Genomic DNA, 144,179 nt, shown 5'->3' on the forward strand with positions numbered 1-144,179 from the left:
CTTGTTATTTTGAATCTCTGAATATTGTGAATCTGTGAAATGGTAACAGAAATTTCAACACTGGCTTGAGAAGAGGGGCACCTTCTCCTAAAGCCACACACAGGGAGGCACCTTAGTAACAGTATCTTCCTTCCAAGGCTGAAATTAACTTAAATTTTTTGCCGCTATTGTCTCTTTTGGCTCAATGCAGAAGATGGGTAGTGTCACTTCAGCCACTTTCTTACTATTGACCCTGTACCAGCTGGCATCAGCTCAATTTCACTCCTGCCTCCTGCCCAAATCTTAAACATTATAAGCCACCTAAGGTAGAAAGGCAGCTAATAAATGTTTTAAATAAAATAAATTTTGAACAACTAGAAAACATAATTGTTTTGGTACTTGTTGCAAGCTGCCCAGGCATTTTGTGGTCAGTTTCTGGTTCTGAAGCATCTCTGCTCTGATGAAAGAAATCAAACATGAATTCCATCCTTGATAAAGTAACTAACAGGGCAATCTTAAACAGAGTTACTCCAGTCTAAGCCCATTGATTTCAATGGGCTTAGACTGGAGTAACTCTGTTTAGGATTGCACTGTTTGTGGATGTTACAGCAGGAGGAACAAGAGGTTCCTGCGCCATGGAAAACAAAACCATATTTGTGTTTGTTACATCTAAGGCATCTCCCCATTTCATAATTAGCATTCTTTGGAGATAGGCATGTTTTGTTACATACTCCACCTCTGTTGTTCAAAATACAGTGTTGCTATAGGAAATCGGAGGAGAGGGAAGTTCAGAGGATCAGGGATCTGTGAAGGATCAAAAGGATTCTGAACACAGACACCATGAGCATGGAGGTACACAGCACATGTTGCAATCCCAGTGGAGAGTTGAAGCTGACTTTGTTCATTTCTCTGTTCGCCCATGCAGATTGATTACATGGTATTTCATCCCTTGAATATTCATCACTTAAGGATTCACTGTCAAGGGCCATGCCAGATAAAATAGTCCTGGATCTTGCCATCCATGTGTGCAGAGTGCATGAAAATGAGAGAAAATTTAGGAAACAACTACAAAATCTAAGTCTACATGTATTGGATTTTATAGACATGAGCCCTGTTTGAACATTACGTTCCCAGATGGACAGCTGGTACCATTGGAGATGGGGCAGGTATGCTAGGTAAGTAGGCTGGTAAAGCACACTCTTGTTCTCAGTCCTAGTTTCCACCATGCATATCAGTGTGATGAAAGGGACATACCTCCTGCTGGAAACCCCTGCTCCCTGCTGCTGCTCCATCAGCCAGCAGGAGAAAAAATAATTTTAAAATTGTGGTCAGTGCAATGGCATGATATCACTTCTCAGGAAAACCCAGAATTGCTGGTGAAACCATATTGATTCTGGCAATTCCTGGAGCAGTGTGGTGTCACTTCTGAATTTTCCCAGAAGAGATGCCACGCTGTCGTGCTGATGAAACCTCCCATCTCCTGCTGGGTGCCAGCCATCTGCTAGTAACCTTTGGAGACATATTGTCTGATCCAGACCTCTCAAGCCCTCTTTCACTTTGGAGAATGTCCCACCTGTGACTAAATTCCCTAACAAGCAGGAATGAACGGCCTCATAAATCCCACTTCTTTATAAAAGTAGCATCCCTTGTTCTAGCGACATCCTCTGCCAAGCGACCCACAGCCAAAGACCTGGCACAGCGATTTTCAGGGGGAGGGGGTTGGTTTAGGTGCATGTCCACTGCGTATCAGACCCCTGCAGTCTTGCTTGTGAAAGTATACCGAGGTTGCAAAGAAATTAGGCACACTGGGTGCTCACATCAGTTTGAAATCTGAGGTAGTTAAAATTCAGTTAAAATAGTTAAAATTAGTTAATTATTTAAAATTCAGATAAAATTTGTGAAGACTGTGAAAACTTGTTGACACATTAAAAACCAACCTACCATGTATCTTCAAAATCCAGCTATAAGATGAAGATTTTTAGGCTATAAGATACTGTAACTATCACTTTGGGTGCCCCACCTTTGGATTTCAATACTATTTCTTAATCTTCATACTGACCATCACATAATCCTTGAGGGAAAAAATCCACAGCAAGGTGATGTAAATTCTTCTGCCTAAATAAAACTAAACTGTGGATTTCCTCCTACTCAGTTTCATGCTCTGGGCACAATCCAGAAACAAAGTTAAGCACTCTTCAGTCCCATTGGCTTTTTTTAAATAGCTTGCTCTTTGGTGGTAGAGACTGCCATCAAGTCATAACTGACTTATGGCAACTCCTGGTGGGGTTTTAATGGCAAGACACTAACAAAGGTGGTTTGCCATTGCCTGCCTCTGCAATCCTGATCTTCTTTGGAGGTCTCCCATCCAATTACTAACCAAGGGTGACCCTGCTTAGCTTCCAAGATCCAGTAAGATTGGGTTTACCTGGACTACCCAGGTCAGGGTCACATGCTCGCTTTTTGATCGCTTGTTTTTCTATACTGTGGTTTTTAATTATAAGCCACCTTGAGCAGGGCATTGAAGAGAAAGTATAGCAATGTCCTAAATAAATAAAAAAAATAGTGGCGATATATAAGCATGTCTTTAAATCTCTAAATTGAAATCTTTAAAATTTAAAACTGCTAACATTTGGCTGGATTATGCCTCTAGGTTTTGATTGTCTTCTGGAAGTTGGTTTTGGTTTATTGGCTTAAAATATGTACTTACTGTCCAGCGTAGAACTCAGGGACCTGTTTATAATCTCACATAAGCAATATGTGTAGAAATCCAGGAATCCCTTTTCCTGAACAAAGGGTGAACACAGCCAGTTCTTTCCTGGAGGGCGCAATCAATAAATGCCAGCAGCTACAGTACTTTTGGCTTCATGCCCACTCTGTTACGCCAAAGAAGCCAGAAATGAGTGGCAAAGCAGAGAAGTGCTAGAGCACCATGTGCGCATACAGATAGACGCATGTACACAGCAAGGATGTTCTCTCCTCTGTCCGCTGACACTTCTTCACTCATGTCAGTTATACGGCTCTAACAACCAAAGCGCGTGCCTTTCATATAATAAAAACATCCACTTCAGAATTCCTATTGTAACCCTATGACAACTTCTCACAAAGCTTTATGTATGTATGAAACTTCATTAAGAAGAGCACAAGTTCATCTGGCCTGTCAGCTTTCTGTCTGGCTCAGAGAGTGCAGAGTACATGATTGTATATTCTGGGAAAGGTATGAGCTATGGAGGAGGGGGTTTACAATAGAAGTACAAGACTAATGTCTGGAGTCAGCAAAGGACTGAAGGAGGAATGGATTTTTTTAAATGAAGCAAGCCAGAGAAAATGGCTGATCCAAGAGTGGATGTTTCACCAGCTTTGGATGGGGCTACACTCCCCACACAGAAAAGCACTGCTTGAGGCTGCTTCCAGGTGCCACATTGTCTTTGGAGAAACATTTGCCTGAAGTTGCCTTGAGAAGGCACATGTTTTCCCACTATGGGGTGAGTTCTGCTTCTCCCGACCTTCATTCCTCTGCTACTACTAGTACCCGGCACCACTGGGCCATAGATCAAGATGGGTAGCCGTGTTCTTCTGTATCAGTAGAAAAGAGCAAGAGTCCAGTAGCACCTATACAAGTAACAAAATTTGTTAGTCTTATAGGTGCTAATGGACTCTTGCTCTTTTAGGACCATAGTGAGCCTTCCTTGCGAGGTGGGAACTGCTATATTTCCAGACAGGGAATCAAAGAAATAAATGGAAAGCAGGTGAGTTTCTCATAACCAACAGAAAGTCTAGAACCCTGTTGCCAAGCCCAAGGTTATCTTTCTTACTTCAGAAAGTTTATTCCCCACTTTTCTCCTCAAAGGGACCCAAAGAAGCAATACAATACAAAAATACAATTAAAACACAGCAGAAAAAGTACAATACATGTAACTATACCTTGGGCCAGTCGTAGATCCAATGGGCCACTTCGTCCAAGGTCACAGGGCAGGAGCTATTGGCTAAAGCCCTTTGGTTCCTTCCCAATTACGCCCAGTATGACTCAGTATATAAGGCACATCCAAGTGCTTGTCAGCAGAGGGAGAGCTCTTGGTGTTGTCCATGGGCAGAATGCTGTTTAGCTATAGCCAATCGTTGCTTGACTACTACAGCGGTCATGAGTAACCAGGCAGACTGACAAATAGCTAGGACAATGGGGAGAGAGCAGGAAAGCTCTTGGTGGTTCAATAGAGGCCACATGGCTTCCCACATGTCCCAACTCTATGCTACTCAGGTAGAAAAGCCACAGCTGTATGGTGTCTATTAGCCTTTTGATACAAAACAGTGGTTTAAAAAAAGGTAAGTTAGTCCCCTGTGCAAGAACCAAGTCATTACTGACCCACGGGGGGACGTCGCATCATGACGTTTCTTGGCAGACTTTTTATGGGGTGGTTTGCCATTGCCTTCCCCAGTCATCTACACTTTACCCCAGGAAACTGGGTACTCATTTTACCGACCTTGGAAGGATGGAAGGCTGAGTCAACCTTGAGCCAGCTACCTGAACCCGGCTTCTGCCAGCATCGAACAGGTTGTGAGTAGAGCTTGGGCTGCAGTACTGCAGCTTACCACTCTGCACCACAGGGCACTTTAATATCTTAACAGAGGAGTCAAGATATAAAGGACAGTCTAGAAAGGAGAAGTATAAAAAAAATAACAGGACAAATGGCCACCATAAATGATGTCTTAGAGCAACTTGGGTTGTTTTTAATTTGCTTTGAATTCCTTGGAATGTACACAGGATACTCTATACTTTGTACAAATCTTTCTTGCTGGGAAAAAGTGAAGTTTCAGGAAACAGCTTCTTACTGCTTAGCGGAGAGGAAGTGAACGTTAATCTTTGGGTTTGCCGTGGTGGCAGTTTGGGGGTCAGATGTTAAGTCGATGTAGGGGCTGTAACTAGGAGATCAAAATATTTTGCATCCCTTGTGTAGCAGTATAAATCTGCAGTGGAGGGAATTTCCCCTCATATTATCTCCACGTGATCATAAGTCAGCACGATCTTCTCTGGTCCACATTTGTGGTCAGCTTGGCTTTGTTTTAGGGCCTGATGGAATAGTTTAAAATCAACCATACTATATTTTCAAAATATCTGCTGTATCTTGTGCGAGTGAGCATTTGTCTGATATATTTTCAAACTTACACAATTGCAAACTTGAGCAAACCAAAGGATTTGCAGTTGCATCAAAACCATTCTAAGCTCAAGTGCTTTAGAAAGACTTACAAAACAGAATGGCTTAGATCTGGCAGAGCATTTTTGTGAATTAACATGTCTCCTGAAATGCTGTTCCTGGGGGGTGCCTGTCCCCCAGGACCAGCATACCAGTGGGCATTTGGGGCCACACCAGAAGTGGGGAGGCATCAAAGTTCTGCTCCACCGGCAAAAATCCTTCCATTCATAGAAATGCCTTGCTAGATCCAAGCCAATGAGAAGTAGTAGTATTAATAGGGTTACCAACACCAGGTTGGGAAATTCCTGGAGATTTGAGGGTGGAGCCTGTGGACAGTAGAGTTTTGGAGAGGAGGGACCTCAGCAGGGTATAATGCCATAAAGTCCACCCTCCATAGCAACCATTTTCACAAAGGACACTGATCTCTACCATCTGGAGATCAGTTGTAATTCCGGGAGATCTCCAGGATCCACCTGGTGGTTAACAACCCTTGTTATTAATTACTTAATTACATGGCATGATATATGGCCATCTTTTTGGAACAGGCTGCTTCCCACCTGCTGGTGCCAAGGCCTCTTTGTTGAACTTTGGATGTCGAAGCTGCGTCATAACTCTTAAAGCTATACCACTTCACAGTTTGCCCAGGAAATGCTGTGCCATACATATTAAAGCTCTTAGTGACGTAAATAATGGTCATTAATCCGGGCTACCCAACTGTTCAAGTAGGTTAAGGCATATTCTCAGTTTAGTGGGTGGGGGTGTCCCTGCTTATAAATAGCTGGTGCTTGTTTTTAGCTACTAGCGGATTACTGCTGTGATTGATGTTATGCTTAGAGGACACGTTGACAGATGAATCTAAGGGATTGTTAATGCTGAATGGTTACAGAGCCTAAATCTTCACCTTACAAATTTGCCTTACCTTTGCACATGGTGAGCATCCTTAAAACCACAGCATTTGCAAGCACGTCAAAAAGTTAATCAGGAAGGCAAAATCTGGAGTATGTGGCACATACATTTTCACATATCCATTTCTAGAAATATTGCAAGGAACTTGTGAAGTACACATTCCATATTCTGCCACTGAAAAGGTAAGTCAAACATGTAGAAGAGGCATGCAGAAGTTTCAGTCTGCAGGTGATGATATTTGGAAGGGTGGGGAGAATGTTGGACTTTCTGGTTTGTACAAACTTCCTGTAGCGGAGATCTAGTATGGCATCAGGAGGACTAGTTTTGACCACAGCCCTGTGATGCATTGCAGAGAGTTTTAGCGTGGGGAAGCAGCCAATGTTATGATCTTCCTGTTGTGTGAACTGGTACAGCCCTTCTGGGGAGGACTAGATGTATTCAGATCAGTATAAGTGCCATGTTGCCATGGGACTGAATGTCCTGAGTTCATACAAAGGCAGATGTGTCTGTTTGACAGATTGGTTTGTTTGAGAGCTGCTGTAGCATGGTGGTTAAGCGGATGAACTGTGAATCAGCCCTCTGCTGGTTTGACTCCCATGACTGCCTTGGGTAAGCCACTCTCCTCAGCCCCAGCTCTCCAGTTGTATTGTGGGAATAACATTGACTTGGTTCACCACTCCGAGTGGGGCTCTAATCTGTCTAGAAGAATGATATATAAGCGTATGTTGTTGTTATTATAACTGCGGTTTCCATATATCCATGCTGCATACCCAATTCTAATGACCAGAGGGGCTTGCCTTGTGGAGAGCGCTAATCGCACCAGGGTTTTCTACACAGGAGATGGGCACATCCATGATTATCTAGCTTGGGATATGCACATCCTTCCTGCACTTGGGAAAATCCACGTGGTTCATTGCCAGACATATTACACCTGAAGCATGAAGAATTGCTACACAGAAGAAACTTCCTATGGGGACCAGAACCACTCTGATATAGTGGTTAGTTGCTAGACTACAATCTGGGCACCTCAGGTTCAGATCCCCTGTCTGCTATGAAGCTTGCTGGATGGCCCTGGGCCAGTCATTCTCTCAGCCCAGCTGCCTCACAGGATTGTTATAAGAATAAAATGGAGGAGAGAGACTAGGCAGTAGGCACTCCACTCTGAGCTCTTTGGGGGAAGGGCAAGATTAAAATGCAAATAAGAAAAATAACAGGTTAATCTACAGATCAGTCCCAAGGGGAAAGAAAGGAAGCTTCAGCAAGGGACTCTCCAAGACAGGAGCCTGGGAAATGAGGTCAGCGTGATCCTTCACAGCAGCCCGGACAATACATTAAGCAGGCCTGCCATATCACTCTTGGCAAAAAGAAGGCCTACAATGCAAAAAAAAGAAAGAAAAGAAAAAGAAAAAAGCTTGTAACAGTATCAGTCTTTTTAAACAATACCATTTTAGACAAAATCCATACCCAGCAAAACAAAACCTCTCAAGTTTTTTGTTTGAAAGCTTGCCAGTTTGAACATTTGCCAAGTATAATTTCAGTTTGTCCAAATCCCAAACCTTTCAGACATTTCAATGGTGCAACCGTGGATTGGAAGCAGAAATGGGGTTGAGACAGTTGGTGAAGGCAGTTCCTTATCACCAGCTGGCCTACTCTGTGAGCCTTCTGCTAAGTCATCCAGTCTCTCCAGACTGAGTAGCTCAGGAAAAGGACTGGATGAGCTTTCCAGGACTTGGGAGGCAGTTGGTGCCAGCAGGATTAGCATGGAGAGACTCCAATTGTTTATCTCTGGGCAGCATCTGCGGATTCTCAGCTGATGGTCCTTCTTGTCTGCCATTGCATCATTTTCGCGTTTTCACCATTCTTTCCCAGGGTTTGCACTAGCTCAGCTGTTTCCTGAGTACTGGGGGGAGGGTGACTTTTTTGTCTTGGATTTTCTGTATGAAATAGAAACATCATGCTAGGGATTAGCAGCTGGAGATCTGATGGCCAGATCCAACCCTCAGAGAAGTACCAGTTGGCCTCCACGGAAAGAACAGTAGATGTACCAAAGGAGCACAGTGGACAGGAAATTCATTTTGCAGTTGAATGGGAAAAGCTTTAGCTTCACAGCTGCCCTGTAAAACTAATTGCTGACAAGGGCATCTTGAATTGCATTCACTGTGCCCAGAAAGCATCAACAAAGGCCTTAGGCATTCCTGAGCAGACTTTGTGCCTCTTTGACTAAGCTCTGTCTTCAGTGGGATGGGGTACAGGCTTTTTTTCAGCAGGAACGCAGTGTAACGGAGTTCCGGAACCTCTTGAAAATGGTCACATGGCTGGTGGCCCCGCCCCCTGATCTCCAGACAGAGGGGAGTTTAGATTGCCCTCCGCACTGCTGAGCGGCGCAGAGGGTGATCTAAACTCCCCTCTGTCTGGAGATCAGGGGGCGGGGCCACTGGCCATGTGACCATTTTCTCCGAGGGCAACCCAGAGTTCCACCACCTGTTTTCCCAGAAAAAAAGCCCTGGGTACAGGCCTGACATTTGGGGGTGAGAAAGGAGCCACATACAGTTATTCACATTCAACCCGACCAAGTATTTTGTTGTTGTTGGATCACATACACTGTGATGTATTTATTATACATTTATTGGTTGTAAATTGCATGCTTTCCAGCCTAAATTTGCCTCCGATTGCAACTTACAGAAGCTCTCCAGGGTCTCAGGTTTAGGTCTTTCACATCACCTACTACCTAATCTTTTTACCTGGATATCAAAGCTGGTACTTTCTGCATACTCTACCAATGAGCCACAACTCCTCCCCTCAAAAATTGTGGGTTGGATTCTTAGGTAAACAAAAGGAGTCCGATGAAGATGATGATGTGCTTCTGGACAGATTTGTGCCTCAATCAGAGCAGTGAATGAAGTCGGTGTTATTATTATCCCCACAATACAGCTACAGAGCTGAGGCTGAGAGGAGTGGCTACCCAAGGCCACCTGCAGAGCTCATGGCAGTACTGGGAGTTGAACCAGCAGAGTGCAGATTCACAGTCCAATCACTTAACCACTATGTTACAGCCGCTTGGGGCATCTTAAATTTCATCGACTAGGGCCCAGTTCGTCTGCTGTATGACATGTGCCTCAGTTGATACATGTGTTTGTTTTATATTATGTATGAGAGAGATCAGTATAAGCAAAAATGTAAATGGAGGGACCAAAAGTCCATGAAATGCTAGGTACAGACTTTGACATGTCTATGGAAAGTTCAAACTTATACACAATATGCATAGATACAGACTTGTCATCTAGAAGAATCTCTAAATACAGAACACAAACGTATATTCTTTTCTGTACATGTACATGAAGTACAAATTGACTTGCGTTGCAACTACTTTCACATGCACCTTTCCTCCCTAACAGTTCATCACCAGAGGAAAAACGGCAAGCGCTCAAAGGATTCAAAGGTATTTTGTCAGCAGCAATTCACCTTCCTTTTCTGGAAGTGTACAGGGAAACCCGGCTTCAGATTTACTGTAGCCTGTAGAATGGGGTCACATTGGCTGCTATCTTACAAGAATGTTTATTTCAGTAATCCCATGCACTGTAAATATTGGACAGTTGGCATCACCACATGGAAAAACAACATGAAACATGAGAGTCCGTTTAAATTTTTAAATGCTCTTCCAAGGCAGTAGCAGTTTTCGAAAGGATGTGTCATGTCCCTGAGCAGGGGGCAGTGTAGAAAGAGGTTGTCTTCCTTTCTCCAGCCACCCAGATGTCACCTTGCTGTGGGGTCTTGCCCATCCATGTTCAGAACACAGGAGCTGCAGTAATGCTTGGCTATGAAGACTTCTCTAGAATGCATCAGCTTGGAGCTTGCATTTTCCACTACACTGAACCTAGACTGAACCTTGAGCTGAAAGAATTTTCATTCTTGGAAAGAAATCTATGAAATCAAGATTTCATGCCTAGACTGTTCCATGACCTTCTCAGTACTCCTTACCAATTGTTGCGGCAGACTGGATATTCACATACAGAGACAAGTCATGGAAAGTATCCTGCCCTTGTCTACTGGAAATGTTGCTTTTATTCTCTAAAAAATAAGCATTTAATCTGTGAGGAAGGGAACAGTAGACACTGAAGTGGCTAGGGAAATGCCTCGTATAGCTCAGAAGCCTGTGGAAAGAAGAGTGAGAGGTCTGAGCAAGATGCAGAACTTAAATGACTTAAACAGGTTTCATTGATACAAACGTGTTTAATTAGCCCAGTTTATACCAGCTACAGAAACATTCTGCTTTTCCTGGTGCAGAACTCCATTTTTTTAAAGCAGGGTATAAAGGACTGGGTTTTGCATCCAGCAAAGTGGAAGGGACTATTGGGAACAGAACCAGGAAACCATAGATGTGGGTGCTCCTGTTGTGATTGAAGAGAGATACAATAGTTCTAGAGGGACATCACCTACCCAGGCCAACCTTTGGTTCTCCCTCTTCAGGAAGAACTATAAAGACTCTCCACTCGCGTTGGGTCTTTGCATGAGCAGGACCAGCATCCACTGTTGTTAAATTTCTTGGATTAGAACTGCTGATTCTTGGTCTGGTTAAGATCCAGCTCTGATACAATCTGGGACATGTCCATTAAAGAGCTTTCTACTCTGGGGTTTGGGATTTTAATGCTAAATGTGCAGAAAGTGGTTTAAAACCGAGGTGGAAACATGTACGGGGATTAGTCATCTGTGGGGACTTTGCTACTATAGCCAGCCTTACCCCAACCCCAATCCCGGCTGAAATGGGCCCAAAATGGCCGAGAGTCAGGTAGGCGGGGCCACCTGATATGTGACTTCTTTGAGGAACTGCTGGAACTGTGTTCCTGCACATTCCCCCTCGAGATGAGCCCTGGTTATCCATAAACCATCAAACAAACAAACATGCATGAATGAGCCCCCAGTATCACACTGCATGCATGCAGCAGCTTTTCATAGAGCGAGTCTTAAAGAGAAGGAAACTGTGCCCAAAGAAAGGAAGTGACTATTTGCTTGTACAAAATGTGCCATAAACAGCTATTAGCCCAGAATGCTAAAGGAGTATAGGCAGTGCTATTTCAATACCACTTGCTGAGAACAAGAAAAGCATGTTGCCTTTAGCCCCCATCCTGCAAGCTTCCCAACAGCCCCTGTGTCTTCTGGTCTGCTATGTCAACTACCAGAGTTTGGTACAGTTTGTGAGGATCAGATGGAGTTGACACTGCAATCAAAACACTGTTGTGTTCTAAAATGTATGCGTGTATATAAACACTTCACAGGGGGAATTGTGGGAGAGTTTTGCTTTTTCATAGCCAGACGTACCTTTTCTTTTCTTGCATAAGTTCTAAAAACATCTAGCTGAAGGTTTTCAAAGGTAATGAAGACGGAATAGAGATCGACCTGTTGAAGACAGGACACTGGCTGGTGTCCATGCTGTCATGAAGCCATCTCCTGCTACCCAAGCATCTTTGCAACTCTTTGTTTTATAGTAAGGCAAACAATAACCAGATAAACACATATGCAGTTTTTTTAAAAAAATATTAAATTGCCCCTACTGAAGTATGGTGGGAGGAGCAAGACGGACAACCCAATCAATCTGCTTTGTCAGATTGTAAAGCTGGGAAGAATCAAGTCCAGAACCTGCTGTGGCAGGTTGCTAGAAACTGTGATCAGAAGCAGGATCCTTCCCATCTCTCCCTACCCTTAGAAGTCTTCCAATATCAAAACGTTGATGCTGAGAGTCTTGGGATCCTTGTGGAGAACATAGGCATGAGGGGCTGGAGAGAACAGGGTTATCACCAGCATTCCCACCACTTCCTTCTCACACAAACAGTTTCTTGTATCAGCAGAAGCTCTGCTGATGGAACAGCAACAAGTACAGATGCCCACAAGGTTGCTACAACATCCACCAGCTTTTGGGAGATCTCAGACATCTGCTGAGGGAATGGGCAGGGCAGAAAGGCTGTGTCTGAAAGCATGCGAGCACTTGCTTTTTGCAGGATATATTCTGTTAATGCTAATGTTCCCTGCATTTGTGCAGTTCTTTTTAAAAGCACCATCAGATGTTTTGATTTGTCTCTCTTCCAGGCTTGAAAAAAAAAATAAAACTGCTTACCAGAAGTTGTTCTTGAAAAATGGCCTACCCTGCCTTTAGTTTATATACACACACGTGCTGGTTACATGAACTCAACAGTCATTAGGCTTATTTATACTCATTTCATCATGACCATAGAATCTCAAAGGCAGTCCCCACTGCATGCAGAGATTTCTGCTTGGAATTCCCCATGTTGTAACAGTACTGAAAGCAAGTGAAGAGCATTCTCTGTTTCTAAACGATGGGTGTGCTGCCTGGCAACCAGTGGCTGTTCTTCTGAACAATACTTATTTCTAAAGGTCAAACAAGTGTACATTTGAATCACTGCATCCAATGAGAATTATCTTTCTGCTTTCATGCGCTTGGAAGACTTGAAAGGAAACATTATTCGCCACCATGACAGTTCTCGCAAAGTAACAGTTTAATAATCTCTGGTTGGATATTATCTATTAAAGGGATGCTGCATGCAGATGGGGTGGCTTGTAGAGGAGGAGGAGGTGCATATCACCAAAGTACATATCTGCCACTCCTTCCCAAAAGGCTGCGCTTGTGCTTAATATTTGGAAACACTGTAATAAAAACAAATAAGGATGTTTGGTGAGACCTCAGATCTCGCATCGAAGCAAGTGAGCTTGTGGTTGTTATTGTGCTTGGCTAAAGATGAGTACTAGTGAGTGAATAGGAGATATATACAATTTAGGCTTAAGTATTCCTAGTTTATCTTCCATCCATATTTCTAAACAAGTGAAACTATTAATGTTTCATCTTCTTGGCCTGCGTGGAAATCTTTAGGGCATAGATATATCATGTTTCATCATTCATCAGGAGCAGTTTGTATGCAATTAAGAAAATGACTGAGCCAGGGCATTTTAAAAAAAATCTAGGGTGAGATTACATATTTTGACTGCTTATAGCCCAGGCAAGTCGGATCTCATCAGATTGTGGAAGCTAAGCAGGGTGAGCCTTGGCTTGTACTTGGATGAGAGTGCCAAGGAAGTCTAGCGTTGCCATGCAGAGGCAGGCAATGGCAAACCACCTCTATTAGTCTCTTTGCCTTGAAAACCCCAGCAGGGGTCGCCATAAGTTGGCTGTGACTTTGATGGCACTCTCCATCACGAAAAATAGAATTGAAAGGTGGGAATGCTACAGAGGATTTCTGCATGGACACTTAAGATGTATAGAAATAAAAAAGAACAGAGAATATTTCAAGTACACGAGAGTCCTATGTTTTAAAGATATGGGCAACTTCTGAAGGCTTTTATGACCACTCTATTCTCCAGACAGTGGGTTGGATTCGAATCAGTCTGACTCCTGACATAAAGTAGAAGGTTTATGCAAAGGGGAAGAAAAAGACCCTGCAATTTCTATTAATTCACTCCTTGAGATGCAGCCTTCCAGGGCATTCCCTGTCCCTCTGGAACAGCTGTTGGGGTGGGTGTGGAGGGTGATGCAGGAATCCTTCCTTGAACAAAGCTTGACTCATAGTTCTTAGGATCCAGTCCAATGGTTTTGGAACTGGCAGAGTCAGCTTCATAATCATGGAGACACCTAGCAATAAATGTGCTTTAATGTGCTTGCGCACAGGCATACCACTAGCTCTGATCCTACAGTATCTACAAATGGAACGGAACTTGTGGAGTGGGACTTTCCTGCTTTTCCCACCTGCCGCCCGAGTCCACCAAAAAAACAAAAGACGGAACATGAAAATGGATACTCACTGTTTCTTAGTTTGAAAATGGTTTTTTCAGAGATAACAAGCAAGAGTCTTTGGCTTTGTTGTGGCATAAGCTTTTCTTTATATATATAATTGTACCATAATATCTTTGTCCTTCCCTGCAAGGCGATTCTACTTTTTGTAAAGGCAGCAGCAAACAAAGAATAATAAACAAGGGTAAAGAACAAAACCAAGGAGAGTGAAGGTCATGAACCCTGTGTTGGATGGATTAGAGGATGCAACATGTGAATATAGTTTCAAGAGGGTGGCTGTATCGGTCTGTAGTAGTGGAGCAAGACTTGGGTCTAATAACACCTTAAAGTCCAACTAGATTTCAGGTTATGAGCTTTTGAGTGTCAAAGCTCCCTATGTCAGACACATGGAGTGGGAAAAGGTAGGAGTCTTCATAATCCAGGGAGAGGGTGGGAAAGGTACTGCAAAATATAACATAGCTGTAAATATGAATATAGCTGTTGAAGCTAGACAGTCTGAAAGGTCTGTTGCAGCTCTTTTGGTATTTTTGCTCAAACAAGGTAACATCCTATGATCAAGTGCTGCCACCATCAGGTTGCTCTGGAAACAAGCAAAATTGCTTCAGTCTTTTGAGAGTTAAAGTCTGGAAAGTAATTTACTCAAGCAACCTCAACTGAGCACTACCTCTTTTGATATACATATTGTTAAAACAATGACAACATAGTGGGCCAAACACTCTTCATTCAGAAAATTATTCCATTTGAATTGGCCTATACACCAAGCACATTCCTGTTTCAATCCCACATTTTATTCTTTCAGTGGAGAGGATTCCAGTTGGACTGGGTTTTAAAACTAAGGGGTGGATCCTACCAACTCTCAACAGAACTGCTCTAGGTCCAGGGGAACTTTCTTACTTCCTGCAGCAGCAATGTTGCAGTGGGAAAGGGAAATGGCAGAAAATGGCCTCTTCTGCAGGTGAAAGTGCCTTCCACAATCAGAAAAGGAGTTTAGGGTCAAAGTCTAAGTGTATATGAGATTGTCTGACTTAAGGTATGCATACTGGTTGCAGTTATGGAACATATATCCTGTAAATGAATCAAATAAAGTTTAGATAAATTGGACAGGCATTGTTGGTGGGAATGTGGTCTGTTGGTAGATAAAAGACTACCAAATTAATCCATAAAAGTTTTGGAGAATATTTCTGAAAGATCTCTTTAATTATGAGAACAGGAACAAAAACATTGCCCATACCTGCTTATTTTTCTTCCATGTCACAAATCCATATTTGTCATACTATGGGAAAGTATCAGCATATGAAATTGAATTGTTGCTTCTTTGTGCAGGTATGTACTTGGTTAAGATTACTGATCATGTGGATAGGTTGCTCCTTCCAGCATCCCGTCACCATGGTGACGGCAGTAATCTACACTGCAAAGTTCAACCCCCGGATAGCACTGAACTTCCTTATGATTGAAAATAGTCTTAGAGTATCTCACTGTGACTTTTGTGTGACTTAACCCATTTGAGGACTTGGAAAGCTATAAATAAGCACATTGTGGCCACTGTTGCTGGCATTTTTGAGTTTAACTACATGCTACATGCAAAGCATTGAATTAATTTTTTTCATGTTCTCCCCACCTTTCTCCCCAACAGGCAGCCAAAATGGCTTACCTCATTCTCTCTACTCCATTTGGCCTTCACAACAACTCTGTGAGGTAGGTTGAGTGTGTGTGATTCAGTGTGTGTGGTGGCCCAAGGTCACTCAGCAAGCTTGCATAGCAAAGTGAGGATTCAACCCCGTCTCTCCCAGATCTTATGACTATTTAACCACTACACCACACTGTCTCTTTCAAAATCATGTTGCCATAGCACGTCTAATGCAAACATGTAAGCAGTCAGCCTGGCCTCCGCCATCTTTAATAGCCATTTTAACATGGCTGCTTGTGATACTAAAAATCACCAGGCCTCTGGATTTAAAATGGCAGCTTGTATTGAAGCCAGAGGACCTCCAGCTAATAGTTGCTGAATCCCGCCCGGGAGATCCAGGCAGGTATGGAATGCCACAGAGGAATACAGAGTGATTAGAAGTGACTGGATTTGCAGCCCCTCCAGCCCCTAAGGAATCCAGACAACAAAGGTCTTGCAGAGTCATCCCCACTTAACACATTCCTTTCCCTCCTTCCGTGATGAGATCTCCTGTCCTTGACTTGAGGAGCTAATCAAATGACATTCATAAGTATTTACAGCATTCCTGGGAAGGTATGTTCCTCCAACTAAATTCATCTATTTAGCTCTGGTGAACTTCATTAACAAACTATCCCTTTGTGCAGCACTAGAACAAATTTTGCATTTACTTTCACATGCCCTGGTAGCTACCAATCAAGGTAAGCAAACCTTTTGTTAATCCCAGGAATTGACCGTTGGAGTCTTTGTTCTAATGGCTAGGTGGGTTCTCCCACCTCATGGCATGTTTTACCTATAAAGGTAGGGCCCTGGCCCATTCAAATTGTGCACGGTTCCTGGCTGCTCCCTTAGGGTTGCTTCCCTAAGCCCCTCTCTCTCCATACATGCTTACCAGATCCAAAGCGCTGTTCCCTTGAGGTTTTCCCTAAGCCTCTTGGTCTCTTGGCCAAAAATGCTGGCGTTTGAAGCGCTCCCTCCATGGACCCCCTGATCTCTGGATAAGTAATTATCGCCTCGCAAACCCTCAAATCTATCCCACCTTCACCAGCTTTTCTTAGGCCTCTTGTGTGTTTGTATGTGCATGCATTTGCCCCTTGAATAAAAATTACCCTTTTATTAAGAACACCAGCTTCATGTGTGTATATCCTTGGGAAACGACTCCGTAAATTATTGGTGATAAGATCCTGTGGTTACCAGCCTCTCACATAGCTGTCTTCCTTGCTTGCTAATTCCCCCCACAAATTCTATTTACTAGTAAGGAGAACAATTCAGGTAACAAACATGGGCTTGTGCAAGGGAGAACTGGCACTCTCTCCAATGCAAATGCAATTGATCTCCTGCAATAATGTTTTCCAAGATGATTTTAACTGGTCTTTCCCAGTCAGCCTCAGAAACCAAAAGTGAGTTTGGTGATGGTGGGAGGGCAGAATAGCCAAGGATGGCATTTGCTAGGGAAAGTCAGTGGATGTAGGATGGGTAAGTGGAATGGACCTTTGGGTACTTACTGAGAAAGGTCCTTCTCCTTTGAGAAGTGGAGGACATCGTGGGTGATTCCCTTTGCCCAATCAGGGAGGTAGGAAGTTAAGTTTCTTCTTCTTTCCTGCTGGCGCCAGGAAAAACCCTCTCTCAGTTCTCTCATGTCTGTAGCCCCTACACCCATGTCATAGTTCTATGGTCCCTACACCTATGTCATAAGTTCCAGGCGTACTAAAGGCTAATACTGTGTTACTGTCTGATTTCATATTGCAACTGCTATGTACATCATTGTTTAATTTCATAGACTGTATGCATCACTTTCGTTTTCTCCCTCTCACGGCCTGGGAGTGCAGCTGGGAGAGCTGTGGGTAATCTCTTCCTTTGAAATTCCTTGGAATGACCTTGAAATGTCTGAAATGTTCCTAGACTTCTTCCCGCTCAAACTTGTAGTTTATAAGGGAGGGGAATGTTTGAGTATTTAGACCTGCACTTCCATCAATCCTTTATTCCTTTCAAAGAAGCTGTACTGCTTGGATGCTTCTTTGGCTCTAAGTAAATTTATGGACCTGTGCATATGGAAAGATCTGATTTCTGAATAAAAGTCATTTAACCAGGGACCTGTGATTTGCTGAAATGATCCAGGGATCTGTCTGCCATGTCTTATTATCCATAATCTGACAAGTTCAGGTTACTCCAAACAGCAGTGATCTTTCTGATACCAGAACTACTCGAAGAAAATTCTCTTCCAGTGTTTTGACTTGAGAAAAAGTGCAGAAAAGAACCGAGGTGGAAGGAGAGAGTGGATGTTATAGAGATATGACACATAAAAAAAGACACAGAAGGATAGTAACAAGGAACCTGGGAGGGGTAAGATGTCTTCTGCTTCTCAGAGGAGAAGGACCCTTCTCGGTAAGTGTCCAAAGATCCGTTCTCCCTCTGAGACGGAGGACATCTTGGGTGCTCTCAAAGCAGTTATTCTTTACAGGGTGGGTCGAGTTGCTCGTCCAGTATTACGTGTTGCAACACTCTCCTTCCAAAAGCGGCGTCCACTGAGTCGTATAAATTCACTCTGTAATGCCTTACGAAGGAAGATACTGATGACCAAGTGGCAGCTTTACAGACTTCCTCCACTAACGCATTGAGGAGAGCTGCGTTGGTGGACACACTTCTGGTAGAATGGGCTGTGATTCCCTTGGGAATCTCTTGTTGCTTGATTTGTATGCTTCAGCAATGCAAGTTCTGATGTTTCTCCCAATCGTTGTCACTGACATTTTCTTCCCAACATTAGGGGGAGAAAAGTTAATGAAGTCTGATTTTCTGATTGACTCTGTTTTGGTCAGATAGGCTTTGAGAGCTCTCTGCACATCTAGAATGTGCCAGTCCTTCTCCTTAGGGTGGGTTGGACTGGGGCAGAAGGAAGGTACATTAATCTCCTGCACTCTATGAAATCTAGTACTCGCCTTAGGTAGGAAAGCTGGGCCTGTAGGGAAGCGGATGTTGTCTCGCTTGGAGCACTGGCTTGGGACAGGCAAAATCTAAGGATTTCTTCCCTCATAGTCTGTCTTAAGAGAGACAAAAAAATCACCCCGAATGGGGGCTCCGAAATCGCCAAGTACATTACCAGTCATGACAGGATCTACAGCCAAAGCCTGCAGGGTCCAATCCGCTCTAGAAGAGCCTGCCACACTTTCTCCCAACAGGGGGATAGCAGGCACGTCATTCCTGGCTGCGTGCGCTTTAGCACAGGTGCCGCTGCCGTTCCCCACTTTTTTTTTGCCTCTGTCTTGGCGTGATTCTTTGTCTCCAGGCAGAGTCACACTGCTGATTCCTAATCTTGCTGCTTTCTTTGGCGCTGTTTGTTAATACTACGCGGCTCTAGGGCCAGAAAGTTGCCGAGATTCTGTTCCTGCTGGGAAGGCAGGACGGAACCGGAGAAATCAGTGCCTTCCGTGGCAAATGTGGCTGTAGCGAGGTTCCCGTCTTCGCCGTCCATAAAACTCCCATCGGAGTCTGCAGGCTCCATGACCTCTTGAGCTTGCTGAAAAAGGGGGCAAGGAAAGAGGAGGGGAGGTGTAAGGTAAAGAAGTGAAGAAGTAGTAAAACAAGGCAAGAAAAAAGAGATGAGAGCGACGAAGAATGAAATTGAAGAGCAAGGATGGCAGAGCGATCTGCCACTACAACTGCTCTCCCTGGAGGTAGGAAAGAACTGAGAGAGGGGGTATTCCTGGCACCAACAGGAAAGAGGAAGAAACTTAACTTCCTGCCTCCCTGACTGGGCAAAGGGACTCACCCAAGATGTCCTCCGCCTAAGAGGGAGAACATGACATTCCCCGTCTGAATTCCTGTTACTTCAGGAAATGCAGGATCGTTCCACCTAGAAGCTACAGCAGTAGAGGGAACGGACCTTTGGACACTTACCGTGAAGGGTCCTTCTCCTCTGAGGAAAGGAGGACATCTTGGGTGATTCCCACCATCCAATCAGGGAGGCAGGAACTAACTTTCTTCCTCTTCCTGTCTAGCCTGTGGGACCACCCTCTCTTCAGTTCAGGTGACTCCACAAAGCAGTAACGTTGAATTTATCATTCAGCAACTGTCAATACTGAGAGAAAAAACACCTTTTGCATTAACATGTACTGTAAATAAAGCATAACCCAGAGGAGGTAGAAGAATGAGGCAGCAGGGTAGAGAAGGACGGAGACCCAGGGAGGACAAGATGTCCTCCTTTCCTCAGAGGAGAAGGACCCTTCACAGTAAGTGTCCAAAAGTCCGTTCTCCCTCTGAGGCGGAGGACATCTTGGGTGCTCCCAAAGCAGTTTCCAGTTTCTGGGTGGGATGTGGTCTTCGTCCACGATCATGCACTGCAGTACTTTTCTACTACAGTCAGTGTCTGCTGAATCATATAGATTTGATTTGTAGCATCTTAATAAGGTCAAGACTGACAATCTTGCAGCCTTCTTCTACAGAAGTGTTCCTGTGTAATGCTGCACTAGTAGTAGCATCCCTCAAAGAGTGAGCTGGTATTCCACAAGGAATCTCTACGAAGAGAGTTTTTAGGAGTTTCGATAGTGTATGTTTTGCTATTGGCACCTACCGCTGCTGAAGACAGTTTCTTCCCCAAATTGAGAGGAGAAAGAACAGTAAGACTGGCTTTCTAATTTGCACTATTCGGAGCAGATAGGCCTTGAGCCTCCTTCTGACATCTAGGTTGTGTCAGAGCCTCTCCCTAGTCTATTTAGGGTACAGGTAGAAATATGGTAACCTTATCTCTTGCAAACTATGCAGTTTGGAATACGCTTTTGGAAGACAGTATGAGGCATGTCTGACTAAATCTTCTGGCAGATGCGAACATAATAAGGAAGTTAGTCTTCATTCATTCTCAGCCTCCTCAGAGGAATATTCTTGACCGGTTCAAATGGATGTTTGGTCAGGGCTGTGTAAAATGTCTACTGAGTGAGGGCTTCCCACTCAGAGTTGTAAGTTCTGAGCATAAACTGAGCATAAACTCAGAGTTGTAAATTCTGAGCATAAACTGTTTTCTGAATGCTAGGAGAGTGTTGGCCACCTCTCAGGAATATCCCCATCTTAGGAAGGTGTTCCTTTCTATTTCCACACTGTTAAGCAGAGTAAGTCTAAATGAAAAGGCCAAATCGGTCCCTGCTGTAACTTGACCAGCGAGGTCAGTAGGATGAAAGGTGAAAATATCACCATCTGTTGGAGGATGGAAAGGCATGGTCTGTTACTGGTAAGGGTAGTAATACATAGAGGAGGCCTAATGGCCACTGCAATGTCAGGGCATCTGCTTGTGGGTAGAACAAATCTTGTCATGTACCACGGTAGTTGGGACACACACAGGTCCATGAAGTGTTGTGAAGTGCAATGTTATGAGATGTTTCTTAAGGGACTATTCCCCTGCTGTCCCCTCAGCCAGTCTGCCTGGGCATTGGATATGCCTTTGATGTGTACAATTCTGATCGAAGCTAAGTGACCATCCTCCCAGGTAAGTATCCTTGCTGCCACCTTGTGTCGCCTCGAGGTCTTGAATCCCCCCTGCTTGTTTGTATATGTTTTGTCTGCAACCTTGTCCATACAGATCTGGAACAGGGCCAGACAAATGCTCACCTTTCTAAGTCATTGATAGGAAGACATGCCTAACCTGATTCTTACACCTGTAAATGTGTTGTTCTTGAGGGGTCATGAATCTTTTGCTTTGCATTGGGTTGATGACCTTGGCTTAGATGGGTTTTGATCTGAAGTGGTATCTGAATGGGAAGATCTGTCTTCTCCATGATCTGTTGTTAATGAGATCTAAGAAAGGTCTGAAGTGGTCTTGCCTATAGACGACCCCAAAGGTATTGCATTGTAGGTGGCCACTAGCAAACCCATCAGTTTCAGTAGTGTTGTGAGAAGTGATTTTGCACTCTGATGACAGTCTCAATCAGCAGTTTGGTCTTCATGACCTTTTCTTTGGTGAGGGATAGAAAAAAAAACCCTTTTGGTGACTGTGATCTAACCCAGGTGTTCAGGCTTGTAGGAACTGAATGGTGAATTGAGTGTTGTGGTGAGATTTTCTCTTGAACCGATCAGGAGATCATCTGGGTACAAGTGAACATGAATACCCCGTCTCTGAAACGTATGATGGGGTTGATCATTAATTTTGTGAATACTCTTGGTGTGATGGACAGGCCATAACAGGATGGCTCATAACTGCCATTTTTTTTTAAACATAAAATCTTAGGTATTGTTGATAGGCTGTCAGAAATGGCACATAGAGGTATGTTTCTGTGAGATCTGTAGAGGTCATGTGTTCTTCTGATTGACTGGTCACTGCAACTGAGTGCAGAGTCTCCATTCAGAAGTGATACAATTTGATAAACTTGTACAAAAAACTTGAAGTCTAATAACACCCTCCAGTCCCTATTATTTTTAGGGACTGAGAAGAAGATTGAGTAGACCTCTTTCCGGTGGGCAGCTTTCAAATTGTATGGAATAGCCTTGTGAGACTATTTGTAAGGCCTGCCTGCTTGTCAACCTAGGCATGATGGTAAAGAGTAGTTGGCCTCTCACAGGGACAGCTAGCAAGTCCTGTCTTAAGAGATCTGGGTATTAAGGTTGGATCTCTTTCCACGTGTGGAGAATTGTCTGTTTGATCTTAGGAAAAGGTAAGCATTATCCCCACAATACAGCTGGAGAGCTGGGACTGAGAGGACTGGTTTATCCAAGGCCATGTGGCAAGTTCATGGCAGTAGTGAGATTTGAACCTGCAGAGTGCTGCATCACTGTTCAGTTACTTAACCACTATACTACAAGTGGGGTCTTGAAAAGACCCCCCTTAATAAAGGGCTGCCTAGATTAACCCCAGGATGGCCATTTGGAATCTTGTCTGGACCTTAGTAGTGTGTGTTGTGAATAAAAGGCTGAGGGCCAATGGATCTCCTCTCAGATGGTTTGAGTGTTTTTGGCAACACATTCTTCTGTCCTAGGTCTCAATCTAGATCTTTCCCAGGGCATCCCCAAATAGCTTGCCTCTCTGAAAGAGGTATGCCAGGACGATATTTTTAGAGTGTGAATCTGCTGGCCATGCTCTTAGTCAAGCGTGCTGGCTTGTTACTGCTGTCAAGACCATAATCCTGGAAGAAAAAGGTAAATGTATCCAGGATGACATCTGTCTTGAAGGTATTGGCCCTTACATTTCTGTTTGCCCCTTCAATGGGAGCAGCTATTGTTGTACAGGAGTTGGATCAGCTTCCAGATCCATACTCCTGACACTCTTGAGGCAATTGAGACAATAGCTGTAGCCTTAATAGCCATGGTCACGGCCTCGTGAGCACTTGTTAGCATGGCCTTTCTCCTCTTGTCTAAGTGGTCTCTGACTGATCCTTACCCATCTTCTGACCAGAGCCCAGATGACTGAAGTGTAGCCACTGGAGTTTCCATCGCAGGTACCTGCAACAACTCATAGCAAAGAAAAGTAGTGAGTACAGTTTGTTTTGTTTTGGGACCAAGTTTGGGGATTATTAATTGGTTTATGGTTTAGAGCACTCAGCCTTGAACCTTCTCCCTAAATATTCTGGAAATGGGAGGACCATTTCTGAGAAACCTTCACTAGGAACAGACTCTAGTTCCCCTGGGTTGGATTTAGTATTCCCAGACTACTCCAAGGGTAATTTCTACAGCTCTAAGGCTGAGAATGTCTTAGGTAGTAAATACTGGTAGACCTCAGATTCAGACAGCTAGGCTGACTGTTCTGGTAGGGATATTTTCTCCTCTTCCACATCTGAAGGAATTCATCCTTCTCCCTGTCATTACAAACTCTATCTGAGGGTGATCCCCCTGCTCCGTGGGGATCCCTGACTGATAAACATTACAAACTGCCTTATTCTGACTCAGACCATCGGTCAGTGTTATCTCCTCAGACTGGCAGCAGGTCACCAGGGTCTCAGGAAGAGTTTTTTCTCCTCATCTACCTAATCTTTTAAACCGGAGTTAATGGGGAACAAACCTGGATCCTTTGCATAAAAAGCAGAAGCTCTTCCACAGAGCTACAGCCTTACTCATGGAGGGAGGAGGAGGCAGATACCACACCACTATTTCCTCCCTCCTGGTTAGTCTTAAGAGTTAAAAGGTTCAAAGACACTGGCAAAATTGCGCCCTTTATACATTACCCATCTGACAGGGAAAGGCAGGGCTAGATCCTGTTGTAAAAGCAGGGCTAAATCCAAAGGGGAAAGGCCTGCTGTAAAAATCTCCAGCCAGGAGATTGGCACGGGCACATTCACATGATGCCAGGGCTGAGGAGATTTCTGGAATCTTTATAGGGCCAAGGTGCTTCTAACTGGCAAAGTGACAGGATTTCCTCCCTCATAGTCAGTCTAATTGCTGACAGGAATAATTGCTGGAGGTATAACACACTCGGGGGAACACTTGCGTGGCCCTCCTGGGCTTGTCGGCTGGAGCTCTTTTTCTTTTTCTTTGGCCTGTCTTCAGACTCTGCCGCTTGTGCATAGGGGAGCCGGGCCACCCTCGAGGGCTTGTCGGCGCCAACAAGGTCTGTTCCCACGGCCAGCAGAACGACTCCATGGGAACAGCCAGGGACTGCCTGAATTATGTTTCAGCCGTGTCTCTCCTGCCAGGAGATTGGCAAGCGCGTCGCGTTGTTTCCCGCCAAAATTAAGCTCCACCAGGTGGCGCTGTTCTCAGCTGGCTGGCTGAGGCACGCTGTTTTAACAAGCTCCCTCTGTGGAAGATGGGGCTATATAGAGGCCTGCGTCTCTTCCAAGGCCATTTCCTCGCCAGGGAACCCATACAGTCTCAGAGGCATGCTGGTGCTGGCTGGGCCTGTTCCCGCCGCCAGTAGGACGGCTCTGTGGGAACAGCCCATATTCTCCTCCATGGAGCTTTCCTCAGAGTCCGATGACTCTCTAGAGACCATATCATCCTCTTCTTTTCTTTCTTTGGCAAGAGGAGTAAAAGAAGAGGAAATGGGAGGAGAGTAAGGTAATGAAGTAAGTAAGGAGTAAGGTAAAGAATGGTTTGAGGAAGAAGAAAGATAAGTAAGAGATAGAGAGAAAAAAGGCAGCAGAGCTAGTCTGCTGAAGAACTGCTCTCCCTGGAGGCAGGAACAGAACTGGAGAGAGGGTGGTCCCACAGGCTAGACAGGAAGAGGAAGAAAGTTAGTTCCTGCCTCCCTGATTGGATGGTGGGAATCACCCAAGATGTCCTCCGCCTCAGAGGGAGAAAGGGTGCTCTGACTACAGCATATCCTCCCCAGAAGCATTCTTTTTTTAAAAAAAAAATCCAACCTTTATTTTTATATTTTTAATTAAATAGCAATCTATTTTCATCCATCTATCTTTAATTTTGTTATAACTGCCTCAAGTGAGTTCTAGGAGACCCCAGAGTCTCTAAACTTGGCAAATGGAGACGTGGTCTTGGAAAGTTGGTTCCATTGTAAGCAACCAATAAAGTCATATCAAAGGGTTTTCAAAAACCTCTTCTCCCATGGTATGGGAATAGGGATGCGATAATATGAAACAGCCTTATATTGTGTCTGACATTTGTCTCAGTTAACTTATTATTATTGACTCTGACAGCAGTTTACCAAGATCTCAGGCCTTTCAGGACTGTGTTTTCTCCCTTTTAAAGGAGATGCTGGAGATCAAAGTAGGAATCTTTCTTGGGCAAAGCAAATTTCTTCCATTGAGCAGAAACACACTCCTGCAACATTTTCTTAAATTATCCTAGCACCAGCTCTGGAAAAAGTGAAATTTGAACCCATATCTCTCAGTATCTATACAGAAAACACTTACTATGATTAACCACAACAGTGGGACCAAATGACGTTAAGTGGTAAACATGTGATATTAACACATTAATCACTGTGGCTGCACAATAGTGGGCCTAAGAGCCACTGAAACATGTTTTAAAAGTAACAACTATCCCTTTACAAACAGTGCAGAGCATTTGGCAATAGCAGTGTCCAGAGAGAATAGCTAAATAGGTGCCTAGGATACATGCAGAAAACTGCATGTGACAATCACATTGGTATAGCTCTGCAATCTGGGGAAAATATTTCATATTCCCAGGTAACAGTGCACTGTTAGAGCTTGGGAAATGCGATAATCCCCACAATAAAAGCTTTGCATTGAGAGACAATGCACTGATTGTGAGCACCACATGCAAGTTTAGTGCTGGGGGAAAAGTGCCCATAGTTAGATGAAAGATCCTTCTGGTTACAATGAAAAGGAGACTCTTGGATGAAGTCAGCCCCATGGGCAGCTGATGGAAAATTGCCAACATGTGACCAAGAAGATTCCCCTCCATCAAAATTTATTTAAGAATAAAAACAATATTCATCATATTGCATGCTCTTAAAATTCCCTGGCAACCCTATTATTTTATTTTATGTTGCTTGAAAAAATATGTATCGGCAACCAAGAGTATACTGTGACAATGAAACACTAAGTGATCTTTTGGGGCATCTCTCAATTGGTCACATTTTGGAAAATGAATGTAATATTTCCTTTTATTCTTTTGAGGAAGGGACCAGGTAGATTCTCATGCTCCCCAGACAAATGTTTCCACTGCATCAGCTGAGACATAGACAGGGTTTTTTTGGAGTCGAGTTTCCCCTTGCTTTGGCCAAGCTCGCAATCTTCCTGTACAGAAAGCATTTCTGGAAGTCCTGAAAAAAAATCAACCCAGTGACATAACCAGAGAAGAGGCCAATGAGGAAAATCAACAGAAAATCCACAACAACAGAAACCTGTACTTTGAACAAAGAGCAAGAAAATTCAGAAACTAAGATGCAAGGTAATGTGAAAGTCCTGAACTTGTCCCTAACTGATCAAGATGTGTGTAAAATGTGTGAGCAAATAAATGAGAATATAGAGGATTGCCTGCTATGCTGGCCTCCATACAGTAGTGAGAGCGACTTCCTTACAATACTTGAAAGGGACTTTTATGCAGTTGTTCTGAAAAAGAAAGAACATTTTCTCCTCAAGGTCTCTGTCAAATGGCTCTGCCCTTTCTCCCCTAATTCCAATTATCCTTGGAACTGCCTCTCTTCTTGTGTGATGTTCCCTCCAACCTCTCCTTTTCTGTGAACCCTTTGGCACAATTCCCTTCCCTTAGTGAAACAAAGCCTAAGAACATATTCTCCCCATATTTATCCCACCGCCACCTCTCTCTCTCTTTATCAAAGTTAGGTTTTAATCTTCTTGGGGCAGGGGACAGTCTTCTTGTAATTCAGAAAGTGTCACACTCTTTAGTTGTTATGGTAGATGCTCCAAAATACAGCTACAGCCTACCATTTTTTCCATTAAAGCAAGACACCTTCAAACACCACCCCTGCTTTATCTGTGACCAGGAAAGACATGTGAAAAGAAATATGTCTGCCACTGCCATGTCTGCCACTGGCCCTCAGCTTCTGTGTATGTAACACAAGCAAATGCAGAGAATGTTTTATTGCCAACCAAAATTCCCCAGCACATTTTATATCTCAATAATTTTTCCTCAAACCTTACTCATAAGCATGACAAAAATATTTGAGTTATATCCACTATAATAATACTGTTAAAAACACATAGTCACAAAATTAAAAACATGACATATGAATACATAATGTTCTAATTATAATTCTTAACCAGATAAAAGTGTACAAAATCCAAACTAATTAGAAATAGCATTCACTAACTCAAAAGCCCTGAGGTAATCTACATAGTGGATGAAAATTTGAGCTAGAATTGGTAAGCAACAATTATAGGCACAAGCCAGTCAGTTGAGCACTTTGATGTCCCATTAAATTTCAATCTGAGAGTTAAGTATGGGCTCTCATTTTTTCCACTGGTATCAGTGGGGCCTAGAAAAGGTCCTGTGGCTGGTTCCTATCCTGTCCATAGGCTTTTATCAGAAGAGTTCACTGTAGTGTACATGGTTCACCCCTCCGCCCCCTATTTTATCCTCACAACTCTGTGAGGTAGGCTGAGACAGAGCAATTGGCCCAAAGATAATCAGTGAACTTTATGGCAGAGCAGAGCTTTGAACCCTGGTCCTCCAGGTCCTAGTCCTAAATGCTAACCATGGGATCACAATGTCTGGTTATAAAGTACAAGTTCTATACAAAAAGGTATAGTTTAAAGCCCCACAGAAAAGCTTTTACCTATTTCTACATTAGTATGCACAAACCAGAAGCTGCTGAAATCTGCTAATTAAAAGAAGCAATTTGATCTGAATCATACAGAATGTTTGAAAGAACCCAAATATGAAATGACTCACCTTGACCATCTTTCTTTCCCATACATTTACATTCCAGCAGGTCATGAGTAACACACTGGGAATCTTCATGCAGTATAAACAGATTTCTAAGTTCTTCAACAGAAAAACGGATGTGTTCAGATCCCTTGGAAAAGTCTACAACTGCCCCAGACAAACCTTGCTTGCAGATCTGCCTCTGATAGATTTTCTCTTCAATTGTACCTGCATTGAAAGCACGCACATTAACTCAGATTTGGAAACAGTGATCCAAAATTCTATAATAACCAGACACAAAGATATTTTGTTCACAGCCTGTGTTTCATATTAATCAAATTTGAGTAGCATTTATTATCTGGCAGACCTGTAGTAAGAAGTCTGTAGATATGTACTGTGTGCCTCTGTCCATCTCTCCACACTCTGGCCATTGCCTGAAATGAGACAAGTAAAGATTTTTGAAAGGCTACTGCATATGTAGATATGGGTTATGGACAAGAACTCATTGTTTCTGCACCAAGAAAGTTAAATTCTGTGACCTGAATAAATTATGCTGGTTAGCAATCATCCTATTGTGTCAGGATTCCCTCCCCACTCTGTGTTTACAGGCAAACCACAGTTTGCCATTTCATCCAGTGTGGCAAACTATGGTTTGCGCTTTCTCTTCAAAAAACATCTTTCAACTGTTAGTGCTTCTTTAAAGTAGACTTTAAGTATCGTATTGCAGTTTCCTAAAAGCATATAAGAGAATCCTTGCAAAGGAACAGGCTAGATGCACCTATATTCCAATTTAGCAAAGTATATAGCTTACCCATGCCACAGACCTGCATATAAAATGGGAACCTTGGATCAGAACAAAGCTTTGAAAAAGGATTGGTATTGTTAAGGGTTCACTGCTATACAGTAAGGATGACTTATACAAATATAAACATTTGCAACAAACCTGAATATCAGTGGCTGGATTCCAGTCAATATCATATAGGATTAAGTGAGAAGCGCCAACAAGGTTCAGGCCCACACCGCCTGCCTTCGAACTCAGCAGGAAGACAAATGCTGGACAAAATTTGCTATTAAAGCCATCAACTATCTGTTGTCTCTGGGAGACGGGAGTGCTGCCATCAAGTCTTGTATAGGAATATCCATAACGTTTGCAAACCTCTTGCAACACATTCAGCATCTGGGTGTAATTAGATACCACAACGACTCTATCAAATCAGAATACAAATAACTTGTTACTAGCTGAATAAGGGTGCTTCATGTTTGCTGAACACAAATGTCCAACTATATGAATCAGAAGCTATCCCACCAATATGTATCAAGAGGTGCGTCTGGAGTTAATCTAAGCTGAAAAGCTTGTGGTGGAGTGCTGTCAAGTCATACTGACTTATGATGACCCCTAGTGGGATTTTCAAGGCAAGAAACTAACAGAGGTAGTTTGCCGTTACCTGCCTCTGCAACCCTGGTTTTTGTTGGAGGTTTCCTATCCAATTATTAATCAAGGTCAAGCCTCCTTAGCTTCTGAGATCTGACAAAATCAGGCTTGCCTGAGCTATTCAGGTCAGAGTAAGCTGAAAAACTACTTGTGCTAATATTAATATTAATAATAATTTTAAAACATGAGAGCTCCACAACATCATGTCTCCACTTTCAAAATAAGCTTCATGTCAAAAGAAACAACTGATAAAGTAATTACATATCATTCTTTAGTCCAGGATCCACAATAAACCCCCACCAAACAAAAAAAAAAGGACTACTTGGGGCATTATTTTGTTAGTGACCTTCACGTAACTACACTGAAGAAATATACAGATGATACCGTTAGAAATGGCAAATACTGAAATATTACATTTCAGGACAATATTCACATACTCTCTCTCTCTCTCTCACACACACACACACAGATATCATTTTGTATTGATTATTCTTGTGTTTATAACAAAAAAGAGAGAAAGGGCAAATATACACAAAGATCAAGAAGCTATGGGGCGCAAACAGAAGGAATAACCATGCAGGTGGGATTAGACCAGAGAAATGTGGATGATCAGATGACTGTAGCCTTCTACACATGACATATGACAGTTGCTCGCCTAGCCCTCTCCTTGCAACCAAGCACATTAGCCATGCTCTCTGCCTAGGTTGCTCCCCACCCCCAAGCTTACAACCAAGCATGTTGGCCACCCTCAACATACATGTAGTCACCTCATATGAGTGCAGTACCTATATGCATGTGAACTGTACACATGCAGGAACTGTCCTGTGCTTGGGCACTCTGCTGTCCCTACATTTTGAAAGCAGGGATGAATTCTACACATAGAGGCGCCATGCCCAAAAGAGGGGGACGTGCACATAAGCAGAGGCAAGGCCAGCACATTTAGTCATGAACAGGAAGCACGGCCAATGCACTCACTCAGGCTTCCCCTCAGTATGCGCTCAGGGCCAATGCGCTCACTCAGGCCAAGTACACGCACACACTCTGTGTACCTCATCTACCGCAAAGACCTCCCAGGGTCTTAAAAGCCAGCACTTGAATTTAACTTTGATAAACCATGTTACTTTAATAGTGAAAAATAATATCTGTAAGTTTTAGTAAGCAGATACTTTTTCACTGCAGAAGTGTGCCAAAGGAGGGAGACATCATACAAATTGGTGATTATCACACTGTTATACCTTTGATTTAACATCACTGACCAACCTATTAGGAGAGGTCCCTCTTGGATTGAAAAAACAGCATGAAGTTCTGTTGAAACAATTACTGCAGCCAGAATGATGTTGGCTCATGTTTGGAAGCAGCAAAACTTTCCGTTAATTAGACAATGGTGGCATAAGGTTTGGTATACAACGAACAGGATCACATCTTGTAAGTATATGAAGATATGTAAAGTATGATTATGACAGAAATTGGTACAAACATGGTTACCGTATATTAATTATTACAATCCATCCTGCAATGTGCGACAACAGCTGTTAGAAGGTATTTAGGGGCTCCTTCCATTATTCATTTACCTCTGGGATTCATAAAGGTGTTTATGAACAGTTTGAGAACGACAATTTGTAAAGATGGGAGTATGTATCTTATTGTTATTTTAATTATGCAAGAAGTTCAGAACAATTATACATCATACCTACTGTTAAAGGAAATATTTATCATAACAACAAAAAACCCACAAAGAGGTCCTCTGCGCAATAATAACAGTGTACTTATATACCGCCCTTCTGGACAGATCAGTGATCCACTCAGAGCAGTGAGTTAGTCAGTGTTATTATTCCTACCAACACAGCACGGGAGCTGTGGCTGAGAGGAGCTGCTTACCCAGGCCACCTGCTGACCTCATGGCAGTAGTGAGTCGAACCAACAGAGTGCTGACTCGAAGCCCAGCCACTTCATCACTATGCGCAACTGCGCATAGATAGTTTCTATCTCAGGCCGTTTTGTCCTCAACATTTGAATACTTTTTTCATCTAGGAAACAATAAAAAAGATGTTGAGGACAAGATGGCATGAGACGGAAATACTCTATGCTGTTGTTCATACTGGGAGCTCTGTGCCAATGACTGATTGTGTAGAGGACTGTTTTGTGTGATCTCTCCCTCTTTTTACTCAAGGGGGACACACAAAATGGAATGTTGTGCGATCAGGCTTTTGAGTAGAGCACTTGGCCCATACATGACTAGGCTTTTGTCCCTCTTCTGTCATACAGACAGGCATCAGCAGCTAGTATTGTCTGAATGATAACCTGAAAGAAAGTGGCCTAGTCCCAAGAGTCAGCTGCATTCCAAGAGAAGCTGATAAAACTTTTCTCCTACCTTTCTGAAGGGTTGTGTTCATGAATGGCAGCCAGCAGCTGTGTCAGCACCTGCAATTTTCCTGAGTCTGTCTCCAAGAAAGATGTTGTGGTATATTCTTGAGAAAAAATATCAAGTAAACCCTTGTAGAGATTCAGTTTTTCTTGTTCATCACAATTTGGGTTATGTTCTTTCTCCTATGAGGTGTGGAAAAGTTGAGTGACTCATTAAGATTTTTAAGAGAGTCCAAATGCGATAGCCATATGCCTTTCCTCAAATACGCACAGGAGCTATAAATGTTTTAACCAGGACTGCCATGAGGAGAACAGCAATATAGACAAAAACTATGAATACAGTGAAAGGTTTAAGGAAACAGTCACTTGAAGACTTGCCTTACATTTACATTTGTGTTTCTGTGAGCCAGTTTGGACATCACCTTATGGAAAGGTGATATACACATGTTCTAAAATCAAGTGAAAACAAAGTCACTAGCCCTAAAGTAAAACTGAATGCAGATTTGAAGGAGTGCTGCATGAGAGACAAGAATCAACAGGTGCAAGAGTCAACAAGTGAGCCCTTCCCTTGAGCTCTATGGCCTGGTTATTGGCCCTCCATGGCAATATGTTAGCCAGCTGCAGAATGTTGGAAGGTCCCATGCCGAACATTCTCCTACAATGGAGGCAGCTGCTTCTGAAAGAGTGCCCCCTACAGACACAAAAGTGGTATCTTCTGGGCACTTCTGAAGCACCTCCTGCTTCAGTGAAGTGGGGGAAAGCTGGGACTGGCTCTTTCCTTTGGATAAGAGAAGATTTAAGAAATGAACACAGTGGGTGACAGAAAACACCTTGGTAAGCACCATGGTACCCTCAAGCACCACGTGGGAGATCACTGCTCTGAAGGGATCTTGATTATTACTGGTAGTGTAACACAGTGAGAGATTCTTTTGCAAAAAGATCTGATAAATTAATACTAACATCTCAGGATATCCTTTATCCAGCAATGTGAGCGGAAAGGGAGGTGGGAAGGAGTGCGGGGGTGGGGGGAGATTAATACCAAGGACAGATCAGATAAGCTTACAGGGAACTGAACCAATATGAGTCTATGGCATTGTTTATTGAAATGTCCTTGATATTGACTGTACTAATCTCACACTGTGTAATCTGCCTTGAGTCTCGGTAAGAAAGGCAGACTATAAATGACATAACTAAAATAATAAAAAATAAATAAATATTAGCATGTAATTTTCACATTTTCCAAAGTTGAGCTATCTGACGATTTCAAATGGTGCAGCTGCATTCATCAGTAATTTCTTGCATCTAACGAAAAAATGGGGGTTCACAAAAGCTTCTGTTCCATAAGATTATGCTGTTAGTTTGGTTTTCATTCTTTGTAAAGAGATATTTAAGGGTGGATGCTTTACACTGAAAAACAATGAGTGCCGTTTGATTATGTGTGCGAAGTGAGTATCATACACTAGTGCTCTCTTCACAAGGCTGATATCTGAAGAAGCTACTTGTGCAAAATGAGTCAACTTGGTATCTCCCTTCATTGTTTAGTATGTTTCTCCATTGTTCAATATGATATGGTAATTTGTTCTACAATATATTTATTGCACTGTCATGATTATATTTATAACTACTGTTCAGTATATTTATAGTTCAGCATGATGCTATATTGTCCTATATGTATTTCGATGATCATTTACATTGTTATATTGCTGTTTTTTTTAATATAGTCAAATGTTTTTACTTGAGTTCTTTATCTGTGATTGGTTATATTGGCTGGAGCAGAATAACACAAATTTCAAAGAACTTAATCTGAATTGAAAAATAGATCCAGAGGAGTTAGCCGTGTTAGTCTGTAGCCACAAAATAGTAAAGAGTCCAGCAGCACCTTTAAGACTAACCAACTTTATTGTAGCATAAAAGCTTTTGAGAAGCACAGTTCTCTTCGTCAGATGCATGGAGGGTAAGAAGAAACTGGCCAGAGATATATTTGGTGAGGGGAGGGGGGAGAAGATCAGTTGCAAAAGTCATGAAAGAGGTGGAGTGCACAATTCAGGCTATGGCTTATGCTACTGGACTCTACTATTTTGTGAACTGAAAAAAAAACCTTAAAAACACAAAATTCCTTTTTCAAGGATTTTCTACAAATCTGCACTGAAACCATGTGCAATACCAACCTTCATGGTTTTGAAAAGAAGGCTGGGATGGTTGCAAAGTTTTTTCAGGGCTCCAATACATACTAAATGTGGGCTGTTCTCTAGGCTGCCTTGCAGGCATGACCTGACCATCTGAGAACTCAGCAGTCTTCGATAGAGCTCAAGCTGCAGTGCAGTCGGGCGGCAGAAAAGGATGCTCTCCTTCTTAGGGGGGAGAAATTTGTCAATGCTTCCTTGCATCCTTCTGAGAATAAAGAGTCCGGTTAGGCGGGTGAGCTCTGCTGCCCTTCTCTCCCCTAGTTCAATTTCTTCCTAGGGAACAAAGGGTCAGATTAGTTCATGCAAACAGGCTCAACTGAACTGCACTACAATTCTCTCTCTCTCAAAGCCAGTTCTGAAGATTCCACGTCACTCTAAATGCAATCCAGGGGGCATTTCAGAAACTGCAATTATCAGGGACAAGAAGTGTGTTTTGCCACTACCCCCACCCCAGTGGTGTAAAAGTAAAGAGTTTTCATTTACTTCTATGGAGTGCCTGAGGATGCTGCTGCAGTGTATGCAAAACTTGTCCAGCATATTAGAGAGCAAGTGGTCCACCCTGCTGAAGAGGGCGCTGTCTCTCTTTGTGTGTGGATAAGCTTCATCCACATGCACACACCACTCAACATAATGAAGGGCATTTTGGAACTGCTTTCAATATTAGCTTGGGGCAACCATCACAGAAGTGTTAAAGCCTTACAGACCAATTTGTGTTGGATTATTCTGAAAATCCAGCTTGTATTCATCAACACAGTTCTGAAGACAGAAGGACACTTCAGTCTTCAGATAAGCCTGAGGTGATTCGTAATTCCCTTTTCCCACTGTAGACTCTCATTTTGTCTCCTACTGTTGTTCCCAGGAGTCCACTTGCCTCAAAGAAAAATTATTGGAAGGGCACAGATGGAGAGAGAAACAGTCCCACTTCGTAGTCCATTCTGGGAGTAGATCTTATTGGATACAACCACTACCCCTAAAGCTTTCTACATACACATATATTAAGAAGTCAGCACTTACTAATCTCTGAGATCTATATGGTAGCATTCAGTATAATTCATTTGTACTTGGTATATAGATTTTTGCTATGGGGAGAATGAAGATAAAGTGACTTATGTAAGGCTATCAGTAAAACATAATTGTAGACCTGACATTTCTAATCAATGGATTTTTTTCCCCGCTTCCCAGCATTTCTCAATTTATGCAATAGTACTCAGCTGCATTCTTCACAGTTGGGCAGAAAGATCACATCTTTGCCATTAATAATCTGATTAGTTCCCAGTTTTAAGACAGTAGCAAGAAATAGCATAGATGAAATTTAGAAATGATGTCTGGAAACTAGAAGCCCTATCCAGCTTAAAAACTGTGAAGCTGCTCTTTCCATACCTGCAGCAATTTTACATGTGCCATGAAGGCAGTTAGAGATAAGACTCAATCGCTTTCATGCCCTTGAAAATGGTTTTGGGGCTCCAGTTGCTACAAAATGCTGCAGCCAGGTTATCATCCGTGCCTGGATACACTGATCACACTATCCCAATTCTAAAGTAACTTAACCAGCAGCCTATTTTCTTTTGGGTCCAAGTGAAGGTGCCAGACATCACCTAAACAATCTGGGACCAGGCTATGTAAAAGGTCTCCTCTTAACATATGCCCCTGAGCAACCGTTCCAGTCTTCAAGACAGCTTTTTCTTTGTGTGCTCCCATTTGCAGGGGTAAGGTAGGGGGCCACAAGGGAGAGGTTTTCTATAGTGGCTCCCTGCTTATGGAATTCTTTACCAGTGGAAATTTGCCAGGCATCTGTTCATCCAGGCTTTTAACTTATTTCCAAATGGTTTATATATATTTAGTCATTTTATCATATTTGATTCTATGTTTTAAAATTGTGAGCCAATTTATGAAACTTGGGACTGCGTGGGACAGAATTTTAAATAAATTAATATACCCCTTGATTTCACACAGCCGGCCCCAATCTCTCAGTTTCAGATTTTGGTGAGAACATCATACCGGTGTTGCCGAAGGCTCTCGTGATCTGATAATAGGTTCTTCATACACTTTTCTGTATGCAGATAAAGGACCGAGTATTCCAGGATTTACAAACTCTATTAACGCATAGAATTCTTGCAGATCATTTTGTACTGGAGTACCTTGGCAGACAAAAAGACAATCAAATATGAATTTACACCCACCTCAAAAGCACCTGAGTTAGGTTACATTTTATTCATTTTTTATTCATTGCAATGTAAAAGAATCACAAAGTCTTAACACATAAACAGCCTCCCCATGTTGGATATCAGTGCTGCATGCTTGTTTATTTTAATCAACCTCCCTTTCAACAGGTCAGATGCCAACATCATTTCTACTTGGAAATCAGGGATCAAAAGGTTATCCAGGGTCTAAACAGAAAGACCAAAACGAAGCAGGAAGTGAGTCAGAAGTAAAACTGGAACACAGCCAAATCAAGATAAACAGGAAGTTATACAGCATCCAGATATGAACACAACAAACATCCTCATACCAGGCCAGACTGATGATCCATATAGTTCAATATTATCTATTGCTGACAATACTGTAGGCAGTGGCTCCTGAGATCTCAGGGAAAGAACGCCTCAGCATCTGCTGCCTGAAATGCCTTTACTGGAAATATCAGGAATTGAATCAGGGACCTTCTACATGCAAAGCTCTATTATTTAGCCACGACTCTTGCAAAAAACCAAATAAATTCTCACTGGCTGTGATCCATTTTATTAGCATCATGTTATTCTTCCTTGGACTGAGTACGAAGTAGCTTGAACACATCCAGCTGCCAGTATTATTCAGGCATTCCTCCAAGGCTAACAGAAGTGCCAGTAACGGCAGGGCAAGAGATGCATAGCTGCATATCATCAGCAGAGTACAGGTGCAGCAGCGGCTGAAATAGTCTGTGTTTCTCCTCTGATATTCAAGGAAGAATGATTCAATACCAGGGAACATTTTATAGGACACAGCATCAGCAATCTGAAAAAGGATATTCATCAGCAGAGGCAAGAGGATGAAAATTGCTACAGAGTTAGCTCAGCTTTAAAATCTTAATACTGCTATGTCCTTGATTTAGTTTAGAAGTAGATTAGCATATGCCTTTTCTTTGCAAGATACCTAACTCAACTCTTTCTTGATGTTTTGTCACTGATCAGTAACAATGTGATATTTCACTGCTTCAAAAGCTACTTTTAAAGGGCTCTTCCCCATTCTTATGATAGCCATTTAGGTTAAGACGGCATGTGACCCATTACTATAGACCACACAAGAGTATAATTAAGGGTGATTAAAGATGGCAAGAGAACAATAAGTAGGGAATAAAGAGGGGAGGGGTTAAAGGTCACTGAGGTTTTTTTGTGACTTGTTTCTATTCTTAATTTTAATAATTTTCATTCATGAATTGGCCCCCCGGCCCCCCTGTTGGCATCTGAAAATGTTCTTCAATATTCACCTGTAAGAATAATTCTTCTTTCACAAGATAGGCTGGCAAGGGCAGCAGTTGTTTTAATGGAGGTGTTTTTCAAACGGTGTCCCTCGTCACAGATTATAAGACTGAATTCTGTCTTCTGAATTTGATCCAAGGAGCGAAGAAGCATCTCATAACTAATGACCAGGACCAGATAAAGGGGGCAATTTATGAACTCTTCCACCTTGTGATCCTAAAGACGGTAGGGAGAACTATCAAGCTTCTGGGGTCATGCAGGGCAACAGTTTAAATAAATTAGTGTGTATGTATACACACACAAGCACACACATAAATATTCCCACTCTTACTGTCACTCATACATGCCCCACAGAATGGGGGGCCAAATATGCTGTGAATATTCTCCAACTGTAAGTTCTTCCCAGTAGAGGCACTGAAGCACTTTTACTACCCTTCCCTCCTCCACCAAAACAATCTACCAGCATTATAGGAGGAAACTTGGAGAATGAACTGAAGCAGGAAGCACAGTTCATGCACTAATGCTGCAGTGTCTATCCTCCCATCCCTTCCCTAAGCCATATGGCCATCGGGGAACAACCCCTCCAAATCTCAAAATACTAATTTGCAGAAGTGTAGAAAAGCTCCTTCTTGCTCATGAGAAGTCAGAGTGCTTTCCTCCCCTGCACACAACTTGAGCCAAAATTGGAAATACAAAATCCTGTTGTTGCAATTATTAGTCCTGGAGTAGTTCCACTAATTTCACTGCAATCTTAAGAGTCAGCAGGATTTAGATAGGCTTGGAGGACTACATCCAGAGTACATTGTCACACATGGTGAAATAATGAAAAGGCAACACTCAGGGCAATAAAAATCAAATGGTAAAACAAAGCTCCTCACCAGTTACTGTAAAAGTTTTTTTTAAGTTCTCAAGCCTGCCAAAAGATAAAACTAAACTATGCCAGACATCAAAGAAATTCTCTAGGACAACATGCAAACATTATCCCTTTAGTATCTCACCTGATCAACCAAAAACACCTTGATTCTTTCATTTCCCAACCACTTCTGAAATTCTTTCCCCCAGTTCTTCACCAGGCTCCCAGGAGTGACTACCAAGGCTTGTCTTACGACAGGTTTGCATCCATACGGCCCCTGACGCAGCAGAGTCCAGATGAGCGAAATGCACTGCAGTGTTTTCCCTAAGCCCATTTCATCAGCCAGTATAGCTCCAAATCTGCCATTCACTCTGCAAAGTGATAATGACACTTTTATACCTCTTAAAGGAAACAAGTATCTGACCCCCATATTGTTAAAATTATATATAAAACTAACTCAGTTCTATTGAGGTTTCCATTACATTTACATTCAGTTAAATTTATTGTTTGTTTTTGTTGTTATTAATAGCAATAATGATAATAATATAGTACGTTTCAAATATTCAGATGTACTGTAAAACCAATGAGGTAAGCATCACCAGAGGCAAATAGATACCATGCTGAAAAGGTACAAAGAGTCAGATAAAAACAAAATATTAACACTTTCAAATATCGGTGCAGTGCCTACTAAAGAAAATACTTTTACAGTCTAATGTTCCAAATCAATGAATGGAAATGGAGGTATGAAGGTTGTTGTAGCAGGCCAAATCCCAACCTATGTACAATTATTAGCATTTCAACAGGAGGAAGAGCCCCTAAAGTTGGAGGAAGGCATCAAACTTTACTGAGCAATGTGGCAAGATACATACATGCCAGCTGAGGATGCACAGACTTTCTCCATGCAGTCAGGCACTCTACGTTTTGTAGGTTGCCAGAACACACAGAGAGCATCTTCTCAAGCAGGAAAGAGTATGGTATTGGGTGTTTTTAGTTTAGGAAGAACACCACTAATGGAAGACATGAGAGAGGTTTAGAAAATCAGCAATGTGTAAAGAGAGTGGAGAGAAAAGGTGTTCCTCCCCCTTCTGTAATACTAGAACATTTGATCATCCAATGACACTTATTGGCAGTAAATTCAGGAAATACAAAAGATAACACTTCTTCATACAAGACACAACTAATCTATCGCTTTCAGTACCATAAGATATAGATGCCTTTAAAAGGCATAGACAAATTCAAGGTGCATCTAACAGATATTAACCATACCAGCTATATGAAAGTCCTTGCTCAAAGCAGTGTCTCTTTAAACACTACTTGTTAGAGGGAAACCCCAGGGGAAGTCTATCTAATGGCATTTTTTCTTATCTTTCCTCCCACAAGCTCAGACATGCTTCTCTGTCCCCAATTCGTTCTCACAACAACCCTGTGATGTGTTACAGGCTCAATAGCACCGAGCAAACTTCATGGCTGACTGGGAATTTGAATTCAGATCTCCCTTATCTGCATTCCAACCACTACATCAAACTGGCTCTTAAGTATTGCCTTCACGTCCTACTTGTAGACTTCCCAGAAGCATCGGGTTTGCCACAGGACACAGACAGGATGCTGAATTACATGGCCTTTTCAGTCCGATTTGGCAAGATCTTTTATACATTCTTGGAAATCCTGTCACTTTTTCATATAAGGGGTCAGGTGTTCTGGGGATGTGTTTAAAAGAACTCCTAAATTTCCACTTGGCCCAGTTCCATCAATCCCTAGTCTTAACCCAGTGTGAGAGCCAGTGTGGTATAACAGTTAGCTACTCTAGTTAGAGTGTGGCTAGGATCTGGGAGTCCCAGGTTTGAATCCCTAGTCTGCCATGGAAGCTCACTGGGTTACTTTAGGCCACCAGACACACTCTCGTAGCCTAAACTACCTCACAGGGTTGTTGCGAGGATAAAATGGAAGAAAGGAAAATGATGTAAGCCATACTGGGCCCCATTGGGAAGAAAGGTGGGAAATAAAATTTATTTATAAAATAAATAAAATAAACTCCATACGTTGACTGATAAATGATTTTTGAAGCACATACTTAAACACTGGAGGGGTCAAATTGCACTTTATTTTTTAATTATTTATAAAAACATTTACTAGCTGCCTTACTACCCTGCAGGAACTTAAGGTGGCTTACAATATAAAGAAAATAATCACAAAATGAATAAAATAAAATATAAAAACACAGTTTAGGACTGTCGATAAGACATAAAAACAAAGTTAATTAAAAGCAGTCCTAAATAAAAATGTTTTCAGCTGCCTCTTGAAGATCAGCAGCAACGGGGCCAGGCATATCTCCCTGAGGATGCTGTTCCATAACCATGGGACTGCCACCGAAAAGGCCCCCTCTTTAGCTGATGGGACAGTCAGCAGTGCCTCTCCCTGGGATCTTAATTCCCTGGCATGAACACATGGGAGAATTCAATCTTTCAGACTCCCCAGTCCCAAGCCATGTAGAGCTTTAAAGGTCAAAACCAACACCTTGAATTGTGCTCGGGAGCAGACTGGTAGCCAGTGTAATTGTTGTAATCTTGGGGGTCACATAGTCATAACAGCTGGCACCAATCAGCTCTCCAGCCGCAGCATTCTGCACTAGCTGCAACTTCCGAACACTCCTCAAAGGCAGCGCATTTGTGATAGAGCAAATTTTTCAAAGACATGGAAGTGTTCAAGTTATCAACAAATAGATATTCTAAGATCTTATTTCTGAAAAACTATACCCATACAACTGAAACTAGTTTCTGACCTTCCAAAGGCCCATTTGTATTGTTTGGGATGTACCCCAAAGACAATTTCCTTTGTCTCAGCTCGAACAAGAGAAAACTGCTCTGTATAACAAGTTGCCCCATTGTGATCTCAAGCACTGTAGTCTTTTCTTCAAGGTCAGGAAATTTAAAATGAAAATGCAAACTCAAGCCTAAAACAACTGTAAAGTAAAGGCTTAATCAAGTATTCTTTCTATTTTTCAGACAATGTTTCATATTTCTTTAGAAGAGCCATAAACCATGCCAGAACATTGTTAGTTCCTAAACTATGTCCTAAACAACCCAACGCATCCTATATAAACAGATTTCTCATATTTTTGCTTATTATATCAGGAATATAACACCATCCTCCCTAACTTTTTGGGAAGTAAAGTCCCTGCAGTTATATGCCAAACTAACCTAGCATTCTTCTTCATACCTACATACCTTTAGTTTCAGTCTTTTAGATAGCATCTTAAGTGGTAACTGAATTACAGCCAGAATATTATTTTGCTCCTCCGATTGCTTCCTCCTTAACTGGAGAAACTGTACACTTGGTACTGCACATTCCACTTTAAAATCAGGCTCAAAACTTCAAAACAAAGAGGGCTTTTTTTACAGAGTTGCTCTTATTATATGTAAGCACAGCCTTGGACTTCTAAGATATTTTTCTGAATTGGTTGATTTGGGGTTTCCCTCAACATTTTGAAAGGGGGCAGCTACTAATCTACGTATCAAAACGTTATCTAATTAAATGACTATCCTTAAGATATATGAACTGGAATTGTCCCTGAAAGCCTCTTGGCTCTGCCCATTACAAATTACAAAATTATATATTTAAGGACCCTATTTGGGTAGAAATGGAAGATTTGAATCTCACTTACCATGAAGCTTCTTTCTCGGTGGTCCGGGAGTGGGCCAGTCCTTACTAATGGGAATAGCTCCTTCTCCAGCGCAGGGTCAGTCGACTTTGATTGATCCCGGATGGGGAGGCGCTCTCCCACAACTCTGCAGTTCCTTCTCAAGCCTCGAAACCTATAGCGCTTCTGTTACGGACATAAAAGTCTTTCCCCCCTCCCTCTTCTTGTAAGTTTTAATCACTGTACTCAGAAAACCAACAACAGTGGACCCCCCCCCTTCGTGGTTTTTTTCTTTTTGTAAGAGGAAAATGTTACCTGCTAACAAAAAACATATTTACAAGAGTTAGGCTGCAATACACCCTCTGTTTGTTGGGTGGGTAGGACTGACCCACTCCTACACCACCGAGAAAGGAAGCTTCACGGTAAGTGAGATTCAAATCTTCCATTCTCCGGTGGTCCTAAGGGAGTGGATCAGTCCTTACTAATGGGACATAGAAAAGTGTGTTGCAGAAATCTCCTGCCAAAGGCAGCTTCTGCCAAAGCTATTTTGTCAATTTTATAATGTTTTGTGAAAGAATGTACAGACCTCCAAATGGCTGCCTTACAGATAGTCTCCATGGAAGGCAAAGATCTATATGCAGCCGAAGTAGCTGCCCCTCATAGGGAGTGTGCAGTAATACCTTCAGGAGGTTCCAGTTCCCCAGCCTTGTATGCCAGAATGATACATCCCCATATCCATCTGCTAAGGGTGGAGGTTGATACTCTTTTGCCCATAGAAGACTTCCTAAATGAAACTAACATGGATTCAGACTTACGAATGTGCTTTGTTCTGTCTAGGTAGAAGCTTAAGGCTCATCGCACATCCAGACAGTGCCATTCCTTTTCTTTACGGTGTTTAGGACTGATACAAAAGGATGGCACATTTATCTCTTCACCTTTATGAAAGGTGGAGTTAACTTTAGGGATGAAGGTTGGGTCTGGCCTTAGCACTACTCTGTCCCTGTGAAAAATACAAAGTTCCTTAACCACTGACAGGGTATTAAGTTCAGAGACCCTTCTCGCCGATGTAATCCCCACTAGGAACAGTGTCTTGAACGTTAATTCCTTCAAGGGGCATGTGGCCATCGGCTCAAAAGGTTCTTTAGTCAACGCCTTTAGTACTAGATTGAGGTTCCACGTAGGGGACCTGTGGAGGGTTTATTAGAGTTGTCCCTCTGAGAAAACATTTGACATGTGGGTGTTGAGTGAGGGATCTACCTTTTCTACACTCACAAATGGCTGATATGGCTGCCATTTGGCGTTTCAAGGTGTTGGTGCTAAGACCCTTGTCTAATCCCTCCTGCAAGAAAAGTAACATTTCCTTGACTGATACAGATAGAGGGTTCTTTTGTCTATCCGAACACCAATTCTGAATCATTTGCCAGGTGGTATTGTAAACTCTGCTTGTAGATTTCTTCCTAGATGCAAGCATCGTAGAGATCACCTGCTCAGAATAACCTAGCTCCCTAAGTTGGTTGCGTTCAATTTCCAGGCAGTGAGGTTTAAGATCTCTGGTTCTGGATGAAGAAGAGAGCCTTGTGTCAGTAGATGTTTGGTGACTGGCAACTGTCATGGTTTCATGCTCGACAGTCTCACCAAATCCTAAAACCATGCCCTCCCTGGCCAGTGCAGCTATCAATATCACCTCTGTGCGCTGCTGTATGATCTTCTGTATCACTCTGCTTATTAACTGAATTGGTGGGAATGCATATAGCAGAAGATTTGGCCATTCACAGTTTAGCATGTCTATATCTATAGCCTGAGGGTCCCTCCTTCTGGACACAAATCTCTGAACTTGTCGATTTTGACTGGTTGCAAAGAGGTCTATGTCTGGCACGCCAAACCTGTTGCAGATCAGTTGGAAGACCTCCTTGTTCAGCTTCGATTCTCATTGGTCTATCCAGCCCCTACTCAGTTGGTCTGAAAGAACGTTGTTTTGACCTGCCACATGCACTACCTTCAACGATAGGACATTGTTTTCTGCCCATCTCAAGATGGTCTTGGCTTCCCTGTGTAGCGTTCTGAATTTGGTTCCCCCTTGCCTGTTCAGGTAAGCCCTTGCAGTCATGTTGTCCATTTGTATCAAAACATGAGTTCCGGTTAAGTGGCAGGAAAACTCCTGTAGGCCCTTTCTGATGGCCCTTAATTCCAACAAATTCATGCTTTTGGACTTCTCTTCCAGTGATCAGGGGCCCAGAGCCATCATGCCTTGGGTACGGGCTCCCCAGCCCCAGCGACTGGTGTCTGTGGTTAACACAACCCTTCTTGGTTCCCGAAGAGGAACCTCATCCAGGAACCAGGATGGACTCATCCACCACCTGCGCTCTTGCAGAAGACTGTCCGGTATCGTTATCAAAATGTGCTTTTTGCATGCGATGGTCCTCTGGAAGGGAAGAAGGAACCATTGGAGTGGCTGTGTGTGAAAATGTGCCCATTGGAGTATGTCCTGATATGAAACCAATACTCCTGCCAGTTGGGACAGGAACATCAGATCCTGTTGTCGGTTTTTGTAGATCTGAGGTATCACGGATTGTAGCTTTTGCTGTCTTTCTAGGGATAGAAACATTGTCTTTTGTTGTGTCTGTCAGGACCCCAAGATGGACAATCTTCTGGACCAGTACTAGGCTGCTTTTGCTTAAGTTGATTACAAATCTGTGTTTTTGCAGACACTCCTTTGTCTTTTCCACTGCTTCTAGACCCTGAAAAAAAGACAGTGCCTTGATCAGAATGTTATCACGATAAGGAAAAAGAGAGACACCTTGCACCCTGAGAAGAGCCATCAAGGTTACTAACACTTTGGTGAACACTCTGGGTGAAGACTTGAGACCGAAGGGGAGTGCTCGGTACTGAAAATGATCTCCGTTGTAGGCAAAACGGAGAAAAATTATGTGTGTTACCGTTATTGGAATGTGTAGATAGGCCTCTGACAGGTCTATGGAGGCCAGGAAATCTCCCCTTTGAATGGTGGTAACAATGGATCATAACATCTCCAGCCGGAATTTGCATGTCCTGATGTGTTTGTTCAGCTGTTGAAGATCTAGTATGGCCCTGATGTCTCCGTTCTTTTTTGGTACCAGAAAAAAGACTGACTAAACTCCCTGGTTCCTGTGTTGAGCCAGGACGGGTTTTATTGCTCTTACCTCAAGATGTTGGATGGCTTGTATCATTAGCAGGAGCTGCTAGGTAGACTGACTTCTTGGAACCTGAACTACTCACCTCCTCGGAAAGGTCTTGAATTCCAAAGAGTAGCCATTTGTTACGGTGTACAGGACCCATTTGTCTGAAATATTTTGATGCCAAATGCTTGTAAATTCCTGAAGCCTGCCCCCTATAGCGGTGATGTTCCTTGGGGCATCATAGTCATGCGGAAGACTCCTTTTTCTGGCCTTTGTTGAACTGGTTGAATTTTGAGAAGGATGCTGATCTGTTGTCTGATCGGGACTGGGATTGCCAACGTCCTTTGGTGTGTCTGACACCACCGAAATGTGTACTTTTGGATTCACAAAAGGACTGAAGTCTCTTTTTAAGATGGTTTTCCTTCTTCTTTGGTGGTAAAACCTTCTTCTTTTGTCTTCCACCAGATACTTCTCCAGTGCCTCACCAAACAGGTTTGTTCCACTGAAAGGGATTGCCGCAACTCTTTCTTGCACAGATCCCACTTTCTCAGCCCGGTATTCCTCCTGGCCACGACATTGAAGCCCATGGCTCTGGAAGAGCATTCACGGAGGCATCTGCCGCAAAAGCCGTTGCAAGCGCTATATTCTTGACCTCACCTTTGATTTCTTTTGGGCCATTGCTTTCTGCTGCAACCAAATCAGACGCCCAGGAGAAGGTTGCCCTAGCAAATAAGAAGCCAGTCACTGATGCTCTGAGCGAAGTTGATGAAGTCTCGAAGTTTCTACGTAGGGCTCACTCAATCCACCTATCACAAGGGTCCTTTGGTAAACCATCTGCTCCCATAGGAAGGACTGAAGTGGTCGCAAGACTAGACACTGGATCATCCACAACAGGCAATTTTATTTTCTTTGCTGCATCTGCCGTCAGTGAGTAAAGCTTATTGACAATAGGATGGCTGGCCTTGAATTTTTCTGGTGCCTCTCATTCAGCCTTCAAAATACCGTGAAAAACCTCAGGTAGGGGTACACCAGTCTGTGCGGGGTCTTTCTTGGGCAGTGCCCACTCTGATCCCTGGGGAAAAGCAGGATCCGCCTGCCTTTTGTCTACATCCATAGGTGTCTAAAGTCCCAATGTTGCTCTATTGGCGTACTCAGCCCTGAAGGAGAAAAACCACTGCAAAGGCCGTGCAGAGTGGGAAGAATGCTTGCCAGCCTGACGTCACTCTGTCGGCATCCTCTGCTCAACCGTGCTCCCTGTGATAGCTGCCAAATACAAATAGGGAGAGTCTCTCGGCCTGGAAGCTGGAGAGACACATGGGATCCTGAGCAAAAGCCATGGAAGCTAGGCAAGCCTAGCGCTGTCGGCTCCGCAGCTCACCTTCATGTCTCCGACGCGTTTGGGGGCATGGGGTGGCGGAAAAGCCTATCTTCCCCTGCGAGCCTTTACCAGTTGCCTCCACTTGCCCGTTGCTGTTGATGCCGGGATCAAGGGCTTCCATGGAGCTCCAAAGCCGACATCCTGCACCACGGCAGGGTCAGAAAAAACTGCAGAGCTGTGTGAGAACCCCTCCCCATCCGGGATCAATCAAAGTTGATTGACCCTGCGCTGGAGGAGGAGCTATTCCCATTAGTAAGGACTGATCCACTCCCTTAGGACCGCTGGAGAAGATGGCATAGAAATGTTATAAATAAAAATAAATATTAAAAATGGCTGCATAACTGGAACCATTTCTCCTTGGAGATCTGAGGCATAAAGTTCTTCAGATATCAGACCTAATTTCTCTGTAGCCACATTTTTATTTCTTCTTTTGCAAATTACAGCAGAAAAAAGAAAGTCAATTATGGAAGCCAATCTGCAAATTAGAAATAGATTTCCAAAACCCCATATGCACCTTTTTATTTTACCTGCTGATTAAATCTTCAGTGAAGCCACGTAAACACTGAATGCATCCTGACAAGATTTGTAATTTTCCCAAATCTTCAGCCCTTTGAGTATTTAGGCTGGGTATAAATCTTTATGCAAATCATCAAAAAATTTCCCAGCCAAGCCAGGCACACCAATGAAAACAAGTTGGAATGCTCTCCCATGACTGTGCCTGCTTTTATAGTGATAGATATGTACAGCACCAGCCTCTTGGGTGCCAATGTTGTGAAACTCAGTACAATGGTCTCAAAATGCTTTGCCCATCAACTTATTCCCAACTAAGCTATAAATTTACAAACACAAAATCAAAAGTTGCTGCGTCAATCCAAAGTTGCCATAAAATCTCTAAGAAAAGAAGTGGCAGGGCCTGAGTTCTGTGAATCCTGTCTTGCTCTCTCCTACTCACCAACTTGATTTACAGTGCCACATTCAGCTGGATTTTAACTATCTCTACATTTAAAGTTTGTCTTCCATCCATGGCATACATAGAGTTTCCGGGTGGCCTCCAGCACAGCTGCTACATCCTGGGCATTCAAACCTGGGAACTAGAAATTTGGGCCTTTGACTTAGACCGAGCTTGCTCCAAGCTTTCAACAGAGGTCCATATTTACCAGTGATACTTATATGTCAGAATTTATAGCTTTTTCCAAAGATCTCTGACAATATTTTCCTGAATGAAAAACTGCTCCAGCAAACCCCAAAGTGGAATTCCTGCACAGCAAAGACTACAACGATTCCTTCATTTTTATCACCTCCTCCAGATTCTGGCAAAAACTCTTAATTCCTTACAAGAGGGCAAAACTGGTGTGACTTTGCTAGCTGAACTTTAATCAACATCTATTTGTTTTCCTTCCTTGGGGCCCTCTCATTTGCAGTTAAAATTCCTCATTTTGTTACGGCACAAAAGCGCAAGCCTTTCGTCTTTACTAAAGATCTTAAAGACTCTGTAAGGTGTCACTGGAGTTTTGTTTTATTTTGGTACCATAGACTAACAAAGCAACTGCTCTGGAATTATAGTAATGGTACAATATTATTAGAGAATGTGTACTCAATGTCTTTAATGTCCTCAAGCTGCCTTTGTACCAACTTCTCTTTTAATATGTAATAAGCCCGAAGTGTTAACTACTTCTTCAAAAGGTAAAATTTGCCAGGAGAGAATGTGTTGCTTTATTCATTAATAAAATTTCTTGTTGCTGTTGCTCCTAGTCAGCATAATTATCTGCCAGGGCTAGAATAACTGACCAGTTACCTATACCCCTTTATTGAGTAGCAGCTGTTTCTAAAGGCTTGCTAGAAAGTGTGATTAACATTTTAAAAATCTAATAAAAATTTGCTTGCAAGTAGAGAGAAAATCTCTCTCACCTACATTTCTCATTTGGTCAGAATCATGGTTAATGCCAAATATGAAAACATTAATCCATAAAAATTCAATTCCTACTATCAACTAAATAGAATAATTAATATCACCATTAATACTGCCCAACCCTTTGTTTGAAGGAGATTACACAAATTAAAAATTGCATGCATCAAAAGTCAGGGCTTTTTTTGAGCCAGAACGCCCCGGAATGACATTCTAGCACCTCTTTAAAATACCCACGTGACTGGTGTCCCGTGGGTATTTTTAAAATGGCTTACTTGGGCCACTTCGGTTCCCCTGCCCAGCAGCAGCCCGTTTCAGGCTGTATCGGCCCCGATCTGGGCTGTTTTGGCCATTTTGGGCCCATTTAGGATTGGGCTGGTGCCAAGTGGAGGAGGGTTCCCCCATCCAGCAGCGGTCCATTCCAGGCCATTTCGGCCCCAATCCAGGCCATTTGGGTGCCATTTTGGCCAGGATTGGGTCCGAAATGGCCAGGACCGGGTGACCTGTTCCAGCCCCAATCTGGGCCGTTTCGGCGCCATTTTGGCCATTGTGGGCCCATAGGGCCCAAAACAGCCAGGATCGAGGCTGAAACAGCCAGGATCGGGCCGGTGCCGGGTGGGGAATGGTCCCTCCACCCAGAAGCAACCCATTCCAGGCCGGTTCAGCCCCAATCTAGGCAGTTTTGGTGCCATTTTGGGCCAATTTAGGGTCCCCAACGGCCTGGATCGGGGCCGAAACGGCCAGGATTGGGGCCAAAACGGCCTGGATTAGGCTGCTGCTAGGCGGGGAACACTCCCTCACCCACCACCGGCCTGATCCTGGCCATTTGGGGTCTGAATTGGGCCCAAAAAGGCTGAAAGGGGCCCAAAACAGCCAGCATCAGGCCCCTGCCAGGCGGGAGAAGGGGCCCAAAATGGCCAGGACCGGGCCCAAAACAGCCATGATCAGGCCCAAAACAGCCAGGATTGGGCCACTGACCGGTGGAAGGGTGCCCTCCTGTGAGGCAGTAGCCCATTCCAGGCCAATCCGGGCTGCTTCTGGCCTGTTTTGGAGCCCAAAATGGTATGGATCCAGCCACTGCTGGGCAGGGGAGTGCTCCCCCACAGCAGAGCGGCCCGTTCCGGGCCAAATCGGACCTGCCCATGGAGCATAGGAGCACTCCTGGGGCAGCCACGTCTGTGTGATGACATCACTTCCCGGACGTGATGTCATCGTGCAGTACCGGGAGCACACATGTGCATATGTATTGAGAGGCGCACCACCTCCTCCCAGGAGTTGTCCCAGGTGAGAGTTCCCCCACCTCTTTCCCCAGAAAAAAAGCCCTGTAAACATTCAATTCAAATACAACATGCAGAACCTCCTGCTGAGACCTGCAGGGCTGTAGAAATAGGCCTGCCAGAAGCCTTGGGCATCATTTGAGATGGGTGGAAGATGTTGATGAATGCCATCAAGCATTCTTGCTAGGCTGGATGAATGGTTCAATTGGGGAAGGAGGGCAGCTGGACCACAGCCCACACCCTTGCTGCATTTCGAGTATTTCAAATGCTTCACTTACATTATCGTTGTGTAACAATTGTTCACATTGTTTTAGTTCATGTCAACCTGTTATCTGTTTTATGGGCATTTTTGGTTTTGGAGAAGTGGTACAGATTGAGGCTGAAGTCAAAAGAGGCCTGTAGGAAAGTGCTTCCATGAGTACCACTGTACTTGAGTTAAATAGGATCTCGGCCGCTAAATTCAACTGTATTTAACAGCCATCTCAGCAGGAAAGTAGTTACATAAAATACTACATATTAAAGTAAGAACATTGTTAATGCCACGTGAGATAATTGGGAATAACTGAGTCATTTCCATACAAAACCTGGAAGTTTTGATTTCTGAGACTGGGCACACTACTTCAAGGGCTTCTAATCCCCAAATTCCAGAGGAGAGAGTTGCTTCAGCCTATTCAAGTCCCCTGGCTGATATATATTACTGACAGATACCTGCGTGGCCTATGCAGTCTTCATAGTGTGTTTTCTAGTTCAGCATCAAGGCATCTTGAGGCAAAGGGTTCCTCTCCCTTTCTGGGACACTTCTGCATTCGTGGTGGTTCCAGCAGCAAAGGAAGTATCTATTTAAACATGCTCTGAAGATTTATTTTTATTTACTTCATTTATACTCCAATTTTCTCCAAAATAGGGACCCAAATTAGCTTATATCATTCTCCTCTCCTCCATCTTATCCTTGCAACAACAAGGTCACCCAGCAAGTTTCCATGGAAGAGTAGCGAATCAAACCCGGCTATTCTAGGCTAGCAACACTCTAACTACTCCACCACACTGGTTATCAGGGACTAAGAACAGGACTATACATTATGATCTCTGTGGGATGCTATCTCAAATGGCATCATCCGATTTACACGTTAGGGAAATAACAGGTTGGGCCTAGTGTCTTTCATGTGTAACAGTCACATGTAAACTGTGGGTTCTCTTCCGTTTCTAAGCAAGTTGTCCAATTTGGACTGTGATTGCGGCACAGGTCAGGAAGAAGTTCCAGACTTCATCCCTGCACCATATTCTAACCTAAATTGGCCCCAAGGGTGCTATTTGATCTGCTGGGTAAAGCCACAAATGACTGCCTGACAGCAAATCCCCAGGACTACTGCAGGTCAGGAAAATGATGCGGGGGTAAGGGAGGGAGAGGCTGGAACTCCTTCTACACACATGCCCAATAACAATATGAATTGGAGAACATATGTCCACAAACTGAGGAGAACTCACAACTCACATGTGACAGTTACACAGGACAGAGAGTAGAGATTCTGGACCCAACCTGGCCTCTCCATAATGTATGAATAACCTACCTGGGTCTTTGGAAAGTTCTGTATTCTTGTGAAGGATGTGAGCTAGCAATGTCACCCCATATGCAACAGCAATACAAACATGCCTAGCATATAGCACTGTGCAATTGGTAAGAGTCTAGAAATGTTATAGCTAAAAAACAGAGACCTTGCTATCGGGATGTTCATGGCAACTTTCAAATGCAGAGAAGCTCCAAGAATCCTCTTCAAAGCCTGCCAACCAGTATTTCAAGATTTCTTTAAAAAGGCAGGTTAATTTTATGCATTGTACAGATGACCAGTAAAGCAAATTTTGGCTTCTGAACCCTAAAATTAATTTATAAAGAAGCCACTAAAAAGGGGGTATACAACTGAAATGTGCAGAATTATTGTCCTCTTACCTCATTCCCATCACACACTCATAAAGAAATATAATTCCTTCTTTTTGGTGCGGCCGAAGATGATTTACAATGTGAGGATCCACAACTACGTCCACAATAGGCAAATCCATTTTATTGAACATCTGCTGGTGATTTGAGGTTGGGCGTGGCATAACTAAGCAATCTTAAATTTCAAACACAGGAATTGTGAATGCAAAATTAGTGTTCCATAAGCAAAAGATATTTGGTTTCCACTGGTGAAAAAATTAAAATACTAATTTCCTTTTTTCTAAATTCTAATAACAGCTAGGAAATATTTTGATTTTAATTCTAAGATTAAGTAAACCAAAGAAATAGGGGACTATTACAGTGTTATTCAAATAGATTTTACTATAGTATTGGTTTAAATATTAAATGTAGGAAAATAAAATTTGTATTATATTATGGGCGTTTCTGGGCTCAAGCACAACTCTTGCTCCTTCCCTTCTGACAGAGTCGTGGTTAAACACTAACTCCAGTTCCATGCGATCAATGAATGCAGATACTTGGGTTAACTGAAGCTGGTTTTCCCTGGATGTTAGGGCAAACTTTCAATTTCCTTCTCAGTATTTCAGGATCAAACATGATCAGATTCAACTTCATACGGCTTGTTTGCATGTATTTCCAGGCAGCTTCCACCCATCTACCTCCAAATTAGCTTTCTATAGTCTAGTAACCTATCACATTTTTACCATGTCTTCCTTCCCACTAGTTTAGAGTGTAGGGTTTTCTGCTTTACCCTCACAACAACCTTGTGAGGCAGGTTAGACTGAGTGACTGGCTAAAAGTCACCCAGAATGCTTTATGGCTGAGCAGAGATAGGAAATCCATTTTCTAGTCCTAGTCAAACTTTCTACACCATACTGTTTTCCCCATTGCTATATGGTTTGAATAAGTTACCTTTGAGAACAGCTTGGCTCAAGCAATGCAGGCCTATGGCATGATGTCTAGGGCAAATAAAATGTTAATAAAATGTTTTCCAATGTATAGCTGCACACTGTTCAGCTATACCTATTATTTATTTATTTTATTTTTAACCCGCCCTCCCCACAAGCGGGCTCAGGGCGAGGTACAACATTAATTAAAATACTGTTTAAAATCAATTATAAAAACAGGGCGGGGTATAAATAAAATCAAATAAATAAATAAAATACTGTGCCCCTTTCGGGGCAACCAGAGGGAGTGGACTCTCCATACCCCTTATAGAGGGAGACCGGTGGAAGGCTCGGCAATTATGGGCTAAAATTAGCCTCCACCATATGCCTGGCGGAACATCTCTGTCTTACAGGCCCACCTAAATGATACAAGATCCTGGCAGGCTCAAGTGTCCTCAGACAGAGAGTTCCACTAGGTTGGGGCCAGGACCGAAAAGGCCCTGGCCCTGGTAGAGGCCAGCCGAGCCTCCCTAGGGCCATCTGTTACTAGTGATGTGCTTTTCCAACCCCAGCACATGACATCAGGTGAACTTAGCAGGTCTTGTTTCATTAATAATGTTCAGTTTGATGTGTTGAACAGTGAAGAAATCATTTTAAATCTTTGTTACCCATTCAATTTCTTTAGGAGAGGTTAAAACAGAAGTAGAGACTGATTAAGCAAACATTAAAAATCCTCACTTGGTGCACATGGATCATGACGAGGTTTACAGTTCTGGAAGCCTTTGAGCAAGTTTACTTGAGTGTTGATTTTGCATGCATTTTTGAGAGGGTTACAGAATGGCTTCAAAGTGGATTGTGGAGAATTCAAAGTATCCATCAGAATCTCTGCACCAGACTGAAAACATTTGCCACTTTGGAAATCCTCTTCCAGAATGACACCCAACACTTCAATTTCTTTGCCTCCAATCGTAAGAGTTTGACCTTCAGCAAGATTTTCCAGGACTTGGGCTTTGTATCCAGTGCCTATGAGAGATGACAAATGTAAGATGATACAGATTTTATATTTTTATATTATGTATGTGATGATTGCTGGAGATAATAATCCCTCACAGGTCTACTCTGACTCCTAATCAGATCTCCCTAATAAAACTGTGCTTAAATAACTGTAACATAAATGAATATAAATTCTGTTCTTGTTTCACCTCTTCCTTTATTGTTTCTCCTATGTCAGATTTTACAGAGTAACCTCTTCTGTAAAAGCACCACACATTTGGGCAGTGGTATTTAAACAAAGAAACCATTTGCCTTATCAAAGAAGCAACCCTCCTGTGACTGTATTTAGTGTAAAAAAATAATACAGGGAGATCAATCGTAGATCTTCTGGCATAATATGCAGTTCAGACCTCAGTTTTTGTTTATATTGGGGGAAAGAAGGGTAAGTTGAATGTACTGAAAGCTGTCTCTGGGATTGAATGATTTAGAAATATTTTATTCTACCTCTCTAAAAACATGCTTGAGGCAGCTTACAAAATACAAAATAATAAAAACAAAACATTAAAAATTAAAAACTCAGCCCAGCATAAAAACATAGACCATATGAACAAAACATTGACAGCTTTAAAGAATAGCCTCCAAACTAAAATAGTGCTAAAAATCAACCTCTTAATTAAAAGCCTTAATTAAAAGCCTGGGTAAACAGAAAAAAATGGCCCGGTACATAAGAAAGCAATATCAGCACCAAGCAAAGCTCAAGGGGAAGGGCATTCTAAAATGTGAGGTGCCACTACTGAAAAAGCCCTGTCTGGTTCCCACCCACGTGATCTCTGAAGGCAGGGGCCCAGAAAGCAGGGCTTGTGAGGAAAATCTTCACTGCAGGGCTGGACAATAAGAGAGGAGGTAGGATGTGGAAAATGCATACAAGAAGCAAGTCTGGGGTATGGACCAGGCACTTAACACTCACTGTATTCTCTCTGACTGTTCTCCTGTCTGTGGTTTGCAGAAGCGCAGTAGCCTATTCACATGAATAAATGTTCAGGTCTATAATACTGCTGCTTCATTTCCTATCTATTTACAGTGAGTTAAAATGAGGTAAATATGAAAGCGATGGTGGCAAATTCAGTGCTAAAATCCATTCTCTGGAAAATGAATGTAAAATGTCAAAAGAGTGCTCTCTCTGACTTTCTTCCACCTAGAGTAATACTTTCTTAAGACAGAATTTATGGCATGAAAGAATCCCATGGTTCCATAGAGTGCTGTTTGGGAGTCCGTAGATTAAAAGGATTTCGCTATTAGGCTTGCCCAGAACCCACACATTCATTTTCACACTGAACTGTATATCTTTAGGGAGATCTACCACCAAAGCAGGAGACCTAGTCTCCCCATCTGAATACCTTATCCTTTTCTCTAGGACCTGAGCAGCTCAGCCAATAATAGACTGCAACCCTTCTAACTCTCTATGACATTAGGATAGTTCAGCCAGTCATCAGCAAAGGTACCACTATGTAATTTCTCAGTGCTTTACAATGCAGACAGTATGAGCATTTATCTTTATTTCATTCAAAAATACATTTTTGAGGCTAGTGCTTATATTCCTTGATTGCTAACAGATATTACCTCTTCCAATGTCTTTGCCTTCCATGTCTTTCAGTACAACTGATTTCCCCTTCACAATAAGAACAGCATCACCTTCCCATTTCTTATGTTTTTTCTTTGAGATCTTACACCACATTGCACTGAAGTATTTTGTAAGGCAGCTCGGCTCTTCTTGCAGCCTTGACATTTCTGCTGCCACTGTGCATACTGAGCCTGTAAGGGACACAAAGACACATCAGGAAACAGAGAGCTCATAGCGGAACCCTCAACTGCAGATTGAGCCCAGCTTTGCAACTGACTGGGCAGACATGCATATCAACAGACCAAACTCTGGCTCATCCACCCATCCATCTTGCACCTTCTCTACTTCAGGTGGGTTATCCATTCTTTTAATTCATAAAAGTGCTACATGAACAGTGTTTGTCCATTCATTTTTCACCATTAATTCTTGATGACAACACAGGATAGAAGTTACTCAGCAGCACTCTGCAAAGCTGGCTTCTGCTACAGACTTTTGGAACTATTTTTCCCCCTGACAATGGAATAGGCACATTTGATTTAATTAAGTGAGGTTATTTCTAGATTGGTTCCACTGTTCTATTCATGTTATGTCTATTTTCTCCCACAGATGGCTAAGCATGCTGAACTATCAAAGATTGTGCTTTCCTGTCTGATAAACAGAAGCAATGTTTTAAGTGATGAAACAGGAGATAGCAAGCTTCCTATTCAGAGTTTTTGGCACTCTCTTTTCACATAGCAAGAATTATTCAGATACAAAATAGCACAGAGTGGAGGGAGGAGACATACATGCAATGGAGACAACCTTTTATACTTCATACAGTGAGATATATGAAATTTAAAGAATACCTTAGGCAAACAGTTGGGAAAGAAGTACTTCCTGACATAAACAATCTATAAAGTCTGCAAAGAATGAAGCCAAGAATTCGAAGGCAATCATCATGACAGATACAGAGAGAGAGAGAGAGAGAGAGAGAGAGAGAGAGAGAGAGAGAGAGTGCAATAATGCACACAAATTCCTGTTTACATTAAATTTTCATTGTAATCAGCTTAAGACGCTTAGGTCCTTTTCTGGCTACTTTATTTTATGGAAATACACAACTTCACCTAGGCTGCATCCACATGACCCCAATTGTCCAAGTTCCTTATGTTGCCCCTGAGAAAAATCCCTCTAATGCCATATGGGGAATGGTGACAACAGGTGACTGAGGCAAGAAAAATGCCCACTTTCCCATCCACAATTGCCATGAAAGGACAAATGCAACTTAAGAATCATCTTTGTGCATTACATATTACTGTAAATAGATTGTTGGGTCCTTTTCTGGCGCAAACACTTTGAGTCTCCATCACACCAAAGGGTGTCTTTATTTATTATGGATAACAAGAGCACAGCTGCCATAACAATATGCAGAAATATGCATATTTTGCACAATGCTCATTCATAATAAACAATACTGTTGTTCACTTAAAAAAATCTAATGGGCACATATCAGTAAAACAATAACATTCACCATAGTTCATTCTGGTACATCATATAATTTAAATATGTCTGCCTGTACAAAATGTGTGGGAGTATCCTGGAAGATGATGATGGTTGGAAAATTGATTCATATTTTGAGCAATTCATGCATTATGCAGGGGTGATTACTTACAGACAAGCTAAAGATATTCTTGGAAGGGGAAGACATAATCTTTCCAAACCACATTATGTAAGTCTGATGTACATAGATGTAATCCACTCAATAATTCAAGTAGGAAAATAACAGTAGAGTCCAAATTTAACAGGTTTTGTGCAGCGGCAATCATATGTCTCAAAGATAAATGTTCTGCCCCAGTAGTTAGAGCCAAAACACACGTTAAGAAATACCTAGGTTCAGCACGTGTTCTCTTACCTCAAGGTTTGCCGGGATCTGTAGGCGTCCTGGAAGCTTAAAGTTTAGCATTTACAGAGCAGCAGGGAGGGAAATACAGGCGCCTGTATTTCCCTTCCCCTTTCTGCTGCTCTGTAAATGCTAAACTTGTTCTCTTACCTCAAGGTTTGCCAGGATCTGTAGGCGTCCTGGAAGCTTAAAGTTTAGCATTTACAGAGCAGCAGGAAGGGGAAGGGAAATACAGGTGCCTGTATTTCCCTCCCTGCTGCTCTGTAAATGCTAAACTTTAAGCTTCCAGGATGCCTACAGATCCCGGCAAACCTTGAGGTAAGAGAACACGTGCTGAACCTAGGTATTTCTTAACGTGTGTTTTGGCTCTTAGTCTTCCCTATATGCAGGGATCTTACTTTAGTGTAAGTTAAAAAACAAGATTTCCAGAACCTCGTTATTCAAATTCTAATTGAGCACAGTGACACAAATTATTTTATTTATTAAAATATAGTATCCTGCTATTGCTTGCCTTCAGAGCAGCTCAAATGCCATCAGCAAATTACACATTCAGATTTATTTTTATTTTAATAAAACCTATTACTATTTCAATGCATCATGATGAACAAAATGTCTGAGATACGTCTTTCCATACTGTGGTTCACACTCTATTTTAATTCCAACACACTGTTAGGCAACTGTACAGAATAAGAAAGAACGAGGCTCATATGATATTTGGGAGCAGCAGTTCAGAGCTGGAAAGCCCACAAATATCTAATAACTTGTTTCTTGAGACTGTACCAAAGTTTTGTCCTCCATTTCTCTTTCTGAAATACTTATGCATGCTTTCACTCAAAGGCAGCTTCACATGCTTAGACAGTGTTTAAAAACCAGAAGGAACTGAAGTTCCCCGCCTCTCCTTTTGACATATCTTCCAGACTTGGATTTGATCCAGTTCTTTCTTCTAGCTGAATGCAAGCCTTGTTTTTGAAATCATAACCAACCCCCATGGCCAGTGAGCTAGCCTTGCTTTAACCTGTTCAACACTTTCTCCAGCTCCTGGGTCTCATTCTCACTTGCCTGTTGAAGGCCTCTTTCTCCATCATCAACCTCCGCTTTTGCTGGACCAACCACAGAACAAGCCTCATTTCTAATTAAGAAGGATTACATGTAATGACAGCCTCTGAAGCAGCCTTACCAATAGTCCAGAAAGGCTTTCAACACAACTACTAATAAAGCTGTGAAAAGATAATCAGTTCTCAGAGAACAGATGTGAGTTCTGTCATTGTCTACATCACACATGTTCATCTTTTCTCTCACCAAGGCCGCATGTCAAAGCAGTTTTGAAGGTTAGTATAACTTACTTGGAGAAACCCAAATGAGTTCCCACTTGTCTTAAACTGGAAGATCTCAGCCATAGACTCATGAACCACAGCAGGCCTAAAGTCAAGCAGATTAATGTCCACACAAATGCAACAGTTTTGTAGCATAAGAATCATGGCTGCTTCAGACAACCATGTCAAATTCTAGGTAACAATCTGAGAGGCAAAGATCCAGCCTCTCCAGTGAGAGGACCTCTGACCCAAAGCTCACTCAGATTTTCTAGAAGCACACTATATTTATTTTATTTACTTAATTTATTCCCCACTTTTCTCTGTGGTGGGGATCCACAGCAGCTTACATTGTCCTCTTCTCCTCAATTTTATCCTTACAACAACTCTGTGAGGTAGGTTAGCCTGAAAGTGTGTGACTGACCTAAGGTCCAGCAAGTGTGTGGCTGTGTGTGTGAAAGTGTGTGACTGACCTAAGGTCCAGCAAGCTTCCTTGAGAGTTGGGATTAGAACCTTGGTTCCCCAGATCCTAGTCCAACACTCTAACTACTAAACCATGCTAGCCCAGTCAATCAATGTTCCGTCTGCAAGCGACAACTGGGACCGAACCATTAAAACAACCAGATCCAGAAAGATCAACCCAACAGTCTTGATCCAGTCACTAGTACTAATGTAACAGACATGTGGACATTCTGCAGACATCTACTGGTATAAGCTCATGGTGTACAACGAATTCTTCATGCTCCCACAGCAGTTTTGGAACCAGTGTTAGTTTTTAAAAAAAATGTATATGGAAAGACAAATGTCCCTCTATATCTTTGCACATATACTGCTTTAAAACAAAAAAACAGCACAGGCTCTTTCTCTATCTCATATGAAATTGCTTTATACCATGGGCCCATCCAGCCCAGAACTTCCTATTTTTGAGTGGCAGAGGCTCCCCAAGGTGTCAAAACTGCCCTGCTACCCAGCTGGAGATGCCAGGGATGGAATTGGGAACTTCTTCATGTGCTCTACAACTGAACCACAGTCTCTACCTAATGTATTCCACTAATCAATAATGTTTCAGTCCTTCTTTAATTTCTGCTTGGAGTGAAAGAGGCTGTCCAAGAAGCTGTGTGCCTCCCCAACTAGTCAATTTCACAACTCTAGTTAGTTGTATAAAAGGAAATTAGGATGAAAGTCCACATGTCCCCCCACCCACCCACACACACATACTGCAGCAAGCCTCTGTAACTACCCCATTGTATCTGCACAATTATCAGATTAGTAATAGTGGATCAGGACTAGCGCAACAGTTGATCCCACTGCTCTTCAGAAATGGCAGTATAAGTCAACATTTGGTTCATGCTACTTAGAATAGGTTCCTGTAAACTACCATATGTTAAATATCCCAAATGAGGTAATGTTCAAGGTTATTTATCACTGATGATATATTAAATTTCCTTTAAATACCTTTTGTACAACCATTTTTGGAAATTCAAATTGTTAAAAGCATGGATTTTTTAATGTGCTGGGTTCTTCGCTTTCCAGAACTGTGATCTATTAAGCTGAAAGCATGTGATAGGAAGTCATGTGACATCACATGAAAGAAAGAGGATCTAGAATTATGATGTCACTGGGGTTAACACTTGCTGACCAAACAATCTTGGGACAGGAAATACTAGCTGAACACAAGTAGGTGTACCATACAGAGAAACAAGCCAAGGATCAGAGCCATAGAGAAATCCTCTCCAACCACTGAATGACCTCGCCTCTTCATCTTTTTGCTCCTCTCAGTGTGTACGCAAGGAGAAATAGGAGGCATGGCTTGCTGTCTTCACTAAGCACACTAGCATCAGGACCTTTCAAACTGCCATAAAAATAGTAGCACTATAGGGATTTGCAACCCAGCAGGTGGGGTTTCACAAAACACTTGAGGGTCCTGACCTACAGACTGAAGAGTGCTATTTTAATGTATCTGTATCAGCAGAACAGTCTTATCTGCATTAATGCTGTCAATACAAAATTACAGCAGGGGTCACCAATGTGGTGCCCTAGCACCCGTCAAGTGTTTTTAGAAAGTGTGCAGGGTCTGGTGGGTGCTTTTGCCCAGCAAGGCTTCTGAATAGCAACTGGAGATTTGATAGGCAGTGCAGATTTTGAATGTTGATTTGGCAGTAGCTGCCACCACAGCACAAGGATCTTCACTGTGTGATGGAAGGTAAGCTGGGGCAGTCATTTTGCGACTGGCTTTACCTTTGATGGCAACCATTTTGTGGCTGTGCCCACCATGCTCCGTCAGAATTCCGAAAGTGCCCATAGACTCAAAAAGGTTGGGGAACACAGAACTAAAGGGTATTAATTAAAGGGGAAAAGTGGGTCTTAGGTGGCAAAAGACCTTTAGGGCCTGAGCCTTAATATTCTAGTGACCACCTTTCCCCTTGTTAAGAACAACCTAGTATCATGCTTTGTGTATGTGTGTATTATCTCTGGAGGTCAGGTCAATCTTGAGGGTCTTAACTGGGCAGAAAGGCAGGATACAAACATTTTAAATAAAGAAATAAATCTCAGAGAGATGCAGGTACTCCAAAGAGCCATCACTATGAACTAGCTTCTCAAAAAAAAAGAAAGAAAAGGGTTCACTGGAATATCTGTGATTTTTATGACAAGACCTACGCTTCTTTAGGGAAGCATTTCCAGCTGATATTGAGAATTATTCGGTGGGAATAAACTTCCCAATGCTGCCAATTTTATAATGACGTGACTTTAATAATATTTTATGCAATGGTGTTTTTACAATACCTAACAGAGTGCATAAATTGTTGTAAGCTGCTATGTTGTAAGTTGCTGGGCTCAAATAGTTACCAATTGTCTTGTATTATCCTATTGACTGTTCTAAAATATTTATCATTACCCTATCAAGGGCCCTGACTTGAATAGGTCAGGTGAGCCTGATCTCATCAGATCTCAAAAGCTAAGCAGGGTCAGTCTTGGTTAGTAACTGGACAGGAGACCTCCAACGAAGACCAGGGTTGCAGAGGCAGGCAATGGCAAACCATTTCTGTTAGTCTCTTGCTTCAAAATCCCCGTCAGGTTGCTGTAAGTCAGCTATGACTTGAGAGCACTCTCCACCCTATCAAGGTCCCAGAAAACAAGCTTTCCTAAAGCATTCACAAGATTTATTAAAGCCAATTTCTTTCAGGGAAGAAATTTCAACTAAGAAAACAGAAATGCAGGTAGAGAAAAAAATAATACAAGTAATGCTCCCTGAGCGAAGGTAAGAAGGATAAAAGATGAATAGACTAAACCAAACAAGATTACATCCAGGTAATCTTCTCCTACTGTATCTCCTGTTTTACATGGCAATAATCTTTGCACATACGAGACATAACAGAAGTATTATCTAGAAGGACCTTTCTGAACAGACGCCAAATGCAAGAGTCTTTTAGCAGGAAACTGGTCCAACTGGTAGCATTAGGCAAGTACAAGCTAGCAACTCAGCTAACAAACAGGCAGATCATTTCATATTTAAAAGGGAGCAACATTCAACAGCCCAGTTGCATGACAGACTCTTAATTTTATTTATTACGTTTTTGCCTCTCTTCCTCCAGAGAGCTCAGAGTAGGCCACACAACTCTCCCCATAACCTTATGAAAGTTGTCACACAGGCCTGCTACCAGATTATTACACAGTATTAAAATGTAGTGTTCTTTTACAAATATAAAAGATAAACAGTTTTTATATCGTGAGATGTTATTTTCGAATGAAGTACCTGTTAAAGTAACATGTGACATGCCACGTTCTTAGTGTCCGTCTGCAACACTATAAACAAAAGGGTTTTTGTGTCCTTGGGGTAGAAGCCAGCCCTGTGGTTCACCACGGAGCTGGATGACCTAAGGAGAGCTGGAAGATATCTAGAAAGATGCTGGTGGAAAACTCACCCTGAATCTGACAGAGCTTGCTATAGAGCCCTTTGAAAGACCAATGATATGGCAGTGATAGTGGCAAAAAAATGTTATACCCAATCTATCCTTATTTCTCAGTGTAAAACACATACAATCAGTGTCTGCTATAGTTTGCACCAGGAGTCTGAGGAAGATGAAAGTCTCACAGAGTTCAACAGCAACTCCACCTCCCCTACCGCCTGTTCAGGGAAGGTGGAGGACTGCATAATTAGGTGGAGTTAGCTGGGACAGGCACACTACATAGTCCAACCATGTCTTGGTTTTGCAAGCCAGATCAATTTCCTCCTCTTGCAACAGCAAGGTAAGGTGAGATTTGTGACTTACCGATCTGGCATTGCATAGTATTAAAGAGAAAGTGGGGGAGAAGAGGGCCTTGCATCATCACCTCTAGGGATGCCATGGAGGTTGAGCAGGCAGCAAGCAACCTTGCTTGACAATGGCCATCTTTGATAAACCCCACTCCCATATGTAACAGCTCCTATGTGTCCTGGAACCGAGCATTCACTGTACATTCTGTTCAAGGTAGAGAGAGCTACCACAATAGTAAAGATACACCTGCAGTACCTCACATTCAACATATTAGTGTCCACAAGTAACAGTCCTGGGCTACAGTCTTTATATACCAAAGTCAATATTGTCCAACAGGTGTTGTTCTACGCCTGCTGCTCTTGGTGTCCAGGAATGGTTTGGTGTAAGTCTCCATCTTCTGAAACAGACGGCCCCCAACTTCATTCCCCAGGTTAAGAGCCATGTGCCAAGAGCCCCTGGACGAGGTGCTGGCCCCTTGGAACTCTTCTAATGGAGGACAAAGAGCATTAACACACTATTTGGTCTGCTTATGGACCGTTTTGACCCTGTTATAGGATTCTCGCATCTGTGAAGGCCACTATTTGTGCACTGGATTCTTGCCCATATCAGCTGCTATAATTATGTAGACTGCCTAAAGGAACCTTAATCTTTATGGCTGAAAGTGAACAAATTGAAATTGAACCCAGACAGTATGAACTGATGTTGGTTGAGAAGGCAGAGATATTGAAGGATATTGTACTCCTCACTTTCGATGGAGTTCAGGAGACCCTTACAGAATCAGTTGAGATTGTACTGGATCCATCATTGCTGCCAGAGAAGAAAGTTAAAGCAGCTGTAAAAATTGCCTTTTCCCAACTCATTTTAGCTCAGAAGATAGCCTCCTATCTTGACATGTCTGATCTAGCCACCTGGATCCATGCCACAGTAACTTCAGAACTAGCCTACTGTAATGCATTATGTTTGAACCAACCCAAAAAATTCCTTTCATCTTGCCATGCTGAACGTTAAGGAAAATTTAACGTGTATCTCACCTGTGGCAGCTGAACAAGGAATAGGTGGGAAACAACCTCTGAAGAAATGCTAATCCCCAGATTAGACAGACCAGGGGAAGGCAGACTTTGTCTCTGGGGTACTTAATTTTTTTCTCCTCAGCTTTGATGCTGAGGGAAAGAATCAACAGCATGCTCCTTTCCCATCCAATTGCACATTAACCCTAGAACCATGGCTTCTGTTGACTTGACACTGCTGTCTATATCCTCACAAAAGCGGGCACAGAGTCTATTGTGTAGCCTCAAGGTCATGTTTTCACTTCTTTCTTACTTGAACATATAGTGAGTCTGCCCACTGGTCATCTAGCTCAGTAGTGCCTACTCTGTCTATTCCCCAGAGACTCAGGGGAAAAAATAATCTGCTACACTAGAGAGGCCATGAATTTGACCTCATATGGTCGGTCGCTGAATTATGGTGCACGTCAGTATTTTATTTAAGATGGTCTTTCCAGACAATGCATCACCTGCAATAAGGTGTGAAAACAGAAATATGAAGATCTGGAGGGGGGAGGGGGGGACGACACGACACAAACTTCCTGGAAAACAACTTTTCCCCATCAAGGAAAGCTGAAAAAATCTCATGAAATATTGTTTTTGAGAATGAGTGAAATACAATTTTAAATGAGCATTTTAAAGTAATACTGCTCACTTTGCTCCAAATTTCTTGGATCCAAGATTCAAAAGTAATAATGCAAGCAATGTTAACACAGCTACTCTCTTTGGCTAGATTACCTACACAGGCAATACTTTTGGACTTGGAGGTTCTTGGACGCAAACACATTTGCTCTATAAATGTATCAAATCTCTCTTGAAACCATTTTATGCTGAGTAGCCACTACAATTCTCTATGACAAGGAATTCTGCAAGTTTATTATGCACTGGCAGCTGCATACTGAAATAATGCACAGAAGGAAGTATGAAAATGCAGAATGCCATCTTCAGCCATGCTTTAATAGTGTAGAAAGATAGGTAACATTCAGAACTAAGAATTCTCATTCTTGACTGCTAACTGCACAAAAAACCCACATTCTACAACACAGGGAGTATATATTCCCTTTGTTCAGCTGAACATGAAAATATCCCGCCAGTAATTCCTCGCTATATTTTTTTTGCAAGTATTTTATATTCGAGCAATGTGTTACCTTGTTTTACAAAAAAGAAAACAGATATCTTTCCCCCACTCTGTGTTTATTGACCCATAATTAAAATGAATATTTTAAAAGGGCAGGTAAGTTAGCATGTTTTACGACAGTTGCATAAATTATCATTTGTTTTTGCTAACAGTAATATGCACAAGATTTCAAAGGATTCTTTTTAAAAACTGTTTCAGGCAGGTAGCTGTGTTGGTCAGCAGTAGAAGAGCAAGATTAGAGTCCAGTAGCACCTGAAAGACCAACAAGATTTCCAGGGTATAAGTTTTCAAAAGTCAAGCTCTGATGAAAGAAGGTTGACTCTCAAAAGCTTATACCCTGGAAATCTTTTTGGTCTTTAAGGTACTACTGGACTTGAATCCTGCTCTTTTTAAAGAGTATCAGTTAGATCTGGTTCTACTTCAGTCTGAAAAGCTGGAAAGACCAGTGAAAGATAGCTTTGAATTTTTTTCCAAATCTGCATGAAACACAAAATGGAAACCATGCACTCATTTTGTTGAAGACTGGGTTTTGATCCATCCAAATCAACACAGTAAATAACCATTTCTAGATCAAAAGGAATTATGAAGTAACTCTGGCTTTACGCATCAGAATTGCCAAATATTCAGAGACTGTTGAATTCAGGAAGATCACGTCGTAGTCGTATCGCCGTTAACTTTTCTACTTTAATTTTTGCTCTCAATAACTCTTCTTCCAGCTCCTGCCTTCTTTTCAAACCATCCCTCTTTTCTTGAATATAGAGCCCAATTTTCCTCTGATTTTCCAAAATTATGTGATGCTCTTCTTTTAGCATTTGCAACATCTGTGGACCATACACCCCACTTACAGACCGAAATCGTTCTCCACTTTCAAGCCTGAAAAATTCATCTCTTCTGGGGATGGGAGATGGAGATAGCATTCTTATATCAACAGAAGATAGGGAGGTTGAAGGAGATCTCTCCATGATATGGACCATGTGCTGTTGGTCTCTTTGTTCCAAGCTCTCCTGTGGCTGCAGCTCCACAATCAATGATGGAGGTGGCTTGACATCTTCTTCCTCTTGATCCAGCTCCAGCGTGATAGCAGCAGGATGGTGCTCTAACACTGACTGTGGTGAACTGGTAGTTGCAACCGTTTCTTTATCCAGGGCAGCACTACAAAAAAAGATGAGTTGTATTTTAAATCAGTGGCAGAAAACAAAAAAGGGCTTTTTTCTATCTAAGCCCCATCAAAGCTAACTGGGAGCTAACCTTTGATTGAAAAAGGCAAGCAAAGCTATTTATATGTAGATCTGACACTTTTTGTGGTACACACTGTACATGTAAGTTACTTAATACAGAGTGAATAATAAATAAACAAATAAATAAATCTTGTTGGTCTTTAAGATGCTAATGGATTCAAAGCTTCCTCTTCCACTGCAGATCAACACAACTTCCCACCTGAAACAATCTCTACAGGCAGGATCCATGTACTTTTACTGACAATGGGCCATTATTTGTGGTCATCTGTAATCCCTTCCCCTTCCCAAATTCTCTGACACAAACAGATGATTTAGGGAGTGATCAACCTCACCCTCACACCAGGCTAGGACACATTCAGAAACCATAGGAGTAATTGTTGAACCTTCTGAGTGTATTCCAGCCCAGTACAAGATGAGCAAACAGCCTTGGCCTTCCAGAGGCTCTTGGGAAATAATGTGTTACTGGCACTCCAATCAAGCTGGGTCTTTTAGCATGAATTTTTTAAAAAACTAAAGCTAAAATTTGTATTACAGTTATAAACAATAAGGAAGAAGGATTCAAGATTTTGTCTAGCAGAGTTAAGGCTCTTGATACCACAGGGGGAAAATAGGAATCCAGCAGACATCTATCATTCATGCCAAACCAGTTTATTAGATCTAACTGAACTTGGATTTGTCTGCCACATATTATGTGAATTTTGAACTATCTAACACATAGAAATATGGTATATATTGATATGGCCAAACCAATTCTGCCATACCTATCTTAATAAGTAAGAGTTGCCTTGGTCAAGTATGCTGGGTAATAGCAGCATGGTCATTAGAAGGACACGTCCCTTGAGTTTCCTAAACTTGTTGGGTGAGCTGGCCCCATGCAAAGCACAGGTGTTCTTGTAAACAAAGAATAAAGTTATGTAAGATGCTGTGTGAGTCCAGGATGGAGCAGAGATCTGCTAGTAAAGATAGCCCAAGGACTTTAAATTCCATTGGGGTGTCTATACCTACTAAGCCTTGGGAACAGCACAACTCAATATTTGTAGCTCTTCAGAGACTAACAATAAGTTATGCCTAACTAGTGTAATAGAACACCAATGCTAGAGTTTTAAAAGAAATACAATGCAGGGATAGAAATAATATTTGTAACTTTTCTGCTCTGTGTGTGTGTGTCTATACACAAGGCTTATCAGTTGCCTTCCCCAGGTGTTTGCCTGGTTGCCTGCCAATCACTTGCCACTGGGAATATGCACACACAAAGCACGCATGCAAGGAGACTTCAGAGGGTAAGTCCCATGCCCCCCATCTCCCTCATAACAACCCTATGAAGTAGGTTAGGCTGACGGCATGTGTGTGACTGGCCCACCATCACCCAACAGCTTCCAAGCTTCCATGGAAGAATGGAGATTCAGTCCTGGGTCTTCCAGATCCTAAACCAATGCTAACCACTACACTACACTGGCCCTCTGGATATAAACATTTATTTTGAACCCAGAAAAGGTAAAAGTCATCTGGAGTGGCAAACTGGAGTGAAGAAACAGTAGGCAAGGAGAGTTAAGCACGTTACTCTTCCATTTATCTGTCTTCTCCAATTCCCTCCCCTTGAAGCTGCCTTTGTTTTTCAAAAACAGGTACTGGGGTTTCATTATTTGCGTTTGCACATTAACAATGTATAGCCTCCAGGCATGCCTTCAGCTGAATTTCAAAACACTACACAGGTAACCAAAGCCAAGAGGGGGAGGAGAACAGCTCCTCCATCATTATCCATATTATGCTCTGGCTCCTTAAATGGTCACTTTCAGTTGGGAACAAGACATTCAGAGCTATGGGTCACCAGTCTCTGTTATTCCTACTGACTAACCCAGTTCATTCATCCTAGCTAGCCTACTGTCTTTTTGAGTGGAGAGATGATGGTTCCCAAGAAAAAGAGCAGAGAGAAAAGCAATAGCAGTTGGAAAGGATAAGAGGCGAATAGGTAAACCCGTAAGTTTGCTGGGAAGAGAGGTTCTGCATACTGACTAGGACTGCTATCTGTCCATCACAAAACAGGGCTATATGTGAGCCTAAACAGACAAGGAAGTTTATTTTGTTCACACTGATGGAACCTGCTCTGACACAATGTGTGTGCGTTCAGATGACCAAATAAAGCATGCTTTGTTTGGTCTAAGAATGAACCTTGGAAGTCCTCAGGTTCATGGACTCCTGTCTTTCTTCACAGGTGGGGTACCTGAAGACCATTTCCTCCCATATTATTCAGCCCTCTCAATAAGACAATAATAACTGTGCTTATATACTGCTCTTCTAGACAGATTAGTGCCTCACCCAGAGCGATGAACAAGTTAGTGTTACTATTATCCCCACAATCCAGCTGGGGAGCTGGGGCTGAGAGGAGTGGCTTGCCCAAGGCCATCTACTGAGTTCATGGCAGTAGTGAGATTCGAACCAGTGGAGTGCTGATTCACAGCTGAACCACTTAACCACTGTGCTACAGAAGCCTCTCAAGCCCTGCTCTCTGTGCCCTGCCTTCAGAGGGGAGATGAATGATAACTAGGGACAGGACATTTTCTGTGGTGGCACCTCGTCTCAGGAATACCCTCCCTCTTGAGGGTACCATCTACTTTACCTTTTTTTAGGTATTAGGCCAACACACCAGGCCAAGCTTTATGGATAGTTTGTATGCTATTTATGTCCAATAGCATTTTTACTGACTTGCTTTTACATGATTTTACTTGTAAGCTACCTCAAGCTGTAGAGGCAGCATAGAAATACCCCTAAATAAATAAATAAATAAATAAATTGCTCATGGACTGAAGACTTCCTGGTTTGCTGAATCATTAGAATCCAACGCAATTTGTTGTACCATCCAAATGGGCAAAATGACAAATTGACATTTGTTTGTTGCTTACAAACCAAAATTATACAAATATTCAGAAGTCACAACAAGCTGTAATTGAGCTCTAATCGGGCACAAGCCCCATGCTTCTCCCAAGTCCTTACTCTAGCATCTGGAGCTTGATGTAACACTTCCCGGCTTAAGCAAGCTCTAATTCACTGTAATGTCCAAATTCAGGTTGCTCTGAAGTATGCAGTGGATTGGGACTTGTTGCTCCATGTGCTGGAGTAGAGAGGGGCACATGTGAACATGGCAGCAAACTGTGGTTATACAGGGCTGTATCTTATCAAGCAGTACATGTGCAACTCTAGCTTACAGTCCCCATTTGTAGGCAAGCAATGACCCAAAATTTGCTTAATGTGAAAGTCTTCAAATCTCAGTGTGGTGAGCAAGAGTAGCAGGACAGGTGAAAAAGTTTTCTTCTCAGTTCTCTCTTATCACAAATAAGCCATGACCTGCTCATGATGTCCAAATGCAGTCAAAGCATTCTGGCCCAGGTTATTCTTTCTCCAGTAGTAAGGTTTTTTATCAGTGACTTCATTTTACTATTTGGGGTCCTCAATTCAACAGCATTAACCAAAGCCACAACAGGTCTTTTCATACTTTTAGGTTTTCATAGAATTGTTAGCGCAATCAGTCTCATGAAATACTGCAACTTTCATTACACTAGTTCAAACCTTTCTGCTTCTCCTAGTGCAAAATTATCACAACCAAATACCTATTGTATTGGCTTAATGGGTCAAGTTTAAAGTTATTGACCAACTGATGTTAGTACTCTCTGCCTATATTAATTGCCTCAACTTGGATCAATACTCAGAAATTGTCTTCCAAGATGCTGCTTGCCGTACTAAAACTCAATTTTTATTATAATTTATTTACCTATAGCTGATGCAGAGTTCTTGTACAACATGTTGTTGATTTCAGAACATCCTGCAGGGTGAGATTTAAACAATTGTTACCATTCAGTGCAACTGGAGGTAACACAAAATCAGATACTGACCAGCATGCACCCAGTTTCCAGCTCCCCTGGAAACTCAAATTAACAAATTTGTTCCACATACAGTTATATGAATTTATTTATTTATGAATTTAAATGTTTATGAAAAGAGCAAGAACAGGATGTTTTTTAATCCCTTAGTTTTTAAAATAAAAACAAAGAAAACACCTGATTCAGGAAGCTTTGGAATAAACCTGAACTAGCTTGTGTGTTGCAAGTCAGATGAGGGGGGCATTCGCAAAGGCCCTGCATGGTAGTTTAAAAAACAGCTTGCCTATTCTATGTCTGGCTCAAATCTAGATAGGCTCTAATTTGATTAAACAACTAAACGCCTGTTATAAGAAGGTTTTGTGTGACTGTATTGTTCCAGGCTGCCTCTCCACAACTCCCCCGATGCATTACATAAATTTTTATTTACAGATTAACATTAACATTATTTGCACTCTGGTTGCAAGGAATGTTACAAGAATTAATTCTTAATTCCATTTTTCATTGTTAAAGGCATAGCATCACAGGAAGCAAAATCATCTAAAAGTCTAGATTCGATTAAAATGTATTCCACATTGGGAGATTATCATAATCCTTGACGGGTCACATGAAAGGAAAGAGGCCTCTTTGTTCTCCGACTCGACTTTATGTAGATTTTATCCAAAACAGGCAGCAGCTTCCGTATGCAGGCAGATGACTGCAGTGCTACCTTAAATGTAGAACAGCCTTTCACTTGGTCAGTGCTTGAATGCTATGCCTATTAAAAGGGGAGGGGTAAAAGTTGGAGCTCCTATTTCACTTGGATTCTTTCTTAACCCTCACTTGCCAAGGGTCTGACAATAAGGTCTTTGAAATACAGGTGAAAGTTGGGAGGCAAAAGTCATTTAAAACAACAACAAAATATTTTTCAAAAACACACCCATCAGCTTGAAGCACATTTTTTAAAATTTTGCCTAAGACATTTAGCTCAAAAGAGAAGGCAGGAGGCGCTGCAGCTGCCCTCTGGACACAATGCAAAATAGTGGCTTACCATGGCAGATTGTTCCTCTCTCTCAAGCACACGATGGAAATCTGGGGGATCATTTCCACAACTTTCTTAGTCGGTTCAGAGATGTAGCTCTTGTAGTCCGAATGGCTTTCCTTCTGCTGCAGTAGCTCTTGCTTGGCATATTCCTTGAGCCTCTTGTACAGCGTGCGCAGGCCCTGCGCCGTGCGAGGAGGACGGTCTACTCCAATGGCATTGTAGCTATCAGCAATGATATCCCAGCACTTGTTTTTTTCCACTATGACTGAGTGTTTGTTGGTGTGCTGTTCAAGAATATTTACATATGGCTTGACAAGTTTCAGCAAATCAAGCTTTTCCGACAAGGTGAAATTCGAGGACCTGGCCTTCCCAACCATCGTTCTCTCCAGCTTGAAGAAGCAGTTCCTGAAACCACCACGCAGATCCCAGCTCTGCTCAGCTCTTTTTCACAAACAGAAAAAGATCAGGCTTAACTAGGCTTGTCTCATTTAGGCCCACGCCTACAAGGGAGGGTTTATTAAAATTCCTTCAGCTTAAGCTGACGCAGGTTCAGGAAATCTGCTTAAGCCAAGCCTGACCTACATAAAGCTTCAGACTCAAGGAGACGAGAAGGAGCAAGCAAATACACACACTGTTTTGTGTGTCAAGAGACCCATCTTTACACTGGACTGAAAACATAAAGGTTTAAAGATTAGTGCATTACCCTGCTAAATATTACCCAATTCAGCCTGAGTTAACAAGCTCACGCACATCTCTAGAGCTGACAGAAACTGAAACAGCATGGAGAACTGGATTTATTCACATCCAAGAAAGCAACAACTTTACACGCTGGTGTGTCTGTGTGTGAGAGAGGGATCATTTATTGATTGTTAAACCAGACCATAACAGCAAAAAGAGAAATAGGGAGGGAAACCTAAGGTGGATTTAGGAGCGGGCGTGTGTAGAGAGATCCCTAGCAGAGCCCCAGATCACTGTTCCCTCGCTGCTGTTCTCTGGCAGCATTTGCATAATGCTAGTCCTGCTGTCAATCAGGAATTGCATATCGCCTAGCTAGTTAGGTTTCACTCAGGCTCAGGCTTCACAGCAAAGCTAAGCTTCCCCAGCACTTTGCAGTGTGCTTTAGCTTCCCCACACGCACACACTTTTTAAAGAGGCAGTCACTCAATAGGCGCACGTGAACAAAAGAGCAGAAAACCATGTACCCACCCCAGCCACCCGATACTCTGGCACTTCATCTAGCTCTGCCCTTCTACAATCTATTCATCTTACTATACCCATTGTGATCACAATTAAGGCTGAGAAACAGCATTTAAGATGCTGATAAAGCCAACATTCAATCAAGACACAATCAGGAAGCATTACTACATGCATGATTTTTTAATTTGATCAAAAACAATCTGCTATTACAATAAGAAATCAAACTATTTTATAAATGGAAAATGTTGACTGTTCAACCAGTATGTACCTAAGCAGACAAGCAAGCTTCTTGGAAGATCCAACATTCTTGGGCAACGTCCAACAACTGAAAGATTCTTAGATTTGGAAATGGGTCACCCTGTCCATGATGGTCAGTGGGATAAAAGTACTATCTTTTGGCCTAGCCTACTTTGCAGGGTTGTTGAGAGGACTACAGAGATAAGAATCTATTATAACTGTCTCAGTACCTGTAGGATAGCCATTTAGCATTCTTTCCTCCCTTAATATACCACATTTTATTAAATCAAGACAGCCGAGAAAGAACTACATACAAAGCCAAAAATATAAGGTTCTTTAATTTCTAGACTCTCAAGGAAGATATCCATAATTATTATAGTATCATGTTGATCTTTAAGGTGGTACTGGGTTCAAATCTTGATCTACTGCAGACTAATATTTATTTTATTTGCGTCATTTATAGTCCGCCTTTCTCACTGAGACTCAAGGCGGATTACACAGTAAGAAGTTAATACAATCAGTATCAAGTAAGTACATTTCAATACAACCCACCTGAAACTAACATCTATAGTATGTTATTTATATATACTTTTGTTGGTAATTTTATGTTTAAGCTCATGGCTAAGCACAGATGGTTAAGTTTAAACACGAGTGGGCTAAGGCAGAACAAAGTGAAGCTGAATTCAAACAGAGGCAATGCTGGTTGGAAAGGTAATGATATTCTAGAGGGACTGAATCCACTTGTCCTAGATGGAGTAAAGTTGGTTTTCTCAGAGCAGGTCAAGAGCTTGGGGGTGCTTATGGACCCTGCCGCTCTTTGAAAAGCAAGCTGGCATGGTGTGCCTTTTATCAAGTGCATCTGGTGCACCAGCTCTCTCACTACCTAGACATAGCTGATCTGGCCAAGCTTTTCATTGCTTTTGTAACCTTACTGTTGGATTACTGCAATGTGCTCTACTTGGGGCTACTCCTGAAGACAACCAGAAACTACAACTGATCCAGAATACGGCAGCCCGACTACTGTCAGGGGCTAGCCACTGGGACATATGTTGCCCATTTTGAAACAACTACATGGCTGTTAGTCTGTTTCTGAGTTCAATTCAAGGTGCTAGCTATAACCTCTAAAGCCCATCACAAACTGGGAACCACATATCTGAAGGACCATCTCCATCCATGTGTCCCTGTGTGTCAGCTTTGGTACGCAAGCAGACACCGGTTATTTATTCCACCACTTAGGTAATATCTAATATCAACCAGAGGCTGGGCCTTCTCCAACATGGCTCCTGCTCTGTGGAATGGGCTTCCTCAGAGATCTTCAAGAGGTTCTGCAAGGCTTGCTTGTGCCAGGGCTTTTAAGAGGGGGTGAAAGGCAGGCATCATTTAAGGGGAGGGAAGGTCTTGTGGTTTATTATTTTATTTGGGTTTTAATCAGTGTTCCCGCTAATGTGAGTTCGTGAGCAATTGCTCACAAATTCTGATCCCTCCGCGAACAGATTCTCAGCTGTAGCTCACAGGTATTAACTCTCAGGTGGCCCCGCCCTCCCACTCAGCCAGCACCAGCAGGCGGGCCCTATAGGGATTGGGGTGTGCAGTTCAGAAATCTGATTCGGGGAAATCCCCGAATTGGACCCGATCTGCAAAGATTTGGGAATTCCGAATAAGGGCCAGCATGCTGGCCCCAATTCAGAAATACCGAATCAAAGCTTTCCGAAGCATTCTGAATGCCTCAGAAAGCTTTGGGCTTAGTTTAAAGGGCCCCGTCGCTGCTTAAAAGGCGGGGCCAAGGAGGAGGCGGTGCGGCAGGAGGCGGTGTGGCGGCAGAGGAGCCCTCTGGCTCCAGGCTGCCGCCGCCACGCAACAGGACCACCACCGGGGCCACCACAGCCGAGCAACAGCACCACTAATGGAGCCGCTGCAGCTGGGGCCGCCCGCCGCCACTCAGCGACTCCACTGCCATGGCCAAACAACGCCACCGCAGCCGAAACCGACATGGCCCTCCACCGCTCAACTGATCCCTCTCCCCCTCTCCCTCCAGCACAATGTAAGTGGGTGGGGATGGAGGGGTTGCCCCAGGGGGGTGGGAGGTGGGGGGGGTTAGTCGTTTCAGTATGCTCCGAATATTTACAGAGCATACCGAAGCGAGTAAAACACCATCATTCCGAAGCGGCTTGCCACTTTGGAATTTGGGGTAAGCCCAAAGTGGGAAACCCAAATCAACCTGGCCCTGCACACCCCTAATAGGGATGAATCAGGGATGGAGCCTTGTCTTGTTTCTCTCCTTCCTGGCTGTGGCTGGCTTGGTCCCCGGGCCGGAGCCAGAGAGCACCTCCAGCCACCACTAGCTCTCTAGCTGGGGAACAGAGTTGAGCCGAGTGATGGGCCCAGCCTGACCTATGCAGCCCGAACCCGCTGGGATCTCCTCAGCTCCAGAGAGCAGAGGAGAGGAAATACCACCTCAGCCGCCTCCATGATGAAGGTGTCGTTTAACTTGGGCCTTGATGCAATAGGAGGCCGGCAAGAAGGATGATGAGGAGGGGAAAGAGAGCGGAGGGTTGGGCCAGGTGCTCATTGTGCCCGCCAACGGCCAGATGAGGAGGAGAAGACCATTACGGTGCTAAAGGAGGCTAGTTGAGCCCTGCTGTTGACGAGGCCTCTTTCTCGAGGCCTCTTCCAAAGTGGCTTTTACAGCCTGAAATGCAGACTTGGCCAAGACTTGGCCAAGAACTGGATCTGGCCACCCTGTCTCAGCAAGCTGAGCATCTCCATCTAAAATGAAATCAATGAACATAGACCAGAGTAACTCTGCTTAGGATCGTGCTGTTGGGTGTTTATTTTAGCACAGCTGATTTGGGACTGGCTCCAGCTTGGCTCTCTCATTTTCTTTTTTTAAGCTGCCTTCTTCATTGCAGGCTCAGAGCCCTTCTTCACCCCCTACCCCAAATCTGGATCTTAAGCTAAAGTGATGTAGCTGTGCCTGACTTGCCTTCTCTCCTGCAGCAGAAGCCAAAAGAAGGCCTCCTTGTTCACAGAGCAGTCTGTAGGTGCAGAATTAAACAGGAAGCCTCAAAGATTTTGCAGGGTTTGAGTCCAGTGGCACTTTAAAGATCAACAAGATTTTCAGGATATGAGCTTTCCAGAGTCATAGCTCTCTTCTTCAGATATGAAGAAAAAGGTAACTTTGATTCTCAAAAGCTTATACCCTGAAAATCTTGTTTGTCTCTAAGGTGCAACTGGATCCTGCTGTTCTACCCCAGACCAAGACAACTACCAACTGAAACTCTTTTGGTGCCACAAAGTCTCCTCTTTTACTTTGTCCAAAACCAAGGGTTACTGACCAATTCCAGAGGTTTAAGTTTTGAACCTGTTCATGTTAACTGGCTTGCAACCTACTGACGGGCCCAGTTTTAGGGTATCCTAATGATGATAGATCAAATCATTCTGGAAATATTTCCTCCTGTAATTCTGACTTCTTAAAAATTATGTTGTTTTCTGTTTGTGAGCCACCTCAAGCAGCTCTCTGTACAGGTGGTACATAAATATTCTTCTAAAGAAAAATCAAAGCTTGCCATTCTATATTTGTACGTCCTATCCCTCCAAGCTGCAATACTGTGCAGATCTTGTTTATTTGCTACAGAAAGGTGGCAAATAATGGACTTCAGGCTATTGAAGTTGCATGCACACAAAGTTATTAAGGTGCCAGGTTTGCCATTCCTCAGCTTCTGTCTAAAATGAAAGGAGTAAATGAGTCACATTTTCTTTGTGACATGGAGAAGAAGTTTATGAGAGAGAGAGAGAGAGAGAGAGAGAGAGAGACTGCATTTGGACAGCTTTTATGTGTTTTGTAATTGTCTAAAGCACAATTGTTCCAAATGTTGTATGGTGTTAGATTTCCAGGTGCTTGTATAGGGTAATGGCTAACTGCCTGAGCTGAGAAATCCACAGTCAGAATTGCACCTGAACCACAAGAAAGCCAGTTAGCATGAATGTAAAACAAAAGTCCAGGGGGACCTTAAAGACTAACTTTTATTTCAGTATGAGTTTTTGTGAGTCACTGCTCACTTCATCAGATGTGGAAATCAAACTTAGAATCCTTCTTAAGGGGCAGGTTGAGTGGGGCAGGGATTAAGATCAAGGATGAATTCTGTCGTGAGTCTTTCAAGTGCAGATTCATTATATGGGGAAAAGAAAATGTAAGAATGATTCTCAGGTTGATTTCCATACATATCTGAAGAAGTCAGCACTGACTCACAAAAGCTTATCTTGAAATAAATGTGCTAGTCTTTAAGGTGCAGCTGGGTGTCTGCTTTATTTTGCAGCAACGGACTAACACAGCTATCCCTTTGCAATCAGCATAAACATATCCATTTTTATACAGAAGTATATTCTGATTTTTGTGTCCCTTTCACCTAATGGAACTAGATGGTCTTGGAGAACTGGTTTTTAATGTTAATTTATTTTTATTGTAATCAAAATATATTACATGGTTTTTGTTTTTGGATTCTACAAAGGCTAGAAATCAATGGACTTAGACTGGAGTTACATTGTACAGGATTATACTGTAAATCTTTCTGCCTGCCTGCTGCAATCTTGTTGGAATAGAGAAGGCTAACATGTGCCCAGCATGGGAGGAAGACTCTAGCACATGTTCTCAGATATATTTATATTTGTATATCAAACAGTTGGAAAGTAGAAGTATTAATAAATTTACCTGCAGAGTAATTTAGTTTGATATTTAGAATCCATGTATGAATGACGGCCTGCATTGTTGTTTCTAAGTGAGAAACAATACAAATTAAAGTAGTTTGTAGTTTGTTTGTATGTTTTGTATGTTATAGACTGCATTTTTTTTAAAGGTGGGCTCAAAACTTTAATGCAAGTTGGTGTTTTAGCTCACAAAGTAGATTTTTGGCTTACAACCCTGCACAGTTTAGAGGGAACATTGGTTTTAACTGGAAATGTTTTTTAACTTATTATTGCAAGGCACCCTGAAAAATGGAGAAAGACAGGATATAAATGTTTTAATTAATAAATAAATGGAAATAACAGACTCTTGTTGGAGTAGAAATCTGGGGATGTAAAAATTTTAAAAGTCTCTAAATAGATAAACAGACAAGTGAAATGTTTATAGAAAATTCCTTATCCACTTATTTTACATCCAATACTCCATATGTTGTATGCATTCAAATAAAATACAATATGCATGTTATAAGCAGAATATTTCATTTTTACCAGCTATTCAAGCATACCAGCAACTATATGCCTACACAGAAGGTAACTGGTGTAATAACCACATGGACTGTTAGGCATGTGCTAATATTTCAGCTAAGCATGTTTAATTAAGTAGTAATCAGATTTGATTTGTATGCAAATAGAGCCATTCCAACAAGTATCATTTCTCAAATGCAGAGCTCATGCCAAGCATTAAAGAGAGAGATCAAAAAAAGTTTAAGGGTAAATAAGACTTCTGGTGGAGGAGGGGGAATGCATGCAATGTAACAAACATGATGCTGAACAATTTGGAAAATACCATTTGTGTTCGCTGCTAAATAAAAAGCAGCATCTCAACTGTGTTTCCAAAACCCTTTATTCAGCATCAAGAAGACTTTTTTCAGTATTTGTGCTTTATATATAGAAATCAGACATTTTCCTCCCTGAGACTGATTTAATAAATACTCTTCACAATCTAGAATTTTTTGGCAACTGTAGAACCTCTAGTGCATACACAGAACTCTGTGGATACATTCCTTTTAGCAATATGGCAAAGATCAGGGTTTTAAGAATACCTTGTTATTGTTAAAATGACTGTGGACACCTGGCTTTGATTGCTGGTCCTGTATGAGTGTCTAATAAATGAAGATCAGGGCAAAAGATATGATGCGTGAAATTTAGTTACTTCTTATGTATGGTGCTAATTCAAGACTGGAGGTCCTTTTTGGGTATGGAACTGGCAATCCAAGAATGTTTGTGCTAGCAACCACATTACAGTTTCTATCTAGAGAACATTCTTGTGCTTAACTAAATCAAGGGCTTTAATATATGCAAACAAATACTGATACTGAATGTTATTTGGTCGTGTATATGTTACATTACGCATTAAAAATGCAGAGAAATGCCAGCAGATATCCCAAATCACTGTTGGTACTCTGAATAATTGATCCTCACAGTTATCATGCATGAGAACAGTATATGTTAACTTGCCAAACAAGAGTCATTTTCATTTACCAAAACACATAATTAATGGTTTGCTATAACTGAACATGCAAAACTACAAAGATAGACTTCAGAGGCAGTTGACTAAAGAGTTGCCTCTTCTCTAATCAGCTGCATGATTAAGGATGCAATCTTCAGAACATTTTCCTGAGAGTAAGTCATAATGACTAAGATAGTGCTTCTAACTAGACCTGGTCTCGGGAACGTTACACAAAACTCCTGGCAGACAGCGTCTTCTCGTGCGAAATCACGCCAGGAAGACACTATTATCTGGGAGTTTTGCATGAAATCACACGAAAAGACACTGCCTGCTGAGAGTTTTGCGCAACATTCTGGAGGCTGGTAAGGCATGTGAAAACGGCCCTGTTTAGGTTTGCTCCCTCTCTGTTCTAAAGCACAGTCACTTATTAACTAGGAATCTTGCCTCTTTGTCACACAAGCCGATGGTACATTTGCCCAGTTGATGAGAGGCTACAACTACCCATCACTGAAAAATCTCCTCTTGTAGCTTCCCCATTTCTTGTTTTCATCTCAAGATCATGCTTAATGTTTTGGACCAGGTTAGAAGCAACAGTACTCTCCCTAGAATTAACCACAGCATCCCAAGCAGAATTATACCCTTCTATGTCCATTGAAGTCAGAGGGCTTAAAAGGGTGTAACAATGCTTAGAATGGTGCTGTACATTACTTTGTGGGGCTGGTGTTTCCACTTACACTGATCCCGTGGAAAAGTTTTGTCTCTCTTTAAATATATTAAGCTGCCCAACAAAACCAGTCATCTTCACTTAATTGAACTCTGTGCCCTCTTTGACACATAAGAGCAACGCTACCTTCAATATACTCTTAAAATCCCCAAATAGCACCCTTCCCCTCCAAATTTACCTGCTATTTATGACCCAATAAAAGCCATGGTAAATAAAATGGCCTTGCAGCAGTTTCTGAAGATTTCTAAAGACAGCCCCCCTCCCACCCTGCCCCCATCTCTATGGGCAGCCCATTCCAAAAAAGTACTAGGAACTACAACAGAAAATGCATGGGCTCTACTTGATGCTATGCAGGCTACCTTGGTGAGAGAACCGCCACTAGGTGGCAGCCTGAGAACTGCAGCAGGAGCATGAGGTTGTATGGGAGAAGAGGGCCCTTTAGATATGTGGGTCCTAGGCCATAAGGGGCTTAAAAGATCATCACCAGCACCTTGAATTGGGCTCAGAAAGAAACTAGCAGCCAATGTAGCTGTTTTAAGATAGGAGACATATGTTCCCATTAGCTAGCCCCTAACAACAATAGGGCTGCCACATTCCAAACTAGCTCCAGTGTCTGGGTTGTCTTCAAGAACAGTCCAAAGTAGAGTACATTACAGTAATCTAATTACAAGGTTAAGAATGCATGGATCAGTGTAGCCAGATTAGCTGCAGCCAAGACAAGAGAGCGTTGGTAAAGCAAATGCAGTTGACAGAATAGACTTTTGGCTAGTACAGCACCCTGTTTGTGAACACCCCAGTCACTCCAGTTCTGTCACATTGGCTTGCAGGCTTCTGGCATTAAAATATCAACCCATACATTGTGGCCCATGCCAAATACCAGCTTGGATCCACTGGTAATTTCCACCTAAGGAAAGGATTTCCATCCACAGAGAACAACTTTCTCACCTCTCTCCTTCCATTGCAACTCCAAACGCTCCTCAAAATGTTGGTCCTGGGGGACAGGTGACTCTCCAGGAGGAGCATGAATGGGAGTCATAGTTCTGCACTGTAAGGGCAAATTGGCAAAACTCACCTCCCCCCACCCCCATTCATGTTCAGTGCGATCCAAGCTACCCTTTTTGTATGCGGTGTATCCAAGACTCTGTGGGCAGATTGGAAGAAACACTGCTGACACCTACAACATCTTGTCTGTATTTCTCTTTCTGCCTCAGGTATATAACATGGATGTGGCAAGGGAGTATTGGCCCTTGAGTATGAACCAACGGGCAAAAGCCAAAGAGCCCTTTGCCCTTCAATATCTACCAGCCACAGTGTTTAAGGAAACATCAACATACCTCTGAACACCAGTGCTGGGAGGCAGCACTGGGGAAAGGCCTCATCCTCTATGCCGTTTGTTGGCCCTCCAGGACAATGGGTTGGCCACTGTGCAGAACAGGATGCTAGATGGACTACTGGTCTAATCCAGCTGGACTCTTCTTATATTCTTAGCCTGTGGCTTGCGGTCTGTAGCCTTGGGCAACAGGCCCAATGTAAGCCACTTGTGGTACATAAACATACCAACTTTAAAAAACTACTTGTTTCTCTATGTTCAACGTATCCCCACATTGAATGCTGATAATTCTTAACAGAGGAGTTGTCTTGAACCGACTGCCCCAGCACTTTCCCTCAGAAAAGACTTTAAAAGCAACTCTGCTTTACACTAAATCAGAATAACATTCAGATGTATTTTCTTACCTGTTTCAGTTCTATTTATTGATTTCACTGTAGTGCCCAAATGCCAATTTTCTCGATCTCCTTTATCAGATTTCCCAGCTATTGTAGGACTGAAGCCACAAGTGCTGGAAGAAATGTTTAGAGATGTCGAGCCATTCTGTTGTTTCTCATCCACCTATTATAAACCAAAAGACCTGGATTTAACGGTTTTTCTTGTAAAGGCAGAAATATAGCTTTCTATTATTTATTGAAATATAAATTAAAGCTGGGGGGGAAGGCATGGATGCATGGGGCAGAAAGGAGGCCCTGGAAAGAGAGGGAGTTTCTAATGCAGATGGGAGGGGGATTCAAAAGATCTCTTGCCTGAAACCTAGCTCTCTGCATCTTTCCAACACCCAGGCCCTAATTGACATGCCTATCTTGGAGATACGGCTGTTCTAAAAGTGCATACTAGAGTGCATCTGTGATTCATTTCTGGGAGAAGACAATGATCAGATGACCAGTGGGTACGTTCTTTCAATTTTTACCCTATCCTTCAGAGTTTTGAAGACACCCAGATGTGTTTACATCCTTTTAGAAAATATCAAGTTCTCTGGCAAACATATCAGACCACAGAACGTAAATGCTACAGAAAGTTAAAATGCTAGAGTGTGGCTGTGACCAACTAATACACAAGTATTGTTTCCAATACACTAGTCGTTTTGACATCATAACCACAAGTAACAGAATATTGCCGTGGACAAATTATTTCCTCAGTATAAAGCATAAGTGACTTAGCTGATCATTATGAGAACAAACAAAACCTTCATGAGCATATCTAGTTAAATCCAAGTAAGACCAAGTTCAATGGGATCACTTCTTAGTAAGTGGCCATAGAATTGCTGCAATACTATTCATTCTTACTTGAGAGTAAACTCACTGGAACTCTATTAGTGCAAGCCTAAGATGAGTTACTCCAGTCTAAGCCCACTGACTTCATTTATGGCTTAGTTCTGAATGAGGTCGCATTACATTTATGGCTTAGTTCTGAATAAGGTGGCAAACCTATGCCTGAGCTGTACTAATTCAGACTGCAGGTGGGAGTGCACATAATTGACTCCTCCATTGGAAGGGGAAAAAGTCCTTTCACATAAAAATCTAGTATATCGGGGAAAGCTAAACTAGACCCTTCTTCTTAATAGCTAGGTTTTTACACAGAGGGGATTTTTTTGCATGGAAGATCACCTGATGGTATGGCTCAGGTATAGGTTTGCCACCTCAGTGAGAAATACACTAACAAAGCAAAGATAACTCAGTCCATGCATTACTGACATTAAAGCAACACATGGAAGTATTTACTCATATCAATGGAGATATTTATCTCCTTTTAATACCTCATTTATTTTAATTTCTGGGTCTGAGTGGTCAGGTTTTTTCTTCAGATATACTGTAATGGCTTTCCCTGGAGGCATAAATCTTGGCTTTTTGGTTGAATTCCCCAGCAGTTGGCTTGGAGCTGCTGATCGCCTCATACTCAGTTCACCCAGTGATCTGAAACAGAGTAACAAAGAAACTCATTGTAGAAGCTGACCTGAAGTCTTTTCCATAACTCATGCTTCTAGCTGCATCTCATATTAACTTAGTGAGCAAAGATAGGAGTATCTAGGCAATAAGATGCCCTCTTTTTTTGCAATGCTTCCTGCAACAGGAGAATTAATAGTAAGATGTAAACATGTGCAAGTCAACAAAAAAGACATATAGAATATATAGTTTTTGGTACCTAGTCCATAATTGTTCCAAAAGTGATGCTGCACCAACAGTTTCACATGGAAATATACATCAATGACAATGAGGTCAGGAAAGCTCCCACTCTCTTGGCTTTCCAAAAACTGTGCACAACCAAATTATTCAGAAGGGCTTTCTTACACAAGTAATAGAGCTATGCTGTAAGGAAATGGTTCAGATACATTGGTACAGGAATATGGTCTGTAGAGTATAGTACTGTACATACACACACACACACAAACACACACTCTGTCCGATCCTGTAAGTATACTTCTATTGGGTAGCTCTGCTTTTGTTTAATACATCTTATCCATCTGCTTATATGTTTCAATATTGGGGGGTTTTCAACATTTTATAGGATTTCCGCTTGTTTTGTTTCAGCATTGTTTTTCAGCTTGGTATCAAATTTCTGCTTGTTTTCAATTTTCTGCTATCCTTACCTTGTGGTATTGTTTATTGAATGTCCCAGCCTTATTGACTTCATGTGTAATTCCCCCTTGAGTGAGAAAGGCTGACTATAAATAAAACAAACATTATTTAGGTTTGTGTATTTGATCCATTGTTCAAATGGACTCCTTACTCCAGTCTACAAGCAGCTTATGTCGAGCCAGGGTAACATTGGTAGGGTGCCACAGTGGTAATATCTTTCAGAGTCCTTATGGAACAAAGAGTCCCCTTCAGCTTTCAGACAGCTAACAGAACTTTATTTTGAATCCCTTTTTTCCCCCTATGCCCTTTTAGCCTCCTCGATCCTATCGCCACATCACCTGGCAGTCTTTGCAACTTCATTAAAAGCTCACTAGAGTTCACTGAACAGCACCGAGGTGCATTGTGCAGTAGAGGGAGCTATTGCTTTATTCAATCCTGCTCTAAGGAATGGCAAAGGAACAGCAAACCCAGTTGGGATACCTCAAATGACAACAGAGTCCTTAAATTTATTTATTTTATGTTTCTATGCCACCTCTTCAGAGTCCAGCTCAAAATGGGTTACCATTAAAAAAACAACATGTCTTTGATATTGATTGTACTGACTCACATTGTGTAATCCGCCTTGATTCTCAATGAGAAAGGCAGACTATAAATGATGTAAATAAATAAGCAGAATTAAAACTATCCATGAAACAGACCATTAAAAAGCCAGTAAGTTAAAAAAATTAAATGCTAATGAATAAAGCTTTTATGAGTGACAGCTCACTTTGTCAGATGAATTCAGTTGTCAAAAAAAGGGCAGAAGGAGCAGCAAGTTATTACAAAAAATGGTGAGACAGCCCATTTTGAAGGTATATATGATGTCCAGCTATGTACCCTTATATAAAAAGACAATATTCATGACTACCTAAGCAAGTTTTTTATGGGACTGGTAGATTTCCACTGGATATGGCTAAATAAAAGCAACTGCAGGCCCTTGGATTATTGTTGCTATGCACTGTGGTTAACTGAATCCTTGGTATAAGGGGATGCTTCTGGCTAGGTTGGCTTTCAGGATCAGTCAAGCTCCACTGCATTGCAGCTTACTACTCAGTGACATAAACTGGCAGATTCTGCCACATTTGAACACAAGTAGAAGATAAAATGTGTGTGTGTGCTGCAAAGGAATTTTTTAAATTTTTTTGTAAGTGGGAGTATATATATAATACCAATATAGGTAGATTAGGTTAGCATCCTGGGGCAAAATCTGAGCCAATTTTTAATAAAATATGTTTTACTGAAAAACAATCCATATTAGACAAATATCTATATATTAACTGCTACATATTAACATGCATAGAAATGCGAATAGGTTCTTGTGTAAGTCTGTTGCAGCAAAAAACAAAGTCATGTTGTGCCTTAAAGACAGACCAAAGAAAGATGGGTTAAAAACTCACTTCATCAAATGCTTGGACGCATGAAAAAAACTACATATGGTGTCTGATGAAGTAGGCTCTGGATTTTTTGTCAGTCTTAAAAAGATGTCACAAAGTTCTTTGTTGTTTTAGCTGCATATTTAAGCATGTAAGCATGGGGAGGGGTGTCCAACCCTCTCTTCAGTTTGTAAACGACCTTTAGAGTAAGTCAAGATGAGAGGCTCTGAAAACCAGGATCCTCTGGATCTGGAACCACAGATCTCTATGGCACCTTCCTGCCCATGTTCAGCAATATAATCTTACCAAAAATTCTCATAGCCCAATTGCTGATAAAGAGAAGCATCACAAACATGCAGGGAGCCACTTGAAGAGAAGGTGCCCAGGCCACAGTCCCTGCCATTAGCTCCTGGCTGGCTATAGGATAGCCTTTGCACGTTTATGCAGCCAGTTAGTTCTTAGCACTTAATCTGGCATCCCAGAGTATCTTAACCAAGTATCTTAACCAGAGCACTTAACCTAGCATTCCAGAGTATCCTCCAATAAACAATTTTCTTTTTTTTAAAAAATGGAACAAGCACTCTGAGCTTAAGTAGAGAACTTTTTCCATTTAAGGAAAGCAGCCTTAAAATAAGAGGTCTAAGAACCAACCGCTTCGGTTGCCTTTTACCTCTCATTTCCAATGTGTATGTGAAAATCCTTTTGAAAAACTGATGCACGAGGAGGAACCTCAGGGAGTATAACACCCCGGTTAATTCGGTTAAACCATAGCCATATCGTGGGTTTAAAAGGTGGGCATGCTGAACCGTCCCTTTGACCAGTAATCACGTCTACTCCTCTGTGTCCCTCAATCGTCCCTGTCACTCGCAACCGAACAGCACTTACATTTCCCTTCAACCGTCCCGCCACAGTTATTTCAGCGGCGCCATCCAATCCACACCCAGCAGCGCATGCGTCGCCGACCAACACTCGAGAGTAGCACAAGACTCCTGCGGCCACCGTCCACATTTACCACGCACGCTCAACAACCTAGCCCAGCTGATTTTTTTTTCTTTCAACTCCCTCCTCCCATCCTCCATTACCTCTCTTGAAAGTAGGTGCCAGAGGATTCGCTATTGCGCATGCCCGACTGAGATATTGTGCCGCGCTCAAGATGGCTATTGTGCATGCCCGACTGAACTATTGTGCCACGCTCAACATGGTCGGGATGCGTAGCCGAATGCTCGCGTTCCTTCTTTGTTGCCTAGGTTACCGGTTGTTTATCTCGCATAACGAAGCTGCTTGGAACCCGAACGGGAGGAGCAGCCGCGTAAAGAAGGTTCTGCCTGTTGACCGTTTTCTTCTCCTGCGGTAGGGAAGAAAGACGCGCTCCTCGCCGGTGGAGAAACTGATGCCGCGAAGGGGTCTTAGAGTAAGAGAGGAGGCGAGGAATTGAGCCTGGGATAGAGGGGATGGCTGTGGGTAGTCGGCTGGCCTTGCCTGGGAGATCTTGCCTTTTGGCGCTGTAGTTTTCCTGGTAAGGACTTAAAGTGATAAGCCCTATACTTCAATTAAGGTTATTAATTAGATTATTACAATTTGGGGAGGGGGGAGGAGTCCCTTTAGTCTGCTGCCGCCAGTAGTCTTGCGGCACCTTCTCTCATTCACAACTGAACTTTCTTACGGACAGCCTCTGACTTCTGATCTTCCCTCCCTGGCTTAATCTTCCCGCTCTCACTCACTCCCGGCTCTAAGGGTCTCAACTGTCAGCTCTCTTCCCCCAACATTCTCTCCGCTGTCATTGGTTGCCCTCTGAGAGAGGCAGGACTGGGCTTGTCTGTCACATCTGCTTTGAAAGTGGCATTCTAAACAACAACTTTTAAGAAAACAGATTTGAAAGAGGAGTGAGTATAGTTGAAAGACCAAGGAGAAAAAGAAGATTCTGTTTCTATGGTACATATGCAGTCCTCTTGCTACCTCATCATTGTTTTTATGGTGTGTTGAGAGCTCTGTTAAATAGTAAGCAGAAAACATTGGGAGTGATTCAGTCAAAGTTAAGTACTTCTACCAGTTGTAGTGGAAAAGATAAGAGCACATTTAATACTTTACTACTCCAAACAGGTTATTCCTAAAATGTAGCATTCCTAAACTGTAGCATAGAGGTTAAGTAGTTGAGGGGCAAATTGGCGCTCTGCTGGTTCAAATTTTATAACTGCCATCAGCTCAAGCAGGTAGCCTTGGGTAAGCCACTCCTCTTAGCCCCAGCTGTATTGTGGGGATAATAATAACAATGACTTTGTTCACCACTGTTAATGGGGCACTAATCTGTCTAGAAGAGCATTATATAAGTGCAGTTACTGTTGTTATTACTCAGAATCCTACTACTCAGCTTTGTATGGTGACGCTTATGCTCAGGAAAGTGTTCTTAGGATTGCTCTGTAAAAATCTTGAAACTTGACTGGAATGTGTCCATTACGGGCAAAGTTTTCCACTGTTCGTTGAGGTATTTAAATGAAGACGTAACTGTGTGTCTGTGTCTGGACAAAATGATCAGTCGAAGTATTTGTTAAATACCTGCTTTAAGAAAAAGGAGCACTTGAAACCAACCAGCAGCAGCAACAGATTATAGAATGTTAGTCATATCTGCTTAATTTTTCAGCGCATCATAAAATGAGAATTAGGCATTACTGGCCTGAGTCTCAAGTTTATTTAATGACTGAAATAATGGAAAAAAAATATGAGTCATAACTGTACTGTGATAATTATTGCCCCTCAGAAGCAATAAAGCATCATTTGCAGAAGCATCATTTGCAAAACACAGTATCACTTCACAAGTTAATGACCTATGAACATCTTTTTTTAGTACTTACAATCAGGATAGTTAAAAGTGAAAGAGAAAAACAGTGATTGAACTTCTGTTTTTTCGATGGATGAGGAGGGTGTCTGTGAGAGTTGGTATCTGGGTAATAATCTCAGAGGGGTAGCTGTGTTACAGCAAAAATAAGTGGCAGTTGTATGGCAGGAGGACCCAGTAATATCAGCTATACCATCCTGGGCTCATCTCATTTGTTTGCTCCTCCAATATGATATATGCTATTGTGTCAACAATGCCTTCTGCTTTCTCTGCGTTGGACAGACAGGTCCACAAAACAATGAATGGACAGAAGTTACATATAAAAAACCACAGTATTTAGAAACTATTGAGAGAACATTTCATTCTCCCAGGACACCATTTCTATCTGAAGGTCATAAATCTTCAACAAAAGAACTTCAAGGGGAAACTTCAGAGATTTTACACTACCTTACCCCCAGTCAGCCAACAAAGACTGGGATTTCTTACTCATTACAGGTTTTGACTGCTAGGTGGTCAGATTAGGAGAGGGGAAAACTACAATCAGGTAATTATTTATTTATTATTTCATTGGATTTATATCCCACCTTCCCTGCAAGCGGGCTAAGGGCAGGTCACAACATCATAACAATCACTATTTAAAATACAATAAATAGCAGTTAAAATCATAAAAATAAAATCAGCAGATCTCATTAAAAATGGAATGGAACAAAGCAAAACAGGCAAGGGACCAGCAGGATACTTCGCTAGCTCCTCAACCACTCGCATAGGGACCACCTGCAGAGCGTAATGCCCTCTGGGGAACATACAGGGAGAGACAGTCCCGAAGATATGTAGATCCCAGTCTGTTAAGGGCCTTAAAGGTTAACAACAACACCTTGAATTTGACTCAGAATTCAACCAGGGGGCCAGTGCAGTTGGTGCAGTACAGGTTGGATATATTCTAAACGAGGTTCCCATGAGCACACGCGCTGCCGCATTCTGGACCAGTTGCAATATCCAGGTCAGTTTTAAGGGTAGCCCAGTGTAGAGTGAGTTACATTAGTCCGATCTGGAGGTGACTGTTGTATGGATCACTGTAGCTAGGTTTTGGGCGGAGAGGTAGGGAGCAAGTTGCCTATCCTGCTGAAGATAGAAAAACGCAGTTCTGGCAACTGACGAGACCTGGGCCTTCATTGACAAAGAGGCATCCAGAATCACACTCAGGTGCCTCACCATTGACTCAGACATCAGAGGCGTCTCGTCTAAGGCTGGGAGCCAGATTCGCGAGCTCAACAACACTTGACCCAGATACAGGACCTCCATCTTCACAGGGTTCAACTTCATCCAACTCTGCTTCTTCCACACAGCTACAGTGTCCAAAGCCCTTGCCAAAACTTCTGGGGCGGCAGCCAGCCGGCCAGCCATCAACAGATACAACTGGGTCATCAGCATATTGATGGCATCCCAGTCCAAAACTTCCTGCTAACTGGGCAAGGGGGCGCATATGGATATTAAATAGCATTGGGGAGAGAATCACCCCTTGGAAGAACACCACATACCAGTGGGTACCTCAGTGACATCTGCTCCCCAAGCCTCAGTAATGAGTTTACTGTCGTATTTGCTGTTCTTAAATCTAGGAAAAAATAATTTGAGGTTTATTTTTTTCTTTATTTCAGCATGTTTGTATGAAGTTGTTCTAAATGTAATTTACTCTCCAAAATAACTCATTTTAAAAATATTATAATTTGTGTCGTGTGTGTGTACATACACTCATACACACGCACATATATATAATATATATACACACAAACAGTGAGATCTCTCTACACACACACACACACACTGTAAAACGCTGTAAATATTTAAACATTTTTCAAGTCTTGGAAAACTTACAAAAAGTTAGCTGTGCATTCTAGGATTGTCTGCGACAGCAGAATATGTGTCTTCCAATGTTACTGTTAATTGTCTACACAGAAGATTGACAGCAGAGCACATTAATATGCTTTGTTAACAAAAACAATAGCAAAGCTAATAATATGTGTGGTTGAGCTAGATGGTGAGTTTGCTAACATTTAAATTATAATTCTTTTGGTAGTTTAATTGGATTTACACTGCTAAGACAAATCTACCAATATCTGCCTGAAGACGTGATACAGAAATTGAATGTGTGTGTCTTGAGATACAATAGTAAAATGACTGGTTTCAAGGATGATGAAGTAACCAGGAAATTTGGTTTCTGTCAGCAAGATATCTAGATGAACGCCTGTGCACAAGCGCAGCAACACAAAGGTACAGAGGGGTGAATGCCCCAGTGGAGGGAAAGGACCAATGAAAGGCTTTTATTACTAATTAAATAAAAATGTGTACTTTGTTAAGGAAGTATAAATTTTTGTATGGGAAAACCATGATCTGAATTAAGAAATAAGAGATCATGAATGTATCTAGCCTTTGTACTTCTGTAGGCTGCAGATGACATAAAAAAAACCACCAGTGTGTAATGGCATCCATAGCAACCACATATTAAAATAGTTCAGGTTTAAAAAAGACAAGAAAAAAGTTGAATGATTTTCTCTTCTGTATGTTATGAAATGTTTCCTATCCTAACAGTAGTAGTCTATTAGGTAATTAACTGCAGGTTGGTTAAGACCATGGATCAGTTACTTAATAAACTTAATGACTGCATTTGTTTCTTTGTATTCTCCAATAGAGCAACATAAACAAAACATTTTTTAAAAACCATTTGTATAGAAAGCAAAGTATTTACAAGATGCACAATAAGCCACTTATATGAAAATATAAGAATGTACTTAAATATTGTTCAGAAGTTCCAGATCATTATATTTGGATGAAATGTTTCTATTTATTAGTGCATTTAAAGATGAAAAAGAAATGGAAATATCCATTAGTAGACATTAAAGTCCCCGGAGACAATTAATATTCTCTAGAAATGTGACGCAGTAGAAAGAAGCCTGTGATTAAGGCCCATGTTGGCTTTCCTAAAAGGAGACTTTCCTGTTTTGTAGAAGCAGTTGAATTAACAGGACAGAGTAGGTGGTCCTCTTTCACGGCTTGCACACCTGGGAAAAAGCATAGAGTCAGAATTGTATTCAGGTCCTGTAGGTAGGCAGCTATGACATGTCTTCCCGACCTCCTCTGGAAAGTTATTGCACCGAATAGGGGCCATGGTTGAAAAAAGAAGTGGAACAAGCAGCCCCATTCACTCTTGTCTACAGGATGGAATCCTTAAATGGTCACAATCAGGATAATGGAGCTGATGTTGAGACTTTTCCGCACACTCAGCTTATTCCTAGTTTTTGTAGCAGTCAGTCCACAAGGTAGGATTGTTTGGAGCATGGATCTTCCAAATGTCTGCCATCCCTCTCCCTTTTTCCAGTTGTGGACTCAGTTTATTTTCTTCCATACCTGCCTTAAATGATCTGGATTTTTGAGTAAGGTTGTTTTTGCACGTGCTCTTTTGATATAGCACTAGTGGAGGAAGGGAAAAATGGCGATTCTCAGTGTCATGGTAAAGATGCTTTTCCCATATTCAAAGTTCACCCACAACATGAAGTGTTTTGGTTGGCTAATACAGTTTATGGTTGCAAATGAAAGACTGGCACAATGGCAATTCTTGGATCAGTTATAGAATTGAGAAATGTGCATGTATGAGGTTTGCCATTTGATTACACATAGAAAGTGATATCAAATCCCATAATAGCCATAACAACAATAGCCAGAATAACAAGCACAAAAATTTTAAGAAGAGAGGATTATGAACAGGTCCTCAGGAACATCTCCAATCAATATACTACTGTCAGGTTCAGTAAAAAAACAAGAAACCTTGACTCCTGTTTAAAAATAGCAAGAGTTGCATTTTTTTAAAAGATCAAAAATGAAACCACACATTTTCCAGGGCAGAGAAGGAGGGAGGAATAAGAGGGTGTGATCTGATGACAAAAATCCAATCTTGAAAAATGGGTTGGAGGTACGTGAGAGTGGATGACAAAGAACACCAAAGGAAACATTATGCATGAGGAACAAAGACAAGTCAAAATTAGCTTCAAAAAAAGACTAGGGTAAAAGTGGTTCCAAAAGAACCAGGAAAAAAAAAGGAAAAGCCAAGGTGAAAACTAAAAGCACTAGAACATATGCTTAGAAGCAGGTGTGTTGCAAGTGCTCCCTTCCCTTTCAACAGTAACATGAGAAGTGGTTGTGGTTTTCCAACAACACTTATTCTGAGTTTCATTTCTCTGGTGGGCTAAAGGTCTATAGCAAGAATGGGTTATGATACTGAGCGCTTCGTCAATTCTGTTAACGAGGGACTCAAATGCAGCATCTGTCGAGCTGTTCTAGAAGATCCCCTGCAGGCTCCTTGTGAACATGCTTTCTGCTCTTCTTGCATACAAAAATGGCTTACTCTTCATGATAACTGTCCAGAGGACCGTCAACCTCTTGATCAGTCCAACCTTCAACCTCTCAACAGGTATGTAACTGACTTGTGGCACCTTACTACCAAAGATTGACAACTTTATAAATGTAATGGTGGTGCTCCCCCACCTTTTTGTACACTAACTCCAGTTTATCCCACAAGTGGTGGAATTGACTAGACCAAATAACAAGCCTAGTCACTTTTAACTTAGCACCAAAATTCTTCTTGAAAAACAGTGCTGTCTGTAACTGTACTTCACTGAGTCCTGTGGGCATTGCATTCATAATAGTGAATGTCTATTCAATAGACATTATTTAGAATGTACTGGTAGGACTAGATCACTCAGGCCCTACATTTTGGAAAAAACAGGAAAGGGTTTTAGTCAAAATTTTCTCACATTCTAATTGGAAATGGATATGGAATGGTATTCCTTTCAAATAAATCTCTACTGATTTAAAAGAAAAACTGTTATTAATAGTATTAGATGCCATACAGAATAAGTTTAATAATGATCAATATTGGAAGGGCCCTGTGAATAGAGCAGATTTGAACATATTTAAAAGGCATGCCAAAAAATTCAAGCTCTTTGTGTTGTTTTAGACCATGTATTTGAAATTAAAAGCTACTGAATGCTGTGGTAATTATATTGTTATTCAAATTATGAAATACTTGATGTAGATTTAGAAATTAGTATAGCTACAAATTGGAAAAATGATTAGAATGACTTCAGTTTTTAAGTGAATACATTTGAATGCTGGTCTATATTTCTAATCTATTTGGCTTCCAAGATGAAATCTGCCTATATGTATTTTTAGCGTGCTGTTATTAATTATATGAAATTGATATGTAAAATAGATTTGGTTATGAGAATGTATTATTTATTAAGTATTTCCTTTGTAATTTGTGAATCAAATGATACCTTATGAATATAAACAATTTTACTGTACTGTAAAGATGACAAGAATTAACTTCTGTATCCAGGTACATGAAGAATGAACTTAATCGACTACAGCTTCATTGCAGAAATAAAGAATATGGCTGTGAAATGGTATGTTCACTGGAATCCATTGACAGACATGAACACAAGTGTAAATACAACCAGATCCCAACCTTAAATGCTGACAGTCAGAGACGTTTGAGAAACGGATCATTACCTTGCAGTTACGGTGAAGCTCCTTTTTATTTTGAATTTAGAATATAGATCAGGAAGTCCCCGTAGTTGGTGGCTTTATTGAGTGGCATTTTTCTGTGAACTCTCTTTGTGTTCTGTTAGGATTACTTGAAACAATTTGTCTTGTATGAAATTTTGGCACCAATATTTGGGGAACTAACGTTTCCTTACTGATACCACCAAAGTGGGATTTCTTGCACATGTCCAGCCATCGAAAACACTAGCCTAGGGCTAAAATAGATATGATGCAGGAGATCCATGATCTGCATTTCCCAAGGGTTTTTTTTTTTCAAAATTTTACTTTACAGCAGCTGAATATAGTTGCTATTTTGTTTGGGAGTGTCGCACTAGAGGAAGGGGTCCTCAATCCTTACTTCCTATTCCATTTCCATAATCAAAATCCCCCTGCCCCTAAAAGTTGTCATTTGCCATGTACAGAGAAAAAGGTTTCTGCAGATAGTGTGCCTGGCTTCTTTGGACATGATGATTGCTTCTTTTGAAAATGTAGAGCCTGCATTCCTCAACTTACAAATCACAAGATACCTTACACAATTTTTTAAAATTCATTAAAGAGTAAACAAGTTTTTTTAAAAAGTAAACAATATCAACTTTAAATCATCAAATTTGTACTAATGTAAATGCTTAATAAGGCTACAGTGTTAAGGACAGTCACTTCCTGGGAGTAACTCCCATTGAATAACTTGAGACTTACAGTGCAATCCTAAGGAGAGTTATTCCAGTCTAAGCCCATTGACTTCAATGAGCTTAGACTGGAGTAACTCTCCTTAGGATTGCACTGTTAGTCCCAAGTATACCTGCTTGCTCCCTAGGTTTTCACTTGACACTAAAAGTTTAGGAAATTTGGTACCAGGAAAACTGATAAGGGGAGGGTGTTCTGTAATCAGAATGCCACAATTTGAAAAGACCTTTATTTGTACTGATTCTCTCACTTCTGACTATATTTAAGAAATAATGGATCAATAGCATACACACCACCCTTCCAGTGTTTAAATTTGAAGAAAGAAAATTGAGGCACTGAAAACTACCACACCTAGATAACTATACTTGATATGCCACTATTGTCCACTAATTCACTTTAACATTTAACTTACAGTTCTCCAATTGGACTGGTATTGTAACCAATCATTAAATTTCTAATCAATTTTATAACGAGGCAATTTTTAAAATGGAAACTTTTCTATAAAAAATATAGTTGTGGGAATTTTCCATCCCTGGATCAATTTATCAGCCCCACATTTTTTTTTAATGGGAAATCCTAATCAAGGATGTCACATGTCCCATCTAGTTTGGCACCTACGTAGCTGGATAATGTATACAATATAGGAAGCCATTTGCTTGTTAATATTTGATATTTACTTGAAATATCACAGGATGCTGAAACAATTCTGTTTCTGATATGGAAGAAGATAAACAGTACAAAGCAAAGTTCTATGTCCATTGATTTCATTGGACATAGAAGGGCATAACCCAGTTGAGGTTACTTAGGCCTTCCTCTCTAATCACTTGCTTTCTGTTCAGGCTGCTCAGTCCATGTTGAATGGTGCCTAGATAGCCATGTGGCAGAGAATGAAGACCAGGGCCAAGAGTACCCCAGTTGTTCTGGGTACAGCATTCCTCAAGCTGAAAATGCGCTGCACAGTTGTGCATTCTGTTCACAGCTGAGAACAGAAATAAATATGCTGTGGTGAGTAAAGTTACCTCCCTTTTTCTATGACTGTTCACGTTTACTGAAGCATAAAGCACTCATTGAGAGTTCATTATTGCAGCTAGTATCTTTTTGAATTGCCATCACAGCACGATATTGACAGCTTTACTGAACATAAACTGTATTTGTGTGCAAGAAAATACTTTTTAAAAAATGTTCATTTTAAAAGGCATCCTGCTAAACAGCGCTTCTGCCTGAAATGTTGAAGAGTTACTATTAGAATTATGCATGACCTCATTCCCAGACATTTTTTTTACTCTACCTCCTGCAGCAGCCATTTTGTACTTGTGCCCACCATCCAGTATCAGAATTCCAAAGGTACCCACTGGATGAAAAAGGTTGGGGACCCCTGGCCTAGAATGTACTCTCCTTTTCCCTTTTTTTGTCTCTTTTTCTTGGTCTTCCTGCAGCTTTGCTATTCTTTCCATCCTTTTCTGCTGGTACCTCCAAGCTTATTCCTTTAGTTGCTCATCCAGCACTGAACTTTTTGGTAAGTGAAGCTGGAAACGAACACTCTTTCACTTACAAATAAGATTCTGGACAGACCCATTGTCAGAGTATAAAAACAGTTTGATAGGATCGAGTAACATTTCTTGGCTTGTTTTTTCAAAAATATCAGTGACAGATTATCTGTCTATTCTGATCAAAGTCACAGGCCTTGCTCATCTTGTCTTGTTGCTTTTTCCTATTATACCTTGACTTTTGGGAGTTGCTAAGTTCTCCTACACTGCCATCAAACTAAATTGTATAACTCAGAACCAATTTTTGAAACGTATGCATTGTTGTGTGAAAAAGCACACAAAAACCTATTGAAAAATAAGCTGGATAAACTGGTTTTAGGGTTCCGGGAAGATTTTGCCACCATCTATTCTGTGTTTATTACTTCTGCCATTATTAGAAATGTCAGGTCCTCAAGGAGAGGCTGAATTGCTTGTAAAGACTTGTGACATTTGAAGGACTATGAGAAGCTGGCAGAACAGTTTCCAAAGCTTATCACTATTTTTACACAACTGAAGAATATTTGAAATACTATTAGAACAGCTAATTGGAGGAGGGCGGCGATTGCTAGAAATAGTAAGTGGTTATAATGGTTTCAATTTTAGGCTTAATGAAGACAAATATTTTCTAGGTCAGATATGGTCTACAGAATAGAAAAAGCTAAATGCGAAATGGAATTCAGATTAGATTCTCAAAGGAGAGAGATGCAAAAACAGAGTTTTTTGCAAAATGAGATTGATGAGCTCAAGGTAACTGTATGATTTATGTATTACGGAATTACACTGCATTTATCTCCTAGATAATTTGCTTCCCTAAATTGTTGCTTTTAGTGAATTAATGCCACTGCCGAACTCTGTTTTCAATTAGTTGCAATATTTATTTTTTTAAGTAATGCTTTGAACATCAGGTACCCCATCAGACAAGCAGGGAAGTATATATTTAGTGATGAGTGAACACTACCACCAGTCAGATGAAAGTTGAATAGACCTTAATAATTATTCTGCTTTGTAAGCTGGACTGATTCCAAATTCTCTGTCCCCTTTGCTGTGCAACCACTAAAAGCTTTCACTTCCTTCCTTTCCTCACTTATTAGGGCAGCAGGCTCTATATCTCCTGCAAGTATGAGCAGCACTACCCAGGGTTTCTGGAACAATATTTCCCATGCACACAATAGCATCCGGGGATTGAAGCCTAACGTGATAAGACACTGCCCACTCACATTGGTGAACATGGGGAAGAGGAATGGTAGAGAGCAGTGGAGCAAAGCAAGTCCATTTGGGATTTTTCCTAACTTCACAAGGGGTATGGAACTAATCTGAAATGGATCCAGGAAGATCTATGAAATCTGTTTTGTGGACCCATCCAAATTCAGATTCAACACACTATTGATTATTTGCAGTCAGGAGGGCTCAGTAGAGGAGGGCTGGTCTACACAATGTATAGTGCTTCTGCCTACTGGGCCAACCATGACAAAAGATGAGCGTGACTTATGCAAGTTCTTGAGCACATTGTTGCAGTTTTTCCACTAATACAGGGATGTTACCAGAGACAGAAAAAGTATCTATTGGCTAGTGTAACTAGATGGGCCTCCTGAAGTTCTTTGGGAGAAGGGCAAGAGATTGTTTTTCTCAAGAGTGCTTAACAGATACACTTTTCATTTAAAAGTAACTTGCATTGTTAATACTTTTCAGACTCAGATGTCTCAGATGATGTCTGTTATACATAACCTGATGGCAACAGAAAGGCAGCAGCGTCAAGAGCTGGAGCAGGTGCTAACTGAAAAACAGGAATTGCTGGAGGAACTCATGAATTGTCGATTGACTCAGGACATCAACAGAAAAGTGGCAAACTTCCAACCGCGAACTCAACTGGAAAGCATTAATCAAAACCTAAGAGGTTACAGTCATGTAAAGCCGCATCCCAAGTTCCTGCCTCCTCTGAATAATTATCAATAGTTTGTCTGCATTTGGACTTGCTCCCACATAATATGTACATAAATGGGGTGCAGTCTGTCAGTACTGTAGACCTGATCACTTCAGTGAAGCCACGCATGAAAACCTGTACCAGAGACTAGGCAGCAGCTGTTCCTTCAAAGATAGCACCCCATGGGCCTTAATTATTTTATGAAGCCTAAAAAGAGTTAATATAAATATTCATTAAAATGTTACTAAATATTAAATTATTAGAATATAACACATTAATTTTAATTTTTTAATATGAAAAAGAATTTTTCTTGGGATCATCTTTCTTGCCCAAATCTTTTTTTAAAAAATAGTCTCTTTCATGTATAGGAGCTTTCCTCACTGAAAACAGAGTTCTATAAATGAGCAAAGGATGTTTGTAGTGACTCTCCAATGAATTCTACAAATTGGATCTTACATTTTTTCCTGCTCAGTGTCAGCTGATTTCCCATCCCATAAGACTTTCGTCCACACGGGTCATGTGATTTGATAGTCTTTTTGGTGGTCAAAAGGGGACCCTAGCAGAAAAAGTAGTGGGATCCAATCCTAGGAATGCATCAATATTATAGCAACAACAAAAAAACCCTCAAGTGTGCTTAGTTTTCAGATCCAGATAATTCAAAAGCTACTTCAACTACCATATGTCAAATATTGATGGAATCATGGAGACTCCTTAAGTATTCAATCCTTAATGTGTGTGTAGATGCGCATAAGCTAAAACCTGACCTGTTAAAAAGGATGGAATTTAAAGTAAGGGGGAAAGTAAACTATAGACAATAGCTCACATCTTAAAAATGGGTTTCATAGTGCCTTTATTGCAACAAATCCTTTGTAGATAATAATAGCAGCCAAAGGTTTATTTTATAGAAAGAATACTTCTGTAACGTTTGGAATATGTTTCAGAAACAGAATAGTTTCTTCCAAATCAACCTCTAAAGCTGGGATCCAGAGAAGCCTATACAAAACTGCTTCTACACATGTGGGTTACTGATTTTTCTCTTCGCAACCTATGTAATGCTTCTGCAAGAGCAGGGAGGAAACTGCCATCAGAAAGGTGGAGGTGAAAATCCTCATGTGGACTTTGGAGCCTGTTAATTTTATATTGTGGTATGGAATATACTTTACTGAACAACAGAGACTTAGATTTCTCACCTAGCAACTGTTGTGTCATGCATGAAAAAGATACTGTGTCAATATGTCATTTCTCCAAGTCCACTTGGCACTTTTGATACATTCATAAAAAGAGCCTCACTATTCTCTTCATTGTAAAATCCAGTTAGGCAGCCCCCCATCTCATGTCAGCCATTCCATTAGAAATAGTAGGTGGTTCTTGTACTGATGTTTGGTTTCTAGTCCTAGATTAATACATAAATAGCTTTTGGAGACTGAGTGAGTCCCTTGTATAACTTCCTTAGCACTTTAAGAAAAATTGTGCATTAGATTAGGTTTGTAGATGCATCACACAGTTGTATTTTTCCATAAAGGCTACCTTCAGGCACATGCCTGGTAGCTCCTATTACTGAATTCACCAGCCAGCAAGATTTTGAGTTGAATTGCCTTTGCACTCATTTCTTTAAGTATCCCTTTGACCACTTACTACAAAATTATTTAGACTTAAACTTGTTAGTGTAGAATGATAGGTGCTAATTTATTCGAAAATAATTTATGCTTAATTTGTTCAAAGTAACTTAATAAAACTAAGAATGTTTCTTAGTTTACTGGGGGGAAGGAATTAAGTTATAGATACAGATAACCTGATAGGGCACTTGCTATGTTCAGAGAGAAGATTTTCAGAAGAAAAAAATGCCAGTTTATACCTCAAAGATTGGATGATCAGCCAAAAAATAAAAAAACTCTCAGAGAAATGTGGACATCAGTTGTTATAACATCCGTTAAGATGTATGGCTTCAGAATATTAAAACAAGACCTATTTGACAACTGTTGAGTTATTATGGAATGTATGTTGAAAAACAGCCTGTGTGAGAAGAAATAGGATGAAATCTCTGCACCCTCTTCACGGCACTCCTGTAAACTCAGGGTTTATCACCAGAAAGGGCTGCTGGAGAGGGAAGGGAACACAGCAAAAAACCTGCATCTGTCAGAACCTTTTGTTGGATCCAACCCTGTAAGTGTATGGATGCGGGGGAGGGGTGGCCGATATTGTACCTAGTTCATTCACAGATCTATGCAGGTCTCCATTTGTACATCAAGTACAAATGCTTCCTTTTGCATTCAAGGCTATGCTGTGGATTATTTATTGCCACTTCACAGATGGGACAACATTGAGCTACAGAGTCAGTTCGTTGTGGAGAAGGTTTTTGCATAAACCTCTTTACACACTATGTGGGAACATGAGGATAGCTGAAGCTCTCCATGTTTGGGCCTTCCCTATCGTAACCAATGAGTATTGATTTAAAAGAATTTACCTTATCCTTTCCCACCCCACACTCAGAATCTGAAGTTCCCCTATCAGCAACTGTACTATTGGTTTCTGCCATATAAATGAGGATGACAAACTAAAAGCCTATCTATTGATGGAGAAGAAGCACTGGATGCTGAAAAATAATGTGAAAAGTTTAAAAAGAAATGTGTGAAACAGTTGAGGAAGATGAATAAAAAGAAGTATCTCTTGTATCAACTCCATAAGATTTGATCATACATAAAAATTAACGTGAGAACCTTCATCAGCAAGATCAAAAAATCATTTTCTTTACTGCCCAAAATATGACTGTAGGTTGTCAACCATATGGGAGAATATGCCCTGCTCCCTTATCTAAGGCTTAGTAGGATGTTATTTACCAAGTGATGTTAGTCACCACTACCATGAAAAGCTTCAACTGCCTGTTAAAGTGGCAAGACTTTTTTTCTCTAGGTGGTTGGCAATCTTGTTCCACTAGTATCTTTAGCAGAAGATGCCCCCCATCCCCTCCAGGGGGATGAATCACCTTTGCTAGCAGAATGTATTTGTAGGATCCAACTCATGGTTTTCTACAGTTTCTGAAGGATATTAAACTGGAATAGTGATTTAGCAAAAGCTTTAAAAATGTCTGTAATAAAACTACTTTAACTCAAACAGATTGATAAAAGAGCTAAGCAACTGATGAAAGTTTTTGAGAAATTAGTACCTTTAAGAACTTTACATGCAAGAAATACAGAACATCTAGATTTTATATTCTATTTTAAATTCATAAGGGAGTGATCTTTCAAACAGACCCACCATCAACAGTACTGACTTTGATATGGTGATTGTATTGTTGCACAAATACTCCCCCTCCCCTGCATTAAAGAGCTATCATATCATTCAGGAAACGAGAAAATATATTCAGCACTAGCTCAACTATATGCTAAAAGTAGTCTTGTGCTATGGTGGCTACATGTATAGTTGTACTGCTTGCAGCCTGACAAGAAAGCATTGCTAAAGCAAGCCTACATCAGTACTTCTGGCACAATGCCCTATTCTGCCAGAAAATGGAGACAACTGTACACACAAAAAAAGTTTTATTGAAATTTCAGATCTTGTATCAAACAAAATTTGACACCCCCTCCCCCCAAAAAAACTTCTCTCACTGCCACCAGATACCAGTAAGTCTAGCATTGGTCCTCGAGCACACAAGCATTTTGTTGACATCTTGAAACGGTCAGTCAGGATGTTCAAAATGGTCTATTTATCGAGTAAAAGAACGAACATGACGTCCTCTCCCACTGCCTCCACTAATGAATTTTCCTCTTGAGCCACCGCTACTACTGCTATTCGCACTTGCCCAAGATGGCCCGATTCCTCCACGGCCTCTTGAAGCGCGATCACGAGGAGTTGGTCGATAGCCTTAAAATGAGAGGAAAGATCATCAGTAACAGTGAAGTGGTGGTTCCTATCAGGATCTACATAAGGGCAAATATGAATATTACAATCTCCACAAGCAAGGACGCGTAAAAAATCCCTATTTGGCAGGAACTAATATACAGCAACTTTCATTTGCATAAACAACTGAGCATCAGTAACTAAAGGACTAAGCCTTTCTATGCTGTGCAACAGAAAGTATGGGGGACCCAATTAGGATCACTCACAGAAAAGTAAATTTCCATTGAAATCAAGGCAATCAAGTAAAAGTTACGACTGTAGAACATATGGTGTGATCTTACTAGATGAGATCCTGAAATTCTCACGTTCAACTGAATCGCCCATTTTCTGTCATACACTTATTTATTTCTCATTTTATTACATAAAACTATATCTGTCTGATCGTGGCAGATCAGGCATTCGGGTGCAAACAGTCCCCATTTCTACTTGTGGTTGTCAGTGACCAGGAACCCAGTGCTCACATGAGGCACACAGGTGGCTTGGGTCCGGCTGAACTTTTGACTTCCCAAAGCAGAGGCAGGGAGACTTTTACTCCCAGACACACAACATTACTGAACCACCAGTGTTGTTATACCCCCAAAAACTTGAAAATAACACCATGTTAGTGTTTTACCAAACATTTCGTTTCTGAGGCAGTTATAACACATGGAGCTCACTTATGAAATGCTGCAACCTCAAGCGGAAGACCAAATGGGATGTGATATGCTTATCCTGTTATCGTAAGTTCAGTTGGTAATACATACATTTCCATCACACACACTCAAACCTGCACATACCTGCAGAACTTAATGGCCGCAGGGGTGGTAGTGGGCCCCTGTTAAAATTGCTTTGCCCACCTCTGCTTTCATTGTAGGTACCTCGCGGAGAACTTTGTGCACTCCAACTTGACCCTCTAGCCCCTTCACGACGACTGTAATTTCCTAAACAGCAAACATCACTAGCTAAAGCAATTACAAAATGTTTCAACATTCAGCATAAACTGCTAAACTGCAGTTATCTGTAAATGGCACAATCTGCAAATGGCACAATAATGCAGTCCAAGGGAGTAGAATTAAAACTCTGAGCTGGAAGCCTTTAGTTCAAACCTTGCAATTACCATAGTGTCACCTCATTGTGGCCTTACAGAAACTATCCCCTTAAATGATCAGATCCCATCTGTAGCTTATGAATACTACCAGGATTGTTGAAAGAAGGAACAAAATAACAGAAACCACTTTTACTTGCAAAAATCAACAGTAGGAAGTAACAGTGATATCACTAAACTGAAGTGCACTTTGAGGAACACTCTGGATAATGAATTCTTAACCCAAAGGGCACCACCCTTCCTTAAAGTCCACATATCTCGAAGGGACCCAAGAACACACCTTTTGAAGCAGGCGGAGTGAAGAATCTATTCTGGCTGTGAAAGGCACCTCGCCCTCCTCGGTTCCCTGAGAACCCACCACGTGAAGAAATCTTTTGTGAAACTTTTGGTGGTCTCTTGGGAGGCGGTATCCCATCTGGTGGAACCACTTCTTTGCTTTCAGCAGCCACAAAATCATCCACATGCATAGAAGGTGGCCTGCTTGTATTCTGCTTCCTTTGACGAAAGATATCATGGGGCCGGATGCCTTGGCCAAATGCTCCCCTGCCTCTTCCTCTAGGAGGGGGCACAATATGGGCTCTCTTGGCAGGTTCGATGTACTCTGACTTCCCACTATTAAGGTTCAAAATAATGGCATGATAGCTTAAGTTGATGCAAGACATTTTGTCGAACATTGAACAGAGACTTTCCTCCATTCCTTTCCAACTGCCTATCACTACTGATTTGTATGAATTGTTCAAGAAAGTTTGAATGGAGTGGTAAGTAGGGGTGAGCGATTCAGGATTCTGATTAGGAAAAAAACCCAAATCAGCACAAATTGGAAAGATTCGGGATTCCTGAATCAGACCCAGCATTGCTGGCTCGATTTGGAAATACCGAATCAAAGCTTTCCGAAACGATTCAGATCGCTTTGGGTCAGAAGGGGGCGCTTTCAAACTCAGTGTGGCTTACTTCAGCTGACCAGCAGAAGAGGAGGTTCCCCACCCATCAGCTGAAGCCAGCCACAGGGTTTGAATTTAAAGCACCCTGAAAGGGGCAGTTTCAAACCCTGTGCAACTTGCTTCAGCTGACCAGTAGAGGAGGAGGCTCCCCTGCCCATCAGCTGAAGCCAGCTGCGGGGTTTGAATTTAAAGTGCCTCCCATCAGGTGAATTAAGCGGCGGGGTAGAAAGTTTGTCAGTGTTCTCTGAATCTTTGCAGAGCATACTGAAGCGGGTTAATAAGCCATTTCCGAAGCAACTTTCCACTTCCTGAAATCACATATTTCTGACTCTTATCAGAATCACTTATTTCTGGGAAACTCGAATCTTTTTTTGTTGCACACCCCTAACGGTAAGTAGAAAAGAGCAGTTCCAACTTTAACAAGATCTACCAAATCTTAGTGCTGAGCAAAATTCTTTGGATTGGGAGACAAGCGGGAGTATTAGATACAGTTTCTCCATAGCAGCCTCTTCTTAGGACTGCATTTCAGTACCCACATCCTTTTCCCTTGCTCATTGGCACTGGCTCTGACATTGCCTTACTTAATGGCACTGGCTGCTTTGTTCCTCTTTTATCATACTAGCAGGCTTCCAAGGACAACAATTCTCTTCTGCACAATTAAAATAGCCACATCTGTCATATCATAGCCAATTTTGTACTGGCAGATCTGTTTATTAAGTGTTGGAGACTGAAAAGTGTGGAATTATAATTAACTGCACATTGAGCCCCTTCAAATGAATACAGTCAATTTGAATCTCCCCATACTATATGGCCTGGATCCAACCAGCTTTTCTGCTACTGAAAAAGAAAGGGGCAGGGGGGTGGTCCCTTCAACCACTGAAAAGGCCATGCTTGGTGCTTATGGGATCTGCAATGGAAGCTGTAACAAGGTCTGGATACAGCCCTATACTTGCAACCATCAACACCTTTGCAATGAAAAAATCCCTGTCCCCTGCTAGGCAGGCATGTACACATTGGTTACCTGGAAGTTATGAATGTCTCATGTTTGTGTTTGCCAAGTTTAAAGCCTTTCGTGGTTTTTGTCCGACCAGGAGAAGATGGCTCTGATAAAAACGACCTTTCTAACTCTGCCTGCAAGTCAAAGTCACTGCATCCTTTTTCTGACAGGTCAATTAAGTCAACCTTTACCTGTAAAAGTAAAACAAATCATTGCATTTTACTAATTCCCTCGTCCAAATGTAAGCATTCCAGTATCAATGGTGTAAAGGAACATGACACCATGGAGGTGGTTGAGTGAGCAGCCTAAATGAGTGTTAGTGAACTTGCTGATACAGTCCTGAGAAATCCTGCCATAACACTTAAAAGTTATCCTAAGATTGGTCTGGTTCAGATTAGTCATCTTGAACAAAATGGATTGCAGACTTTTCCAGTGGGGGTGTGTTGAATAAAGAACAGGTAGACCAAAGAACAGGTAGAAAAGGTCCAGGATAGGTGGGCTTTGTGGGACGAGAGGTCTGAATTTCTTGTGGGTGTCATGGAGATGTAGATGGTTTTTGGATCCTCTGAGAAAAAAAACTATTAAAGCTGCTGGTCATACCTAGAGTAACCTAGAGCTTTTATGGGCAGCAGAGTGTGTTAGGAGAACGTAAAGGCTACACTGATGCAGGCTAAATTGCATTACCATCATAATCACCATTTGCTACTACCATTCTGCTCTTTTATTACTGGCTTTTTATTAGACTGTTTCTATTATTTCATTCTCTATTTATTCTCTCATCTTTTATTCTATTTCATTCTCGCTTTTATTTCTGTGTATCACTAAACCATTTAACTCATTTCAGCGAAGCTACGGTCTGGGCATTTCATAAAGGTTCAGAGTGGGATAAGGAGGCAACATGAGCCCAATTAACACGACTAATACAGACCAGGCCTCTCTGTCTCTTAGCATTGCAATAGATATTGCATTTTTAACCTGTAAATGTAGGTCATATGCGCAAGAAACAAAACACGCATTTTCAAACACGTATTATAGAAGTGAACATGCCAAAAGGAGGTTGTGTTGGCCATGGCTCTCTACTGTGTATAACATATCTTAGCAAACACATTAACTACCACATAATGTGTGAGGTTACTTTCTAAGATTTCATTATGTTGTCCAGAAGATAATGGGCCACATGTATTCAGAAGCAGCAGCTGTATATTGCAAGGGATATCTGATGAACTTAGTTAGCGGCCTTGACTAAACCAGCATTCCAACACAAACTATTTACTTCAAAAGTGTCACCACAAACTCACTGCTGTGTTCTGCACAAGATAAATTAGCAAGATAAGCCCTTCAAAGTAGAGAAACCTTTGATTGATTAAAAGGAATGTAAGATTAAATGAAAGTGTTACTTCCTCTACACAGAATCAGTGTCATGCTTGGATGTGAGACATTTGGGCTTAAGCCCAATCTGAACATAGGAAGGCCAGGTATAAATATTTTAGAAAATATGGTGATATGGCTGGGAGGTTTGCTGTCTGAAAAAGAAAAACAATCTCAATAGGTAAGTCCAAGTCCTCGGTCACCTCTAAAATAGTTTGTTGGAGTCCATCCTAAAAGTGTTATTTGCCCTTTGCTATCAGGTACCAGTTTTGTCCCTCTAATTCCTTTTCACATAATTATGTGTTGCTCTTGATATTAACAAATGCTACTGATAACTCAGTTTCTCTCTCTGGAGTTTTAAAAGTCTGCTCTTAGTATTAAATCCCTGCCAGGGTAGTGCAGTGGTTAGAGCGGTGGGAGACCCAGTTTTAAATCCCCATTCTGCCACTGAATCTTGCGGGTTGAGCTTGGGCCATTCTTAGCCTAACCTATCCCATAGGGTTGTTGTGAAGATAAAATGGAGAGGAGAACATTGGCAGCGGCTTTGGGTCCCCTACGGGGGAGAAAGACAGGGTATAAATGAAATAAATAAACAGATTTACCATGTCTAGGTCAGTTTCAATTTCTTCAGCCTGGAATGGTGAGAACCACATAGACTTCAACTGGTCATCCATGACGTCTGCCAAGACATATGCAGTCCTGTAATGTCAAATGCAATTCTGATTGGTGATAGGAAGTTCCATCAAGTCACAGCTGACTTATGGTAACCCCATAAGGTTTTCAAAGTAAAAGATGAACAGAGGTGGTTTGCCATTGCTTGCCTCTGCACAGTGACCCTGGACTTCCTTGGTGGACTACCAACCAAGTACTAACCACGGCTGAGCCAGTTTAGCTTTTGACATGTGACAAGATTGTGCTAGCCTAGGGCTTCTATTTTGGTTAGTGATAGGAATTTTCTATTGTATTTTCCAACTCCTCTGAGCAACCTGTGCATGAAAGCAGTTTGTATAGAAAATTTGTACGCCATATCTCCAGACCAGATTTATGTAGCTCACAACTAAAATAATGAAACAAAACCAATAAAGCCAATAAAAACAAGTCAATTAAAGAAAACAAAATACAAGCCAGAGCATGAAAGTGTATGAAACACAGCAGCTGGTAACAGTATTGATTTTAAAAACCTATGGCTATGAGCAGACCATGAAACAGCTAAAAAAAATTGAACAACTTAGTTAGAAGTGGTGAAGAGAAATGTTTTTGGCCTGGTGCCTAAACAAAATTATGTCTCTGCTGCAGTCAGGTCCTCCTGAGTTCCAAGTCACTATTTCTTTATCAATTCTTGCTCCTTCCTGTCCGGTCTAAAATTTATTGAAACCCTCCTGAAGAAGGTACTATATTACTTGTATGTCCTGTCTGGCATCTAGTATACTAGTTTGTCTATTGCTGTAAAAAATGAATATTCTACCCTTCTACCCAACCAAAGACATGGTTTGAAATAAATACATGGTACATAACAGTAGTAGGCACCAAATAAGATGCAAATAATTTTAGAAATGTTTGCAGCAAAGAGAGAGAGAAGAGAAAAATACATTGGATTCCTGCTCAATTCAAAGTGAGAGACAGGGCAGACAGTAGAATTAATGCTAGATTACTCATTGCCAATTTGGTTCCAGCCTTTGTGAAGAAAGGCAGGCTGGAGCTCCTGAGCAAAGTCAACTAAACAAGAATGAGGAAAGTCAGGATAAACAGAGAAACCTGTCAAAGAATTGCTTGGGCAATCTGAATAAATAAAGTCAGCAGAGCCTACTGACATTTATCCCCAAATAATCCTGAAGGAGCAAGATGGGCAACTTGCAAAACTACAACCTGTTTATCTGTGAGAGAGAGAAAAGGGAATGGTGGAGGAGTTAGGGAATGCATAGAAAGCTTGATTTAAATAAATGCATTTATTTTTTAGTTCCTCATGCAGTAACACACAAAGTAGAACTTCTCTCAGACATAAAGAGAGATCTCTGAAACCTTACCTATTATTAAAGAGATTCTGGAGAGATTCTGGTGGAGGTAGAACTGGCTCTATATCCTGGTCACTCAAAGGGCAAGGATCACCAGCAGATTCCAGCATCTGCCGCAGTCCAACGACATTGTCCAATAAAGACTCCAGACTCTCATCCTCTTTAGAACGCTCCTGTGCAAGAAATACTCTAGTCACTACTTAAATTCTCTTTAAGGACCCTTCCGACTTGACACAGACATAGCAGATTGTTAGTAATTCTTTTTAGATTCACATTATCTACATAGCCCCTTCCCATTCTGCAATTCTGGGTCAGTATCATTCAAGCTTCCGGTGAAATTATGAGGCTAAGTTACATCATCGTGATTTTTCCAGAGAAATCTTGAGACTTCTTCATGTTTTTCAAAAGCATTTTTGAGAATCATATTGTTGCCCAATTGTTTTATTACAGGGTATGACTGAGTAGCTTGAATAAAGTAACTAATCTTTGACATTCTCATTATTAGAAAAAAATGTAGCTTTTGCCTCCATAACATGCAGCTCAACATACATGTTCTGATGTCACCAACTTGTACATAACTGGCAGCCACTTGAAGGGTTAAGAATGCACACTGTACTGATAGCCCAATACCAGACAACTTGAACTAACGTGAGTGGAGGGACAGACATTTAACACAGGGCTGCCATTTTCAGCAGCAACCCCATCACCTTTGCAATGTGTAGCCTAACCTTCAGCAATACTAGAAAATCTGAAGCAGGCAATGAGACAACTAGTTCACTGGACTAGTTCACAGTTCCCCTGATTCATAAACAAAACATTTTCCAGAAGGATGTCTTAAACTCATGTTTACCCTCACAACTGCATATAGGCCATCCAACGGCATTAAAGCAGATCTGCATACATTCTTTATGTATACATCTCACCTACATGATCTGCCCACATTTTCTGACAGATTGCACGTGTGCCAATTACTATGTGAACTCGCCCACACTTGCTATCAAAAGTTTTTGTGCAACACCAAAGTTTGTTGCCTCTTCAACTAAGACAAGCCTAGAGCAACAAAAGAGATCTATTTTACAATTCTTTCATTAGCAACCATCAACATCTGAACAATATATGTGCAGTACTCAGTGATGAAGCAAGATATATTCAGAACAAGCTGACAGACATTATTATATACCAAAATTAGTTTCTCCAGTTCAAGGAGCAGATTCTCAGGAGTTTCATCTTTGTTCTGTAACTGATATTTTAATTCTGCAGTAGTAAGACCCAGTGTTCTGGCAGGATGGGTTCCATCTACTTCCACAAGACTTCCATCATCTCCACAACATCCCTGCGGAACATTAAAAAGTGGGTTACATGACAGAGTGCTGCCAAGTTTAAAAGAAACTGCACAATAGCAACATATTGCTGCAAACTGATGAGCCCTACTGTGTCATCCATAAAAATAAAATACCTGGGAGGGTAGAGGGGTCACACTGAGCCTGACACCAGCTGCAAAGGGGAGAAGATCTAAACTTCATTAATATTTTACTTTGGCAGCAGCAGACACCAGGGATGAAGTATTTTTTCAATTTCACTCTACTGTCTCATTTCGGTTTCTCATTCAGTGAAATTGCTGCTTTCAGAAGACTGAAGAAATTTTATCCATTCCCCCCCCCCCTATTTCTCTGGATCAATTCAACCTCTGTCCCCCTTTACATGCCTGAAGAAAAATGTTGCTACTTACTTTATGGGTTGTTTCTTAGTGTTGAATTGTAGCCTAAATATATAAAACAAAGGGGAAATACCAGAATTTTTTCCCACACTTACCAAGATGTCAGAATTTAGTATCTGTCTCATGAAATCCAAAAATGAAGAGGCAAGTTCTCCAGGGTCCTTACTAAAGCTGCTTACAACTCGCTTCAGTACAGTTTGCAGAGCACCGCAGTGTTTTCTTAGAGAACTGTTTTTGTTTCAAAGAGAAATCTTTTAGTCATCGAATTCTTTTAAAGGGTACATACACACATGAAAAAAAAAATTAAGGGAGCAAAAGCAGCTAATACAGTGTCATATAGTGGCTAGAGTAACTTACTAGGATTTAGGTGACCCAGGTGTGATTCTGCCTGTTCTGCCATGGAAGCTCACTGGGTTACCTTGGGCCAGTCAAACTCTCAACCTAATCTACCTCAGAGTTTGTTGTAAGGGGTGGGGGAGAAATGGAAGAGAGGAGAATGATGTAAGCTACTTTGGGTTCCACCTGGGAGAAAGGCAGGGTATAAATGAAGTAAAATAAAATACAAAATAAACACAGGCAATTTCACAAATGCAAACAAATGGTTGCCTCTGTGTGAACTTTATATTTTGACATTTCTAAATGACAAAGAATTGAATTGCAGCTAACATCCTACATTAGAGCAATGAGGTCTGCATAGCTTGGGTTCAACAGAGGATTTAGATGTTTGCCAACTGTCTCTTTCCATGGCAGCCATCAGTTTTCTTCCTCCTGCTGTTCCTCAGAGGAACAGCGCTTGGGGAAGTAGCATTTGAGGCTGCACAGAGAGGGGGAAGTCATGATTCATGGACTAAACTGCCTTCTGTCTGCAGAAAGCCCTGGTGGATCCAAGCCTACAACCGTCTGCCAGAAACTTACATCCCAAAATTCAAAAATTTCATATCAAATTTCAGCTGTAAGAATTTTCAGAGCAATACTGTAAAAATGCACATTCCAGCACCAAAAGAAAAAAAAAAGCTGTGATGCCAACCTGAGAAGTCTGAACGAGTATTCAAGCCCTGATACCTTCCATTCTTTTCTAGCAATTTTCTCCATTGCAAGTCCCACTGAAATGAATGGGAATTGCACACATAGAACACACAGGTATACTTAGAAACACTTTGACAATAAAAGGTACCTCTTCAAGTGATAGAATCCATAGTCGTGCTCTGTAAGGAACATCATTGTTCTAATACAAGTCAGCAAGCAGTTATAGCTACTCTCAGCATTAGTGAGTGTTTCCATCAGAGAGTCACAGATGGAAGTCAGGAGTTCCTTACTGGGCAACGAATTGGAAAGCTGCTCCAACTCAGAGAGAGTGCTCTCAGAAGAGGTTGGCAAGATCAGGGCAATATCCTGCAGAGAAGAAACCACAGTATATACACTACTGTACTTAACTGGCAATGGCACTACAGGTTACATCTGGGATTCAAAAAAGTACTTGTTAGTGACAGAGGAAGATATAACTATCTTAAATAAAAGTAAATAAATATTTCAAGAGAACCAAAGGCTTGTGCTAGCTTAGTAATTTTTTTTAAAAAATTCTTTGAACAGCAGCCTTGTCCATTCCACAGAAAAACTGATTTTCCAGTTTAACTTGAATTGCTGCTATATGCCAATAAAGGCTAACTTGACTTGAAAAAACTGATTTTGAGACTTACTTTTAACCACAAAGTTGTTTGCCACACAACCGTTCACAAAACATGAAACCAGAACATCTTGGGCACACAGGTTTTGGGATGCAAACTGAAGCGAAATTAGCATAAATCATCCCATTCCCCTCTTGAGGTCCACAAGCAATTTCTGCTACTGAATCCCCATTCTAGCAGCATCTCCCAGGTGAATCCTACCCTCTGTTCCAAAGGTTTTCCAATTCCCAGAAAGAGCTTTTTATAAGGTGCAGAAAACTGCAGGGGGAAATACTCTCTCTGTAAAATTCTTCTGTTCATAGGATCCAACCCACTGTGTGATTGTTTTTAAAGAACAATGCACTGAAAAAAGTAGATCCAGAGGAGTTAGCCGTGTTAGTCTGTAGTAGCAAAATCAAAAAGAGTCCAGTAGCACCTTTAAGACTAACCAATTTTATTGTAGCATAAGCTTTCGAGAATCACGTTCTGTGCAAAGATAGAGTAATTTGCTTTTTTGAAGTCAACACTCTAGGATACAACCTGAAGAGGACTGTTTTTACTTGCACCTACCGTAGTGTTACTAACTCAGTGAGACTGGCTTGTTTGGAACCTCATACAAACAGCTTAACTCACTTTAAAAATACCATGGTAGTTAGGTAAAGATTTTTATGACAGGACAGCAATTAGGACTTACAGTGAATCCCGATATAGATTTGGAAGTACCAAAGATGGGCAAACATAGACCCAAGAGGGACATGAAATTATTTTTATGACAGAAAAAACCTACAAAATTGTAAGAAAAATTATGTCCAATATCCATAAAGCTAGTTCTTTCAGAAATTAGCATATTAAGGACAGGAGATGCTCAGGCTCATATACCAGACTGTTCCCATATTTCTTCCTTTGAGCCCCTGAAATCTTTTGATTCATCGCCCAGTTGCAAAACAGTATCGCCTAGAAAGCAGGGGAGCCTGTCTCCTGGAAAACTGGCAGAAGATGGCTAATGAGAGCTTTCTAAAGGAAAAAGTCTATCCATAGAAGGCAAAAAACCCCACCCTCAAATTGCTGCATAATACTGCTTGGTTAGCTATAATGCCAAGTTCAGCTGGTATAATCCTTAAGCGTATTTCAACATCTGACACAGGCTTTTCCCAAGCAACTGACTTGGAGGAGAAAGCTCTTGATATAAGAGAGGTGGTAAAAAAAATCTTCTCATCCTTTCCAAACATGGTTTTTGCCTGCTTGGGGAAAAGTGCCAGAAGGTTCTCCGCTGCATTTCATATCTTGCTATATTTGTGTCTGCATATACATGGGATAATATGTGCACCTGCATGCACACACGCACACGCAGGCACACAAACACACAAATCAAGTACCTGGTCACAGAGGGATTGCAAAATAGAAGCTAAATATTCAGCACACTGCTGATGAACAACGTTGTCCCCGGCAGCTCGCATCAGAGACAATAGCTCCTGGAAAACTTCAGCATACTTCTCATCGCCTTTCACAGTTCCATTAATTAGATGCAAAATGGCCAATTTACAAGCTTTGTGTGAAGCCAAGGCATCAAGCAGAGCCAGTAAGCGGGTCGTCTGGCCAGTGTACTGCTTCGCTTTATCTTCTGGATTGCTGAAATGACACCAGTGCTCTCATGAAAGCAATGTTCACTGCAGCTAGTTACAATAATGCTCTAAAGCACTATAGCACTTTTACCACAATTAGTTTAAAGAGAGTCCACTGCAATAGTGGTTGCAAGCAAAAGAAAAAAGGGAAAGAAAAAAATTCAGCAACTTTGGGCATGACAGCAACAGTGACTTGGCAAAAAGTGAAGCATGAACCAGCCTTCTACTATGAAGGGTACAGAGGGCCCTCAGAGCACCCATCCACATTCTTATAGAGTATACATTAATATAAGGCCCTCTCTGCTTTTCCTGTCAGGGTAGATAGTGATGAATTTCCAGCCCTTACAACATACCAAGCAGGAAAAAGTAAACGCTTAATGGGGGAAAATGGGAGACATTGACCGAAAACAGCCCGCACATGAGGATTATGCTGCTGACTAATGTGTAAGGTGAGAAGGGAAGGACAGCCTGTTTCCCAGACTTGACATGCAGAGGTTCTGCACTCTTGGATGATAAAGCTGAATCCAACGTGATCAATTAGACTGCCTCTCAAAAGAACCTCTGGATAACAGATTAAAATCTACCTTTGCAGATCTTCTACAAGCAGATCCAGCACAGTTCTCATAATAAGCAGCGCAGTTGGTGAGGCCAAGTCACACAGCTGGACACAAATACGCCTCAGCATGTGTTGAATAGGCTGACAGGTCGAGCCAGAGAAAGACCGGACTATCTCTTGCAGCAATTTTGCTTGAACGTGAAGATGCATGCTCCATAGTTTCCTGGTGTTGAGAGCCACTGATATGTCATGTGGTTCAATAACCTGCCAAAAAAAGGATATGCCTTTTCTAACATTCAAGTACTGACATTTTGTTCTGTAGACAGAAAATAACTGCTGATTGCATGTTTCCACTGTGATGTATAAACTTGTAGCAAATGTACACACACACATTATTCCTTCCACATGGCTACAGTAATTTCCCTTCCACTAGGGAAGTTGGAATGCATAAACCAGGGGCTCAGCCAAAGAAGTGAACACTCTGTCAAAACTCTGTAAAAAATAGCCACAGACCTCTGATAACAGGAAAATTTTGACTCCCTAGAAGAACTTCAAGCATTATCAAGCACCTCAGCCCTACAGCAATTACCTGAGAATTGACTGGTGGACAAAATGGCAGAACATTTTAAAATGAATAATAAAATCTTTTTTACAAGGATGACAAGGTGGTGGAGTGCCTCCAGCAACTGAAAAGTCACGTTTACATAGGTGTAACAAGGAATTCTATTCATATAACAATATGCTGAACTGACTGATAGCTGCATTGCTCCTCACTTGTAAGTTCTTATCTACATACCTTCTTCATCTCAGACTTTTAATGGAACAGATTCATTAGTTATTTTAAAAAACCTTAACCGTAAATAAGTAAACATACCTGAGTTGTTTGCATGGGAAGTGGAAGTGGCAGCAATTCAGAAAGCAGGATTAGGCCTGAGAAAAATCCTTCAGGAATTCTCAAGACAGAAGCGAGAACTTCTTTTAGCATAAGTGACCAAGTATTATTGGCTAAGGTTTCTTCTGAGATCGTTAGCTTTTCATTAACACCCTGGGTAAAAGTCAACAAAATATCAACTATATCATTCTGGATTTTTTGTTCATCACTGTCTAAACGTCCTGAGAGAGGAATAGAACAAAGCAGCATATGCAAAGAAATAAGTGCAGAAGGAACACGCATATCTTTGAATTCAAAGGATCCTCCCCGAAGTAATTCAGTTAACATTGTTTTCAGGAGTGTTAGAGTGCATCGGGCCATGGAGATTGTTGTAACTCTATGAAGGGTGGTTCCCATGTTGACATGGAGTCTCCAAGGTTGAATAAGGATGCTGTTCAGCTTCTGTAGCACTCGAATAAAAGTGTCCATTCCTTCAGAAGAGAACAGTTGAATAACGGCGAGGTTCCACTTAAGGTCCTTCTGCTGACCTTTAGGAAGGGAAAAAAAGTACGTCTTGATTTGCTCTCACTGCTGTATTAAGATATGGCATGAAGATATGCTTTATAAGGCCACCTTCCGCTGATAACCAAGAACTTTTCACTAGCGTAACTCCAAAACTTGTACTCTTTATCAAAAACAGAAGCTGATGCAAATAAACAACTATTTATTCTCACGGTTTCATGGTAGTCTCATATACTCTAATGAATGTGAGTTAAAAATTTGAAAATTAGTGCCTCATACCTTCCACAGGTGGTGGTGGACACGCAATGTGGCATAGGACACGAAGTGCAGTAGGAAGACCAACCCCCTCCTGGGTCATCAGAGTATCAATATTCTTTAGAGAAACCAATATGCTTGTTAGTGGAGATCAATATTCAGTCAAAAAAACCTCTGCACCTATGACATATTAATGGATAGGGCCAGTGTGTGTAGAAGGGGAATGCTGGCCCCACCTCTCGCTCACAACAAATTGGCCCCTTCCACTATCTACACATATGCAAGCTGCAGCACACAGGCTTTGACCAGTGGGCTCGCTCCCATTTTACAAGCATTGTTCCTGTCCATGAATATGACATACAGATGCACCTAAGCCAACAGGCAGGCTTGTTGTGATCTTCTGCAACAAGGATCAGCTGCCTTCAGACTTGTACAGTCTACATTTTTACAACAATCCAGTTTTGTTGTTTTTTAATTTAAACAGCAAGAGTGCATTTTCAGTACAATATTTAACAGTTAAGGCACACCTAACCTATGTTAAGTGATCTTTGTTTAAGAATATATTGCCTTGCTGGATCAGACCAAGTTCATCTACTTCAGGGTGCTTTGCAAGAATCTCAGCGACAACTAGGTGGCCCACTGATGGATCATGTTTTACCTTACATCAAACTACCCATTATACAACACATCCAAGCTAGGCATTGTGGACAAAGAAAGATTTGCAAGATCATTAATTTAAAAATACAATTATTTTGTAAAGGTTATAGCACCTTTACAAAGGTGCTGTAAGATTAATGTACAATAGCAGCAAAGTACAAACACTGACTTTCAATATTCTAACTCACTGCAGTTCTAAATATTCAAACAAGGAACTTTTAAATAATAAAACAATTCTGAATAAACAACATTGCAGCCTTTTTGTCAATTCTTTATGTTTAAACTGCAGTCAAATGAGTCACATAGTATGAAAAGTAACATACGTATTGCAAAAAGTAAACTAATTTAAATTACCTATTGGCAGATATTTTATCAAAACAAATAGATGCCAAATATTCTTACTAACCTGTTTGATATATTCAATGAGATTTGGGATGCAGTTAATCTCAAATCGAAGGGTTTTCAAAGGCTCCAGCCATTTGCCAAGTTCTAAACACAAATAAAGCGATTTGATGAATATAAGCCCTATGATGGCAGTTGTTTTTGTGAACAAGTATATAAAAATGGTTTATGCAAAAATAAAAAATATGAAGCGATGGGCCTTTGGTATAAATCAGTTCAGCCTTCAAGACAGCTTTGAGTGGCTTTAATTCCAATGAAGATGACATAATCCATACAAATGGGCCAAATTAAAAATTAAGTGTCATCTGAAATTATTCTCTTATCATGCTACATTTCAGCTGATCTTGTCCTCAATGGAAGAATCAGAACAGCAACAACACTGCTGAAGCTCCAACACACAGGAATGCCAGTTATTTTAATAAATACAATCAAGACAGACACATTCTCCACCTCCCTTCCACAGTCCTCTCCTATGCCATACCAAAAATAACTCAAATCCTGACTTAAACTGGAATACTAAACATACCTGGGACTAAGACTTGTTGGGTTCAATTTACAAAATCTACATTTCTTCCCTCGCCCCCCACCAGCTAACAAAAAAATATTACGTACAAGATGGTGGATTACAGTCAGTATTTAGGGATGCCAAAGGGACTGGGCATGCCCATGGAATTCTTCATTTTTCCTCCTTTGACAGCAGCCCATCCCTGTGCCATATCCAAAACCATTTCAGTGTACACACACACACACATGCAGCACAGAGGGATGATGGTTAAGGAATACAAACATAAAACTCTGTTGGGAATGGGTAACTAACTTTACAATCCTATGCACAGTTACTCCAATCTAAGACCATTGATTTCAATGGGCCTAGACTGGAGTAACTCTGCATAGAATTGCTCTGGAAGTAATCTGTTAAGTTGGATCCTGTCCATCGTACTTTTGAGTTGACAATTCAACTCAACATGTACTAAAGAAGATTGGGGGGAATGTTAAAATTACATGGGTCACAAATATCTGCCTCCTGTCAAAGACTAAGCATTTTCTGCAATTATCAAATGATTGCCTCCAATGGGCCACAAACTAGGGAGCTCTTTATAACAAACCCCCTCTTTAATAATAGAGGGGAAACCACACAGTCTTCAGCAAATCACCATAGTAATCTGTGTGGAGAAAGGGAATCTCATTACACACATTATCATAAACCAGATGGCCACAAAATCCTAATTACAGACACTGAAGAGGTTTCTTCTGAACAGTTTGAACTGCCCCATAATGGCACGTACCATACCTTGCAATTTGGTGTTATTTTCGTCAGCCTTACAAAGCTTCAAAAGGAGTGCAGAGTACTGCTCAAGCATTTGGACGTCACTCGAGGACTGAACCACCAGCAGAACAAGGATGCAGGCGTAATTATAGGCAACGGATTTCTTTGACTTTGAATCACTGAAACAGATATTTCTTTCTTTAAAACTACAGCAGGTACCACATTTTCATCTTTACACCTGCTTACAAGAACTTTACTCAGATTTTTATTGACATCTCGATTTGTACAGCAGAGAATGAAAAAAGTTCCATTACTCCAAGTGAGAAAATGTTAATTTACTTAGAGTTAATGCACCTTTTAAAACTTTGGGCTTTCTTCTTTGTATTTTCAGAACTCAGAGGATTGCATTGGCCTCAATCAAGCACTATCCCAAATGAGGGCATAGGCAGCATGTACTGCTTTGAACTCATTGCATAAATCTTACGAGTCCTACCACAGGCAAACATCCACCTCCTTACCACATGCTACAAATATTTGTGTAGCTCTGCTCTGTAAATTCTCTCCTTGGAATGCTTCTGTCTGTTATTTTAGCTTTTTTATTTGAATTGGTTCAGGAGCAACAATGTACAAAAAGCATGTTTCTGGCATACTCCACTAAAATCTCCCCTGTGTCCTAATTTAGATTCTTATTTACATACAAGCAATACTTTTTAATAATGAAAATCTGGAAAATATTCTTATGCAATAAAAATGTTCCACCACAAAAAAAATTCACATGCAACCACCCTATGATTCTATGATTTGAGTAAAGCATTTTAGTCAAAATGTAAAGAGTTCTATCTATTCAAAAATCTATAATTTGAACTTCAGGAGCAATGTCTACTTCAGTTAAACAAACGGGCTTCTCTATAATAAAGCAAGTTAATCTAGTTTGTGGGACAGATCTGTTGCAGGTATACTAGGTTAGCCTGGAAGCCAGATATGGAACACTTCTGAATAAAAAGGGGACAGGAGGTACACATGCCAGCCCTACACTTTCTGTGCCTTGAGATTTCTGCTACATGCTGACTTCGTTGTTCCCAATGAGGGAAAAACTTGCAGATCCGCATAACACTGGAGATGCAGAAGATCAGTTCCACACAAGATGAAGAGGAGGCAGAACTGGAAGCAGAGGGCATGTACACTATTTGTTGCATCGTTCTAATGTTCAATATGCAATCAGCCTTCAGACTCTCATATATAGCTTCATTTTTCATATGAAGTAACACAACTCCAAATGGCTTGGAGCCAGTTTTTCAAATCTTGACATACTGAGCCTACCAACAGCAAAAGGGGAAACATCTTTCCAAGCTTCTACAGGAATTCTGTCCTTCCCATCAGCAATAGCAACCATATAACTATGCAGCTATTGCAAATAAATCCTAATGCTCAATTAAAGACACAGACTCAAAGCAAGCTAAGCGGAATCAAGAAAAAGTTTCCAGCACACCACAAACAGGAAAATCTGGTTTACCGATTTTAAGGCAGTCCTTTTTCCTTTTTACAAAACGAAGAAAAGAGAAGGATAGTTAACAAGATTCCCTAATATAGCATACAAAATTCCATCACAGAGAACAAGCTCCAAGTTAAGAAAGTGAAACTCTTATCTCCTACAAGTATCTATCGTAACGCATAAAACCTAAAGAAAGGTAAAAGAAATTATAGTTACCCTAAAGCTTCTTTGGAATAGAACTCCATTAAAGTAATAAGACTCTGGAGGTTCTTCTCAAGGCTGAAGACATGGGCTACAGCAGACCTTCCTACAGGGTTAAAAGTGATCAAGTAAAGGTTATGAAGCGTTCCTAGGAGATCTGAATGATCAGTTTCATCCGTGGTTGTGCAGCGCTGGAAGTGGCAGAATAGTTCCGAAATACACTGAAGCGTCTGTGTTGAGTGAAGAAGCCACAAGGGAAACGCTTCATCACTTGCCCCATCTGTCTGGAGACCTTCCTCTTGATCAGGGTCAGAAAACTGGCAAAAGGCTCGAACCAGCAGGTTTGTGGCTTCATACTCAGCGAGAAAAAAGAGGAGACCTTTCTGCGACTGCACCAAGAACCTCAGTAGATCCCTGATGGACTGAAGCACTCCAGGGTGCACGTTCGTTATTGGACTGGACAACAACAATGTAACCGACTCCAAGAAATGGTGGCTATGAAGGTACCTAGGGAAAGGTTAAACGGAACAAAAATTGCGTGATTATATTTGAAGAGACAGCATACCGGCCAAACATTTCCATTAACTTGAGGTTGCTAGCTTACATGCAGCAGATCAGAACACTGACGAGAGCACAATTCCATATTTGTATGACAAATAATCATTGTGATTCTAAATACAGGAGGACCATCTAATAATATTTGTACTCCAGTCTAGTCAGAAAAAGTATATGATAACAAAAAGAAGCACCCAAGACTGACAACTAACTCTAGGTTTTAAATTTCACTTAACTATTATCTGTTTTTCCTATTTATTGTTATTAAAAAGATGAAAACATTTATTTTGAAACAGTCTAATTTTCCCTTACATAATCAATCACAACAGTGCCTACTGGAGTTAATTAACAGACAACCAGTCTTAGGAGATTCAACCCAAGCTTCCTCCAGCCATAAAATTGCTTACAGTTTAGTTCTACTGAATATGAGAGCCAATTAGTACAGTGGTCAGAGCAATTTTGGGGAGACTAAAGTTAATCTCCACTTTGCCATGAAACTCACTATGTGATCTTGGGCCAGAAGTTTCTCTTGGACTGATCTAACTCACAGGGTTGTCGCAAAGCCTAAGTGGGGGAAGGCGGAATCGTGTATTACACCTTACTTGGAAGAAGGGCAGGATAAAAATGTGGTAGACAGAAACACCATAGAAGTGACAGCTACGATCTTCTAAAACATGCAACTTAAGGCTAGGGCAGGGATTTTTAGGGGATGGGGAAATTCGGAGCCAGTAGGAGGGCAACTTCATCTTATCTGCTCTCCTGAATCCAAACATTTAGGAAAAGAATCAGATTTATCATATACGTATCCTGCCTTCCTCTAATCTCAGGGTAGTTTTCACGTAATCATACTAAAGGGGGATATGAATCCAGAACTTCTCAGTGCAGACCAGAACACTCTTCTCTACAAGCCTACTAACTTATAAGAAGATGGCTAAACATCAAGCTATGAGACAGCATGACAGAAGAAACAACACTGGAAAAAAGAGGAGGTATTAGTTTAGTCTGGAGCATCTCCAGCATTAAGATAAGAGCATTCCCCTTGTTAATCAAAGCATTTCATGTATATTGCAATATCAAATGCTGAAAACACACACCGGTAGCCCCTTGGCATGCATAAAGACAACTCAGTGCACTTGCCTGAACAGGACTGGGAAAGGGTCGTCTCTTTCTGGTGGTCCTGTAATACGTGCTGTAGTTGGGAAAGATTTCACAGGTGGCTGGATCATGGTATGGGGGGCAATCTCCATTAAATGCAAGATCTCATCCAAAAGGCTAATGAGTTTCTCCACTTCTCCTTCACTCATACTGGAGGACTCCAAAAGATTATCCATATCCATCGGGGCCTCCACATCATTTTCATATTCCTGGTTGCTTCTTTCGAGTCCAGCATCTGCATCCTGCTCGGCCTCAGCATGATTAGGAAGGGGAGAATTTTCCACTAACTGGTCAGCAATTTTTTTAATCTCAGACACAATCTCATAGAAGTGGCACTTCTGTAGAATTGCAGAGCCTGCAGTGACTACCCTCACCGTCTGATCCAGCAGGATGAGCTCCAGCAGCCTCTGATAACCGCTTTTTTCATGCAGCTCTAACCCACCCTTCAAAAAAATCTCCATTCCTTCAGTCATGCTAATAACACTGTCCAACGCTTTGAAAGCATTGAGTTTGAGAGAAGAAGAAACATGATCCGCAAAGAGCAATTCAAATAAAGAATTAATTACTCCTGCTTGCAGAAGCCCTGCTATTCCTCGAGTCCCACATTCTGCTATCGAGGAAACGAGTTTTGTCCCAGCTTTAAGCTGACGGACATTCAAAGCAATTGGCTGTCTCAGGGCTATCTGCAGGTTTAAAGACTGCATTGTCCAGTCAACCAACTGGCTTACATAATCCTGGTTTGGGTCCTTTAACTGCAAGTAGCTCAGTCCTTTCACTATTAAACTTGGAATTTCTTCCAAAGCAGTGACCCATTTTGCCCCTCTTTCCTCCTGATACAGTTCTAGGAGCTCGGTCAACTTAACAGAGGTCTCAGCTGCCCCAGTATTTTCCTTGTCTAGATCCTGATCTCTCATCTTAGCAGCCTCTGTCTCAAAAGTGGTTTTGTAGGGACAGCTGAAGTACAGGAGGGGCCCAAGCTCCCTATCAAAAGGGTCATATGTCACGGGTGGCACCCTGGCCAGGTCCTCAGCAGTGTATTCAATGTCAAAGCTTGGATACTTAAATGTCTCACGCTCCAAGTCAGCAATTCCATCTTCATCACTTGAAATCTGCTCATAGCCATCATCCCCTGCAACAAAGTTTTAAGATCGTCTTGTTAAACACATTCAAGTATTTTTAACTCAAGAAAGTAACCATGAACAGCTAAGCATTAGTTAGTGTTTAAGAAAAAACAACCTAATCATTCCTCTCTCTTTGCTGATAGATAAGGATGTCCCTATGGTGAATAATTTTACCTTAAACCTGTAGAAGAGTTAATTACCAATAATCAGCAAAGCAGCTACTGAATATACAGAGACAAAGCAACCCAATAAGAAATTAATACAAAAACATGACCCAATTAATCTTTTGAGCCTCTGCATGTGAGAAATTCTTACCCTTTGACTTCAGCAATTTTAGCTTAGTCAAGATGACAATTGTCTTAACTTCTTTACGGTTGCAACTGTAGGCCCAATTAGGTGGGAGTAAGCCATGCTAAATACAATGAGACCTGCTTCCCAGTAAACATGACCACACTGCCAGTCTTCAAACACAAAATAAAGGCAAAGAGGTTGGCTGAATATTCTGTCTCTCCAACTTCAGCAACCAAGTCAAACGGTATGTATGAAAAGACAAGTAGCGTTAATATTTTCTAAGAAAGAACTCCAAGAAAGTTGGAGTTCTAGTCTATATCCCCAGCGCTCCCCACAAGGAATGAGGTACATTCCTGCACTCAAGATGTAAAGAACATTTTTCTTTCTTTAAAAAAAATTGAAATGGTGCAGCCAAGGGGAGGAGAATGTGTGTCTTTTATGACATATCACAAGAACTAAGTGGCACTAGCTGACCCTCACTTACAACAGCAGAATGAGACCCATCTTCTTGCAACAACACGATCTAGTTTATGGAAAATGAGATTTCTATACCTCAGAAGCCCTATTTTGACAAGAAATGACCCACAGCAAATGAACAAAGATGTGTGCCTTTGGGCACTACTTATTAGGTTGAAAGGTGCAAAGTCTATAGGCTCTTCTCTCAACTAACGTTGCCTTCAGCATCTCTTACCACAATTAAACAGTGAGAATCTCCCCCCCCCCCCAAAAAAGTGTTCATGTTAGAAAATGTATAGAATGCCCCCCTCAAGGAACAGTTTCCACCTAAAAATCTTTTCTTCACTGTCTGCTAAAGTGCTAGATCCCAACAATTAATTCCAGTATCAGGTCCAGTTCATACATGTACGCACAGCGCTAGCTCACTATAACACCAAGTGACAGCATTGTTTTTGAGTTGACAGGGGAGAAACATTAAAATTCTGTCTGGGTTGCTTAATGTATGACAGCTAAATACCAGTTTCAGATGGGTAGCTGTATTAGTCTGCAGCAGAAGAGCAAGATTCAGGTCCAGTGGCACCTTAAAGACCAACCAGATTTCCAGGGTATGAGCTTGCAAGAGACAGAGCTCCTCACAAAGGGAGCCCTGACTCTCAAAAGCTAATACCCTGGAAATCAACGTGGTCTTTAAGGTGCTACTGGACCCGAATCTAGCTGAATACCAGCTGCTGAAGTAGGGTTTGGCCTCCAAGCTCAACTTGAAGCTTTCTGGGGGCACTAAGCATTGCGAGAAGAGGATGCTGAACCAGATGAACCACCCATTTGACCCAGGGCAGCTGTGTTCTCAGTTCCTTTCCAGTGGTGACAGTTCATGCACACAGCATGACAGTCAACTGTAGAGTGTATCATAAAATGAATACGTAACTGAATCAGCCATCATTAATTTCTGCTTTTCTGCTTTGCCTACCTTCACCTTCTTCTTCTTCATCACCTTCCTCCTCCTCCTCATCTTCCTCCTCCTCTTCTTCATCCTCTGGAATACTCTCTACTGTTTGACCATCATCATCATCCTCTTCATCCTCCTCTTCTTCCTCCACATCCACCCCCTCTTCATCATCTTCTGCTTCTTCAGGCTGGTCTTCTTCCACTTCTCCTTCATCAGAATATGGGCCCTCTGGATGAACAGACGTCCGATCAGGAGAAATGGGCTCAAAGTAATCCTCCCTGTGATCAACATCATCATCTTTTTCTCCGACCACTGAAAAGAACATAATAGCAAAAACAGCATATTTAAAATGTATGGCAGAAATTGTGGAGCAACATACAATAAGAGCAATCGGAATCAAACTTCTGTTAAAAGAATTCTTAGCACTTTAACTTCAGTCCTTCTTTATGTTCCACCAGGCATACGGTGGTTGAGGCGGGCGGGCCGAAAAACCAGCCTCCTACCGGGGATGGGGGAGTGTTCCCATCTGGTAGCTGGCCACCCTGCCCCACGGATGTGTTTTACATGCTTGAGTGATGTGTAATTTGGGCGCAACTGTCCATTTTGACTTTTTTTTAAATCTAATTTATCAGTCCATTTTACTGATATGTTTTAATCTAATTTATGCAATTGTTTTTATTGTATTTATTACTGCCTGTGATCAGCTCTGAGCCCATTTGCAGAGAGAGCAGAATATAAACTGAATAAAATAAAAATAAATAAATACACCATATTCCCTTTTGAGACAAGGATTTGTCTTTGGGGGTGGGGTTTTTTTTTGTTTTGAAACGTTAAGAAAACATACAGTCCACTTTTACTCCTTGAAATAGGGCAGTCTAGGTACTTTTATGAAATTAATTATTGCTTTGGTTCTGCCTCTGCAGTTCTAAACTAGGCAAAGTTTTCATTTCAATAAGCTATCAAATTTTTACCAATATGTCCTCAGAGATGCATCCCAGCACATCATTTGTTACTATTGCCATTTTCCAGTGATGATTCTCTGAAAAGCATACCAGTGTAGAAGCACTGGTCTGCAACTCAGCTGTTCCATGTAGAAAAATGAACCATTGTCTCGAATGGTTTTATTCCTCCAAGCAAACTAGGGAAACGCCAAAACCGTCCCACAGGTGAGATCAGCTAGGCTGTGAATTAATGACATGCCAAAGGTTACAGCTCAGTAGCTGTGTTGATTGCCTTTACAGCCAAGATCTTGTATATGTACCAAACCAGTGCTTGAAAATGCATGTATCATAAAGATAAGTATCATTTAAAGCCAAATGGACTGCAGCTCTCCACTAAATGTCAACTGTGGCAAACCTGAACTTTTTACAATGCATAGGGCTTAATGTTCTAGTTCTCTTTCAGCATTCTCATCTCAGCATTCTTGTACTCTAGCCACTGCACTACAGATTTTAAACTGCAGAGTATAACTAAAAAACAGCACGATCAAGACATTCTTCCGTATTTTAAAACTGACTCATCATTAGACATCACATCACTTATGCTCTCACTAGAAGACGGAATCTGATACCACCAGTGAAATCTGACAAATCTGGCTAGTAAAACGAAACATCATTCCTCATTCTACTTCTACATAAATGTGCACAAGGTACCTGATACAGGCATTGGTTCATCTTCATCATCATCTGGAGGAGGGGGGCCAGGTGGGGTCCTTGGTCCTCTAGGCTGTGGCCGTGGAGGACTGCCATTGAACTGATCTTCTTTCTCACTATCAGCTGTAAAGACATTTTTATGGAAATAAGATTTTTATTTTAAAACCCTCTTCATAACCCAACCATGAGGAAAACCCCAGAGATTCCACCTCAGCACATCGTCACAGCAGGCCCAAATCCCACAAGGCAGACAAAGTAAAGTTAATTTATCAAGAAGCAGTATATAATAATGACTGGGCTTGGAAGGAAAGCCATTAAATTAGGACTAACTAAACATAAAACTGTATGTCTATACTGATAATAGGATGAGCATGTTGCTGAAATAATAATTGTGAATAAGCAACATTGGGTTGGATCCTGCAGATATGTTCTGTTAGTGGAGACGCTTTATTCAGAAGTTTCCTTTTGCCAGGGACTCCCTTCCATGGAAGGCAAGTGCATCCTGTTAAGCAGAACAGATTGCTGGTATGCAATCCATAACGAGATGAAAGAGAACACGTACTTATAGCTAACATTTATACTGTATTGTAAAATGAAAGCAAACGGCAATTTTTAAAATGTCACAATCCGGAAAAGAAGCAAAGGCCTGAACAACTTTTTTTATTTGCCTCACTTGATATTCACAGCTGGTACCCACATATGTAATGGGCTATCTTTCTACATATAAGTCTATGCACCAATTAAAGTCATGTACCTTATGCCTGAAGGTCCCCTCTATTTGGGAAGTCATTAAATACAGCTTATGCATGCTCATTTTCAGTGGCTGCTTCCACACTTTTGAACAGCCTGCCAGTCACTGTATGGAAAGCTCCTACACTCTCTTCTTTCCGAAAGAAGTGCAAAGCAGAATTATTTTGATGCACATTTAACAGAAGTAACTAATGAACATCTATAGCAGTGACAACGTTTTAACTTCATGTATTTTAAGTAACATGTTTCAGCTATGTTTTATAGTTTCTGTATGTTCCCATTTTGTAAGTCATCTGGAGCATTGTGGAAAGATAGGACAAACATTTTAAATAGATGATTGGATTCCTCTCTAGCTTTATGCATGCAAGAGAGGGAGGTGACAGAATGTACTGCACCACTTCAAGCTCTAGGGAGAGCACAATGATCACATTTTGAAATTAAGACTAAGAATTCCCTGAACACAGAAGTAGCACAGCTAGCTAAGAGCCAGGGTAGCCCTTTTCTCCCTGCTAAAACAGTTACCCTATTCAAAGGAACATCCAAAGCCGGAATCCATCACCTTACAGTCTGAAGTGGCACCATCTATTCTGCCCCCTCATAAGGAGGTCTACTCAGAAGGAAGTTCCATTTTATTCTGAAGAGACTGCTCCCAGGAAAATCTTCTTATGATTGCAGGCTGCATATGTAAACCAATCACTAGCTACAAGAACTGCTAAAAGGGAAACTGCCTCTATGCATACATCCTCTTTTGATAGATTTTGCATCAAACCACAAAACAAGTGTTAAAACTAATGATAGTTTAAAATCAAGTTTTAGGGCTCAGCTGAGAAGTAGCTGAACGGATACTGTTAAAAAAAATTCTGGCACATGCACAGGCAACTTCACAGGTCACAACCAAACACTTCAGAAATAACAGTAGTGAAAGCCAACCAGTTAGAGCTAGGTGATGCAACATATAAAGAAGTTACATTCACAACTTGAAAAATTTTGCAAAAGCCAGTTTAAAGAACACTCACCAAGTTTGGGGGTCCTTTTCAAGGCTGTTTGCTGCTGAGGAGGAGGAGGTGGTGGAGGAGGTGGTGGAGGGGAGTCTCTATCATGGCTTACTACTCTGTCAACAGAGCCATATATTGCCAGAGTCAAGCAGTTGTACCAGCCTCTAAGAACTAAGCCATCTGTGTTAACCTAGTTTTAAAAAGAAAAGGTTAGAGATAAAAAAAAACTGTTAAAATACCAACCTGCATCTAACTGACAAGCTTGACAACTATCACTCTATCTAATAGCGAACAGGTTGGCTTCTGTATGAATAAGCAAAATTGCACAACATGGCCACCCACAGACAAAATACATGGCTCTCATCAACTCAAGGGACTCGCTGGGTATGCAGAAAAATATGATATAGCAAGTAAACCAAAACAAAAAAGGAAAATAACCTTTTTAAAAAATGGCCTGAGGAGGACTGACAAATAGGGGTATATGATTCGGGTTTCCGATTTGGGATAAATACCCAAATCAGACCCGATTTGTAAAAATTCGGGATTTCCAAATCAGGCCCAGCTTGCAAGCAGCAGGGAAAGGGCCTTTTAAACTTCAGCTGGCAGGCGCAGGAGGGATCCCCCACCCCACGCCTGCTAGCTGAAGTGCAGGAAGGGCTCTTTCCTGCCGCTTGCAAGTGGCAGGGAAAGGGCCCTTGAAACTTCAGCTGAAGCACAGGAAGCCCCGCCACCACTTATTTCCCCCCAATGGGAAGGGGGAGGGGGTTCCTTCTTCCCCCTTCCATCGAGGGGAAATAAGCGGTGGGGTGGGAAGTTTTGCTGTGCTCCAAACCTCCACAGAGCATACCAAAGCGGGGCAATAAGCAGTTTCCGAAGCAGCTTGCCACTTTAGAAATCTCTTCTTTCCGATTCTTTTTCCCGCTTCGGAAATTCCAAAGTGGGAAAACCAAATCTTTCTATCCTCACATCCTCCTACTGACAAAGATGGTAGATGAGTGTAGACACATGAAACCCCCTGCCTACTACTGCCTATTTCTTCCCCCAGTTTTCCTTGCACTTTCTATTAATTTTTCCAAAAGAATTAGTAGATAGTGGGAAGGAAGGGAATACTGAAAAAACTCCTCTGAAATATTGTCTCTTCTGAAATGTACACAATGTTTTTATCGCATAAGGTTTTACTCAATCAAAAATGATTAATATTTATGCAAAACAACCTATAGAATTAGATTAGATAATGATAATTCCTAAATATATTGCATTCTCGATACCCTTGGCTTCCGTTTAAAAGTTTCTAGTCTTCAGAGTGGCTGACAGATGCCTGAGGTCTGTGAAGTTGAAAGTGATGGAGTCTGAAAGGAGGACATTCACTTAACAAAAGTAGAATTCTTCAATTATTTACTAATTCTTTTGTTTGTCAACTAGGCTAAACAGCCTCCAAATAGCCAGTTAGGCACTATGCATTCTCTCTTGTGTCATGTCCAGGTCTCATACATTTCTTATCAAACTAAGCATACCCTAATTTTTTTAAGACATTAAAATAAGTGGTCAACACGAGAGTTTACCTCATGAGAGTTTACCTTTGCATTAGGTCTAAATATAATCGAGGAGTTCTCATCATATTCCAGGCTGTTAAACAAAAGAGCAACATTTGTTAAATAATAAAGCATCAGAACAAGTTAATAAAGATGGTGGTCTTGATTTCAGTGGCAGAATAAAGGGATTCCAAGCAGCACTATTTTTGCAACGGCCTTCATCTTAAACAAGGCACATGGAAACTGGCCCTTAGATCCCTACTCTGGCTTTTTGCTGCTATAATACCGGAAGTGACTGGGTCACTGAAGAACAATCATTCCTGTTAAGTGCGGCGCTGACTGCTCCTGCAATTTTTGTCCTGCACAGCATCTTTTTTGCCACCTCCCACTACATGGTGCAAAGGGTCAAGAGGAGAACACTCCCTGAGCCACCCAAGAAGAGTTAACTGCCCTTAGCATTTCCTGCACCTGAGGTAGGGCTGGAATGACTTTATCTAAAAGCCACTGTGCTAACACAGCAGGCATATATAACAGGGGTATAAGACATCTTTACCAACACATCACAGTGGCATACAACATTTCACTAACAGAAGACTGAATGCACATATCTTGGGAAGCAAGCAATAGTGTACGGCTGACACAGAGTATAACAGAAGCAGCCCCAATTCTGCAAGATCTTACTACAAGTGTTAAAGCTGCTCAATCCTCCTCAAAGCTCAAATGTTGCATGAACTCTTCCAAACAGTTTGGGCCTACAGAGACATAATGTTGGTGAATGCTTAATCACACCTAGGAGCCAGCCCCGCCCCCACCTCTCCACTCTCCAGAGGCAATTCAGTCATTCGCCCTTGCCGGAGTCATGTGTTAAATTGGCACCAAAGTTAATCGGGCCTAACACTAAACAATATTTTAAAACCACAATTGAATGCTGGTTAGCAAATCCTTGATAAGACTGGTTAGCATTCACTGTAGTTCACATCAGTGCCAATGCAAAATTTAACAGGCTGCTAGGAGAAATATGATCCACAGAAAGCAGGGCTGGTGGGGAGGGCCCCACTCCCAGTCTCTTAGTCACATTCAGAGATTCCCAGTATTACAATCCACAAGAGGCCTCAATAATTCCTTATAATACTAAATATAATCCCCTACAGACTCATATATCTATAAAATAAAGGCATTCTTCTTGGGCTCCCAGGTGCTTCCCAACATCATTCTCTCTTTCTTGAGACTGCACAAACTGGGAGAAAATCCCATCCTTGTGCTGACTTGCTAAAGCTTCTTCATTCTGTAACCAACATCATAAAAGTCTTTTTGTATATGCTCGGCAGTTATAGAACAGTTAGGTTAAGTAGCTATTGGCTTGGCAATGGCCAAAAGGCACCTATGAGATACCACCACCCAGCCATGCACAAGCCAATCAGAAGTTATAAGTTGGTTCTACATCTCCAGAACGAAGCAAAATCCAGAGTTTATGAAGTAATTTTATAAGTGCTTACCTTCCCAGCCTATCAAATACAGGGGCACTTGGCTTGCTGACATTGTTGAAAAACAGGTCTAACTGAAATGTGTGAGGGGATGTCTCACTGGGAAGAAAGCCAAAGCAAAAGAAAACATTATTTTGCTGAAGGTTGATAAACAGGACGGTCGGGCCCTGAAATACCAAGTATCACATAGGCAACAATCTGAGAGAAGATAAAAACACCTCCCACTCATAAAAATGTATTTAATCTTTAAATTGCAAAGCCATTACTCCTGACTTTTTATTATTATTAGAATAAGGGCTCAACTTCATCAGATTCTTTTACGTAGTATTAACAAAATTTTACATACATATATTCTATAGCAAAATCTACACCCACACACAATGAAGTACTGCTCTGCAAAAAGAGATCCTACATTTCAAAATTTCTCTCGTAGCATCTGTCTTCAAATCTAATAATTTCTGCTATTTCAGCAACAAGCCATACCTTGGTGATCTATTTCTTAGTTATGAGAATAGTACTAATATACTAGTTTAATTGTAACCCTTATTTACAATTTATAGCCCGTTTAGTGTGGTGGTTAAGAGCGCAGGACTCTAATCTGGAGAACCGGGTTTGATTCCCCACTCCTCCACCTGAAGCCAGCTGGCTGACCTTGGGTCAGTCACAGCTTCTGTGAGCTCTCTCAGCCCCATCCACCTCACAGGGTTTTTATTGTGGGGATAATAACAACATATTTTGTAAACCACTATGAGTGGGTGTTAAGTCATCCTGAAGGGTGGCATATAAATCGAATGTTGCTGTTATTCCTGTCAGAAGTAAGGAAAATAAAAATGTTCAGATCTAGTCACTTTATACCATTGACCTAGAACAACAAAAGGTTTGCTATCTGGCATTCATGAGGAAGGGAGTGGTGGATTCTGCTAGTTAATCAAACATACTGGATTACTCAAGCTTATTGCTGTCCTGCCCGCCCCCCACCAGAAGAATCCACAGTGACCAAACCCCCTACTCCCCCGCCCAAGAATGCCATAGCAACAGCCACTATGCCTGATGTGACCTTCTGCCCACCCCAAGCCACACATTCTACACAGCAGGCAGCCAAGTAAACAAACTGCCCAAGACCCTCCAACAGAGGTGGCTCCCAAAGCTCGGGACAGGCTGAGGGGGAAGGAAGCATCCAAATGTGACATCAGCTGGCAGTGCTGGTTGTCAAAAATCCAGCAATCAAGCTGGCTAGTGGGAGACGTGGGAGTAAGAGGCACACCTGTGGGATACGGTGGCTGAAGGGAAGGAGCTTGTCCTCTGGGCAGTGCCAATTAACCAAGTGTTCTGGATAATCAATTTATGAACAACAAAGCTTTTACTTTATACTGTTGTTGCATCTTAGGGTAATCACCCATTCAATACCAATCAACAACATATTCCAATGTACGTGTATTTGGGGACATGTCCACCACATACATAACCGATGGGCATGAAGATAAGCCGATTAGTTACATACATGGTAATAATATATACACCTCCAACATATATATTTAATCTGTTATTTCCAGATGGCCTTTCCAACATAAATGTTCACACAGTAGTTTACAAAAAATTAAAAATACATGAACTGTCGTCAAGTCAACATTTCTTAGTTATAAAAGTTTACAATTATTTTCTTTCACATTAATGCAGATCAAAACAGGACCATTACTTCTGTTATCATGGACAACATAGATGGGAAATCAAAATGTGACAGAAGAAATTCACCATAAACACAACAGATTTTATTCAGTTAAAAGAGCCAGTATGGTGCAATAGAGTGCTGGACTAGGATCTGGGACACCAAGGTTCAAATCCCCGCTCTGTCATGAAACATCACTGGCGGAACTTGAGCCTAACCTACTTCACAGGGCTGTTGTGAAGATAAAACGAAAGAGGGGAGAACAATGTGAGCTTCCCAGTTCATTGAAGGAAAGGCAGTATTAAAATATATAAAATAAATTACTTTTCTCCCAAGATTACAACTGAAGAAAGACACAAAGCCTTAATATTTATTTTGGCTTTACCTGTCATAAATTTTTTTTTATTTCTTTTAAATAATTTTATTGGATTAGATATCATTAAATTGTACATTACAATCAGTTTCCTTTAATTTTTCCAATTCTAACCCCCTCCCTTTCCCCCCCTTTTGTTGACTTCCAACAGTTTTCCAACCCCTTGTCCCTTTTCCCTTACTCATTTTAAATTTATTCTATCTGTCAAACATAATCTTTCACTTTCTTCTAAGCTTATCTATATAACACAGTGCTCCTTCTGTCTTCCTACTTACTTTAACAACTAAATAATACATAACTAAATAATACATTCTTGGCATATTTTCTTTTGGTAATAATCATTTAGCTAATTTTGGTACTCTATACTCTATCTTATAATCTCATCTTCAATATGGGGCAAACAATTTATCCCTCATTTAGCATATTTTTAGATGCTTCTATAAACAGTACATTGAATATAAGTCAACCAATTTAACTTATACTCTATATATTTCTTTTTCTACATATCTCATCTTCATACTGTTTTAATTATATAATTGTATTATTCTTTCATTATGCAACTGTCCACCAAAAATAGTCAACCAATTTGACCCATATATACCTCCAAACCAATTCAATCAATTTAATACATAATCTATACATTAATATATATTTTCCCACCTTACTTAAATTCCTTCATTGCAATTATAAAATTATCTCCATTATACAATTATTGCCAGAAATGAAATTAATTAGTTTCTATCCTTATAATTAGTTAATTTCTATCATTATAGTTCTTGTAATAACACCTATAATACTTAATGCTATATATAATAGTCTAATAAAATAGTTGCTTAGAAGTTCTCATTTACCTCTCCACCCCCCGGTAAAGTCACCTCCCTCTACTTTTATTGTATTTCAGTAATTTTCAAACTGCCACAGTTCTCCTCCCACCTCCCATTTCTTCACTAAATATTGTTTCAGCTTCTCCCAATCCGTGTTGAACTGTCTTGGATCAAGGTCTCTCAGTTTCCTTGTCATTTTGTCCATTTCCGCCATGTACAGCAATTTATATATCCAGTCCTCAATAGTTGGCACTTCTTGCACTTTCCACTTTTGCGCGTACAAAAGTCTAGCCGCTGCTGTCATGTAAAATAGCAATGTCCTATATTGTGCTGGAATATCCTCCATTCCCAAGTTCAGTAGCAGGAGTTCTGGGTTCTTATTAATTTGAAATTGTAAAATCTCACTTATTACTCTTATTATTTCCCCCCAGTACTGCCTAGCTACCTCACAAGTCCACCACATGTGATACAAAGATCCCTCATGCTTTTTACATTTCCAGCATTTGTTAGACATATTCAAATTCCCTAGCGCAATTTTCTTTGGTGTCAGATACCAACGATAAATCATTTTATAGACATTCTCTTTAATATTTGTGCATGTCGTGATCTTCAACGTATTTTTCCACAAGTATTCCCACGCCTCCATTGTTATTTCTTTATTAAAGTTTATAGCCCACTTCACCATTTGCACTTTAACTGTTTCATCTTCAGTATACCATTTCAGCAGCACTTTATATACCTTAGAGATTTCCTTTTTATCCTCTTGTAAAAGTGCCTGTTCTAATTCCGAATTCTCCATTCTTATCCCTCCCTTCACACAGTCCGAATTATAAAGATCTCTGATCTGTCTGTACTGAAATTACCTGTCATAAAATTAAACCCAATTCTTAGAGCCATCTACATGAAACATTACTTTCAGACCACAGCTCAATGGCTGTTATTCATTTAATATAATTTCTAACTTAAGGCAATAAATGCTAAATATGATGCTGTTGAGTGAAATATAGCAATTTTCCAGGTCATTCATAGATTAAAATCAGAGCTAAGTGTTTCTAAGTAATATCCTTTATGAATCTGCCTGATTCCTAAGAACTTCGTAAAAAGCCTTGCTCTCCTAAATGTCTTATCTGTTGAATGAGCTTCAGGAGAAAATAATTTTATTTTCCCAAGCCTATTATGCTAAATAATGTGTCAATGGAGGCTTTTTGTTCTCATTTGCTGTAGTTCTTGTTTCTGTTCAGTTGGGTAACCAAAGTATTTTAAGTGTTGACATTAACAAATGGAATTTTTATTTATTAAAACATTTTTACCCCACCATTCCTGGCGGTTGTTCAAGGTGACTTATAATAACAGATTTTTTAAATGACAGTAAAACAAAATAACACAACAATCCCTAATCCCTCCCTCCCCTCTTAAAATATGCCTGTCATTTAAACCCCCTCCACCCCTTAAAAGATGCCATTTTAGTGGTTTTACTATATTTTGAAATAATTTTTGAGAGCCACTTTGGGGGGGAAATGCTGGAAGTTGGGATAGAAAAATGACAAATGTTTTGCAGACTAGCTGTTCACCATATATACAGATTGGGAGTTCTGCCTACATTTCTTCTAACCTTGAAAATAAATCATTTGTTAAATAAACAAAGTAGTGTGGTTTGGACGTAAGAAAGTCAAGTTCAAATTTCTGCTATGAAACTCAGAGGTTCAACTCAGGCGTCATGTTTCCTGATCTCCAAACTACCCTCTCTTGCACACAGATTCTCTCCTACCTTCCTGCTTCAACCACAGTTTTGAATCAAACTATGGTCAGCCCTAAAAAAGATTATATTCCCAAGACTGGTTTGCAAACCTACCTTACACCGTCTGAACAGAACTTTCTCACTGCCTGTGCAAATACAGTCACCACCTTGCAAGATTCAAGCACCCTCATCTTCAGGTGAGAGTCCTTTGCCTGGCCAGCACACAGCTGCCCTCGCCAGTCCTCTCATGCTTTGGTGAGTTTGGAGCAAGCAGAAGTAGTATGAGAGATTTGCACTCATCCCGCCTGCTCTGTAGTCCAATGCAATGTAGGAAATACCCCACAAAGTCCTCTGACACATACAGTTATCTTGGGGCGGGAATACGGGGTCCTCTTAAGATGCATGGCATTTGGAAGAAGCAGAAATAGCATCACACTACTTCTGCCTTTTCCAAAGCTCAGTGCAGACCTGCTCCTCCCGTCCCCTGAGCTCTGAATACACCAGAGGCCTTTGGAATGGGTCAGTGGCAAACACAAAGTTACAGCTGGTTCCTGAGCTCTAAGTTGACATAGACAGCTAGAATGATAAGCAGGCAATAAGTGAGGCTCTGCATGGAAGATGTCAGCTGAACTGCCTAAAGAATGAGCCATCATTGCCAATGGAAAAAGTAACACATTCACCTACATTCACTAGAAATACTTCTAAAAGATAGGAAAGGGGTTTTTTGCCTTGTGATCTGCATAGGCAGATCTGAGTTTAAGCCTACCTCCATTATAGACTTATGAGAGAAGCGAAGCTATGTTAGTCCGTTATACGGTCATGGGTAAGTCACTCTCTCTTAGAAAGTTCCTCATCTATAAAGGAGTAACAACTCAACCCTTCTCCAGAGTTGCTGAGAACATGAAAAAGGACCTGCACACCAAAGCTGTTTAATAATCAGTAGTCACCTCTTTAGTATTTTGCACTTACCCATAAGCCCTATTTTCAGGTAAATTAGAGTGAGCTCTTACTCCTGGAGGGATGACACGTACTTCGTTGATGTAAACCACACATGGAAAACGAACCACATCTACGTTGGTACTTTGCTAAAAACAAAGAAAATAAAATGCTTGTAACAAGTTTCTTAGTTTTGCTCCCTAAGCACTCTGGAAGTATATTGAGCCACAGTAAGAGGAAAATTGCATGGCATGTAGCCCAGAAATTATCTCAGAGGTATGACAGTCAGATCTGTCAATTATTCTTGACAAGTGCCACCCACACCATGCTGCTTGCCATTTGCAGCGCACAAGGCCATAGGAAAAAAGATTATATGTAGATAGAATGTTATAAAATAATGCAAAGGGTGGAGAAAGTGAAAAAAGACAACTTGTTCTCTCTCCTACATAATACTAGAACTCAATGGCACCCAACAAGTTGATGGGCTACAGATTCAGGACAAAAGAAAGTATATCTTTATTCAACAAGTAATCAAATGGTGGCTCTAAAAGAGGACTAGACAGATTCATGGAGCTTAGATCCATCAATGGCTATGTCCACAGCATCTAAAGGGAACCTCATTTTTTTTTTACTGACAGCAAAGCTCTGCTAGGAAGCAACTTCAAGGAAAGTCTTGGCCTCTGTGCCTTGTCTGTAGGCCATCCAAGGCAACTGGTTCACCACTGCATGAAACAGGATGCTGGACTAGACAGGCCACTGGTCTGATCCAACAGGACTATTCTTACCTTCTTAGGTAGCCAACACAGATACTGGAAAAATGATATAAATTAGCATTTGTCTTTTTAAAAATTTATTAAACTTTTAGAATTCTATACATCACACATCAATCAACCTTTTATCTTTTTCTTGTGCATATGCTTGGACAAACGCTCCAAGGCATCTGCTGTGCTGCTCTGATTCACAGAACATTTACAAATATTCTGAAAAAAAGGACACTTGAAGACAGAGGAACAAGCAATACATGAAGTTGCTTTACACTGACAGACCACTGGGTCCATCTAATCTAGTATTGTGTAATATTGTGCTGCTCCTTACTTTAAGGCCCTAAATGGCTTGGGGCTCATGTACTTGAAGGACCACCTCCTTCAGTACTGTCCAGGACAACAGTTAACATCCCCTTCCCAAGTCCTGCTTATTCTCTTTTAGGCACCCAAACATTTAATTTTACTCAGAGGTTCTTATTAAGGGGTTTCATCTTTCTCAACTATTTTATGGTCTGCTTCTAGTCTGGGGGGGCTCTGCTTTATAAATATCATTTTTTGCTGGATGGTTTATGCTGTTTTTACGCCTCTGGATTTTTCAATGGCTAGTTTACTGTTTAAAATCCTAATCATTTTTTAGGATTTTAATTTCATTATTTTAAAAACTGCCTCAAGCAGGTGTCTGGATAGGTTTAATAAATTTTCTAAATAAAAATATGTCTGCCTAGCTGTAACTCTCCAGAAAAGGTTCTTTCCCAGCATTGCTATCTGATCCTTAACTGAGATGCCAAGGATTGAACTAGGAACCTTCCGCATGCAGATCACCAAGTCTACCACTAAGCCACGACCCAACTCCCAGAAGGGTTGCACAGAGATAGGAGAAAGAAAAATGCTGGGCCAAAACAAGGGAAAAGATGCATGATGTTCGCAGAGATGGAGATGTAAAGGCAAACTGAAAAAGCACGAAAGCTGTGGAGACAGGGGTTCAGAATTCCATACATTCAAGCTTCCAGTTTATCAATATTCACTGCATTAGCCAATGGTCATGACATACTAATTTAAAACACTCATGCCTTTTGGGAAGAAGCTGCATATTACAGAAAGCAGAGGAAGATGTTCCCAGAGAAAGTACTTGAATAAATCCTGGGAATATTTTTTAAAAATCTATCACCACCAGATTCTTAGTAGAAACAACTAAGTGCATCTCAGAAATACTTGTTTACTTTCAATAGCCTGTCCATTTTTATGCGCACTAAAGGACTGTACTCGCTATAGCAAATTTAGTTTTAACATTAAAACAGTAAATTAACCCTAAAAGAGAAAATAAGATACCAGAGCAATATCTGATGACTTGTGACCCACCAAGAAAAATGTAGCCAAGCAGGGACTCACTAATCTTCCTTTTTTTCCTGCTTACCTGGTTTTGAACAAATTGGGGGGATTGTCAAGCATTAGGCAAACCAGTATACATGGAACACTGGCTTTGTTTGCCTTAGTGAGTCACAAGTTGTACAGGCCTGCACTGCCTGTAAGCACAAAACACCTAAGGTCCAATTCAGAACTTCTGATGAGCTCCAATGTACGCATGATGCTACTAGACAAGTGGACCACTCTGTGCAGTTGAATGAAAAGAACAGCCTTCCCATTTGAAGCACCAGCACTGCCTTCTCCATTGAAGAGAATGGGAAATTCTTCAAGCGCATATGCACTGTGTGACCATAAAAAATGCTATTAAGAGAACAAAACAACAATGAAGTGGAGTTTCAGCTAAGCTGCCATTGCACAACCTTTGCTGTATCTTTTAGAAGTTCTTCTCTCTTGTGAACTTTTGTCTTACCCACAGCACCTTTTTAAAATGCATGGCTATTTAAAATAAGACACACCAAAGAGGATTCCTTTATTGCTTTGGCAGATGAGAGAAATTAAGTGATAGAATTCTGACAGAATTTCACATTACGGAATAAACTAGAGAATAGCTAATTTTAAAAGTTTTGCCTTAAGATACAAAACTTACTGGAAAGCCACATCACAAGAAAAGTGTAGAACCTGAAGGAACCTTTAAGTGGCATGCTACAGTAATGACCAGAATCCAAAGAATTACTTTAGGCAAAACTTAAACTACTTTAGGCAAAACCTATCCTGACATTACATCACTAGCTGCCTTTGAAAACTGTGAGATGAGAAAACAGGGTTGCACCTACCTGTAACCGTTGTTCGTCAAGCATCTTCTGTGAAGACACACAAAAATCTCTCCACAGGCTAGCCGCGGAGAGATTTTTGTAGCTTTTAAAATCAGTAAGGAGGCACTCAGCCTTTACTGCACACGCGCAGAGGCTTTCCTGCCAAAACTGGGTGACTAGGCCCGCGACATTCCCTCAGTTTTCTTGAGCCACCAGAGACAGAACATAGTTAAATAACAGTCACAGTGGTGTCGGAAGGAAGGAATGTGTGTCTGCACAGAAGATACTCGACGAACAACAGTTACAGGTAGGTGCAACCCTGTTTTTGTTGTCATCCTTCTGTGCAGCCCCATGTTGGGAGTATAACGAGCTACTCACCAATGGAGGCGGGTGTGAGTGGTTAATGAAAAAGTGATTGTAGAACAGCTGTTCCCACTGCTGATTCTCTTCTGGCATTTGTGTCCATAGAATAATGTCTCACGAATGTGTCAGCAGATGAACAGGTGGCAGCTTGGCAGATGTTGTGTAGAGGAATTTCATTAAGAAAAGCAGCAGATGAAGCTTGGGCTCTGGTTGAATGTGCCTTTATCAGCAAGGGACACCTTAGTCCAGCTGTCTGATAACAGAGTTTGATGGCTGAGACAATCCACCTAGATAAAGTTTGTGAAGAAGCAGGTTGCCCACCCAATGACCAGAATAACAGACGAACGATTTTGTTCTGCGAATGTTCTTTGTTCTGTGTAAATAATACAATAAAGCTCTTTTAACATCTAACATGTGTAGAGTATGTTCTGCTTCAGAGGAGGGAGAAGGGAAAAATACAGGTAATGTAACTTTTTGTTGCAGATGATACTTTGACTCTATTTTTGGTAAGAAATCAATACTAGTGTGCAACACTACTTTTTCTGTGAAAAACTGGAGAAATGGAGGGTCAGTTCTAAATGCGGTGACTTCTCTCACCCATCTAGCTGAAATCATGTCTACTAAGAACACCATCTTCCAAGTAAGTAGTGCTAATGAACAGGAAGCCATAGGCTCAAAAGGGGATAACATCAACTAGGCCAGGACCAATGGAAGACTCCACTGAGGGATTGGAGGAGTCTTAGGAGGAAGCGTTTGCAACAAGCCTTTAAGGAATTGTTTAGCTAGATGGTGAGAAAACACCATTTTACCGTCTATTTTATCATGGAATGCTGATATTGCAGCCATGTGCACACTGATAGATGAGATTGACAAACCTTGCCTCTGTAAAGATGGCAAGTAGTCTAGGATGGTTGCCAATGAGCAAGAAAAGGGGGAGACATTCCTTAGTTTCAACCAGATTGTAAAATGATGCCACTTGTGATTATAGGACAGCCTAGTCCACGCTTTTCTGGCATTTAGAATGATTTGGACTATGTCCTCTGACACTTTTGGTTCAGAGGATTCAATAACCATGCTACCAGGTCCAGGGTGGCGACATTGTAGTGCCATGCTCCACCCTTGTGTAACAGGTCTGACGCCAAGAAGAGTTGAATGTATCTGCCCTGTACTAAAGATAGGAGAGTGGAGAACCATACCCGACGAGGCCAGAAAGGGGCAATGAGAATACAGTGAGTATTAAAAAGTGGATTCTGCATAGGACCTGGTCAGCAATGGTGTTGGTGAGAATGCATAGTAAAGGCCTGACTTCCATGGAATTTGAAAGGCATCCCCTATTGATAAGGGGTCTCTGCCCGCCATGGAACAGAATTTCTGGGCTTTCAAACTGGCTTGAGTGGCAAACAGATCTACTGAGGGGAAGCCCCACTGTTGAAAAATTGAAACGAGGTATTTCATCTCTATGGAGCGTTTGGGCCATGACAGGAACACCCTGCTGAGTGTGTCTGCTTTGATATTCTCTGTTCCAACTATGTGGATAGCCTGTGGGAATACGTTGTTCTGGATGGACCATTCCCATATAGCTGTGGCTTCGGCTACGAGCTTGAGCAATGCTGTTCCCCCTTGCTTGTTTAAGTAGCATAAGGCTGTTGCACTGTCGGTCAAAACTTGCACTCTTCTGTTGCACAGAACCCCTGCAAAAGAAGCAAGGGAGTAACGAATCGCTCTAAGCTCTGACACATTAATATGTAATTTAGCCTCCTGTGGGGACCATGTGCCCTGTACTGATGAATCACCAGTGTCCACCCCATCCTAATTTGGAGGCATCCATTCACATAGATATGTCTGCACAAGGCCTGCCAAAAGGATACCCCTGGGTCAAGTTTTCTGTATTCGTCCACCAATTCAAAAACTTGAACATGGATCTAGGAATAAATAATTTGATGGCTAGTAGTTACAGGATTATAGTGTTGCACAAATCATAGTGGTCTCATGCAAAGTCTGGCAAAAAACACTACACAAGTAGTAGATGCCATAAGACCCAGTAAAGTTTGAATCAATAAGGCAGTTTGATAGCTGTGTGCCATGAAAAACTTTGCCAAAGATTGTAATCTATGTATTCTCTCCGGGGGGGGGGGGATGCTCTACCCTGCGAAGAATCCAATACAGCTCCAATAAACTGAATGGTTTTGGAAAGGACCAAGATTGATTTTTCTGAATTGACTAATAGACGAAGCAAACCTGGAAATGTGGCTACAAGAAGCCAATCATCCAGATAAGGGAATATGGCACAGCCCTGTGATCTTAAAAATGCCACCACTACAGCCATACATTTACTGAAAACACGTGGGGCCAACGACAGCCCAAATGGCAATACTGTATATTCAAAAACTTCGTTGCCACATAGGAAGCGTAAGTATTTCCTGTAACTTTCATGAATAGAAATGTGGAAATACGCATCCTTTAGGTCAATAATGGCAAACCACATATCAGTTTCCAGTAACTGGATGACAGTGCTTAAGTTTAACATATGAAACTTCTCAGGCTTAGTGTACCTATTTAACCCCCTTAGGTCAAGAATGGGGTGCATGCCCCCATCTTTCTTCTTGAATAAGAAGTACCTTGAATAAAACCTATAAGGACCAGAAACAGAATCAACCTTCTGAACAGTTCCTTTATGTATTAACAGAGAAACATTCTGAACTAGAAAAGGGAAACAACAATCAGAACCAAATGATGGTAAAGAAAGAGGTGGTTTCTTAGAGAAAAAGAATCAATAACCCGACTTAACAATCGACAGAACCCATGAGTCTGTGGTGACATTTTCCCAAGCAGGGAGGAAAGGACTTTGTCCAGAAATGAGACAGTAGCATTCGTTTCTTTTTGGACTAGTCAAAACAGTAGTTTCTGTCCTTGGCCATATGGTTTCGGGGAATGAGGCAGGCTCTGTTTTCCCTTGGATCTGGGTGTTTTCTTGGAAGAGGAGAAATAGGAAGATGATTAAGATCGCTGCCGATATGGTTGTTGATAATGATGATACTGATACCTTCCAGAACGGAGCTGGTAAGACTGCGAACCCTGAAACAGAGGGCTAGGCTGTTGAGGGTGCTGTGGGGCAATCACACCCAGTGATTTTGCCATCTGATGGTTCTTTTTCATTTGGGTTAGTGATTCATCCGTTTTCTCTGCAAATAACAGAGCACCCTCAAACAGAAAGTCCTCTATGCAGCTCTTCTTGTCCAGAGGTAGAGCTGTCAAGCATAGCCATGCAGGGCAGCTCAGGACAACAGCAGATGCTAGGGAACTTGCTGAGCAATCTGCTGCATGCTTTTCTGCAGGCATTTGTTGTTTCGTGAGCCTCGTGGCTTCTTCTTGAACCAGTTTTACTAAAGCCCTTTGATCATCTGGAAGATCTTGCATAAAGTTAGAGAGTCTCTCCCGCAGACAGAGGTTGTATGAACCCATTGTGGTCTGATAATGAGCAATTCGAAAGTTGAGAGCAGCTGGTGAGTAGACTTTTCTTGCCACAGCATCTAGCCTTCACTGTCTGCTGGTGCTGAAAGAGAACCATGACGGTACCGTGCTTGTACTTCTTCAGCCACCAATGAAGGTGGTCTTGGGTGGCTGAACAAGAAGGAACAATCTTGCTGATTCAGTTTGTAATATTTCTCATTTTTTTAGAACTAGCCGGTATAGAGACTGGAGTTTACCAGATTGCATCAGCAGTATCTAAGAGGTCTTCAACTGGAGGGAAAGAGATGGATGCTGGTGCCTCATTATAAAGTGCTTGTAAAATCTTAGGTTTAGAGGTTGAGGAAGATACATCTAGCTCTAACACCCTGACCATGCACAACATTTGCTCAGCAAAGAGCATTAGGTGAAGAAGATCCCAATTCTCCCACTGAATCCTCTGGTGAAGGATCTGATGCTAAATCCAATATGCTCCTCCTCTGACTCCGAGAAGTCCAGAATTGGTTGGTGCAAACGTGGTCTTAGAACTGATGCAGATGCTGAATAGGTTAGACAGTGGACGCATCATGGTCAGTCCTGGACATGGAACCATCAGAACCAGGAATACAGAACCAATCCTGCTGCTGTTGCCATCGGAATCAACTGAACCAGTGGGGTTGGTTGCATCAGAGGGAGTGAAGGTTGAACTGGGGCTGATTGCAGCCAAGATAAAAATTCTTGCCAAGTGCCCACTCCCCCCATTCCTGGAGCCAACTGTGGAGCCGGAACCAACAAAGGTGGCTGAGGAGGCTGCTGTGCTCAGCTAGATAAAGTTGGTACCTGCAATGTCGCAAGCCTACTAGGCAATGGCGTCAGAGCCAGAAATGATGGTAGAGGTAGAATTGAAAACTCCTCTTGTGGTAAATATTCATCTTCGAGAAAGAGCAGCATAGGGGGAGATGACGTTGTACACATCAAATCCATACACTCTTCTCGTAACGAGAGGGGTGCAGGGTGACCTAGGCGAACGAGGCAAAGGACCCCTTGAAGGCAACTTTTGTTTCTTGCAATGCTTAGTTTTTCGTCGTCCTTCTATGCAGCCCCATATTGGGACTGCGCTTGCACAGGCCAGCCACGGAGAGATTTTATAGCTTTTAAAATCACTTTCTTATGTGATGTTCTGAAGACACCCACAGTGTTTGCTCACCTGTTGACAATTGCGTCTTACATTTCGAAGCCTGGGCAGGCAGGGGATCACTCATGGTAGAACTTACCTCAGCAGAAACAGACCCCGGAACCAACAAAGATCCCTTTTTTTGGATCCAATGATTGTTTGGCCGAAACCGACAAAGATTTGTTTGCAATGGGCAGCGACTGTTTCGGGGCAGATTATGCTGCTGCTGGATTTGAGGGCCCCATAACATCTTCTCCCAAAGGGGTGGCCTTAAGGCAGGAAGTTCTGTCAGTCCTTGCCTTATTAGTAAACTTTTGACAAATCCGTCATGCCACAGTATTATGATCTTTGCCTAAACATAAAAGGCAAACATCACGTTCATCAGTGCAAGTCATTTTAGTCCCGCATTTTTTAAACAAGGATTTCAATGAAGAAGACATCACTACTCTAATTAACTCTTTTACAGACTCTAGCTACCTAAGAACCTCTCTCGATGGCGGGCAAAGAAAAATTGAGGGAATGTCGGGGGAGTTCAGCCTAGTCACTCGGTTTTGGCAGGAAAGCCTCTACGCATGCGCAGTAAAGGCTAAGCGCCTCTTAGTGATTTTAAAAGCTACAAAAATCTCTCCACAGCTGGCCTGCACAAGCGCAGTACCAAAGTGGGGCTGCACAGAAGGACAACAACGAAAAAAAGGTATATTTGAGAAACATAATCCAAAGCACCCCTATGTGCATGTGAAACCAGTTGCACAGTTCTCTGGATCCAGGCTGCTGCCAATCAAGCCTCAACTACTGATTGCATTCAAATGTCATAACAAGCTGCAATTAAACTCCAATCAGGCATGATCACAGCTTGTTGCTGTGCACATACAAGCCCCCGATTCCTCACACTACTCTTCACATATAACATATGATGCAAAACTTCCCACCTTGATCAAGCTCCAATTCACCACGATGTCTGAACGTATATACCTCCATGAACTGGAGTTTAATTCACACAAATTAGGATTCCACTGATTCATTTAAATATTTTCCCTTACCTTTCTATAAAATTGTAACTGAGATGGCTAAAATTCAGCTGTATCCAACAGAACGTGGAATAAAGAAACTCCATTTCACTAAACTGTCTGCATTTGGATATCACAGGGAACTGAAGATTAACCTGGAGGTTTTTGTATCAAGGTCTGCACCTCAAGGTAGGCTGAAGAACAAGGGTTCATGCAACCATGACAACAAATTTGTTTGTGCCTAACCAGAATTTAAATAGTTTGTTGTAAAAGCTGAACGTAATCACTATGTTAAGTTTTGACCACTTCTTTGTAAGGAGAATTTGAAAACTTAGTATGTTACATGGGATATTTGTAGAAATATTGAAAAAAAATGGACAGGTTTAACTTTGACAAAAGATGACTAAACCTTAGCCTATG

The 144,179-nt window shown here is 41.4% G+C and overlaps 4 protein-coding genes across 5 annotated transcripts in view; 1 reads left to right on the forward strand and 3 right to left on the reverse strand.

Annotated features, from left to right (window-relative positions):
- Positions 1–25,166: 25,166 nt before the first annotated feature.
- Positions 25,167–85,222, reverse strand: RAD54B (RAD54 homolog B). The gene is made up of 16 exons (XM_054985804.1): positions 85,155–85,222; positions 82,869–82,943; positions 82,038–82,194; positions 80,686–80,839; positions 54,846–55,037; positions 52,971–53,255; positions 51,340–51,502; positions 38,187–38,412; positions 37,197–37,404; positions 35,735–35,874; positions 33,719–34,009; positions 31,558–31,733; positions 28,698–28,959; positions 28,122–28,188; positions 27,782–27,982; positions 25,167–26,189 (listed from the first exon to the last, which is right to left on the reverse strand). The coding sequence occupies exons 2-16, from the start codon at positions 82,910–82,912 to the stop codon at positions 25,990–25,992; spliced, it is 2,766 nt and encodes a 921-aa protein (XP_054841779.1). The 5' UTR covers positions 82,913–82,943; positions 85,155–85,222; the 3' UTR covers positions 25,167–25,989.
- FSBP (fibrinogen silencer binding protein) lies at positions 64,189–71,034 on the reverse strand. Its single transcript, XM_054985805.1, has 2 exons — positions 70,610–71,034; positions 64,189–65,621 (listed from the first exon to the last, which is right to left on the reverse strand). The coding sequence occupies exons 1-2, from the start codon at positions 70,978–70,980 to the stop codon at positions 65,093–65,095; spliced, it is 900 nt and encodes a 299-aa protein (XP_054841780.1). The 5' UTR covers positions 70,981–71,034; the 3' UTR covers positions 64,189–65,092.
- Positions 85,223–91,347: 6,125 nt separating the features above from the next.
- LOC129333640 (E3 ubiquitin-protein ligase NRDP1-like) lies at positions 91,348–98,714 on the forward strand. 2 transcript variants are annotated; one of them, XM_054985442.1, is made up of 5 exons: positions 91,348–91,564; positions 92,492–92,676; positions 94,221–94,386; positions 95,537–95,654; positions 96,597–98,714. In XM_054985442.1, the coding sequence occupies exons 1-5, from the start codon at positions 91,359–91,361 to the stop codon at positions 96,858–96,860; spliced, it is 939 nt and encodes a 312-aa protein (XP_054841417.1). In that variant the 5' UTR covers positions 91,348–91,358; the 3' UTR covers positions 96,861–98,714. The 2 variants fall into 2 exon arrangements, 1 of the variants encoding a protein (XP_054841417.1); XR_008597433.1 differs by lacking the exons at positions 91,348–91,564; positions 95,537–95,654; positions 96,597–98,714 and having other exon boundaries at positions 92,485–92,558; positions 94,221–94,306.
- A 1,633-nt stretch (positions 98,715–100,347) lies between these two features.
- VIRMA (vir like m6A methyltransferase associated) overlaps positions 100,348–144,179 on the reverse strand; it is a 47,471-nt gene continuing 3,639 nt past the window's right edge. The window contains exons 2-24 of the mRNA XM_054985157.1: positions 134,861–134,976; positions 129,303–129,389; positions 127,852–127,900; positions 126,296–126,464; positions 124,530–124,652; positions 122,899–123,189; positions 120,046–121,192; positions 118,369–118,860; positions 116,685–116,839; positions 115,398–115,480; positions 114,359–114,452; positions 113,561–114,105; positions 112,715–112,950; positions 111,885–112,137; positions 110,019–110,236; positions 108,940–109,072; positions 108,308–108,460; positions 107,140–107,300; positions 105,718–105,814; positions 103,772–103,938; positions 102,090–102,421; positions 101,502–101,645; positions 100,348–100,689 (exon numbers count right to left, since the gene is read on the reverse strand). Of these exons, the coding sequence (XP_054841132.1) occupies positions 100,532–100,689; positions 101,502–101,645; positions 102,090–102,421; positions 103,772–103,938; positions 105,718–105,814; positions 107,140–107,300; positions 108,308–108,460; positions 108,940–109,072; positions 110,019–110,236; positions 111,885–112,137; positions 112,715–112,950; positions 113,561–114,105; positions 114,359–114,452; positions 115,398–115,480; positions 116,685–116,839; positions 118,369–118,860; positions 120,046–121,192; positions 122,899–123,189; positions 124,530–124,652; positions 126,296–126,464; positions 127,852–127,900; positions 129,303–129,389; positions 134,861–134,976 (5,403 nt within the window). The 3' untranslated portion in view covers positions 100,348–100,531. The remainder of the gene's footprint in view (positions 100,690–101,501; positions 101,646–102,089; positions 102,422–103,771; positions 103,939–105,717; positions 105,815–107,139; positions 107,301–108,307; positions 108,461–108,939; positions 109,073–110,018; positions 110,237–111,884; positions 112,138–112,714; positions 112,951–113,560; positions 114,106–114,358; positions 114,453–115,397; positions 115,481–116,684; positions 116,840–118,368; positions 118,861–120,045; positions 121,193–122,898; positions 123,190–124,529; positions 124,653–126,295; positions 126,465–127,851; positions 127,901–129,302; positions 129,390–134,860; positions 134,977–144,179) is intronic.

The sequence above is a fragment of the Eublepharis macularius genome, chromosome 7, assembly GCF_028583425.1.
Source record: "Eublepharis macularius isolate TG4126 chromosome 7, MPM_Emac_v1.0, whole genome shotgun sequence".
In the NCBI taxonomy this organism is placed as follows: Eukaryota; Metazoa; Chordata; class Lepidosauria; order Squamata; family Eublepharidae; genus Eublepharis; species Eublepharis macularius.

Coding starts and splice junctions, on each gene's coding strand:
- FSBP (XM_054985805.1), bottom strand. CDS start 70,980: ATGGTTGGGAAGGCCAGGTCCTCGAATTTCACCTTGTCGGAAAAGCTT. Junction 65,622..70,609: donor GAGAGGAACAATCTGCCATG/GTAAGCCACTAT, acceptor CTTTTTTTGTAG/TGCTGCCCTGGATAAAGAAA.
- RAD54B (XM_054985804.1), bottom strand. CDS start 82,912: ATGAAGTCAATAAGGCTGGGACATTCAATAAACAATACCACAAG. Junction 35,875..37,196: donor AAGAAGAATTATTCTTACAG/GTGAATATTGAA, acceptor TTGTCTGCCAAG/GTACTCCAGTACAAAATGAT. Junction 27,983..28,121: donor CTACAGACTTCTTACTACAG/GTCTGCCAGATA, acceptor CTTTCAATGCAG/GTACAATTGAAGAGAAAATC.
- LOC129333640 (XM_054985442.1), top strand. CDS start 91,359: ATGGGTTATGATACTGAGCGCTTCGTCAATTCTGTTAACGAGGGACTC. Junction 91,565..92,491: donor AACCTTCAACCTCTCAACAG/GTATGTAACTGA, acceptor TTCTGTATCCAG/GTACATGAAGAATGAACTTA. Junction 95,655..96,596: donor ATGAGATTGATGAGCTCAAG/GTAACTGTATGA, acceptor AATACTTTTCAG/ACTCAGATGTCTCAGATGAT.